The following is a 102,921-nucleotide window of genomic DNA, read 5'->3' as shown; positions in this document are numbered from 1 at the left end:
GTCAAATTTGCAGCACACAGATAAATGCGTCATCAAAATGCATTATTACAATATCACATTGTATTAAACGCTCTACTGTCGGCTAAATGCATGTCATTTATGTTGTATAGCGTCTATATGGCGCAGCTCTACTGTACAATAGTGACAATAGAGTTGCGCTGCATAGTAGGAGTGGGCGGATCAAACCAAATATCAATAGTATTGATACCTAGGCTATGTATGAGTATTGGATTGATACTTGAGCAGAGGTCTTCAACAGGGGGTCCGTTATCCACAGGGACTCCGCAGAGGTACTGCAGTGATGTTGTAATATTTTTGGTTGATGATACATTTTTATATTTTCCACACAATTTTCCCACTAATTTAAATGTATTTAAATACACATTGCCATTGCTCCAACACACTGTAGTGAAGTTTACAAATGACAGTGACATGGCCACTTGTACCCTGCAAGTTTTAAATAAAAACTTGAATAAATAATTATATTATTTATTGGACCAGGGGTTAGTGCGTGTGCCACACATTAAGAAGGTTCTTGGTTCGATCTCCGGGCTCAGGGTCTTTCTGTGTGGCGTTTGCATGTTCTCCCCGTGACTGCGTGGGTTGCCTCCGGGCACTCCGGCTTCCTCGCACCTCCAAAGACATGCACCAGGGGATAGATTGATTGGCAACACTAAATAGCCCTAGTGTGTGAATGTGAGTGTGAATGTTGTCCGTCTATTTGTGTTGGCCCTGTGATGAGGTGGCGACTTGTCCAAGGTGTACTCCGTCTTCCGCCCGAATGCAGCCGGGATAGACTCCAGCACCCCACACGACCCTGAAAGGGACTAGCAGTAAAAAAAAATGGATGTATTTAATGTTAGCATTTAAGATAGCTTGCGATTAGCACACTAGTTGTCAGCTAGTGATTAGCAAGCCAAGTGTCAGCTAGCGATGAATGCAGACATTTTCAGCAAGCGGTTAACGCGCCAGTTGTCAGCGACACTATACTGTATAATTTTAATACCTCATTATTGCACAATAAGGTATTTTTAAGACCAGTTCAATTTAAACCAGTTTTACGGCGTGGTGAAGTTGGTAGAGTGGCCGTGCCAGCAATCGGAGGGTTGCTGGTTACTGGGGTTCAATCCCCACCTTCTACCATCCTAGTCACGTCCGTTGTGTCCTTGGGCAAGACACTTCACCCCTTGCTCCTGATGGCTGCTGGTTAGCGCCTTGCATGGCAGCTCCCGCCATCAGTGTGTGAATGGGTGAATGTGGTACTACTGTCAAAGCGCTTTGAGTACCTTGAAGGTAGAAAAGCGCTATACAAGTATAACCCATTTATCATTTATTATTTACAGCAGAGATATAAGTAGTGTCCCTGCTCAACCTGTCCATTCGTCTAAGGGTCCTTGGCCTGGAAAACTTTAAAGACCCTTGTACTTTAGTGATGAGTTGTTGTTCATATTGTTGTATTGTAGTGATCTACAATAGTTAGACTAGCACCAAAGGGTTGTACCTTGAGCGAAGAGGTCGACTTCTGCTTCCAAGTTACTAATGTCTCTCTCTAGGTCGTCCTCAGACAAGCCTTCCATCGTTGCTTCCAGTCATCCCGATTCTCCATACATTTGTACAATGTACAAGTAGACTAAACTTATGATTCAGCTTATCTTCACATTGGATCACGTCGGAGTCACCAATCTGGAGCTATGTTGTCATGTGCTCTTTAAGATAAAAACCCCTTGGTTAATGTCTAACTCAGTGGTTCTTAACCTGGGTTCGATCGAACCCTAGGGTTTCGATGAGTCGGGCTCAGGGGTTCGGCGGAGGTCAAAACACACCCGACTCATCGTGTAAATAAAAACTTCTCCCTATCGGCGTATTATGTAGACGGCAACAGCAGAAGTCACACTGACTTGCAGGTGTGGAGTTTGTTGTGAGTTTATGCACTGTGTTGGTTTTGTTCTTTGAACAAGGTGATGTTCATGCACGGTTCATTTTGTGCACCAGTAAAAAAACATGGTAACACTTTAGTATGGGGAACATATTCACCATTAATTAGTTGCTTATTAACATGCAAATTAGTAACATATTGGCTCTTAACTTGTCATTATTAAGTACTTATTAATGCCTTATTCGGCATGACCTTATTATAACTCTAACCCTGGCCCTAACCCTCTTACCCTAACCAAATAACTCTAAATTAAGTCTTTGTTACTTAGAATATGTTCCCCATACTAAAGTGTTACCAAAAACATATAATAACTTTGTCTTGAATTTGAAAAAAAAAGGAGGGTGTGGTGAATGCGCATATGAAACTGGTGGGGTTCGGTCCCTCCAACAAGGTTAAGAACCACTGGTCTAACTATTGTCGGTCACCACAATAAAGCCTATTAGAATTACAGGAATTTTAATAATGGACCAATGCCAAAGTGACGTTTTCCTGTTAGTCTTCCTCTTGAAAAGACCAGTTATGGTTATTAGGGTTCAAAAGTAAAATCAATGTTTGATAGTTGTATGGAAACTACACATCCCTCTTATAATTAAATGATATAATCTTTTGACAAATAGTAGATTTATTCAATCTCAGTTTTTTCTCCCTGCCTGTGCGCCACACCTGAGCTCAGGTTCCCTTTTATTTAGGTTGATGCGTGGCGCGACAGTAAGTGGTCACACTCTGGTGGTCAACTCAGGGTGAACTCTTGTCTCCGTCGTCTGACCATTCAAGAGTCACCGCAACTGCAGGAATGCATCTACACAGTTTGTACTTCCAAAAGTGGTGGTAGTCATCTTAAAATGTCAAAAACAGAGAAGCGTGTTGGTGAAAGTGGCTGCAGGAAGTATGAGAAAGGAATGAGGGAGCAGGACTTTGGGAAGATGAGCTGGACAATGCAGCCGTTGTCAGACCCAGACCAAAAGAGTCAACAGGTGAGGGGGTTGGGCAGGTGAATACCTCTATAGTTACTCTTCGACAGAGTCCTTCCCCCATTAGACCCAAACACTTGCAGGTCCAGGCTATGGTCAATATATAAATTATTCACCTGCCCAGTCAATTATTGATCGTTCCTTTGTAAAAGTGCTTCAGGCCCCTATTGTGTATCATTGGTATTTGTAACCAGCTGCTTGACTTTGTTGCTAGGGTGACCTTGCTCTTAAGCACTGTCTTGATTGTAGGGGTTTCCTGATCTATTGGATACAGCCCAATCTTTGCAAAAATATATCGGTTTGCATGTAAAATCTCATTAGCAGTCCTGCGGTGTATACTTGTGCGAAGCTGGACAGCCAGTAAACATCTAAATGTCCTCCAACACAAGGTTGGCCTTTTCTTGGATTTTAGTCATGTCATTACAAAAGGTAAAAATGGTAAGCTATAGGCTTCTATAAGAGCTGGCAGCTACACAACAGCTAAGCGCACAATAAGTGTCCTTAATTGAACAATATTGCAGTATAAAACATGTGCCAATATAAGTATGAAATGATTATAGTTGCATATTCTATATAGTCTTTAAGGCAGAAGCACATTAGAAAGTAGATATAGTAACAGACTGATTCATGAGCTTAACTTAATGACTTAGTTTCCTAGGTGTTGCCAAAAAAAATAAAAAATTACCATTCCACTATGAAGACTGTTATTGGTGCTTTTGTTTAAATTCCACTTGATCGAACCTTGTCTAACATTCCACTCTACAAAATGCATGTTTAATTTGTCAAATCAGACCAATGTAGTTATCGGTCAGTACTTACAACTCCTATTGAAAGTGGCCAGTTTTATTGGCACACCCCGACTTTATCCTTAAAAAAAAAGCTGGAGGTATTGGTTAAAACTTCAGGATGAATCAAACATTTTTAAAGTGTGTTGCTCTATAGATTAACTGCAATCTGCTGACAAAAGTTCAGTTGCCAGTTCCTTTCCAAAAGCATCTGGTTTAAAGCCATGCAATAGCAAAAACATGTATTTGTCTGGTGTCAAAATAGGAACTGTAGTGAGGCAATCTACATAAAAAAAAAAAAAAGCCAAAAATAAACCCACTTGAACAAATTAACAGTGTTACTAGTGAAATAGCATTAAAGTACTTTGATTAAGACCAACTGTAATGAAGCCTTGTCCAGCCAACTTAACACCCTAAATACCCATTCAATTAGACAAAGGAACATTTAAGTACCTGAAACTGCGCTATTAAAATGTTCTACGCAAGAGGAAAAAAAGACAACCGGGTCAGTTACAAGTGTTTATTGAATTTACAAAACCTAACAAAGCGCTAACATTTTTTTTTCTTTTTTTAGAATTCAAAAATAAAGAATTTGAATCTCTAAATCTGGTTTCTTTTTAAAAAGGAACTAGACATGGTGAAGATTACAGCATGTTGCAACTTCCTGGTGATTACCCAAATCCACACTCCAACAAACAGGACATGGCACCAACTTTTAAACCCACGACATGACCCTCTTCACTCTGTTCCTTCAAAAAAATCCAATGATTAGGTGGCAAGGGTCATTGAACGCATCACTGGTCATCAGCTTGAACTGTGGAGCAGAGGAACCAACGCCAAGACCAATGGCAGCAGCAGGGGGGCATTGATCTCAGAGCAGGCATTCCTGTCGCTGGTGGTGTTGCTCGTGGTGGCCATGGTCACTGTGAAGCCGCCGTCCGTTATGTTCATGGGCGCTTCTGTGGTGTTCTGTCCATGGACAATCTGCAACAAATAGTTAAGTTAAAGTACCAATGATTGTCACACAGACACTATGTGTGGTGAAATTTGTCTAATGTTCACCCCCTGGGAGGTGAGGGGAGCAGCAGTGGTGGCCACACCCAGGAATCATTTTTGGTGATTTAACCCCCAATTCCAACCCTTGATGCTGAGTGCCAAGCAGGCAGGTAAGACTGGAAGTCTCTCCAGAGAGTGGTGAGGACGGCAGAAAAGATCATCAGGACTCCTCTTCCTTCTATCCAGGAGTTCGCAAAAAGCCGCTGCCTGATCAGGGCTCAGAAAATCTGCAAAGACTCCTCCCACCCCCACCAAGGACTGTTTTCACTGCTGGACTCTAGAAAGAGGTTCTGCAGCCTCTGAAGCAGAACCTCCAGGTTCTGTAACAGCTTCTTCTCTCAGGCCATAAGACTCTTGAACGCATCATAATTAAATGATGCCCTCAACTCACTACAAAATGGATTAACTCGCTGGAATAAAAAAGACAATATAACAATCATCCATAAACGTGGACGCATGTGAAAAAGTGCAATATATTTATTTGTACAGTAATCTATTTATATATATACTTATTTAATATATATTTATATATTATTTATATATATTATTTTATTTATATACACACCTTATTGCTTTTTTATCCTGCACTACCATTTTATTTATTAGCCTTTATTTAACCAGGTAAAATCCCATTGAGATCAAAGATCTCTTTTCCAAGGGAGATCTGGCCAAGAGGGCAGCAGCAAGGTTACATTAAAAACAGTAAACAAATACATAAAACATCACATTTACAACATTAAAACTTGCTCACATGACACGTGCATACAGACAAGGTAGACTGCAGTCCTTTCACAGAAGTTTTAAACTCATTCAACGTAACTAGGGTTTGAAGTTTAATATTCGATTGTAGGTTATTCCATGCCTTTGGTGCTGAAAACCTAAATGCTTTCTTGAGCTTATGTAACGAAAATTCGTTCTTATCTGTGCTGTAAAGTTCAAATTTGAATGACAATAAAAAAGGGGAATCTAAGTCTAAGGGGTCCCGTTTTTATAGTCTTTGGTATGACTCGGCCGGGGTTTGAACTCACAACCTACCGATCTCAATAGACCCAATTGGCATAGCCTCCTTATGAAACCGTAAGGAATTGTAATTGGATATTTTGTAGGAATCCTAAAACATGAGAATCAGACTAGAACTTAAACACATGATTGTGAGATAAATACCTCACAAGGGATCAATTAAACCATGCATGCTCTGTTAAGTGTGACAAACATTTTAGGTAAAATAAATAAAATCCATTTCTACAGGTATTACAAACATGGGGTTTATTGCTCCCTCAGTTTAACTTTTAAATGTACATAAACTTTAAAAATAATACATTTAAAAAAAAAACAGCTGTAGCCTAATTAGTAGCAAAATGAACGCCATCTGTGTCAGCTAGCGTGAAGACTTAGTTCACTTGTCCAATGTTAATGTGCAGCTTATATCAGAAGCCCAAGTATTTGGGGGCATTACTTACCTTTGTTGAAAGATGAAGCACCACAAGCAGGACACCAAAGAACGCGGCGTGCATCTTCATGTTTGGGCGGAGGCTGAGGTTGTCCACGTGCGCTGGCGAAAAAGAGACAAGCTTCTTTAAACGCTGAGTCGCAAGGTATTTATACCGGTGATGACGTCACTGAGCGCCACTTGCTTGGGTGCGTTCAGGTGCTCGTGGGAAAGTTTAGACTTCAATTTGTTTGATTGATTGAGACTTTTATTAGTAGATTGCACAGTACAGTACATATTCCATACAATTGACCACTAAATGGTAACACCCGGATAAGTTTTTCAACTTGTTTAAGTCGGGGTCCACGTTAATCAATTCATGGTAAATACATAAATGCTCGGACTATCGGATGACACACAATGAAATAATTAGTTCACACATTCTTTTTTGGGGGGGAGGGGGGGGGGGGGTACATAGCTGTGCGCTGATTGGCAGGAAACAATACAAGGTGTCTGACATTTCAGTTACATAATTAGCTAAAGAGAGGAACAACTAATAAAACATCACTGAAATTTATAAAAATATTGTACTTAAATCACACAGCCAGTACATTTTTGTATAAAGGCGTTCCAGAACAATTTACAAAGTAATTGAAACCGAGTACATTTTTCTTGTAAGTGTTTTAACAGTGCAAACTTTTTTTAAATTTATTTTATTTTATAAACCTTTATTTGTAATATGCTACGTTTATATACAATCAAGAAATAATAATAATCAAAACAAGTACAGAAACAGTACAAAACAGCGCCAAGGGGTTAATGTAGCCTCATTAAAGTAACTAAAATAAAATGCAAACTACATATGTAACTAAATGTAAAGTTGCGTAAATAATCCAGATTTGGAACACAGCATCATAGTTTTCACAGCTTTTTAGTTGTTAGAGGTAGAGAGCGTTTTAAAGTAGAGTTCTAATTCTTTTTAAGGCACAAAAAACAGCTCGGGTATTGAGAAACTTACATTTATGAATATAAAACTTAGCCAATAGTATAATGAGGTTGTAAAGGTAAAATTCCTTTTCAAATTTGTTTTCATACAGTGTAAATCCAAATAGCACACATTTAAAACAATGCACACATTCGTCATGAATATTGTCCAGGAACTAACAGCGCCAACTATTGGCAAGCACAGAACGCAATTGGTAATTCTTACTTTTGATCCTTGTGGCTTTCCGTTGTTGTCCATTATTACTTCCGGTAAAACCAACATTATCACAAACGAACGCATTAATCGCAGTAGCAGTCTGTCACGACACAAACAACAACTAATACGTTTTTGTCAGTGTTTTTTTTTTTTTTTTACACAGCGTTATTACCTCTCCATGCTGCTGTGCCGTGTTCTGGCCGTAAGCCGAACGCTAACGAGATGTGCACGGAGGTCACACCGAGGAGGTGGCCTCCTCCACCGGTCTCTCTTCTGGAGCTCCAGCCGCTGTCATGGCGTCTCTCCAGGCGAACCGGGCTCTGCTCAGGCACTGTACCGAGACACTGTGCTCCTTCCTCGGACAGAGTTCCCCATGAAACTGACAGGGCAGACGCTGCTCGACAGAGAAGTCGAGATTCAGGAGGTAGGACTAGTATAATGAGACATTTTGACGAATCTTTGTTGACTTTTTGTTGTTGGTGGCATGACCCGCCTTAAAGTGTACAATCATATATATATATATATATATATATATATATATATATATATGTGTGTGTATTTGGCCACCTGCCTTGACTCACATATGAAGTTGAAGTGCCATCCCATTCCCATACTTGCCAACCCTCCCGATTTTCCCGGGAGACTCCCGAATTCAGTGCCCCTCCCGAAAATCTCCCGGGGCAACCATTCTCCCGATTTTCTCCTGAATACCACCGGACAACAATATTGGGGGCGTGCCTTAAAGGCACTGCCTTTAGCGTCCTCTCCAACCTGTCGTCACGACCGCTTTTCCTCCATACAAACAGCGTGCCTGCCCAGTCACATAACATATGCGGCTTTTACACACACACACACACAAGTGAATGCAAAGCATACTTGATACACTGAGGGTGGCTGTATAAACAACTTTAACACTGTTACAAATATGCGCCACACTGTGAACCCACACCAAACAAGAATGACAAACACATTTCTCTAGACCATCCGCACCGTAACACAACATAAACACAACAGAACAAATACCCAGAACCCCTTGCAGCACTAACTCTTCCGGGACGCTGCAATATACACCCCCGCTACCACCAAACCCCAACCCCCACAACCCCGCTCCCCCCATCTCCCGAATTCGGAGGTCTCAAGGGATGGCAAGTATGCCCATTCCTAACCCATAGGGTTCAATATGATATCGGCCCACCTTTTGCAGCTATTACAGCTTTAACATTTCTGGGAAGGCTGTCCACAAGGTTGCGGAGTCTGTTTATAGGAATTTTCGACCATTCTTCCAAAAGTGCATTGGTGAGGTCACGCACTGATGTTGGTCGAGAAGGCCTGGCTCTCAGTCTCCGTTCTAATTCATCCCAAAGGTGTTCTATTGGGTTCAGGTCAGGACTCTGTGCAGGCCAGTCAAGTTCATCCACACCAGACTCTGTCATCCATGTCTTTATGGACTTTGCTTTGTGCACTGCTGTACAGTCTTGTTAGAAGAGGAAGGGGCCCACTCCAAACTGTTCCCACAAGGTTGGGAGCATGGAATTTGGTATCCTGGAGCATTCAAAGTTTCTTTCACTCGAACTATCGGGCCAAGCCCAACTCCTGTAAAAAGAACCCCACACCATAATTCCTCCTCCACCAAATTTCACACTCGGCACAATGCATTCCTAATTGTATCGTTCTCCTGCCAACCTCCAAATCCAGACTAGTCCATCAGATTGCCAGATGGAAAAGCGTGATTCATCACTCCAGAGAAGGCGTCTCCACTGCGCTAGAGTCCAGTGGTGAAATGCTTTACACCACTGCATCCGACGCTTTGCATTGGACTTGGTGATGTATGCCTTAGATGCAGCTGCTCGGCCATGGAAACCCATTCCACCAAGCTCTCTGTGTACTGTACGTGGGCTAATTGGAAGGTCACATGAAGTTTGGAGCTCTGTAGCAACTGACTGTGCAGAAAGTCGGCAACCTCTTTGCACTATGCGCTTCAGCATCTGCTGACCCCTCTCTGTCAGTTTACATGGCTGATTTGCTGTTGTTTCCAAACTCTTCCATTTTCTTATAATAAAGTATAAATAAAGATAATTAAGTTGACTTTTGAATATTTAGGAGCGAGGAAGTTACAGGACTGGATTTGTTGCACAGGTGGCATCCTATGACAGTACCACACTGGAAATCACTGAACTCCTGAGAGCGGCCCATTCTTTCACAAATGTTTGTAGAAACAGTCTCCATGCCTAAGTGCTTGATTTTATACACCTGTGGCCGGGCCAAGTGATGAGGACACCTGATTCTGATCATTTGGATGGGTGGCCAAATACTTTTGGCAATATAGTGTGTATATATATATATATACATATATATATACACACTATATTGCCAAAAGTATTTGGCAATATAGTATATATATATATATATATATATATATATATATATATATATATATATATATATAATGCAGCTGAGATAGGCTGCAGTGACCCCAAAAGGGACAAGCGGTACAAAATGGATGGATGGACATATATATATGTATATGTATATATATATACTGTATATATGGCAAATCTGAAAAATGGCTGTTTTTTTTTGTGTGTCAATTAGTTTACAATAGAGAAGCTTCTGGTGTATTTAGTTAGTTTAACCTTTTTGTTTTCCTATGTGAATAGAGCAGTGAATGAATTAATGTACCAACAATTCATTCTGGTGGCTGGCCCTCTGATTTTCTTTTGTCTTTGTACTTTGTTGTCCTTATAGATGTGAAATAGTCTTGAATTATTTTGAAAATAGTTTTAAAAAGTCTTAAATTTGACTTGTCGAAACCTGCAGAGACCCTGCATATAAAGTGGTGGTTATTTACCACATATATAAAGTACTGTTATTTACCACATATATAAAGTATTGTTTGTATATGACATATATAAAGTAGTGTTTGTATGCCATATCTAAAGTAGTGGAGATAATCACGTCAGATAGATGGCAAGTATAGCCTTGTGGACATGCCATCAATGATTGTGTACATTAAAGAGGTCAGTATGAATAGAGATTACATTTGGGAACCACCCTTTTTTACAAAATGACTTGGCTAACCAAATGTGGCCCATGGGCCCCACTTTGGGCACCTCAGATCTCGGTTATCATACATCTAAATTTGTGTTTTGTTTCCAGAAGTGTGGATTTGCCGATCTGTATACCTGGCAGAGAGAGCGGAAGGCCAAGAAGGAGTTTTGCCTTCATGACGGACCTCCGTATGCCAATGGAGACCCTCATGTTGGACATGCTCTCAACAAGGTCATCATTCTTGCTTCGTTACAGACCGTCATAACACAAACCTCTTCACACGTACAATGTGTGCGTGTGCGAAAGAAGTAGCATTGCTGCTGTGAACCCTAAACATTGAAAACGTCTACTTGTTTCTATCCATAACTTCTTTTGATCCAGATCCTGAAAGACATTCGTAACCGCTTTGAGATGCTGAGAGGTCGCCAGGTCCATTACATCCCGGGCTGGGACTGTCACGGTCTGCCCATCGAGCTGAAGGCTCTGGGTGGGCTTGGGACCATGGACCTCAGCCCTCTGCAGATCAGGCACAAAGGTAAGAAAAAGGTGATGCTGTTGTAACTGGTAGTGTGTAGGGCTAGGCGTTTGTAAGATATATCGATATATTTTTAAACAAGATATGAATTAAGAAAATATCGTAATATCGATATAATTTGACCAAACACCGCTTATTTGTTGGGTTCCTTGTTCTCCCCCGCTTTCCTCCATGGGCTACTAAACCCCTCCCCTTCCTCCTTCCAAGACGTGCTTGCACATATAAGACCATCCATGATTGGTTGGTTGTTTAATGTTTACTATGATGAGTCACGATTGGTTGAGATTAGGCCAATCAGAGGCAACATAGGGCGGGTCATGGAACCAGGAAGGGAAATCACAACAGACATCCTAAATGACGACGAGAGAGTTGTAGAAGAGAAGAGAGAATTTTCAAGCGGGCAATTTATATATTAAAACAAAAACTAGTGGAAGATGGCAGAGAGATTCTCCTCCTTAGATTTTTCTTTTAGCTATGTAGACAACGTCTAGGAAACCCACAATGCGTGTACTTGGCCACATTTGGACAAATGTATGCGTCTGGATAAAACAATGGCCAACATTTGAGTTGTTTACCATGTAAGCCCAAATCAAAACCGCTGTCGACATGGAAGACGTGGAATACACATTTAAGAACACACGTGATTGTGGACGTGTGATGACTTTTGCTACAGTATAGCCTGTCTAAATGTTATATTTCATTTTCATTGATATTTTACAACAAGACAGTAGCTGACATTTTGTTCATTATTTCTACTCTTTATATTTTGACATTGAATAGTTGAATCATTTTGAAAAAAACAAGATCACAGTCGCACAAATAAGTCAAGTCACTTACGTGTGGTCTGGTAGGACCACAGAACCGTACGTGTGTGACAGTCCATTACAACGTTGACTGGGAATTAAAAAGTGCCTGCCTGCAAATTAATTTTTTTATCTGAGTTTGATACATTTTGTAATATTTGCACAGCTATGTTATTTATTTTATGTAGAAAGAATATGTTTCTATTTTATTTATACATTCTTAGTTTTTTTCCTATTAAACAGTTTATTTTATGTGCTGTTAATACCCATCTTGACTAACTGGGTTAATAAAAGTGTCAGTGACTGTTTATAGTACAGTTGTCATTCAGTTCAATTTCACTGAATATCACTCAAAAATGAATATCTTTATATAAATATTTTCACCAGAAAATATATCGAGATATATATCAAATATCGAGTTTAAGTAAACATATATCGAGATATACCTTTTCGTCCATATCGCCCAGCCCTAGTAGTGTGTAACATTTGCTTCATCATGTTGTTCATCTGCCATTTAGCTCGCCAGTTTGCAGAAGAGGCCATAGCGCGTCAGAAGGCAGCGTTCAAACGCTGGGGGGTGATGGCTGACTGGGGCCAGTGCTATTACACTTACGACGGACCTTATGAGGCGGCTCAGCTGACGGTGTTCCAGGAAATGCACAACAAGGTAGGTCTTTTTCTGGCTGCTGGTTGCAGGAGCTTTGCGCGCTTGTGTAACCGTTTGTGTTTTTGGTGTTTCCATCTTGTTTTTGTGTGTTTTTTGCCTTTTGGTTTGGGTTTGTGGGACTGCGTAACAAGGTGTGGCACTTTGGCCATGCTTTTTGGTGCTTTTTTTGGTGAAATATTGGATCCACTTTGGGGGAGCCTTTTGGCCATGGCCAGGTTTGCAACCGAGACCAGCTGCTTGCTCTCTGTTGCATGAAGCTGCAGACTGGTATATTGACTATTGATTAACTCTTGGCAGTTTTAGCACTCTAATAAAATCAAGGTGTAGAATTCTATTTTTGATTATTTTATTAACATGTTGGCTACTTAATTGATTGTATGTTTAATCTTATGATACCTCCGCATTGGTGCCTGTCTATCTCTCTCTCTGTGTGTTTGTGTGGATGTGTTTTCACACGCGGTTTGCATTTGTTCAAGTGCTTTATTTGACGGCATTGCAAATAGACTTAATGTGCACAATTCTATCTTTGATTAATTCCTAAAATGTGTGCTATTTAATAGATTGTATATGACCCTAGTGTGTGAATGTGAATGTTGTCTGTCTATCTGTGTTGGCCCTGCGATGAGTTGGCGACTTATCCAGGGTGTACCTGGTATGGGCCCCAGCAACCCCCGCAACATCGAGAGGGACAAGCTGTAGAAAATGGATGGATGGTTTAATCTTATGATACCTCCGCATTGGTTCCTTTCAGACTCTCTCTCTCTGTGTGTGCGTGTGCGTGTGTGTGTGCGGTTCGCGTTTGTTGAAGTTCTTTTTTTACGTTATTGCAAATTGACGCTGCTTTAACGCGTACTTGAATTGATGTAGGGAAAGTTTAGCTGGCTGATTTAGGCTAAAATGATAGCTATTTTTCACACAACTTCATCTCACTCTTGTTAGCTAGCTAGCAAAGTAGAAGCTAACACTCTTACCGAGGTTGAGACCGCATCCTCCCTACAAATGTCCGACATCTTGTTCAGTGGCGTGTCCACGAGATGGCTCGTGTCACTTCTAAAATCTGACAGGCCACCCCTCTTGGAGGTGGAACGATTTGAGTTGTTAAACTGCGGTACGTGTACCACTCAGGCTCCATCTAGTCTAGTGGAACGCCAAAGATATGCTTAATTTAGCTGTCCCTATTGTAGGATTGTCCCAAATGTACTTTTAAAACATGAACTAAGAGAATAGGTGGCCAATTGATCAGCGAGGTCCACAGTGATTAGTACTGACAGCATGCTTCACACATGTAAATGTCACAAAGACTCACTATATACTGTATGGACTAATTTGCAAGTCTCAAGTTTTGTGTGTCGTAATATCTATATATATGCTTTGTTCGAGGTTTTTTTCTGGTCTAAAGTTGAGCCCTCCACTGGCACCCATAGGAGCTTGGTTTAGGATTTGCTTCTTTCTCCTTCTCTTCACCCCATTTTTACCTTTTTTTCCTACCTTTTTTACGGGGCGCTGCCCAGGGCGACCCGTTGCTCTTTCTGTTCTTTCAATCCCTGTCTACTGTATGTCTGCTCTTGGACAGGTTGTACTGGAAAAAAAATGTTGTTGTACTTTCAACGATGACAATAAAGTTCCATTCCATTCCGCTAAAAAAGATATAGGTAATGACAAGAAAGGTATCTTGACGAAACTAAGGTCATTCAGTGTTTGCGGGTCACTGCTGCACACTTTTTACGATACTGTGGTGGCTTATGCGGTGTTCTATGCCATATATATAAATATAAGCAATATGTTTGGAGGAGAAAAGATGAGGGTTAATCCCAAGAACACCATCCCTACAGTCAAGCATGGTGGTGGTAGTATTATGCTCTGGGCCTGTTTTTCTGCCAATGGAACTGGTGCTTTACAGAGAGTAAATGGGACAATGAAAAAGGAGGATTACCTCCAAATTCTTCACGACAACCTAAAATCATCAGCCCGTAGGTTGGGTCTTGGGCGCAGTTGGGTGTTCCAACGGGACAATGACCCCAAACACATGTCAAAAGTGGTAAAGGAATGGCTAAATCAAGCTAGAATTAAGGTTTTAGAATGGCCTTCCCAAATTCCTGACTTAAACGTGTGGACAATGTTGAAGAAACAAGTCCAAGTCAGAAAACTTAGCTTAAATCCACTAATTTTGTCAAGAGGAGTGGTCAAAAATTCCACCAGAAGCTTGCGAGAAGCTTGTGGATGGCTACCAAAAGTGCCTTATTGCAGTGAAACTTGCCAAGGGACATGTAACCAAATATTAACATTGCTGTATGTATACTTTTCACCCAGCAGATTTGGTCACATTTTCAGTAGACCCATAATAAATTCATAAAAGAACCCAACCTTATGAATGTTTTTTGTGGCAAACAAGTATGTGCTCCAATCACTCTATAACAAAAAAATAAGAGTTGTAGAAATTATTGGGAACTCAAGACAGCTGTATGTGATTACTGTGAAATTTTTTTTGGTGTGCAATACGGATGTTGATGTTCAATGTTTCATTTTATCTTTTATCTATACATATTAGTGCGCAATATGTGGTATTTATTTGAAAAATGTTTGTTTTTCACTGCGTTTCAATTCTGTTCCTGTATATGAAACCTGCGCTGCAACAATGTAATTCTCCCATTGTGGGATAAATAAAAGTCTATCCTATCCTAACTAACATGCTCTGTTAAAGTAGAGTGTAGATGAACAGTCCCAAATATATTGCTGGAGACATTTCAGGGATTTTGAGGCATTTTTGTGCTGCAGATGGGTTAATTGAGTTAAGAAATGTAATCAGAATAATAAAGATGAAGGATGAATTTGATTAATTGTGTACATTTGTTAGCTTGTAGAGCATTATAGCTATATGCTGAAATGTTAACCAAAAGCCCAACATTGGAAGAAGCTGGTATTTTTACAAAGGTTGTATTCTTATCACACAATGTTCCATTTGTCAGCTTGTAGAGCATTTTAGCTATATCCTGAAATTTTAACCAAAAGCCCAATATTAGAAGAAAGAAGCTAGTAATTTTACAGAGGTTGTATACTTATCACACAATGTATTAATTTGAACGTGTTGTCACTCAGGGGCTCATCTATCAAGACTACAAGCCTGTTTTTTGGTCTCCTTCCTCAAGGTATGAAGACATTTTGCTGTTTATAAACAATTTCTGCACGGAGTCATCAGCATTTGTAGTTTGGTCAGTAAAACAAGGACTAAGAAGCAATGATGCAATCATAGTATCTTGGACAGTGGACATTCAAAGCATCGAGTAAGCATCCAATGAAATTGCTTTAATGCTCATGTAGGGAATATTAGCCTTTGTTTGCTGCTTTTCACATGCTGTTTTACACTTTCTAGTTGTTTCTTTTGCATATCTCAGCAAAGACAACATTTTGAACATGTGTTTACTAGTTATTTGAATAATCTATCACATAAGGCCTCTTCTATTAGAACTGCCCTTGCAGAAGCAGAATTGGAGTATAACCCGGAGCATGTGAGCAGAGCCATCTATGCCACATTCCCACTGGTCACACTGCCACCAAAGATGGCATCAAAAGCAGGTATAGCAATTTTCACATGAAAACCCCATTGTTTTGACTGGGTCGGTTATCCCTCCCAACTTTAATTTATTTGTGTCTGCTTTTTTGCCTCTGCAGATCAGGCTGATGTTTCTGTGTTGGTGTGGACCACGCAACCTTGGACCATCCCCGCCAACCAGGCTGTCTGCTACATGCCCAATGCCCAGTAAGCAGCACTACTTAACCTCCTACATGTTCAAATATTCATGGAGTTTAGAGTTTGAAATTCAAAGTTCCAGAAAAAAATCTGACAATAACTTCAATGTGCAAATGTTTATGTACTGGTAGGTAATATGTAAAAAATTTGCCAAAAAACGCCAACTTTACCTTAACTCCTTAGTTATATAAAATGTACACTTTATTTTCATGGTCATGGTATATTCATTCTCATATTAGGCAATAACCCTGATTATAAGAGGTCTCCTAATCCGATATCGGTCCAATATCACCAAAAAATGACATCGCCTTGCATCTAAAATCTCCCGATATAAGTTCCGATATAAGCAATCCTGCAGCTTGTTTACTTGTGCAAAACTGGACAACAAGTTAACATCTAAACATTCTCCAATAAGCACACAAGGTTGGTCCTTTCTTGTATTTTGGTGAAGTCATTTACAAAAGGTAAACATGGTAGGCTATGAGGAACTGGCAGCTACACGGCAGGTAAGCTTTATATTGGGGGCGGCGTAGCTCGGATGGTAAAGTGGCCGTGCCAGCAATTTGAGGGATCCAGGTTCGATCCCAGCTTCCGCCCTCGTTGTGTCCTTAGGCAAGACACTTCACCCTTACTCCTGATGGGTTGTGGTGAGGGCCTTGCATGGCAGCTCCCAGTGTGTGAATGGGTCTATGTGGAAATAGTGTCAAAGTACTTTGAAGGTAAAAAAGCGCTATACAAGTGTAACCCATTTACCATTTAAGAACACAATCTAGACACATGCAATCAGCGTTCTCAGTTGAACAATACTGCAGTTTAAAACATGACATTTGTCAAGGTAATCAAGTATCAAATAGTTATAGTTGCATATTACTTATACTGTAGATACAAAGTCTCCAGGACATAAGCATATTAGAAAGTATCTCGTAACAAACATGTTTGCATCATTCAACTTACTGCATTATGAGCTTAATCTAAATAATGAATGTGGCCAGTAGGTGTTGCCAAAAAACATTTGCCATCCACTTTAATTTAAAGATAACATTTGACTTCATTATTATTCATTATTAACATTATGTACCTGAGTAATTTCACTTGATCAAGCTTTATCTAACATTCCACAATGCAAAATAAAAGTATTCTCGATTTGCACTGATGTCATATTAGATCAGTATCGGCCATTAGTCATTGCTGGGTTGCATATGACGTTACGTCCGTTTTTAATTCACATGATGGTCAACCAGCTTGAGCGTAGCAATAAAAGAAGTGAGAATGAGTGTATAATTTGAGCAGCAAGTGCCTTATTGCTGTTCTGTTCTTGGGTGTTCCAATTGTTTAGATAGAGAGATAGGAAAGAGCTTTCATAGATTCCTGAAATAAGTTGTTCATATTTAAAGGTAATAAACTCAGGGGGAAAAAAAAAAGTGTGTAGAAGGAAATGGCTCTCAAAAATATCACTTTCATCATCTTCGGATCATGCTTGTGTCTGCAGCGATCGATTTCTAAAATGTTAGTTTGAACATTTGATTTATTTAAAAAACTTTCTGTGATGCAATCAAATTTATTCTTTACTATATTTTAGTGTTTGAGAGCAGAACTCAACGTAAAGAAAGGACAAGTGGTCGCATTAGTTTGTGTTCTTTTGTGGTAGCTATGCCTAAATATAATTACAAAGACCTGGTTGTGCAAATAAACTAATGTCATGTTAAAGGGAAACTGCACTTTTTTGGAATTTTGGAATCGTTCACAATCATTATCCATCCATTTTCTACCGCTTGTCCCGTTCGGGGTCGCGGGGGGTGCTGGAGCCTATCTCAGCTGCTTCGGGCGGAAAGCGGGGTACACCTTGGACAAGATAAAATACATGATTGGTCCTTGGCTTCATTTGAACAGAAAATCTAACGATACCTTAAACATGGGTTTCTTATTGCAGTCCGAGAACAATTTTTGAACATTGAAATTAAAATGCATTAAACACACTCCGGCTTCCTCCCACCTCCAAAGACATGCACCTGGGGATAGGTTGATTGGAAACACTAAATGGTCCCTAGTGTGTGGATGTGAGTGTGAATGTTGTCTGTCTATCTGTGTTGGCCCTGTGATGAGTTGGCGACTTGTCCAGGGTGTACCCCGCCTTCCGCCCGATTGTAGCTGAGATAGGCTCCAGCGCCCCCCGCGACCCCAAAGGGAATAAGCAGTAGAAAATGGATGGATGGACACTGGGAATTTCTTATTGCACTCAAAGGATAATTTACAATTTTGTATATTACTTATAGTCTGCCATAATCATGCTGTATTTGCTTGTATGCGCAGCTGTGTGTGCGCGCTGACACATCATGCGCCTTGGCTCTGAACGGCACCGCCGCATGGCATCATGCGGATATAAAAAATTACTGGTATTTTTCAAAGGCAGTCTAGTATCGTTTTTAATTCATTAGTACCCCGGTACTTTATTAGTACCGGTATACCGTACAACCCTAGTGTTAAGTAAGAAAGATCTAGAGCAGGTCACATAATGTGGATGTGTGTGATGTGGTCATTTGTTAACAGGTATTCTCTGGTGCGAAAGAAAGCTGACTCCCAGCTGCTCGTAATGGCCACTGAACGATCTGTCAGTATGGCAGCAGTGTTGGGCACAGAACTGGAGACAGTCGCCACATTTACTGGTAACACACAAGCATGCGTGTCAAGTTGTCTTGTCTACCGGTACGTAAAACCAAATTACATGTCTAATATCCCCCCATAGGCTCAGAACTAAAGGGTGGCATTTGCAAGCATCCCACAATACCCGACAAGGAAGTGCCTCTTTTGCCCGCCAATCATGTGACAATGACGAAAGGAACCGGATTGGTCCACACGGCACCAGCTCACGGCATGGACGATTACAGTGTGGCCTCTCAGTTTAAACTGCCTGTGGTATGTTGCGCTTAGGCTAAATTAACAACTTTAATGAGAAATGACAAAGGTTAGAGTTACGCGGTATAGACAATGTATGATAAAAATGATTTCCATTCAATCGCCATTTTGATATAATGCATGTTGATGACACATTCTAGCTGTGTTCTGCACATTTGACAGCGACAAGCGAACAAATGTGTCCTCAACAAAATGTAGTGTCCTTGCTAGCGGCTGAAATAGCTCCACAGAGCCAAGCTGCTTCTTAATCACTATTCCTGACCTCCATGGCGGTAAATAAGTATTTCTTACATGTATCATTATCACTGGAGGATTAGAAGACAAGGAATAGCCAAACATGCTGCACTACACACTGAGGATAAAAAAAATTGTTAAGCCAGGACTTTTGAACGTAAATAAGGGTGGGCGGTACGATACTAATATTGATTAATGATACCAAGATATTAACTAGTCAATGGTGATGAGATATATGAGAGTATTTATTGTCACAAAATAGTTTTTTGTCGTTTTTGTTATTGTTAACAAACTCAGGAAATAAAAGCCAATAGTAGTTTTTGGTTTTGTTTCTTTTGTTTCATTCTTTATTATGCATTTTTATTACCCATTAGGTTGAGTTTCTTCTTGCCCTGATGTGGGATTTGAGCCGAAGATGTCGTTATAGCTTGTGCAGCCCTTTGAGACATTTGTGATTAATGGCTATATAAGTAAACTTTGATTTAATGATTTTGTGTGTAAAAATGGACAAGAAGGAAATCATTGATTTAGGTGATATTGTTACATTGTTATCCTGTGTTTTAATTAGATTATAGTTGTGATAAAAAAATATAATCATTTAATGATCCCGAAGCATTGGTAGATCAATACTGCCTCTGTAACTACTTGGTATTGGATTGATACCCATATTTGTAGTATCACCCAAAATTGATGTATAGTATCCAAACAACAGAAGAATGAGTGCTTATTACATTTTAACAGTAGTCTAGATTGAATCATGTAAATGCAGAGAAAGTAAGCAGATATTAGCAGTAGATTAATAATAGTTTTGAGAAAATAAAACAACTGTGAATATGCAATATGTTATCACATACATCAGCAGCCAAATTAGGAGTCTATGTAACCATTTTTGAAATTATTCTATTATCATTTATGTGCTGAAATATATACTGTATTATGATAAATATCTTTATCGCAAGTGGCTGTAATATATATCGCGATAGAGATTTTAGGCCATATCGCCCATTCCTAACAAACTTTGTATCTCATCTCAGGAGTGTATGGTGGATGAGGATGGAAACTTCACAGAGCTGGCAGGTTCAGCGCTCCAGAATCTGTCTGTGTTTAAAGAAGGCAATGAAAAAGGTACAGAGAAGAGCTCCCATTGTCTTCTACTGGTACTGCCTATGATATAATGGATGGTATTTTTTATTTCTGTTGTGTGTTTTAGTGATCTGCATGCTGAGGGACTGTGGAGCTTTGGTGAAAGAGGAGAGTTGCATCCATAGTTACCCATATGACTGGAGGACTAAGCAGCCTGTTGTCATCAGGCCTAGCAAACAGTGGTTCATTAACACTGGTTCACTCAAGGACAAGGCGAAGGTAAAGATGCAAATTGTCTTCACTTCACAGTTCTTGTGGAAAGTAACTTTGTGTGTGTCCAGGAAGCACTGCAAAAGGTCCGTGTTTTACCAGAGTCTGCACGGAGCAGCCTTCTGAGCATGCTCGACAGGCGCACTTACTGGTGCATCTCACGACAGCGCAGCTGGGGAGTCCCCATCCCAGTATTCTACCAAAAAGAGACCGGGGAGGCGCTTATAAACAAGTAAAACACAACATTATCATCATTACATTGCAGTACTAAAAGGCTTGGTCGCAGTCAGATGAACGTTGTCTGCCTTTCCTGCCTTGCAGACACACGGTGTCCCATGTAGCAAATCTCTTCAAGGAAAAAGGCAGTGATTGTTGGTGGGAGCTTCCAATTGACGCTTTGTTGCCTGCAGACGTGCTCAAAAAGGTGAGTGTGTGAAAAGTATTAGGTACACCTGCACAATATAACTCAATCTTGTGTAAGAGTTGTATCCATTCTGCCTTGAGAAGAAAACAAGTGTAACATTGAGATTGACTGTCAGAGAGGCATGATTAAACTATATGTTTGTTATTGTTTAGTGAAACCTCGATGTACAAACTTAATTGGCTCTTGAACAGGGTTTGTAAGTAGAAAAGTGCGTGTATTGAAGCAAATAAACATGAATGAGGGGTTCCAGCCTCTACTAAAGTCCAAATTTAGTAAACATTTTTACAATTTGAACACAATACAAAGCGCTATACAGTACCGTACATTAAACAAACATAACAAGAAAGTGAGCTTTTTAAGTCCTTTTTTGCAGCCGCCCTACACGTACACACACTGTCACTACTAGCCCTGTAGTGCACTCTGTTGAAATCAAAAAACTTCCCAAAGTACCAGTAGAGTGGAAAAACAAGTTGCCTCTATATTGAAGCTGTTATCATATGTATCTGATTTATGACACTAAAAGACTTCCGAAGTTTGCCAATAAATAGATATGATCAAAATAGTATCAATCGCATGGAGATTCCTGAGAAGATAATGAAGAAGCCAGTTACATTAGCTGTGACGTAGCGTTAGGAACTACAGATCCCTTCCCCATCAACAATAATGCTAATGACTGAAATTATTTGTCCCGCCCACAACGGCTGTCCTGCTATGCACAAAATAGCTGTACTGCAAGGCACACAACAGGTAGATAAAAGGTTTTTACAGCATAGCATGTTTTTGTGAATCGAAAAGTTTGTACGATTATGGGTTCGTAAATCAATTTTTCACTGTTGTTGTATTCTGTCCAACATATCTCTTTCAATTACAAGTCTCTAGTTAGTATGTTGACGAGTGTTTGTGTATTTCATGTCTTAACCAGAGTAAAGCAGGACCAGCGACTGACTATGTCCGTGGAGAAGATGTGCTTGACATCTGGTTCGACAGTGGAGCATCATGGGCAGCAGTTCTAGAAGGTAAACCTAAAACTTGGCTGCATACGCCAGTTTAATTCAGTTATTTTACTATTGGATGAACAACCCATGAGCAAATATGTTTGTACCAGATGCAGATAAGATTGCCACTGACACCTGCAGCTCAGTTTGCCAGCTTTTAGGATTATTCTAATCATGTCAATCTTTAATAGGGTCACGCTCCATTAGTTTGATTGTGATGAAAGCTTTTAAAGCCATCCAATCTCAGCCACCTTGTGAAGACTGTCATTAAGCAAAAGGTAGACACAGCTGGGTCAGCAAATCTGACAGGAGGTTTAGGTGTGATGAGAGAGAAGAAGAATATCGAGATCGCTGTTGTTATAACTATACATTTATCATTTGGGTTTTAACTTTACAGTAGTTTAGAGCTGATCCACATTTAGCAGTCCCTCCAGGTTGCCGCCATTGCACCAATTCACGCAAATTAGACCAATTCCTGTTAGTTACCTTTAGTAAAACAATTACAGGGTTTCCCTCAGATTGCCATTATACTTGTGATGGTGAGGGCGTGGCTACTATGACGTCATCATTTAATTTGCATAACTGTTGATGATGCATCTATTTTCTTTAAAAAAGCTAAAAATGTATACATATATTTAAAAACAAATCTGTGTTATTAGTATTATCTTATATATTTTCTTATAATTTTGTTCGCTTTTTCAATAGTTGCTGCTTCTTGTACTATGTAACATAGGCTGCACTATATTCTGCCCTCCCTGATTGTTGGAATTTAGTTTACCAAATATGTAAACACATGAAGTACGCATACATGTAGGAATCAAATAATAATACAGTTTGGTATAAACTGAAAAGCAGTTCAATTATTCAGGATGAAGGTTAGCTCCCTTACCGATAGCTTAATGCGAACGTACAATAGACCAACTCAATGACAGGCCAACGGAAATTAGCTGAAGCCACTTGTACATCGATCCGTTTTCTATACCGCTTATCCTCGTTAAGATTGTGGGGTAAGCTGGAGCCCATCCTAGCTGACTTCAGGCGAGAGGTGGGGAACACCCTAGACTGATTGCCAGCCAATCGCAGAGCACATACATAGACAGGCAATCATTCACACTCACATTCACACCTATGGACAATCTAGTCTCCAATTAACCTGACATGCATATTTTTGGAATGTGGGAAGAAGCCATAGTACCCAATAAAAACCCACACCCACACAGAGAGAACTTGCAAACTGTGTTAATGTCCCAAACAGAAATTAAAGGACATCCACGGTGTAAAGTTAGACGTTAGTGTCAATACTAATGTCAACATTTGGGTAATTTTCACAGGCTTGAACAAGAAATGCATTAATTAACTTGAAATACCTTCTTCAACTTTACTCACTTTTGCCTCCATTGCATTATCAATCAGATGCTGACAGACAATTCAGATGCACGTTTTTCAAAATAATAGAGGAACATTTTGAGGATATTTGAAAGGTTTTTCAAACGAATTGTGGCCAATAGTGCCCAAATAATAGACTCTTACATCCATTCATACAATATATTACTTAAATTTCTTTTCACGTAAAATCTTTTTTTTTAACATGTTACAGCTTTTATTTTGCCGAGGCAGGGCGCCACAATCATGTATTATATGTAAGGGAATTATTGTAATGTAAGGGTTAATCAAAGCAACATAATTTAAGCCAAAGCTTTTTAATAATCAAATCAATCTTAACCCTATTTGATTTATCTGCATAATTTATAGCTTGGCTCTTTAACGGGCAGCTTGTAAGCTACTTTTATACCTGCTGTCTATGATGTAAAAAGTTAAACAGTCAGTTTGGACCTTAGATCAAATACATATCTTTTACACTCTGTATTAGCTAAATTGTCCCTGTGAGTGGGTGTCAGTAAAATATTCTATTTATTCTGGCTGGAAACCCACCAGCTCTCCATAATGATCTAACTTGTTAGTCTTGGATGAGACTTCAATTTTTCAGTGTTTGACTTTAAATGTTTCCTATGTTTGGTTGTTATTATTTCCAGAGGAGCTGGAAGGAGACTCTGAGGAGCCAGAGTCCCGTCTTAGCTGGCTCCCAGCGTCACTACGCAAACCGCTGGTCACAGGTTATTGGACCAATTTGATAACCCACGCCGGCTTTTTTTCCTCCTTTTTGTCACTCTAATGGCTCGTTCTCCCTTACTTGGGCTTTAGTTACAGATGAGCTCTGGCTGTCACTCCTCTTCAGATGGACATTCTTACTGGAAGCTTTGGAATGTGCTGTGAGGAGGCTTTGTGATTGCTTAAGCTCCTTGTGACAACACCTTCCTTTGCATGCAGGACTTCTCCTGCTTTCTTCACAAAGTGCTGCACATCTTTGCACACGTGTTCAGGCTGAGGCAGTGTTCCTTCCTTGGTTGTTTTGAATGGAGTCTAAAACTTATTCCTTAAATGTTCTTTTTATTAAACTTCAGGTCACTCAGCTAACAGTGGCTGGCATTTCGCGCTCATATGAACTTCTCCTAACCCTGCTCTCGATGCTCTTTGCTGGCATGAGTGTGACAATGTATGTCCTTTTTCCTCCATCCATGGTCTCTGAAGAGACCGACAGCAGGGCAGACATGTACGTAGAAGGGAAGGACCAGATCGGAGGCTGGTTTCAATCGTCGCTGCTCACAAGCATCGCCGTCAGGAACAAGGCACCTTACAAGTAAGTGCAGACCTCCGCCAAGGTTTTATGCGTAAACTCCTACCGTCTAGGGTCATAGTGGCTAAAGCGCTGTTAGAATATGCTACAAAAGCACAACAAATTGCTACCTGAACTGATGAGTTTTGCCTGACATAAGATATGCGCAATTTCACAAAAGTGAATACACTACAGAGATGAAAGTTGGATATAACTTAGAGTAGTCAATGTAAAACTCTGCCCAGCAGTTATTGTAGCGGTGGATACTGAATTTGGTACTCTTATAGGCACCGACCAATTCACGCAAACTCAAAACGCTGCAATATTTTGATACTTCTGGTTGCTTTTGACGTCACGTCCGATTGCAGACTAAACTCTAAAGCACAAAACGCTCAAGCACTTGGCGGGGAAACAACTACTTTACACTTACAGTAGCAACACTTTGTAGGGCACCACATAAGACTAGACCGGCACCTTCAGCTTTATGGCAAAGACTACTTCCTAGCTCTTCAACACGCTGTGGCCTATACACTTCTGCCATCGTCAACATCTTGGAGTCTACTGTATAAGTCTACTGTATAATACTTGTGAATAAGACTGTGAGATTCAATACGAAAACAAGATATAACAACTGGACAGTGCAGTTATCATAATCCGCTCGTTTTTAAATGTTGCCTGAAAAATAGATTTTTATTATTAAACAGCTAACATGCACACAAAATTACTACAGTTGAGCACCGGTATCTGGGAATTGGTACCATATTGACTTACTGTTTAGAATAGACTCAGCACACAGCAATTAGTAACAAAAGGGGGTTGGTTCTATTACAATTCTGGGGTGGAAGTTTTGTTTCCAGTCATGTCCTCGTAACTCAGAGAGAAACCTTTTTTTTTTTTATCAGCACTTCTGCATACAGATTCTCCCTAACATCAAATTGTGTGTGTGCATGTGTGTGTAGGTCACTGGTGGTCCATGGCTTTGCTGTCAGCGAAAAGGGAGAGAAAATGTCCAAGTCTGTTGGGAATGTTGTCGATCCTGATACGGTCATCAATGGCGGGAAGGTAAACTAGTCTAAGGCGGTTTGAGCAGCGACATCCTGGCATGATGGTTTACGAAACATTTAATGTGTGCAGTCATCACACGCCACAAAGAGGAATAGAAAATATGTTTCCACACTTAGTATAGAAAACAAATGTCACGTAAGGAATAACATTATAGTAGGCTCTGGCTGAAATGAAAGCTAATATTATTGGTTCGTTAGTCAGCCTGACATTGTGTCTCTACTGATGAGTCTGTGGTCCACATGATGGTTCCATCAGGATGCCAGCATGCCAGCCTACGGGGCAGACGTGCTTCGGTGGTGGGTGGCCGAGTCCAACATATTTTCAGAGATTCAGATCGGACCCTCGGCTCTGAACTCGGCCCGGGATAACATCTACAAGGTAGAAGCACGGCTTAGTGGAAATCCCATGGAAGCAATTCTAATTGGTTCTTACTCACCTTTATTCTGTTCTTCTCTTGCAGCTCAGAAACACTTTGCGGTTTCTGCTCGGCAATCTGCACGGCTTCGACCTGCAGACTCAGGCTGTGGACCCCAAGGAGATGCTGTACATAGACCAGTACATGTTGCACCTGCTGCGCGAGTACAGCATGAAGGTACTGTCAGCTGGGCTGTGTCTCAATTTGTCCATTTTAAATGCACACTTAATAATATGCACACTAAGACCTGATTTACTTAAGGTGTGCGTGTACTAAAACATGTGCAAACCTGATAGCACACGCAAAGATGATCTACGAAACGTGTGCAAAGTGGATTGCGTCTGTTAAATGAGCAAAATAAGGCGCACAATCAATTTCGTGTCTGTCTTCATTAACATGCAGAATATATGCTGATCATCAAAACGCACATTTAGCACGCGCAATGTGATGCATCAACACTCATCACTGTTTTGCCAGCACTATTTGGGGGTCCAAACTGACATTCACGCACAGCTGCAGAATCAGACGATGGACAGACGAGAATTCTTTGTCCTAAGTTTGTGTGTCAACATTTTGGTGAATGGTCAGAAATAAAAAGTATTAGACATGTCATCTATTCAGCAATTTCATTTTATAATTGTATTGCTGATGAATGACTTAAGGGTCTGATTTAAATTAATGCACTCGATCCGTTTTAAAGTCTGCTGGCAATCTTTTAAAATGTCGTTTGTTTTTTTATTCAGGAAATATATCACTATAACAAATACATGAAAATACTTCTTTTGTTATGCATTTTCTTGTGTTTTAATCATTTCAGACGCACAAATGCGCTGGTGATGTGTTCCACAGCCTGGCACACTGAATAAAGTGTCAGTGTGCATATTCTTCTGTTGTATAGATTGTAAAGGTGTTACAGATTATAGATGTGCGCTGCTGGTTCAACACATAGCACACGGTTAGGAGCATGATTACATGAATGTGCAGAAAAATTATCAATTGTCTCCTTGGTAAAAGCCCCGTATGCACGCAAAATGCTCATGTAAATAAGGCAGCCAACTACAAATATGAAGAACAATATGTAAGAAAATGCCTACGTTTTTTTTCATAGCAGAAATGGTAATAATATATCTTCTATATGAAAAAGCTAACGTCATTAATAGAAATAAAAAAACACCAGCAGACACCAAATAGCATGCATTGAATTTGTTTTAATGAGCCATTTAAAGGTGCTGTTTGCAACTTCTTCACAGTAACATTTTTCATAGCAAAAAATATAAAAACACCATTTGTGGTTTAACAGAACGCATTTGTTTGCCAATTGTTTATATTTCTCACAAATACAACGATTATGTCATATAAAATATATACATTTTACCGGCCCATAAAAATGATGGGTGTTTACACTCACCCGGTCTCCTCAACACGTACGCACAGGGAGCGTGTGCACGCATACAAAACTAGTCCAAGACAAGCAATAAACTATTAGCAGTCATGTTGTTGTTATGATGGAATATACATTCAATGACAGCTAACGCTAGCTATACGAATTGCTTTTATTAGCTAACAACACCTAAAGCTAATGTGCGTGCATGTGTTACGTACTTACGTAATTAAGTAGAGGAAGCCGTAAGAGGGCGGGATATACTGTGTAAAATACGTTGGAAAATTAGCGCCCTCTGGGCATCTGTGTGAATGTTGCAAACAGCCCTTTTAAGTCATCCAGCAGCTATACAATATTAGATAATATAAAACTCTAATATATATATTTTTTGACAGTCCATATATGTTGATAAGCATACGTAAGACGGAGCTGCAGTGAAATCGCTTCCTTTCTCACATCATGTATGTCACTGTCAGTTTGCACAGACTTTTAGTGGTTTAACAGAACATAAATAGTTTCAAAATTAATATTTTTCACAATTACTATTACTATACCTTTTGCTCGTCAGCCTGAGGCATTTGTTTGGCGTCCATGATTGTTACTCCTCATTGTCTCGTCTACACGTACAAGCAGGGAGCGCGTGCAAATCCACAGAATCAGTCCTAGAGAAGCAACCAACAATTTGAAGTCTTGTTATTGTTATGATAGAATAAACATTCCATGGAAGCTAACGTTAGCAAGCCCAATCACTTTCATTAGCTAATAACGTGTTATGTCGTCATGTGTTAAAAGCCCGAAGAGGGCGGGATGTATTGCTTAAAACATATTAGAAAGTTTGCGCCTTCTAAGCATTTGTGTGAACATGGCAAACAGCCCCTTTATTTTTCATGTACCGTATGTATGAAACACTTTGTTTACACTGCAGGCCAAAGTGGACCAAATCACATATTTTTGAAATGTGTTTTTTTTCCCTAGCTGACTGTTTAATTGACAAGTAAAATGCACTCTTTGTTAGACTCCAGTATCAATCAATGTTTACTTATATACCGTAGCCCTAAATCACAAGTGTCTCAAAGGGCTGCACAAGCCACAACGACATTAGGGCAAGGAAAAACTCAACTCAATTAGTACAATGAGAAACCTTGGAGGGGACTGCAGATGTGGGAAACCCCCCCCTGGGCGACCGGTGCAATGGACGTCGAGTGGATCTAGCATAATATTGTGAGAGTCCAGTCCATAGTGGATCTAACATGATAATGTGAAAGTCCAGTCCATAGTGAATCTAGCATAATATTGTGAGAGTCCAGTCCATAGTGGATCTAGCATAATATTGTGAGAGTCCAGTCCATAGTGGATCTAACATAATATTGTGAGAGTCCAGTCCATAGTGGATCTAACATGATAATGTGAAAGTCCAGTCCATAGTGAATCTAGCATAATATTGTGAGAGTCCAGTCCATAGTGGATCTAGCATAATATTGTGAGAGTCCAGTCCATAGTGGATCTAACATAATATTGTGAGAGTCCAGTCCATAGTGGATCTAACATAATAATGTGAGAGTCCAGTCCATAGTGGATCTAACATAATAATGTGAGAGTCCAGTCCATAGTGGATCTAACATAATAATGTGAGAGTCCAGTCCATAGTGGATCTAACATAATATTGTGAGAGTCCAGTCCATAGTGGATCTAACATGATAATGTGAAAGTCCAGTCCATAGTGGATCTAACATGATAATGTGAAAGTCCAGTCCATAGTGAATCTAGCATAATATTGTGAGAGTCCAGTCCATAGTGGATCTAGCATAATATTGTGAGAGTCCAGTCCATAGTGGATCTAACATAATATTGTGAGAGTCCAGTCCATAGTGGATCTAACATAATAATGTGAGAGTCCAGTCCATAGTGGATCTAACATAATAATGTGAGAGTCCAGTCCATAGTGGATCTAACATAATAATGTGAGAGTCCAGTCCATAGTGGATCTAACATAATATTGTGAGAGTCCAGTCCATAGTGGATCTAACATGATAATGTGAAAGTCCAGTCCATAGTGAATCTAGCATAATATTGTGAGAGTCCAGTCCATAGTGGATCTAGCATAATATTGTGAGAGTCCAGTCCATAGTGGATCTAACATAATATTGTGAGAGTCCAGTCCATAGTGGATCTAACATGATAATGTGAAAGTCCAGTCCATAGTGAATCTAGCATAATATTGTGAGAGTCCAGTCCATAGTGGATCTAGCATAATATTGTGAGAGTCCAGTCCATAGTGGATCTAACATAATATTGTGAGAGTCCAGTCCATAGTGGATCTAACATAATAATGTGAGAGTCCAGTCCATAGTGGATCCAACATAATAGTGAGAGTCCAGTCCATAGTGGATCTAACATAATATTGTGAGAGTCCAGTCCATAGTGGATCTAACATAATAATGTGAAAGTCCAGTCCATAGTGAATCTAGCATAATATTGTGAGAGTCCAGTCCATAGTGGATCTAGCATAATATTGTGAGAGTCCAGTCCATAGTGGATCTAACATAATATTGTGAGAGTCCAGTCCATAGTGGATCTAACATAATAATGTGAGAGTCCAGTCCATAGTGAATCTAGCATAATATTGTGAGAGTCCAGTCCATAGTGGATCTAACATAATAATGTGAGAGTCCAGTCCATAGTGAATCTAGCATAATATTGTGAGAGTCCAGTCCATAGTGGATCTAACATAATATTGTGAGAGTCCAGTCCATAGTGGATCTAACATAATAATGTGAAAGTCCAGTCCATAGTGAATCTAGCATAATATTGTGAGAGTCCAGTCCATAGTGGATCTAGCATAATATTGTGAGAGTCCAGTCCATAGTGGATCTAACATAATAATGTGAGAGTCCAGTCCATAGTGGATCTAACATAATAATGTGAGAGTCCAGTCCATAGTGGATCTAACATAATATTGTGAGAGTCCAGTCCATAGTGGATCTAACATGATAATGTGAAAGTCCAGTCCATAGTGAATCTAGCATAATATTGTGAGAGTCCAGTCCATAGTGGATCTAGCATAATATTGTGAGAGTCCAGTCCATAGTGGATCTAACATAATATTGTGAGAGTCCAGTCCATAGTGGATCTAACATAATAATGTGAGAGTCCAGTCCATAGTGGATCTAACATAATAATGTGAGAGTCCAGTCCATAGTGGATCTAACATAATAATGTGAGAGTCCAGTCCATAGTGGATCTAACATAATATTGTGAGAGTCCAGTCCATAGTGGATCTAACATGATAATGTGAAAGTCCAGTCCATAGTGAATCTAGCATAATATTGTGAGAGTCCAGTCCATAGTGGATCTAGCATAATATTGTGAGAGTCCAGTCCATAGTGGATCTAACATAATAATGTGAGAGTCCAGTCCATAGTTGATCTAACATAATATTGTGAGAGTCCAGTCCATAGTGGATCTAACATAATAATGTGAGAGTCCAGTCCATAGTGGATCTAGCATAATATTGTGAGAGTCCAGTCCATAGTGGATCTAACATAATATTGTGAGAGTCCAGTCCATAGTGGATCTAACATAATAATGTGAGAGTCCAGTCCATAGTGGATCCAACATAATAGTGAGAGTCCAGTCCATAGTGGATCTAACATAATAATGTGAAAGTCCAGTCCATAGTGAATCTAGCATAATATTGTGAGAGTCCAGTCCATAGTGGATCTAACATAATATTGTGAGAGTCCAGTCCATAGTGGATCTAACATAATAATGTGAGAGTCCAGTCCATAGTGGATCCAACATAATAGTGAGAGTCCAGTCCATAGTGGATCTAACATAATAATGTGAAAGTCCAGTCCATAGTGGATCCAACATAATAGTGAGAGTCCAGTCCATGATGGGGCCAGCAGGAAACCATCCCGAGCGGAGACGGGTCACCAGCGCAGAGATGTTCCCAACCGATGCACAGGCGAGCGGTCCACCCCGGGTCCCGACTCTGGACAGCCAGCACTTCATCCGTGGCCACCGAACCTGTGCCCCCCCTCCACGAAGGAGAGGGGGGAAGAGCAAAAAGAAACGGCAGATCAACTGGTCTAAAAGGGGGGTCTATTTAAAGGCTAGAGTATACAAATGAGTTTTAAGATGGGACTTAAATGCTTCTACTGAGGTAGCATCTCTAACTGTTACCGGGAGGGCATTCCATAGTACTGGAGCCCGAATAGAAAATGCTCTATAGCCCGCAGACTTTTTTTGGGCTCTGGGAATCACTAATAAGCCGGAGTTCTTTGAACGCAGATTTCTTGCCGGGACATATGGTACAATGCAATCGACAAGATAGGACGGAGCTAGACCGTGTAGTATTTTATACGTAAGTAGTAAAACCTTAAAGTCACATCTTAAGTGCACAGGAAGCCAGTGCAGGTGAGCCAGTATAGGCGTAATATGATCAAACTTTCTTGTTCTTGTCAAAAGTCTAGCAGCCGCATTTTGTACCAACTGTAATCTTTTAATGCTAGACATAGGGAGACCCGAAAATAATACGTTACAGTAATCGAGACGAGACGTAACGAACGCATGAATAATGATCTCAGCGTCGCTAGTGGACAAAATGGAACGAATTTTAGCGATATTACGGAGATGAAAGAAGGCCGTTTTAGTAACACTCTTAATGTGTGATTCAAACGAGAGAGTTGGGTCGAAGATAATACCCAGATTGTTTACTGAATCGCCTTGTGTAATTGTTTGGTTGTCAAATGTTAAGGTGGTATTATTAAATAAATGTCGGTGTCTAGCAGGACCGATAATCAGCATTTTCGTTTTCTTGGCGTTGAGTTGCAAAAAGGTAGCGGACATCCATTGTTTGATTTCATTAAGACATGCTCTCAGCTTTAGGGGCAGTATAAATGCGCAAAGGCCCCAATGGGGCCCCAACGTCACTTTCATGCACAGTTCGATGAAGTGAAACCAAAGGAAGTTGACCAGATTCCATAATTAAGCAAGGTTGTTGCTACTGCTACTAAAACTACTGTTACTACTACCAATACTACCACTACTACTACGACTACTTTGAACGACTATTCTCTTCTTCTTTTGTGTATTCACTTCTGCTGGCGGGCTGCGTCTTTTCCTGCGCCCACCAATGACGTAGCTGGCCCAAAGATGACGTTGTTAGAAAGATAAGTTAGAAGTAATGCAAAAACATACTAAAAATACGTAATTATTTGTACAAAACATGACATTTTGGTTCAGATCCAGCAGATGGCGCTGTGGTGTATTGTTGAGTATTGTGTGGGCTGATTTCTATTACTTGTATTACTACTTTCAGGTGACAGACGCTTACAACGAGTTTGATGCTGGCCGAGTCGTACGCCTCCTTCAAGCCTTCGTCAACAGAGACTTGTCCAGTTTTTACTTCAGCATCATTAAAGACAGGCAAGCTTTTTTTTATTTTACAAACACAAGACAAGGAATTGGGCTTGAGATGAAACTTTGAGATTTGAAGGAGCAAAGCCAAGGATTATTTGGCCAGCTGTGACACTTCCTGCTCGCAGGTTGTACTGCGATGCGAAGGACTCCTTAGGCAGAAGGTCCTGCCAGACGGCCTTGGAGGAGATCCTGGACGGCGTAACAAGATCCATCGCTCCCATCCTGCCTCATCTGGCTGAGGAAGTCTACTGGCACGCACCAGGACATGACAGTAGGTGGCGCTGCTGCTGCGGCTGATGATGATGATGATGATGATGATGATGATGACGATGATGATGACGATGATGATGACGATGACGATGATTGCGCTCGGGCAATCGGTCCACACACTTACTGGCTGTGTTGGTGCAGAAGAGGAGACCTTGTTCAGGAGCGGCTGGATCAAAAGCAGCTCCGTGTGGAGGCGACCCGGCCTGGAGGAGGCGGTGGAGGGAGCGTGTGCCATCAGGGACTCCTTCCTGTCTTCTGTTCCAGGCAAGAACTCTGCCCAGTTTGACCTCAGCATCGCCATTGAACCTGGTCTGCTGTTTGAGCTGATGGAGGTACCAACAATTCTTCTAGTAACTTCCAACTTTTTTTTATGTATTGGTTTGTTGTTAACTTTATTTAGTCAGTCTGCAGGATCATTAAATTAAAATATAAAATTATTGAAAATGTAATAAATCCATCTTTAAATAATTAACTTATCTGTGTCAATAACTAATTATAATTGTAATTAAATACATAAATATGTTATTAAATGTGTCATTAATTTATTGTAAAATTATGTTTGTTTATTTATTCAGTTAATGGTTTCATTAACTCATTTATGACACATTTAAGTAATTATTTAAAGATTGATTTAATTTTGTCAGAAGTCGGATTGGAGCCACGCTGACTATGACGGCTGAGTTTGACAGATCAAATAAATTCATAAAGCCCTGACAAAGGAAAAAATGGGCCTAAAATAAACAAAATACATCTTTAAATAATTGCTTAAATGTGTCCTTAATTAAATCATGAAATGATTAAATCAATAATTAATTAAATGATTAAATTTAACATATTTATGTGTTAAATTGAAGTTAGGATCACTTAATGACACATTTAAGTAATTATTTAAAGATTTATTTATTTAATGTTGTCCCTTGTCAGCGCGTCATTGAATATATTTTATTTGTCAAAATGAGTGGGCACATCCTAACACGAATCCAGGCCAATCATTGCAAGCGGAAGCAACCAAGGTGTTTGAGACTAATTTAAATAAAAAAGTAAATATTCTAATAATTATAGAGTCAATTAAGTCAATACATCAAACATTAAATCATGATGTAATTTTCTTAATCATTAAATTAATAAATCATGAAATAGTCAAAATAGTAAAAAAAAAAATACTACATGATTGAATTTAATTTTACAATAAATTAATCAGTGACACATTTATGTATTTAATTCCAATCAAAAGTAATCAGACACATTTAGGTAACTATTTATTTAATTTTGTCCCATTTGGCCCTCCATAGGAGTCCACCTTCTATAGTTCCATAAATTTTATTTTTTCCATCAAAATTTTAGTTAAACTCATAGAAATATTTTTTATTTAATAATGCACAACATTAATGCGCTAATTCTCAATGTGATATGCAGATATTGTCGCACTTGTACTGTTTTTTTTTTTTTAGAAATGTGTTTAAATTAAATTAATCCACTCATTAAATGTGTGGTTTGATTTTAATTATTATTTAATTAATGGAATTATTATTATTAATTTGTATTACTTTATTTTTATGGAGACCTTTTTTTCCCAAGTATTATGTTAACTCAAAACTTATTTGAGAGTACCGGTATTCACGTTATGTATTTTGAAATCTTTTTTTTTTTAAAATGTTGACACTTTGTTATTAATAAGCGATATGAACATACTTTCCTAGTCTCTCCAAGAGGAGCCGTCTTCTACTTGCTCCCAGTTGGCTGAGCTCATGATGGCGGCTCGGGTCAACCTGAGTGGCGAGTTGCCTCGGGACCTTCCTCCTGATGCGCTGCTGAGCCACGGCACCTTCCTCATCAACCTGGAAGGTGGGTGTCTGCGCCACTAAGCACCACACAAACTTCATTGCTATGACAAATACGAGTATTTGTGTGTATGTTCAGGTGGTGTAATTCGTGAGGAAGGCAGCTACAACATAGCCGCCGTGCCCACCTCTGCCAACCGATGCCCTCGTTGTCGCCGCTACACTGCAGAGTCAGCGGACTGTTTGTGTTTACGCTGCCAGGCTGTCGTCTCACAAGCTTCATAGTTGGGCTCGTCGCCATGGAAACTCAAGGAAGGATGACAGACTTGGTGCCATGATGTGGTTCCCTTCCAATTCCTGCAGCCCGCCTAAGGGCGGGCACGGGGGGGATGCTGAATGGAGAAATAAGACTCTAGATGCTGTCAGGCGGTTTAATGTATTTATGTTGGAATGCTGTAAGGGCAGTTTTTATATTGAGTGTATAAAAGTATGGAGGAAGAGTTCGCTACAAGAAGTCACTATGTGATAACGGAACATATAAGTGCATTTGTATCATAAATCATGTTTATAAATTGTACTTATGTAAAAAAAAAAAAAAAAGAATACAATAAAACCAAAGTTTAGGCGCTACAGGAAAACGTGTTTATTCTGGTTGACCCAGTGATAGGAAGTGGATGTTTGATTTTCAGAATAAAAGGCCTACAGGCACAACTGCTTGCATAATATCTACATAGAAAAATAAGCTCATTATTCTTCACGAGACCTGACTGAGTCATGTACCTTTGAGCGAAATAAATGACCAAATAAGTGAGGAGTTACATGTGCATGATAATTCACTATAATTCATGCAACATACAAAAAATATGGGGTTAAAAATCGACTGAAATAATTAAGCTTTAATTAGCATGACTGGAATAATAGAACATAAGTCTCATGACAAATCATACATTTTCTGACATTTACATCTGACTTGATTAAATAAGAGTTATTAGTCAGTCCTCTGTGGTGAGGGCGTCCACTGCCTCCAAGAGGTGCAGTGCCAGGGAGTACTGGGCGTGGTTCTCAGGAAGCATCTCAATCAAGCAGCCCACCAGTCTGCTGGTCTGGGGCAGAGGCAGCAGGGGGCACCGCAGCTCACTGGGGTCCTGCAACATATTGTAGTCACGTTAGCATGCACAACATATAAGGAACTGGGTCACACCAAAATATTAGCCCTTTTGCATCATTAAGATCGACTATACGCACTTGTTTTTTTTTTATGTTGTATGGCCTTTTTGTCAAAACTGAAGTATAATAAAACAGAACAAGAAGTATTTTATTACATGTTATATGTAACTGTCCAAGAGCATTATCATTGCATTTTAGCGATTTGATGGCAGTTTAACTTGTTTACGCTCATCAAAGCTGTGAGAATTATGCACATGGCTTATATTTTTTTGCTTTTCAATCGGCAAGAATGACATTCATTTGGTTTTCATGGGAAAAGCATAGTAATATAACTTGATTACAGTCTGTTCAAAAATATTTATAATGGGAGCCAATGGGGCTGAAAGAGGTCTTAAGAGAACGTGTGTATACTTTGTTTGTATCCTATTCCAACTACGTTGCAATTAAATAAATAACTCAATTTCATTAAAAAAAAATTCAGACCATTCACTTTCAAACTGAAAAATCCTATCACATAAGGAACACATGCAATGCTGGATTTGGGCCCTTGGTGTGCGCAGGGTTTAAACTATTCATGACAAGCATTTGGGAAGGGATACTTAAGTTATGTAAGCTTACATGACAACAAATATATGTAGATTTTACGGTTAAAAAAACTGTCCGTTGGTAGAATATTACTGTAACATTTACAGCTTTTTTGTTTTTTTACCGGATTACTGTAAATTGAAAAACGACAACAGTTATTTTATGCCAATTTGATGCTAAAATCTGCAGTTGTTTTTACGATGAATTACAGTCATCCCTCGCCACATCGTGATTCAAATATTGTGGCTTCATTACATCACAGATTTTTGGGGGATACTATCTTTTATTTTGATAAAAGATGTGTATTCTACATTTTCTTGTTCCTACATTAAGAATTTTCAAGCATAAATGGATAAATAAACATCAATACCACATTATTATTGGCCACAAGTGGAGACCAAACCAATCAGAACATGCTGTTTAGTATCGGGGCCACTGATTGGCTGAGCCTTAGGCAGCCAACCCAAAACCAGTGAAGTTGGCGTGTTGTGTAAATTGTAAATAAAAACAATACAATTATTTGCAAATCCTTTTCAACTTATATTCAATTGAATAGAATGCAAAGACAAGATATTTAATGTTCGAACTGAGAAAAGTATTTTTTTTTTGCAAATAATCATTAACTTAGAATTTACTGGCAGCAACACATTGCAAAGTAGTTGGCACAGGGGCATTTTTACCACTGTGTTACATGGCCTTTCCTTTTAACAACACTCAGTAAACATTTGGGAACTGAGGAGACCAATTTTTGAAGCTATTCAGGTTGAATTCTTTCCCATTCTTGCTTGATGTACAGCTTAAGTTGTTCAACAGTCCGGGGCCACACATTTTCAATGGGAGACAGGTCTGGATTACAGGCAGGCCAGTCTAGTACCCACTCTTTTACTACAAAGCCCACTGTTGTAACACGTGCAGAATGTGGCTTGGCATTGTCTTGCTGAAATAAGCAGGGGCGTCCATGAAAAAGACATTGCTTGGATGGCAAGATATGTTGCTCCAAAACCTGTATGTACCTTTCAGCATTAATGGTTCCTTCACAGATGTGTAAGTTACCCATGCCTTGAGCACTAATACACCCCCATACCATCACACATGCTGGCTTTTGAACTTTGCGTCTATAACAGTCCGGCTGGTTCTTTTCCTCTTTGGTGCGGAGGACACAACGTCCACAGTTTCCAAAAACAACTTGAAATGTGGACTCGTCAGACCACAGAGCACTTTTCCACTTTGCATCAGTTCACCTTAGATGAGCTCGGGCCCAGCGAAGCCGGCAGCGATTCTGGGTGTTGTTGATAAATGGCTTTTGCTTTGCAAAGTAGAGTTTTAACTTGCACTTACAGATGTAGCGACGAACTGTAGTTACTGACAGTGGTTTTCTGAACTGTTCCTGAGCCCATGTAGTGATATCCTTTACACACTGATGTCGCTTTTTGATGCAGTACCGCCTGAGGTATCGAAAGTCACGGTCATTCAATGTTGGTTTTCGGCCTTGCAGATTCTCTGACGGACCGTAGATAGTGAAATCCCTAAATTCCTTGCAATAGCTCATTGAGAAATGTTGTTTTTAAACTGTTCGACAATTTGCTCACGCATTTGTTGACAAAGTGGTGACCCTCGCCCCATCCTTGTTTGTGAATGACTGAGCATTTCATGAAAGCTGCTTTTATACCCAATCATGGCACCCACCTGTTCCCAATTAGCCTGTTCACCTGTAGGATGTTCCAAATAAGTGTTTGATGAGCATTCCTCAACTTTCTCAGTCTTTTTTGCCACTTGTGCAAGCTTTTTTTAAACATGTAAGAGGCATCAAATTCCAAATGAGCTAACATTTGCAAAAAATAAAGTGCGTTCAATTGAATATAGGTTGAAAAGGATTTGCAAATCTTTGTATTCTGTTTTGATTTACAATTTACACAACGTGACAACTTCACTGGTTTTGGGTTTTGTAGATGGAAAAACGTGTAAAGGTGACTAGAGGGTGTTATTTCATGTCTAGAGGCTTCTCAGGTTGAAAATGCATTTTAGAAGGTCTTAAATCTTAGACATTCATTAGTCATTCCTACATCGCAGAAAATTTGTTATCACGGTCAAATCTGGAACCAATCAACAGCGATAAACGAGACTGTACTATAAATGGAAAAAACGGTACCACTTTATTTTAACTGTAAAATTCTGGTTAAATCAAAAAAAAAAAAATGTTGACAGTTTAGATGAGCACGCGTGTTAAACAAAGAGTGGAGTCGTCCTCACCATAGCCTTGAGCCACGTACAGAGTGTGGGAGGCAATCGGGCCAGCAGCTCCATAGCGGGCTGCGTCTGGTTCTGACTGTGCAGCAGTGAGTAGCTCAGCCTCTGTCCTGTAATCACCAGCAGCTGCGAGCCTAGCACGTCCTTGTCCTCCACCTCTAACATCACCTGGGAGACAGAGACACCAGGTCACTACCGCCTCACACTGCAATAAAGTCCTGTGTCCTGACCTCCTCAGCCTGCAGGTCCAGGCCCTGATTGTACAGCTGGCACACCAGGTGTCGTCTCAGCACGTCAGGGTTGACCTGCAGCAGGTTGCCTAACTCCAAGCACAGCGAGGGCCACCAGGCAGCTTTGGGGCCACTAACGGGCAGCGGGGGCGGCCTGCTGCCAGTGGCGGAGTTTGGCGCGTCGTCTATACTTTGCACCCAGGAGGTCAGCACTCGCAAAAGGAACTGAGGCAGACGTAGAAGAAAATAAGATGAATTATAGAACAGTACATACAACAATTGGGAATATAGACAAAGTGTTTATTGCACACAGGGTGCGCTGTAAGGGAGAGTAGAGTGACGACAAGTTAAGGACCAATTCACATGAGGAAGTTTGCTTGTCCCATCACTTTTATTCTGCCTTGAGGATTATCTCCAGTCTTAGTTCAAGTTGTTCTGATGACTTATTTTCTGCAAGTTGAGGAGCGATCTCATTACTTTAAGCACACAAACACAGGTGTGGCTGAACAAGCGCATTGTGGTAAGTCTGTCTTTTATTTCTGTCAAAAAATGTGTCACAGCAAAGAGCGATCGCATTGTCATTCAACTGCTTTTGAGAGCAAAGAGCGATCGCATTGTCATTCAACTGCTTTTGAGTGCCTTGAAAGTCGCCTTATAAAATGCATGTATTATTATTATTATATTGTATGAGTTTGTTTGTGGCCACAAGGGGTCGCCATAACACAAATTAATACTACACTTCAAAAGCATACATCTATCACAGTGGTTCTTAACCTTGTTGGAGGTACCGAACCCTACCAGTTTCATATGCGCATTCACCGAACCCTCCTTTTTTTTCAAATTCAAGACAAAGTTATTATATGTTTTTGGTAACACTTTAGTATGGGGAACATATTCTAAGTAACAAAGACTTAATTTAGAGTTATTTGGTTAGGGTTAGGGTTCGGGTTAGGGTTAGGGCCAGGGTTAGAGGGTTAGGGTTATAATAAGGCCATGCCGAATAAGGCATTAATAAGTACTTAAAGATGACTAGTTAAGAGCCAATATGTTACTGATTTGCATGTTAATAAGCAACTAATTAATGGTGAATATGTTCCCCATACTAAGGTGTTACCATGTTTTTTTACTGGTGCACAAAATGAACCGTGGAGGAACATCACCTTGTTCAAACAACAAAACCAACACAGTGCATAAACTCACAACAAATTACACACCTGCAAATCAGTCTGACAGCTGTTGCTGTATCCGTAATACGCCGATAGGGAGAAGTTTTTATTTACACGATGAGTCGGGTGTGTTTTGACCTCCGCCAAACCCCTGAGCCCGACTCACCGAAGCCCTAGGGTTCTATCGAACCCAGGTTAAGAACCACTGATCTACATGTACTTTTATGCCCTAAGGTTAGTATTTTTGTGCTCTGTTTGACTAATTTTAATTGATCAAACCTTTTCTGAAAAATACATTGAGCTAATACAACGAAATTGGGTTCTTATCTGTACTGTAAAGTTCAAATTTGAATGACAATAAAAAGGAAGTCTAAGTCTAAGTCTAATTATTATTCTCATGACTGATTTTCTCAGCCATTTAAATATGTAAACTATACAAAAAAAGACATCATAAATACATAATGAATATAGCCGTGAATGATAAATATTAAAATTGAATCAAATTAAGAATTTCTAAGACTACCTACATCCTTATCAAAAATTCAAAATGGGTTTGTTCCACCTGGACAGCGCAAACTTCGCATGGAACACTTTACTCAACACAGACGTCAAAACATCATCAAAGCTCACCTTCAAAGCATTGAAACAAAGCACCAACATTTTGGAACAAGGATGAGGTGACAGAAGAAAGATAAAAATATAACTAGATGAAGCAATTTCTATAGAAACTGTGTGGGAATGCTCCAATGCTGAAGCTAAACTGAAATGCTGATGGAATGTAGAATGAGTATAAAAATAGTTTGAATGTAGAAATGACTTAAATGGGTTGATTGAAGGAATGGTTTGAATGTTGACGAGCTGACGCTGAACTGATATGCTAGTGGACTGTAGAAATGGTTTAAAAGTTAAAAATGGTTTGAAAGTTGAAAAGCAAAAGTTGGACTGAAATGTAGCATGAATCTTGAAATGCTAACTGTTAGTAAAGCCAGATGGGTTAGCATACTTCAAAGAGGGTACAAAGTAATAGAGCAATACAAGAGCCCAAGAAAATAGTGGAACATTTTTGTGGTGGGGCCTAAAGTAATATTTTTTTCCCAGAATGGACCTCAAATCCCTAGTGGCACACATGCTGCAAACCAAAGTCCAAATAAAATCATCAGCTTCTAAAGTAGGAGTGGCTCGATACAAATTTTTCACTCCCGATACGATACCAATATTGGAGCTTTGAGTGTTGGATGATATCGATATTACTCTGATATGATATCAGCAGGAATCACACTTTTAATATTTTGTAGTGTGGAATGTATTTTTCAGAAAAGGTATGATCAATTATCATTTGTCAAACAGAGCACAAAAATACTAACCTTAGGGCATAAACGTACATGTTTTTGTTGTTTTGTAGTGTGAAAAACACTAACCTTATGATAGATGTATGCTTTTGAAGTGTAGTATTAATTTGTGTTATGGGACCCCTTGTGTCCACAAAAAATATTAAATTAAACTCATGAAGCAGTAAATTTAATGATGCAGAAACGATTTTTACTGGATACTATCTAATGTGCTACTTCCTTGGAGACTTTGTACCGGTATGTGTAAGTAATATGCAACTATAATTATTTCATATTTTTTTGTATTGACAGATGTTTTAGACTGCAATATTGTTTAATCAAGGACTCTAATTACGTATCTCTCGATTGTGTGCTATTTTGTGCCTAGCTGTTGTGTAGCTGCTAGCTCCTTGGAGCCTATAGCCCACCATGTTTACCTTTTGTAAATTACTTCACTAAAATGCAAGAAAAGGTCAAACTTGCAAGTTTATTGGAGGACATTCAGATGTTACCTTTGCACAAGCAGCACTGCTTGTATCGAAGCTTGTATCTATGATTTTAGATGCGAGACGATATAATCCGATTTTTTTGTTGATATTGGACCGATATCAATATAGGATCGGGACAACCCTACTCTGTAGCTTATGTGTGGTCCAGCACCCATTGATTTACAACAGTAGCGTCTCTACTGGTCACTTAGCAAGGACGCTTCCAGGATTCTTTGAGTCTCACCTCTTGTCGCAACAATACCAAACTTGGGTCCATGACTCCACTAGGCATCAGCTGAATGGTGGTCAGATCTCGGAAGAAAGCGTTCTTACCCTGTAGGAAGAATACCACATACCATTTTGTAGAGGTGTCAAAACTGCATTTGTAACATTTCTTAATCGATGAAAAAAAATCTAAAATCGATTTAAAAAATATATATATATACAGGTAAAAGCCAGTAAATTAGAATATTTTGAAAAACTTGATTTATTTCAGTAATTGCATTCAAAAGGTGTAACTTGTACATTATATTTATTCATTGCACACAGACTGATGCATTCAAATGTTTATTTCATTTAATTTTGATGATTTGAAGTGGCAACAAATGAAAATCCAAAATTCCGTGTGTCACAAAATTAGAATATTACTTAAGGCTAATACAAAAAAGGGATTTTTAGAAATGTTGGCCAACTGAAAAGTATGAAAATGAAAAATATGAGCATGTACAATACTCAATACTTGGTTGGAGCTCCTTTTGCCTCAATTACTGCGTTAATGCGGCGTGGCATGGAGTCGATGAGTTTCTGGCACTGCTCAGGTGTTATGAGAGCCCAGGTTGCTCTGATAGTGGCCTTCAACTCTTCTGCGTTTTTGGGTCTGGCATTCTGCATCTTACTTTTCACAATACCCCACAGATTTTCTATGGGGCTAAGGTCAGGGGAGTTGGCGGGCCAATTTAGAACAGAAATACCATGGTCCGTAAACCAGGCACGGGTAGATTTTGCGCTGTGTGCAGGCGCCAAGTCCTGTTGGAACTTGAAATCTCCATCTCCATAGAGCAGGTCAGCAGCAGGAAGCATGAAGTGCTCTAAAACTTGCTGGTAGACGGCTGCGTTGACCCTGGATCTCAGGAAACAGAGTGGACCGACACCAGCAGATGACATGGCACCCCAAACCATCACTGATGGTGGAAACTTTACACTAGACTTCAGGCAACGTGGATCCTGTTCCTCTCCTGTCTTCCTCCAGACTCTGGGACCTCGATTTCCAAAGGAAATGCAAAATTTGCATGGTTGGGTGATGGTTTGGGGTGCCATGTCATCTGCTGGTGTCGGTCCACTCTGTTTCCTGAGATCCAGGGTCAACGCAGCCGTCTACCAGCAAGTTTTAGAGCACTTCATGCTTCCTGCTGCTGACCTGCTCTATGGAGATGGAGATTTCAAGTTCCAACAGGACTTGGTGCCTGCACACAGCGCAAAATCTACCCGTGCCTGGTTTACGGACCATGGTATTTCTGTTCTAAATTGGCCTGCCAACTCCCCTGACCTTAGCCCCATAGAAAATCTGTGGGGTATTGTGAAAAGGAAGATGCAGAATGCCAGACCCAAAAACGCAGAAGAGTTGAAGGCCACTATCAGAGCAACCTGGGCTCTCATAACACCTGAGCAGTGCCAGAAACTCATCGACTCCATGCCACGCCGCATTAACGCAGTAATTGAGGCAAAAGGAGCTCCAACCAAGTATTGAGTATTGTACATGCTCATATTTTTCATTTTCATACTTTTCAGTTGGCCAACATTTCTAAAAATCCCTTTTTTGTATTAGCCTTAAGTAATATTCTAATTTTGTGACACACGGAATTTTGGATTTTCATTTGTTGCCACTTCAAATCATCAAAATTAAATGAAATAAACATTTGAATGCATCAGTCTGTGTGCAATGAATAAATATAATGTACAAGTTACACCTTTTGAATGCAATTACTGAAATAAATCAAGTTTTTCAAAATATTCTAATTTACTGGCTTTTACCTGTATATATATTTTTTTATTCAATCTGTCCAGTTCAGGCACTCAGGAAAATCCTATTTTTGATGTAGATGCCCATATCTGCTGTACAGATTTACTCGGATACTTCTCTTGTTGCCTTATTTGTATTTGACTTTATTAAATGTTTGGGAAGCATTTTATTAAACAAAACCAGTTTTCTTTTAAGTAATATAGAAATGTATCACATCTGTTTATCTATTTTATGGAGGAATGTAGTTAATCAAAGAACTGGTATCCAATGTTATTAAAAAAGTATAGATTTTGAATCGAGAATCGTTTTGAGTCGAGTATCGATTCTCAATCGAATCGTTACCCCCAAGAATCAAATCATGTGGTGCCTAAAGATTCACAGCCTTTCCAACTTGTGGTTTCCATGCCTGAGCCTTTAAACAACCCAGATAAAAAAAATTATGTCTCACCTTGCTGTCAAAGAGGCTGAGAGGTTTCACTTTCAGGCTGAACGTCATGGCGGAATGTAGCAGCGATGCTAACAAACAGTGGTGCTGCACCAGAGGATAGTGGACACCTTTCTGCTCCAGGGCCAGGTCAGCTATAGAGGCAGGGCCCTCGGCTCCACACCACATCTCCTCTACGGACAGCTCGGGAGCAGGAACCTCTGCCACGGCGGAGTCCACCTGGAGGGGAGAATAACAGCGACTATTATATTGTGAACTTATATTGAGAGCATGCTAGCAAGTTAGCAGCAACTAACGTAGTGTGAAAACTACTGTTTCAAAACCAACACAGCACACGCAGCTTCATTCATTGCTCATGCTTCTTTGCAGGTGGACGTGAGCCACTGGCCATTCTTCATGCCATGTCCAGGACTCTCCTTACTTACACAGTGGTTGATAAAAGACAAAGGGCACTGATTCTTAAGCAAGAGTCCAGTCACCTCCATTAGGATCTGCAGCAGCTGGACACAGCAGCCCAGAAAGGAGGTCAACGCCTTGTCTCCCATTCCTACATCCTGCACACACAAACACATTTCAACAAAGCTTCACTGGTATGAGAACGTAAATCTTTTAAGAGCGTTACCCGTCGGCACAGGCGATCCTTTGGTGCTTTGCCCACCTGGAAAGCCCAACAAGAACAATGACGTATGCTTGTGTGTGTGGGATTACTGTAAAGATGCTGTGATACCTTTTCAACCAGGAAGGCTGCTGCGGAGAAACGTTTGACAATAAACGTACTCCACATCATTGTGCAAATACCTGTGAGGAAGAAGACATTTCAATTGAGACAGGAAGTGATTGCACGCCATTCACTGTGTCAGACACATCAGCACACCTAGTTGGATATGTGGACTGGAGACAAGCTTCAGATGCTCCACAGCCTGACACAAGTGTTCACCTTCCTAGAACACAATCAGGACATTAATAAATCATACACTGCAAAAAGTCAGTGTTCAAAAACAAGAAAAAAAAATACAAAAATTAGGGGTATTTCATTTGAACTAGGCAAAATTATCTGCCAATAGAACAAGAAAATTCGGCTTGTCAAGACTTTCCAAAACAAGTAAAATTAGCTAACCTCAATGAACCCAAAATACCTCAAAATAAGTATATTCTCACTAATAACAAGTGCATTTTTCTTGGCAGAAAAACAAAAAGAGACCTTTTTGCTCGATATGTTGAAAAATATTCTTAAATTAAGTAAATGCTAGTGCCATTATCTTGACATAATGACATGCATACATCATGATCTTTTTTTTCATGCTTGAAGTAAGAAATGATTACTTTAAAAAAGTAGTTTTATACTTGTGAGTGTTGATTACACAGATTTGCATCAGTTGATATTCTAGTTTCAAGTATGTTTTACTCAATAAATGTCATAAAATCTCAGCAACAAGCTGTAATATCTTACTGAGATCATTTAGGACCAAAACCCTTAAATGAAGTAAAACACTCTAACATAAAATCTGCTTAGTGAGAAAAATTATCTTATCAGACAGAAAATAAGAAAATATCACCCTATTTGAGATATTTAATCTTACTTAGATTTCAGTTTTTGCAGTGTACAATGTTTGCCCATGTCTTGATAGTGTGTGTGTGTGGGTGTACCTCGGGATCTTTGTTCCACTGCACCACATACTCCCAGCAGCAATGAGCGAAGAGCAGGTTGGCGGAAAGGGAGTGTGGGAAGCGCTTGCACACTGCCAACAACAGCTCTGCAACCAAAATCACACAACATGTGTTAGGTTTGATTAGAAAAACACCCTTATGGATTGTACTTAACATATAATACAAATCCAAATATCCTCTACAATTATCAGAAACAGGATCTCCTATGCCAGGAGTCTTCAATGTTTTCCAGCCCAAGGACCCCCAAACCGATGGAGCGAAGGAGAAGGGGTACCCCTACTTATATACCTTATATAATTATGATTGGATTTTACTTTAAACTGGTCCTAAAGGTACCTTATTATTTTGCAATACAGCGACTTGTCCAGGGTGTACCCCGCCTTCCGCCTGATTGTAGCTGAGATAGGCTCCAGCGCCCCCCGCGACTCCGAAGGGAATAAGCGGTAGAAAATGGATGGATGGACTAACAATATTCAAATAATAAAAGTATTGCGCTGCTAATTGCCAGCTGGAAACTAGCGCTCTAATAGCTAGCTGGCAACTAGCACGTTAATCGCTAGCTGCCAATTAGCACCCCAATCACGAGCTGACGCCTAGTTAGGGAGCCTCTAGCCTCCTTAAAAGGCCTAATAATGCCACTGGTTCGAACTACGACATAACATGTAAATATTGTGGGCTTTCTGATCATGGAGTGTGACATCTACTGTGCTTCGGGGTAATCACTTTAAGAAGACTGGCACGTGTGTAGAACGCTGGATCCAACAATGGATGGATGGGAGTGTATACATGCAAGAGGGAGCTGGTTTACAATAACAATCTACATATGTTACTCCCATTTTTAAAAAGTCAAAAACCTTATTAACCTTTTTTACATAAAATTATTAGGAGACATTACAAGCTGCAACACATATTAAAGGTTTTTGCATGTGTTTTAAAGAGCTAGATTCAACCAAATCAAATCAATAATTAGTTAATTAATGCATGTAAGCATACTGAGTGTGTGTATGTGGGGTGGTGATGTTAGGTTTAGGGTAGCGTGGGTTGGGGGCCCTTCAGGAGTCTAATAATATAATTAAAAAAGTAATACTATAGACCAAAATGGGGCCACAAACAAATTATTGTATGGGTCACCAAAAGCATCGGGCTCGTCTGTGCCCCAACAAAAACATTTGAATTGATAACAGCAACGTTTTTTAACCAATCTTTCTCACATGTTAAAGGGGTCATATCATGTTTTGATTCTACATTTAAAACCCTTCCTTGTGCTCTACATAACATGTACTGGTGGTGCTCTGGTCAAACTTTTGCAATAATTATATTTTACAGACTCTTTTTATGAGCCGCTTTCTGACCGCCTCTTCAGGATGCACCGTTTTGTGGGATGTCTTATTTACGTGCCTTCACTCCGACTACATCTTCTACCCGCCCACTTTGTTGTAGTTTTTAACGCTCCCTTAGCGAGTCTACTGACAGATTTAGGTTACAAATATACGCTACTTTGTATACGAAATGGCAACAGCGGAAGATGCATGTGCATTTATGAGCCAGTCTGCCCCAGAACAACAGGACAGCAAAAAAGAAGGAGCTTATTGACTTCAGCGTAGGACTATAATGGCAGATGCGCAAAAGGCACTCTGGGTACATTTATACCATATATGGATAATCCGCTGACGGTTTTCCCAATTTGTGACGTCACCAATTGTGCATGTTCCAAACAGCTCAGTAGGAAGGAAGGCAAGATTATTTTATCAATATTTCCATAATGCCTCCAAGGTTTTACATTTTTAATTTTCCGGGCTTATGCAGATCCCAAATACACAATAGCAGGGTACCACTAGTTTTGAAAAGTTGGTTTAATAGGGCCACTTTAATTTGAATTTGTTTAAGTTATGGTGTGAATTAATTAGCAGTAAAAGACACGGAGAAAGGGTGTGATTAAATATAAGCTTTGCTTCTTTTTAGATATGTTGAATTTTGCAAATGTAACTACCGTATTTTTCGGAGTATAAGTCGCACCTGCCGAAAATGCATAATAAAGAAGGAAAAAAACATATATAAGTCGCAATGGAGTATAAGTCGCTTTTTTTGGGGAAATGTATTTGATAAAACCCAACACCAAGAATAGACATTTGAAAGGTAATTTAAAATAAATAAAGAATAGTGAACAACAGGCTGAATAAGTGTATGTTATATGACGCATAAATAACCAACTGAGAACGTGCCTGGTATGTTAACGTAACATATTATGGTAAGAGTCATTCAAATAACTATAACATATAGAACATGCTATACGTTTACCAAACAATCTGTCACTCCTGATCGCTAAATCCCATGAAATCTTATATGTCTAGTCTCTTACGTGAATGAGCTAAATATTATTATTTGATATTTTACGGTAATGTGTTAATAATTTCACACATAAGTTGCTCCTGAGTATAAGTCGCACCCCCGGCCAAATTAAGAAAAAAAACTGCGACTTATATTCCGAAAAATACGGTATGTTGTTGTTCCTTTAAGGGATGTCTGCAACTTCCTCACTGTTACATTTTTCAAACCATAAACTATAACAAGAACACCAATGGCTAGCTTATGTTACCATTAGTGGTTTAACAGAATACATTTGTTTTAAAACTGTCTATATTTTTCACAATTACTAAGTTTAGGTAATTTTTTTTTTTTTTTTTTTAAACCCAATAATGATTGCCTTTTACAGCGGTCACTCACCTGTCTCCTCAAAACGTACAAGCAGGGAGCGCGTGCATATATACAAAAGCAGTCAAAGGCTACGTTCACACTGCAGGCAGGGTGTCCAAATCAGATTTTTTTGCCAAATCTGATCTTTTTATGTAGTCGTTACACATTACAAAAACAAATGCCATGTCTAATGTGAACGCAATCTGACCCGCAAACAGACATGACATCATGTCGTCAGATGTGCTGCAGTGTTTAAGGAAATAAACATGGCTCCAGTTGTGGTTGGTCTCAGTCCTGCCGCATTGGTGTCAATTTCAATAATTTTTTGCAATCTCAGTCAACGCTTTTTGAACGGAATTATTGCGTGTAGAAGATTAAGAAGGAAAAGCACACGTTTTAGCTCTCGCAGTTTGTGGGACATTTGCTTTGGCATCTGCTCTGAAGAGTGTGTGAGCGAGCAGTCGGAGACAGGAGTGGTGGAACATAGACATGAGTTCCTAAAACATTATTATGTCCTGTTTGTTGATCATTTGTCATCTATTTATTTTACAACAGTGTATTTTGGCTAAGAATGATAACGCTTATCGCTTTTTGATGACGTATAGGGCCGATGAACGCAACCCGCTCGTTCAGACTGCAGTCGCATTGCATACATATCTGGTTTATATCCACATACGAAATAGGCCTGGGTCGGACTTCAAAAATTGCACCGTTCACATTGACATTAAAATACAGATACAGGTCACATATAGGCAAACAAATCTGAATTGACCTGCAGTTTGAACAAGGCCTGAGACAAGCAACAAACAATTTGCAGTCATGTTGTTGTTATGATAGCTAACAATAACTATACAAATTTCTATCATTAGCTACCAACACTCAAAGCTAATGCGCGTGCAAGTGTTACTTACGTTTGTAATTATGTCATTACAACATAGAAGCCGAAAGCGGGGGGAATCCACCCATCCATTTTGACAATTTAAATTTGACATTTAACAATAACTATACAAATTTGTATCATTAGCTACCAACACTCAAAGCTAATGCGCTTGCATGTGTTACTTACGTTTGTAATTATGTCATTACAACATAGAAGCCGTAAGCGGGGGAAATCCACCCATCCATTTTCTACTGCTTTTCCCTCTTAGGGAAGGGCAGGGCCAACATAGACAGACAACCATTTATAATGCTTAAAATGTATTGGAAAGTTAGCGCCCTCTAGGCCTCTGTGTAAATGTTGCTAACAGCCCCTTTAAGGTACATGGGATCAGAGTCGTGCATAGAAAGAATATGGCCAACCCAGTTTCAGGCAACCTCCTCAATGATTGGTCAAAAGGCACTCAAATGCTACCAACTTTGAGCTGACACTATGTGTCTGCGGCACTTGCTCTTTAGTTTTTCGAAGCGTAAAATGCCCTGTTGTACAGCATGGGGCTGCCTCACCTGTGGGAATTGTGGAAAGCTTTTACAACGCTTTCCCAACAACCCGTAACGAAGACAAGTATGGGAAGTGAAGCTTTGCCGTTAACACTAAAAAGCCATAAACTACAGTGTCTTGTGCAAGGTAAACACATGACACAACGTCTGCGTTTTGTTCAGGACGGAACACACAGAAGCTAATACAAATAATAACAGGACAAATACATTTAAAATATGGTTTGGCAAAAACAGACTATGATCTGGTGCATTTGCAAACAGTTAAAATTATGTACAAAGCAAAATGAGGGTAATAAATTATTATTTTGGACATTTTGTGTATTTTTTTGCACGTTTAATGCGCCATCGGGTGCTTGTTAGACAGGCTGCTGGTCACTAAACTGCATGAAAGTAACAGCGGAGTACGTCAAATACGGCTGCAAATTTGTACTTTGCTGAAAAAAAAAGCATGTTTTACTGTAAGTTTATGAGCTGGAGTATGTTTACAACTATATTTGGACATATTCCATCCATTTTCTACCACTTGTCCCTTTCGGGGTCACGGGGGTGCTGGAGCCTATCTCAGCTGCATTCGGGCGGTAAGCGGGGTACACCCTGGACAAGTCGCCACCTCATCGCAGGGCCAACACAGATAGACAGACAACATTCACACTCACATTCACACACTAGGGCCAATTTAGTGTTGCCAATCAACCTATCCCCAGGTGCATGTCTTTGGAGGTGGGAGGAAGCCGGAGTACCCAGAGTGAACCCACGCAGTCACGGGGAGAACATCTTTGGTTTATTTCATCAGGAAAACTAACATTACAGTGACAGCAATTGCATGCTTCCGGACAAAGCCGCACTGCACGTTCTTGGTACCAGAACTGGCGCCTGTGGTATAGTTGGCCAGTCTCTTTATACATGGCTCTGCATGGCGTTTATTAACAGCAACACCGTGTAAAGTATTGTTCTGAAAAAATATAGCACAGGCAACGCAGTCACCAAATAGTCACTCTTCTTCTGGTAGCAGTGGTTAATGAGAAGAGATTTAGGGCCTGATTTACAAAGATCTAGATACCACGCGGTAAAGTCTATAAAATAGAGTGTACCATTAGTGGCCGTGTTGCGTGTGATTTACTAAGACTGTGTGTGCAATTGTAAAGTGGCGCAGACCGCCTTATTTAAATGAGAATTTTGCGTGTGTCAATTGGCCATCACCATGGAGGCACTTTCTTTTACTGCACATTCATGTTATCATGCTCCTAGCTGCAGCGTTTTGCTATGTTTTCAAACAAGCAGGAGACATCTCCTACTTTTTTGGGGCATTTTAGAAGCAGTCCTGCAGTGCATCTACAATCAAACCCCTTTTTATTTATTTTTTTTAAAGTTGAAGGTGGGCTCACTAGTAAGTGTCTGCAATTACTCCGCTCAAAAAGCCAAGAATGCATACTTTTAAGAAGTTTTTCTATATATAAGAAATACTTTAATAATATATATTCAGAGGAAAAAACGAACGTCATTAAAAAAACACTAAAAGACACTAAAGCGCAACAACTGAATTTGTTTTAATCAGCTCCTTAAGCCCTCTAGCAGTTAAAAATGTTTTTATAAAACGTTGCTGAATAGACGATATGTCTAATAATTTTTGTTTCTGACCGTCCAAAATGTTGACACACACACATTGGATGGAGGATTCTTGCCTGTCTGTGCTGCGTGAGCACTGATCCTACAGCCGGTGTGGAACTGTCAGTCTGATACTCACAGGTGCTAAATAAAATGCAAAATAGTGCTCGGAAAACTGTGATGAGTGTTTATAAATCACATTGCGCGTGCTAAATAATACTATTTGCATCTTCTCCTCACAATATTGTGGGCAATTTGATTATTAGCATATATTTTGCATATTAATGAAGACAGACACAAAATGGATTCCACGCCTTATTCTGCTCACTTATAGACCACTTTGCACACATTTAGTACATCAGCCTTGCTTGTGCTATCAAGTTTGCAAATGGTTTTGTACACGCAAACCTCAAGTAAGTCATGCCCTTAGTGCACACAAACAAATACATACATCACAAGTAGCACACATCCATCTCCAGTGTGTGACAGTTTAAACCTGACCTGATATTCTGTCGGCAACATTTTGACTTGTCTCTCCCTCTTTTACGCTTTCTCCTGCACCCTCTTCTGTTTTGTCATTGTTATCTTCTCCCTTGTGAAGAATCGCCTTCAGCTGTTTGGGGGCTAGGTTGTGCCTGAACACCCACTTGGAGACGTTGTCGGTAACGCCTCCTTAAGTGATCATTGAATTCCAATATTAGTAGACAGCATGCAGAATATGGATAAATCAAAGAAAGACATTTACCTGTGCCTCCCTCCATCAGCATTTTTACTGAACACTGCGCTGCAGCGGCCCCTGCTGATCCAACCGTCGGCAGCAGTAGGAGGAGCGTCTGCAGCACCACAACGTCTTCCAACTGACGAACACACACCAACCAGTGCTCCAGCTCCAGTGACACCGCTTCCCAGTCGGACTGTAACTGTCATACAACACACAGCAAAAACAATACTTTCACATATTTGCTAAATAACATCATACTTTGTAAAGCATTATTAATACACGCTATGCTGTAATGCCCTATTAGGCAAGCAAAAAAAGAAACAGGATCTCAGAGTACAAAATGAATTTCTTATTAACACAACTCTTGCTTTTTCAAATTCCCAGTGCATGGATGATGGACACTCTTACCTTGCTGTCTGCTCTGCTGGTGATGTTGGCTTTGGCAGCACGATGAGCGACGAAGGCAGCCAGTAGAGCAGCTGCAGAGTTGTGTGACTGCACCAATGTATTGCGGGCCTGCTGCCACCAGGGGGAAACAGACTGGGGGTCCCATGACCCCTCTATAGCACCTGAGTAGAAATGAAGGCAAGAGGGAGTGGAAGTCTAGTGTCTTTGGTTACAGTGAAAAGCACTAACTTGGATTTTCCTGAAATTGAATACCTAAAACTTCACTTCTCATAACAACTGTCGCTCTAACATGTGATCTGATGGGAGTAAGCTGTGACGCTGTGCGGTAGCGGCGATTTACATGGATTTAATTTGAAAAACGGGAATAAATCCTGGCTCGAGACTGTTTTGTCTCTGATACGTCATTACAGGTGGTCCTCCGTTTCGATGTTCTGGTTATGACATTTTGTGGATTAGAATGCGTTTAAATAAATGAAAGAAAAATGTAATCGTGGTCTGCTAACCAGAGATTTGTTGAATAACTTGCTTGTTAGAGCCAGCATAGCAGAAGGATACGATAGATTCGAGTGCGTCAGCTACACCTTGTAAAAATACAGTAAAGTTACTAAACACTTAATTATGTACTTTAAGTGCAGTGCTCCAAAGAAAAACAATTGATAATGAACAGCCACTAATATTATCATTTGTTCTCAACTACCTTGACTGTTGCGGTTAACCCTCATTTAAGATTAGTAATACTCAAGACAATAAATGTAGCCATTAATTCCCTGCTGTTACAGGAAGATCTTGGGGGACAGCAGAAAGCCGTTAAAAAGAGATAGCGACAAATAATAACAAGGTTAAAGGTTTTGCTATCATTTAAAAGTGAAAAAGATAGATGTTTCCATTGTCAAAAAGCTGCATTTTACAATAGCACTAAATTACTGATGCAGCACATTACTATAAAACATCCTACATGTTTAAGAGCAGCAAACAAGCAGAAACAAGGTAAAAGTCTATACTTGCATAACATGTATTTTATTGAAACACATACTGGCATGTGAGGACTTATTAGCATCTACAATTTGTATGTTAATGGTAACGAGTTGATTGTCGAAAAATCAAACACTACTCCTCCGATTAAAAAAAAGTTAAAGTTAAAGTACCAATGATTGTCACACACACACGAGGTGTGGGGAAATTATTCTCAGCATTTGACCCATCACCCTTGATCACCCCCTGGGAGGTGAGGGGAGCAGTGAGCAGCAGCGGTGGCCGCGCCCGGGAATCATTTTTGGTGATTTAACCCCCAATTCCAACCCTTGATGCTGAGTGACAAGCAGGGAGGTAATGGGTCCCATTTTTATAGTCTTTGGTATGACTCGGCCGGGGTTTGAACTCACAACCTACCGATCTCAGGGTGGACACTCTAACCACTAGGCCACTGAGTAGGTAATACCTTTTCGAATGTGTCTGTGTTAAATTGTTAAATACATTGTCACTCAATTTATCCTATTTCATTATTTATATTTTTGTTGAGTTTGGTTCTTTAAAACTTCAAATATTCTTAATTGTATGAATTATATATTACCTGCTCCATATTTATCTGGCTACACTGAGTTTTTTTTATTGTTTTTTTTTTTGTTTTGTTTTTTTTGTTTTTAATATAAGCAATACAATATGGGATGACTTGTCTTGAAGGATGTTCATTCAGTTAGTTAATTTTGTAGAAAAAAGCAGATAAAAAAATGACACAACTATAGTCATTTCAAATGGCAACATTCTGGCTTTAAGAAACACTAAAAGGAATCAAGAAAATCAATTGTAGAAGTCAATAACAGCTTAATTTTTAGATTAAGCAAAGTAGAAAATTATGGAATCACTCAATTCTGAGGAAAAAAATATGGCATCACCCTGTACATTTGTATTTCCAGGGGTAATACCTGCATCAGATTTAATGTGTTTGTTAGTCTGCAGTTAAAAATGAGCATTCACACCTTGGAGAGCTGTAGCACCAGGTGGATTGACATGAATCATGGCTCCAACATAAAATACATTAATTCAAACAAATGATCCAAAGACGGTAAATCATCACGCAATGTTGCGAAAGATGTTGATTGTTCACGGTCTGCTGTGTCTAAAATGTGGAACAAGTACAAAACAACATGTGAAGGTTGTAAAAGGCAAACATACTGCTAGACAAAGGAAAACGTCAAAGCGTCAAGACAGAAAACGTAAAGCAAATTTTCTGGAAAACAGAAAATGTACGGCAAAACAAATGAAGAACAAATGGGTGGAAACTAGAGTCACCGTTTGTGACCAAACTGTAAGAAGTTATTTCTTACAGTTTGGTCTCAGATTCCATAATTCCATAATTTTTTTTGACTCCGATCTAAAAATGAAGTTGTGATTCACTACCACCCTTTTATTTTCTTGATTTCTTTTAGTGTTTCTTAAAGCCAGAAAGTTGACATTTGAAATGACTATAGTTTTGTATCATGCCTGTTCCTTAATTTGTTTCTACAAAATTAAACAACTGAATGAACATTCTCCAAGACCGATGACTCCATAATTTTTTCCAGGGGTTGTATATAAAGATGCTACCGTGGTAAAAGTGCAATTTCAATGTAATGTGCATTTATAAGAAAAAATAAAGGTCAGCAGAAAAATCCTTGTTTATTTCAAATATTTTCCCTGAATGTCACATTAAGGCTAGAAAGTGTGTTTTAATTGATTACTCAATTAATCAAACACATTAATCAATAGATTACTTGATTACGAATATAATCGATAGCTGCTGCCCTAATTAAATCTGTTAATTTATTTTATATTTATATAAATATATATTCATATTATTATATTATTATTATATATTTTATTAATTCTGCTAATGAATAAAAGTGCTAAAGTGCTGAGACTGATGCACAGAGTGAACCCTTTTGTACCCTGTTTAAAAGCACGATATGAAGAAAACAGACAATTTATCGATGACAGCAAGGTTATCGAGTTCATTTATCATCCGATAAATTGATTTATTACTAGCTGTATAACGTATTATATTACAGGATGTAGTGTTGTCGCTTTTATTGTGAATGCCAGTTTGTTTTGGAGCACTTTAAGAATGTAATGTGTGACATTGAGACAAAGCTATACTTCCATCCATTCATTTTCTGCCGCTTGTCCCTCTCGGGGTCGCGGGTGGCTGGAGCCTATCCTAGCTGCACTCAGGCGGAAGGCGGGGTACACCCTGGACATGTCACCACCTAATACACCACACATAGACAGACAACCTTCCCACTCACATTCACACACTAGGGCCAATTTAGTGCTGCCAATCAACCTATCCCCAGGTGCATGTCTTTGGAAGTGGGAGGAAGCCGGAGTACCCGGAGAGAACCTACGCAGTCACAAGAAGAAAATCCTACAAACTGAAATGTGTTATTAGTCTTTCATTATGTTCTTGTATTGCATATTTATCATTGTATTTTTAACGTCCTTTGTGTGTTCTGTGTACAGTGAGTGATTAGTTCTAGGTATAAGATCCAACTTACACTAACTCACTGTCTAGGACTAGAAGAGGTTCGTAAGCCGAAAACCACGTGTGCTTTAACTAAGGTTGTATAGTATACCGGTACTAATAAAGTACCGCGGTACTAATGAATTCAAAACAGTACTATTTTTCATCCGAATGCTGCTGTGCGGCGGTGACGTCCAGAACGGAGGAGCATGTTGAGTGTGTCAGCGCACACACACACAGCAAAAAAAAAACACGAGGACAGGGAAAAATGGCAAATAAAGGCAATTCCAGAGGTTAGTAAAGAGGGTGCGTGAAGCGCAATATGAAGGTATTTAGGCTTCAAAACTATCTATAAAGATGACGCTTTAAACACAGAAGTGCCACGCTGCAAGCGCTGCTTTAAAACATGCCTCGGCAAAGGTGGCATGATTATAATATTACCACCTTTGCTTCAACTTAGCTAAACAATTAAATAACAAGCAGTCAGATCGACATGCCATTAAGTTAACTAGCTCCTCTGTGGTGTACATATATACTGATGCATAGACACGCACACAGCTGTTTGGCTTGATGCCAAATATTAGCGGAGTCCAAACCGCCCACGCAACGTAAAGTAATGCAAGAGAAATGACTGAATTTTGTGACAAGTTCCTACAATTTGTGTTTTATCTTTAACATTGTGTATTTTGCCCGCTACATGGCTTATCTGTGTACAATAACTTTTAGCCGTAGTATTGTTTTTAGTATTTACTAATGATTTTATGTTTCTTAAAGCACAGACCAAGAGTAGCAACCATAAATCATGAAGCAAAACGTCAATTAGGCTTTCTAGTATATTGTAACCTAATCCTAGATTAAGGCAGGCTATATGTAATATATCAAATTATACATTTTTCTTTGCGTGCAACAAGAAAAGCCAAGTGTGTTTAATGCCTTTTAATTTGTATTTAAATCTTCTAAAATTGTTTTTTGAGTCAAATAAAAAACATATGTTTTTTTGTTAAAATGAAGCCAAAAAATTTTTTTTTTTGTGGTCCACTTTATTTTAATAAGTATCGAAAAGTATCAAAATACATTTTGGTACCGGCCCCAAAATATTGGTGGTATCGGGACAACCCGAGTTTTAACTTTTCTATGTGACAGGCAAATGCTAGCTTGCGTTTGATGAATCTGACAAAAATACACACCTCCCATGTTGCTGATGAGGATTAGTAGTGTGTGAAGGTTTTTAACACACTCTTCTGTGTTCTGAAGAACCTCCTTCTCTCTTTGCAGCCACACGCTCAGCAACAAACCCTGAACAAAAACTGTTTTTAGACCTCAATGACAAAAAAAAAAAAAAAGATATTTGGATGTATTGTCTTACTAGTAGCTGCTGCGGACTGATGCTAGCCTGCTGCAGTTTGTCACAAATGTTTTGCGGTAGGCTTTTACCACACAGGCAAGCCCAGAAAACAAAGCTCCCTACACAGAATACATTAAAGTGAACCCACAATCTTTCCTTCAGTCCTGTTGACCATAAAACTGCTGATTTGCATATTAATGAAATTATGAAATTATACTATCGACCCCCAACAGAATTATTAACCTTGTTTATGAAAGCTATTAGAGATCCAAATAAATATAAATAAACAAAATTAAAAAGAAAAAGAAAAAGGGAGTTATTGTCAAATTAGAAAGGGCAATGCAAAGAGAAATAACTACCTAACTGAATCCATTCGGTTTCAGATCGGCGGATGAGCCTCAACTGTCCATCCTCTGTGCATTCAATCTGGGAGAGGAAGGCCTGGGCAGACAAGGGTGTGTCTGGTGCGTCTTGGACAAAGGACACGCTGGGTCTCGAAGTGAGCTTGGCATAGCGTTGTAAGACAGGACTAACGCGGGTCAATTCCCCCTCTATGCCGTCAAGGGAGCCCACCTGGTAAAGAAACAATTCAAATAATGTACATTACATACATTAAAAACAACACATTCTTTATCATCATTTTAGTAATCAGTGAGGGTGTCCAATATATAACCTATATTGTAGCTTACTAGCCTAGAGTATTGGCCGATACAAATATTGATATTAGATATTGATATTAGCACAAATCATAGATTCGGTACTTTTATTATTTTATTATTGGAATGTTAGAATGATCAAGTGAAATTACTCAATCAGAGAACAATGGTAGTTACTAACCTAATTATTATTAACCATCTGGAATTGACTTATGTTTTCTTTGAAAAGGGAACCACACGTTTTAATTTTTTTTGCCTATTGTTCGCAATACTTATGAAACAAGACCAAAGGATGGCTTTTGCGTCAGAACCCGAATTGCTTTAACATTTTGTAATACACAACACAATGTGATAGGACAATAATCTGTACTGAATGAAAAACATGAACAATCATACTACAGTATCTGTAAAGTATTATTTGTACACAGCTACCTTGACAGTGTATGTCGTTGTAATAACAGTTGTTCGGTTGGTCAAGCTGGCCAGAAACGTTTTTTTTCCCCAGCTGATTTTGGGTATGCACGCCATTTATGTCGCCATATCTTGGCTTCAAGTTCTATCCACATTTGCAGTGTCAAATCACGTCGGTCATGACTCTTTTGGCTTTCGTCTGCTCCAACGTTGCACCCTCTCTTCGCGCTCCCTTAGCTTCTTTAACCAGTAGTTGCTCTTCCATATATTCAGGTTAAAAAAGATAAGGTTGTGAATCCTCATTTGTCCAAAAATAGCCATCTTCGTTGTCTAGTACCAAGTCTGCCTTTATTACAACACACTCATTTGTTGCCGGAAGTCAGAAGTGAGTTGCTATGGGAACAGAAATAAATGCGCTGAGGAAATAAATTCCGGTACTCCATAAAATGACCAAAATACGGTAAATATAGAACATATTACATATTGTTATGAACGTATCTGTTACTACATCATATATTTACTTGCACTTTGTACAAAACCCAAAACCAGTGAAGTTGGCACGTTGTGTAATTCTTAAATAAAAACAGAATACAATGATTTGCAAATCCTTTTCAACTTATATTCAATTGAACACACTGCAAAGACAAAATATTTAATGTTCGAACTGAGAAACTTAATTTTTTTTTTTGCAAATAATCATTAACTTAGAATTTAATGGCAGCAACACATTGCAAAAAAGTTGGCACAGGGGCATTTTTACCACTGTTTTACATGGCCTTTCCTTTTAACAACACTCAGTAAACGTTTGGGAACTGAGGACACCAATTTTTGAAGCTTTTCAGGTGGAATTCTCTATACAGCTTAAGTTGTTTAACAGTCTGGGGTCTCCGTTGTAGTATTTTAGGCTTCATATTGTGCCACACATTTTCAATTGGAGACAGGTCTGGACTACAGGCAGGCCAGTCTAGTAGCCGCACTCTTTTACGATGAAGCCACGCTGTTGTAACACGTGGCTTGACATTGTCTCGCTGAAATAAGCAGGGGCGTCCATGACAACGTTGCCTGGATGGCAACATATGTTGCTCCAAAACCTGTATGTACTTTTCAGCATTATTGGTGCCTTCACAGATGTCTAAGTTACCCATGCCTTGGGCACTAACTCACCCCCATTCCATCATAGATGCTGGCTTTTGAACTTTGCGCCTATACCAGATGGTTATTTACCTCTTGGGGCGGTATAGCTCGGTTGGTAGAGCGGCCGTGCCATCAACCTGAGGGTTGCAGGTTCGATCCCCGCTTCCGCCATCCTAGTCACTGCCGTTGTGTCCTTGGGCAAGACACTTTATCCACCTGCTCCCAGTGCCAGCCACACTGGTTTAAATGTAACTTAGATATTGGGTTTTCACTATGTAAAGCGCTTTGAGTCACTAGAGAAAAGCGCTATATAAATATAATTCACTTCACTTCACTCTTTGTTCCGGAGGACAGGACATCTACAGTTTCCAAAAACAATTTGAAATGTGGACTCGTCAGACCACAGAACCCTTTTACACATTGCATCAGTCCATCTTAGATGAGCTAGGGCCCAGCGAAGCCGGCGGAGTTTCTGGGTGTTGTTGATAAATGGTTTTCGCTTTGCATAGTACGGTAGTTTTAATTTGCACTTACAGATGTAGCGATGAACTGTATTTAGTGACAGTGGTTTTCTGAAATATTCCTGGGCCCATGTGGTGATATCCTTTACACACTGATGTCGCTTTTTGATTCAGTACCGCCTGAAAGATCGAAGGTCAAGGGCATTCAATGTTGGTTTTCAGCCTTGCTGCTTACATGCAGTGATTTCTCCAGATCTTCTGAACCTTTTGATGATATTACGGACCGTAGATGGTGAAATCCCTAAATTTTTTGCAATAGCTCATTGAGAAATGTTGTTCTTAAACTGTTCAACAATTTGCTCATGCATTTGTTCACAAAGTGGTGACCCTCACCCCATCCTTGTTTGTGAATGACTGAGCATTTCATGGAAGCTGCTTTTATACACAATCATGGCACCCACCTGTTCCCAATTAGCCCGTTCACCGGTGGGATGTTCCAAATAAGTGTTTGATGAGCATTCCTCAACTTTCTCAGTGCTTTTTTGAAACATGTTGCAGGCATCAAATTCCAAATGAGCTAATATTTGCAAAAAATAAAGTTTTCCAGTTTGAAAGTATCTTGTCTTTGCAGTCTATTCAATTGAATATAGGTTGAAAAGGATTTGTCAATCATTGTATTTTGTTTTCATTTATGATTTACACAACGTGCCAATTTCACTGGTTTTTGGTTTTGTATATAGGAGGTTGATGGATAGATTTGAAGTTGTTTGAGAGGGCTTTGAAGGCTACAACAGTGGCCCCCAATAGCTACATCTTGCAAGCGTAACTTTAGACACGCTTTAGACATTTATTAATTTTGTGTGCGCTGGTAGCCTTGGGGCGCTGCCCTTTTGATGACATCACTTCGGCCATTTTGGAGACGAAGCCCCCCACGTCACATCCTGTTTACGCAGAAAATTCATTGAGGCCACTTCTCAGTGCTTCAGCATGTGTGTTTCTTTTCTTGCCATTCACCAAGTTTTGTATATTTTGCTTATTCAATATGGGTTCAATAAAGTCAACAAACCAGCCTGGAAAGAAGGACTTGAACTTAGAGAGGAGAGGGAACCCAACCACACTTCCACTCTTGCCCGCGCTCCCTTCTTTGCCTCGTGACAGGACTTTGCGACGGCACGTGGTCTGCCATTCGCGGACAGCCAGGTAAAAATAATTTTACTTTTTAACTTTTTTTTAATGATTGGAGCAATCGTTGACATTTTTGAGAGCACCAAAGAGACACTTAAGTGTGTGCGTGCATTGACAATTTAGCTTGCTGTTGCTGCTGTGGTGTTTTGCTCATGACCCAGTAAGTTGAATTATGCGAAAAAGTTTGTTACTGGATGCTTTCTAACGCTGTTCTGCCTCGGAGAATTTTAGATGTAAGCAGATGTAATTTGCTACTTGTTTTTTTGCTGCTATGGGACAGATATCTGATATTGATATCAGGATCAGGACACCCCGAGTAGTTATTATACTTCCTCAAGAAGAACATTCGTGTCATTGTGCTTGTGTGTTTCCTTACAGGTTGGCAGCACTCAGCAACTGCAGCAATGTGAGCATGCTGGATATCGGTGTAGAGCTGAAGCAGTTTCAGTTGGGAGGAGCATAGCTGTTGTAACAATGGATCCACTTGTTCAGGGTCTGGTACACAAAAATGTTGTATACAAAAAAATACCCAAATCAAAACATAATGTACTCTGCTGAAATAACACTGCCCTTTAGAAGAGTTGTTTCACCTTCCTGTTGCAGATCGCTGAGCAAGGAGCGCATGATGTTTGTGAGACACAGGACTGGGATGTTCTTACTAGACAGCAGAGACTCCAAAGCCTAGAAGTCAAACTAGACTTAGTAACATGACTCCTGTATCTGTGTATGTTCTCATTTGGAATCCATCCATCCATTTTCTACCGCTTATCCCTTTCGGGGTCGCGGGGGGTGCTGAAGCCTATCTCAGCTGCAATCGGGCGGAAGGTGGGGTACACCCTGGACAAGTCGCCACCTCATCGCAGGGCCAACACAGATAGATAGACAACATTCACACTTTCATTCACACACTAGGGCCAATTTAGTGTTGCCATTCAACCTATGCCCAGGTGCATGTCTTTGGAGGTGGGAGGAAGCCGGAGTACCAATCATACCTCTTTTTTCATGGAGGAGTGCTTAATATCTAGCAGCACGTTTTTGGCTTCATTTTCCAAAATATCTGAGAAGAAAAGAAAATAACAAATAGTAATGTTTGTCAAAGACCGAAATCAGCGAAGTGAGTCTTACGGTCTCAATGGATGCTGTTGTGTCTTACCAGTTTCCAAATCGCTGCTCCTAAGTATTGTTGTTAGTCTCTTTAATAAATGCATATCTTTAGCTCCTTCACTTTTCTTGTCACTGTAATGAAGATGGCCATATGTCATTAACATCAATCCAAATGTATTTCAATGTAATAAACATGTGATTGCTACAATTGAGTTTAGACTTATTTTTGTTACTTCTCTGTAGTAATAATTTAGAAAATAATAAATCAGGCGACCCTTAAATAACTACAAAATAAAGCACTGATCAATGTGTGTAAATGAAACTAGTTTGTAGGACTACCTGAGGGCCAGATGGAAGGGAACAGTTACAGTCCTCAGTGCTCCTGTGATGGGATCAAACAGACATACTTGTTGGGTGTGGAGCTGCCAGCCCTGACTGGTCACACTGTTCACCCCTAGCAGACGGTAACCAGCATACAGCAACCTGGATTTAAACACGCATACAGATTTTAGAATTTAATAGTGTACCTGTTGTGTCAGTGAAATGGCTTGTGTGTGTGTGTGTGTGTGTGTGTGTGTGTGTGTGTGTGTGTGTGTGTGTGTGTGTGTGTGTACCTGCAGTGTTTTCCCACAGTGAAGGCACCAACTCGAGGCCCGTGCTGCATCGCCCATATTTCCAGGATCCCCCTGCGGGGAGCGTAGATCACCAAGAACAGCGCGTGGCGTCTGGGCAGGGAAGCTGAGGCTGAGTTTTCGCAACTGATTCGCTCCTCTGGAACATGCAACCAACCCAGCTGGGCATCTCTGTAACCTTTTAGTAAAAACACACGTATTTTTGCATGACAGAGACATGACACAAAATAGCAGTCCAAGAGAAAATCATTAGTCAGCTTCCCCTGGACACAACAGTTCCAATTCCTGTCCTTCAGTAGGCAATTAGGGACAAACAAAAATACTTAACGGTTACATCACCCCTCTTAAAAAAGCTGACTCATTTGATCACTATCTTTAATGATTTACTTTATCATTATTTTGTATCACTTACTATACCTCTGTGCATACTTTTCTTTTCTATAACAATATGTAAACTTGTGAATACATTTTCTAATGTGTGTAAATCATGTCTATTACGGTTTATAAAGCACGCACTGAACAACTGTAAGAGTGCACACTTAAAAACAGTACACCTAAAAAAAAATAAGACTATGATTGCGGTGATTTTTAAGAATGAGTCAGGATTATGGACATATAATTAGTTGATGTAAAAGCTGTTATGATGCTATTTAATGACTGTAGCTTTAGATAAAACTAGGGCTGTCCTGATTAACATTTTGGCCTCTAAACGGATCTGATTTTTTGGGCGTCATATCCGATTTCAAGTCCCGATCCGATACTTTGACTATAGATTACAAAACTCAAAATGTATTATAACAAACAACGATAGCAAGCACAATCAAATTTTTTACAAATTTTAATTTGCTAGTATTGTGGTAAATCAGATGATCTATAAAATTAGTGGTAATAAATACTACGTAAGTTTTTTTTCAAAACTAAATAAAGGCAAAAACTACTATTGGTTCCTATTTAAATCATTTGGATTTTGCCCTCAAAGCCTTCCTGTATCCAGAGAATTACTCCCGAGTTGAAAAACAGTAACAAAAACAACCCAAAAATGATTTTGTAATAATAAAGACTAAAAAAATATCGCTCTAAGCACTCTAGTATCATTTATATACTGATACTACACTAGGTATTGATACTATCTACATCTGGATCGATCACACCTTCTTTACATTAAAGCTTTAGCGGTTAGCTTCTTGTGTTGTCCTGCTCAGTGTGTGTGTGTAGCATACTTAGCCATTAATTTTCCTACAGTCCTCCAGTGATAAGGGTACATGGAAGAAACGTAGTTTATTTTCCACCATGGTGGTGAGGATTAGTATCTTAGAAGCGGCTTTGCACCCTAAATAGACAACACGTTCGTTGCAGCATGCTCTCACATTTTACCCTCCTGGTATTCATGCAACTCCTACATGTGTCGAACAAGGAATATAGAAATGTGATTGCGTCTCCCTGAGCGTGCATCCCTTTTGAAGGACTCTTTACCCATGTAAACACTGGGATACAGCTTCGGTAAAGATCTGCGGGGCATGGCAGCTTATCAGCCAATCGCTGATCAGTTAAAAAAAGGCAAGTAACGGCTCCCGATCCAATCCTATCATTGGGATCTGGGCATCTCTGGTATTAACTGTCTTTTTATCTTCCATCTACTTTCTCCTCACCTTTCCACATGCGGATAGCAATCCCTCTGGTCAGGTCCAGCAGTGTAACTCGACCAAAGTCATCTGTCACTCCGGCCAGCGTGTTGCAGGGGGACAGGCAAATTGATTCACCATGACGACGAGAGTCTGGTAGACCAAACCTGAACAGCGGTAAGGATGACAACCGAATATCAACAAGGATCATGCTAATATTTCAGTTTAATTCCAGCAAAAATAAACATGACAACCGTTTTTATATATTTTTTTCTGTTATTCTATGACTGTCACCTGATTCCCAAGGGTGTTGCAGGTTCCACCTTGGGCCTGTTTTTCTGGACTGCTTCATCTTCATTCTTATTCCTGCTCCATCCCAGCCACCCACTGCGGATAGAAATAAGAAACTAAAAAGTACGTAAGATTGATTTAGTCTGGTTGTGTTTGGTACACCAGAGGAGTATTTCCAGCAGTATTATGAACTGTGTCTGTGTATATAAGTAGGTGGGGGCACACAAATATATAACAGCCCATTATAAAAATGTAATTGCGCTAGGTAATACTGCTAATTCAGGGAACCTTTCCCCCCCCAATTAAGCTCTTTGATTTACTTTTCCTTGTTGGCATATGCATGCAAAGGCATCCACACCTGGCTGCACTAAAGAGTGCTGATGTAAGTTTACTGGCCACGGCAAGCGCCACATGAGAGAGAAGAGGCTGGGAGCTTCCCTGGGGACACAAAGAGATAAGGACGATTATGAGATGAGAATAAAAGATTTGTCACTGTCTGGTAAATATTTTCCACACTTATGTAAAGCGTCAACCCTTGCACCTTGACTGCCGGTTCGCATGACACGTCTCACCTCTACTGCGTAGTAAAACCCAGTGTAGGGGCCACCTCCTACGGTGACGCACTGGCTCATGGCAGGGGGGCTGCCTTTTACTGAAGCTTTGAAGCCCCCTAAAATAGAAGCATTCTTCATCTGATCAAACACATTGAGTGTCATCACACCTAGCAGAGGGAGATAGAGAGGATACATTAAAAAACAGATAGAGTAATGTCGGTTTTAAACATACATTTAAATCAACTACTTAATTTGACTGACATTAACAGTGTTCAGTGTGTGGAGGAGAAAGAAAAAAACCTCACATCATTACCCATAATATTCTTTATTGTTCTTTACTGAGGGTAGATAATTGCGTAATATCTGGGCGTTGTTATGATTCCCAGCAATACAATCATTATATTTTAATATGTTGAAGTCGCTGTAAAAGGTTTGGCAGGTTATTAACTTAAACATTTCTAAGGATTATATGATGACTACTTAATAGATAGTCAGAAGTCACAAGACTACGTCCTGTAAAAAATGTGAGTGCCTGCCTGATTTTATTTGTATCTTACTGAAGCACATATCATACAAACGCCTCATAAAAGCGCTAAAATCAACATTATGAAGCTTTTCAAAGCATTACATTTAACAAATAATGACCATTAACATGCTTCCATCCACATTACTGCAATTACAACATTTTCCTTTGAAGAGGTAATTATTTCAAAAGCCAACATGTCATTCCAGTGTATGGATAAAAACACGGCATCTTAGAATAAATAAAGCATTTCCATGTAATTTGGTAATAATATATAAATTATGACAGAAAATGTTTGTTGCAAACCTGTCAGGCAGTCTTTTCTATGCAAGCAAGAACCTCAGACAATATTTATCCACTTATCCTAGTAAAAGCTCTCTCTGTGATTATCTTAGGTACAGTTGTCATTTAGGTCAACCCCCAGATTTTAAATTGTATTTATGTCTCAGATTTATATACTTTTAACTAGTATTGTTAGTCTTTTGTTTTTGGTTTCATGCTTATGGTCATTGTCATGGTGAAAGGTGAAATATCTGCAGCTTTTTGGAATTGGGGACAAAATGGATTAGCATTGGAGTCCCTCCATCTCAAGAACTAGTACCAACTGAAGACAAATAACCCCAAAGCATGTGTTTTTCTTTAAATTTTATCAAGGCTGGATTTTTTCCCCCAGAAAAACCTTTTGGTTCACTTTCTGTATTGACTCTACTAGACACAAGATTGTTAAGGTACCTGAGGTGAGGTATGAGTTGTGTTGTCTTGGTTTAGGTATTATAGTCCTATACCAAATTGAGACCTTGAGTTGATTTTTAGTTTTGATGTGTCACATTATATTGATTTCAATTTACAGTACCTCACAAAAGTGAGTACAGCACTCAGATTTCTGGTTATATTATATATTTTCAAGTTACTACTGCACAAAACAATATAAAGTAATCAGTGAAGAGCTTATATAACACTCTAAATTTAACAATAGTGGAGTAATGACGTCAGTTCCATAGTTGGCCTTGACACATTTGCAAAAAAAATATGTTTAGAGACTACAACCAAACTTTTTTTTGTTGTTGTTTCTTATGTTTTATCTCTGGCAGGCCAGGTGCAAAAATTAATATTATGGGAAATGACTGCCAGATTCAGTGGGAAAAAAAATACATATAGACAACTTGTTAATGAACTTTCTGTTGGCTATGGGTCCTTTACGCTTAAGGCCATAGTTAGTTTTCTTGATTTATTATAAAAACAGTAAAAATGTGGGAGCATTGAAAACATTAGCCAGGTTATTAAATTAATTAAGGTTCATTTCATTCTAGATTTTTAAGATTAATTGTGTATATTGTTTAGATAATTTTTCACTTGGTCTTGTATGATCTTCGTAACCTTGCTGAGGTACATTCTTATGCACGCTGTAACAGTATTATATGTCAGTGAAAAAAGAAAAAAAATTCTATGAAAAACAAATATATTTAGACATCATCATTGAACAAAGAGAGCACAGTCTACCAAGTCAAATTCCTTGTATGTTAAAAATATTTGGTTGGCCAATAAAGCTGATTCTGATATTGCTAAAACATGGTTGCACAATACTGTACATCAGGTTTATTTGTGTGAAAAGCTTACCCACACTACAGTGGTCTATAATAGTGTCCATGTCCTGCAGACCCCACTTCTTATAGGCCAAAGGAGGAGGCTGAACCACATCACTACCTGCAGCTGCAGCTAGATGTACAATGATACAAAGAGGACTTCAAATATAGATGGTGGTATTTAATGACATAGGAAAGACCCTTCACCAAAGAACAGTGGAACAGTGATTATCATTAATAATCAACCCCCTAAGCCAGGAGCCGTGATTTGTATTTAAACTGTTCAAAGCACATATTCTTGCATGCATACAGTAAAACCCACACAGTGTGTGTGTGAAAATGGCTCATTTGTGTCTAAATATTTAGTGAGTAACCCCCGATTATCTGAAAAAGAAAAGTGGAACAGTACCTCTTGCCACCTGGTTACGACAAGCACGCAGAGACTGGAAGAGGCTGAACCCATCTATAGTAACCAGAGCAGCAGGGTACAGGATGCTCAACTCTTCGTGCTGTGATAAAGAAAAAGAAAAATCATTCCAAGAAGGGATGGGCGATACAGCTTAAAATCTATATCGCGATACATATTGCAGCCTCCCGCAATATTGATTATATTATTTGGTATATAAATGATAATAGAATAATTTCAAAACGGGTTACAAAGGCTCCTAATATGGCTGCTGACGTGTGCGGTAACATATAGCGTAATTTTCATTTTTTGTTAAACCTCTAATCTACTTGCTAATTTACTGTTAAGAGCAGGTTACTTTCTGTTGTAAAATGGTTCTATCAGCCCTTCTGTTAAAATGTACTAAACATTTATTTTCTGTTGTTTGGATACTTTACATTAGCTTTGGGCGATACTACAATTGATCCAATACCAAGTAATTACAGGGGCAGTATTGGTCATATCAATGCTGATACTTCAAACTTTTTGAAGGTCATTGGATGACTCAGCACACAGGATGGCGGTGTAACAATAAAACATTTATATTTAAATTATCTTCTTGTTCCACTTTATTACATACAATATTTGGAGGAAAATAAAGGCACTAGTGCAAAATAACTAAACATAAGCAAAAACTATTATTGGCTCCGATTTAAATCCTTTGGTTTTTGCACCAACAATCTTCCTGTGTTCAGGGATGTATTTCCTGAGTTTGTAAACAATTCCAAAAATTAAAAGATTATTTTGTGATAATAAAATATCAATCTGATCACTGAATCAATCAATCTGATCACATATACATGTATGGTACTATAATTGGTATCGGTACTGTCAATATTGGTATTGAAGTGAGGATTACGGATGTAGCTTTTGCACTGTGGAGGGACGCTAGCCGCTAACAAGGACCCTACATTGCGGACACTGTCGTTCGCTTGTCTTTGTCAAATTACCGGGAAACAGACAGAATATGTAATCAACATGCATTATCATGATATGTCAATAGACGTCAAAAGACCTCCATCATCAGCCAAGTTTATACAATTTATATCGTATGTATCGCGCAACCCTTATTCCAAGTAAATACCCAAAATATTTTATTCCTCTGCTACCTGCTCAGTTACACCAGAATGGCGAGGGATCTCATACGTTCGACACTTCAGCCGTAGAACTGGGTCCTCGTGAAGCAGCTGGGCCAGAAGAAGAACCCCATTCTAAAAAAACAAAAAAAAACACCATTAAGTTTTATATTTCCAACATTGGAAAAAAAAAACACAAATTAATAGGGAACAACTTTCATTTTAATGCTTGTACCAACACTATTTCAGTGCAGTTAGGGATATCGAATGAAGATGGGAGAAAGGGACAAGTACCTCTGTATAAAAGCGGACGTAGCCAGAAGTGAAACCCACAACAACACATGTCCAGTCAGGCCGTCCAGTGGAGCTTCTAAAAAAAAAAACACACACAAACTTTCCGTTAAAGGCACCTTTTGCTACTTGTATACAATAAATGAGGGGTTCTTCAAAAATACTACAAACTCACCTTTTCTGACTTGCCAGTGGTATACATATGGCACTGCTCACACACTCTCTGCAGAGATTAATTACACACAAACAGTAAAAAAAATGTAGAGTAGTTTAACAATGAAGGTACTATGATGTCAATAATTTCACCCAGGAAAAGGTTATTTCTATTTCCATTAATTTATATGTCATTATTTTTCTTAAAATTTCAAACCTATCACAAGTGGACAAGTGTCCAGGTCTCCAGGAATAAAAAGTGTTACACTGTAAATCAACTTGTATTTGTTCCATCCATCCATTTTCTACCGCTTTTCCCTCTCGGGGTCACAGGGACTTGTATTTGTATTTTACATTATAGTTTCAAGTCAGCATGGTAGGGCAGAGGTTAGTGCGTGTGCATCATAATAAGTAGGTCCTGGGTTCAATCCCCGGGCTCAGGGTCTTTCTGTGTGGAGTTTGCATGTTCTCCTCGTGACTGCGTGGGTGCCCTCCGGGTACTCCGGCTTCCTCCCACCTCCAAAGACATGCACCTGGGCATAGATTGATTGGCAACACTAAATTGGCCCTAGTGTGTGAATATGAGTGTGAATGTTGTCTGTCTATCTGTGTTGGCACTGTAATGAGGCAGCGACTTGTCCAGGGTGTAACCCACCTTCCACCTGAATGCAGCTGAGATAGGCGCCAGCACCCCCCGCGAACCCGAAAGGGACAAGCGGTAGAAAATGGATGGATGGATGGATTTAAGGATACCGTAATGGTCTGGTTGTACTGTACATGTTGATGTTCAAGAATGCATCTTGCATGATTGGTAATGGTAGGGTTGGCAATAAAGCTTTATAACAGCATCAGCATCTTTATCAGTCTATCGGGACACTACAATACCTTTCAAATCTGAATCGTTCTATAAATTGTGCCATGTCAATTATGGTCATGGTCATTTCAAGTAAACAAAATAGCACATCCTAATTCTGACTTGGTGGAATCATTTTGAGTCTTTCAATGTTTTCTATTACAAAAGTTTGTAAATCGTTAATGTGAAGGAAATTGTAACACAGCCAAGTGCAGATGTCTGCGCCTCCACCACCAACAAAAAAGCTGTCAACCTTAGGGAATCACTGTATGGATATTTGTTTTTGGTTTTAAAGTCACTGCTATTTCTTCTCACCCTTCATCGGTGCTGAGCGTTCCACTCCAAGACACATCCAAAGTCATCTCATCTTTGCCACCACTATCCGTTCTCCACTTGGCTGTAAGAATCGGGAGTTTACACAGAGAAATAGAACTCACCTGTTGACCAAGACATGTTCCATGTAGGGCTGGGCGTTCAATAATATACATAAATAATTGAACCCTTTACCTCAAGTTTTAAATCACCAGTAAAGTGAAAAATCAAGTGGACTTTATATGCTTAATTGTGTTTCATTGTATCCATTAAACCAGTGGTCCCCAACCTTTATGTAGCTGCGGACCAGTCAACGCTTGAAAATTTTTCCCACAGATCGGGTTTGTTTTTTTTGTTTTTATGTTTTATTTTGGTCATGAAGAAATACAATCATGTGTGCTTACGGACTGTATCCCTGCAGACTGTATTGATACATAATGTATATATTGTGTTTTTTATGTTGATTTAATAAAAAAAATGAAAAAAAATAAAAAAAATGTTGTTGTTTTTTTAATTTGTTGTGCGACCTGGTACCAATCGGTACACGGACCTGTACCGGGCCGCGGCCCGGTGGTTGGGGACCACTGCATTAAAGCATATCCAATCGTATTTATAAACCACAAAGTATGAAAAAACACAGATTAAACATCACAAAAATCAGCCAGCCATTTTGAATATTCCGCTGTGAATACCTTCGACTATTTTCGGAGATTGACATCACAATCGGCAGCTTCTACACTCTGACCATAGTATCAGTCATACTGGAGATACGCAAATATTGGACAGAGATGTGCTGTCTATCATTCAAAATCTGTATATAAGACATGAATACCATACCAAAGACTATAAAAATGGGACCATTACCTCCCTGCTTGGCACTCAGTATCAGGGGCTGGAATTGGGGGTTAAATCACCAAAAATGATTCCCGGGCGCGGCCACCACTGCTGCCCACTGCTCCCCTCACCTCCCAGGGGGTGATCAAGGGTGATGGGTCAAATGCAGAGAATAATTTCGCCACACCTAGTGTGTGTGTGACAATCATTGGTACTTTAACTTTAACATGTTTTTATTTTTTTTATGCATTCTGAGTTGTAGATAAATAAATACATAAAAAGTCAGCTAACAATGTAGACAATGAGGGCTCTCTATTTTGCTCACAAAACCCTCTAAATAACCATCCAAAACCCGCCAACAATACTCTTTATACATATCGTGACCTGAATATTAACCAAATATTAGCGATGTTGTTATTATAAGCGCTAGCGCAAACAAACTATTTGTTAGCGCTGCAATGATACGGATAGCTAAGTAGCCCTCTGCTGCCTTTACTTCGAGCCGGTGGCGATGTTCTGCTGCTCTCGAATCATCGCGACTCGGCTCCGCAAAGTTATTTTAGATTTTAAATCATGCCTCTCATCTGTATAATAGAAGGATTTAGCCTTGAATCTAGAAGCTGTTCATCTGTGACATTCAATTCATACCCGAAGATGGAGACAAACACAGAAAACCGAAGACAGTGTCTGCAGGGAGACTTGATGGTTAATTGTTCATCTACACGGAAAGATATGGACATTCTATCAGTCGTCATCAAAGTAAGAGAATACATTGTACACTAAGCTATCATTTTATTATGTTTGTGGTTTGTATTTCTTGTTTAGCACTTAGCAATACTGCTACATGATGCCATAGTGTTTCACTAAAGCTGGATTTGTTCAGCAGAGCTTCTAATACTAAAGCATATCCTCCTTATATTTAGGATCAACAATGCAAATTTGGCTTTCACAAAGTCGATTTGCATGGTTTTTGGTGGGAAAAGCATCTGCAGTCCCTACCACTATGTCACGTGATGACGTTTCTGGCTTCCTCATTATCTCTCAAAACAGATCGGGAATCTCTGTGAGATTGATACTATTTTGATCATATCTATTTATTCGCAAACTTTGAAAGTCTTTCGGTGTCATAAATCAGATATATATGATAATAGCTTCAACATAGAGGCAACTTGTTTTTCCACTCTACTGGTACTTTAAATCGCTACTTTTTTCCCACGCTTTGATCCCTGCGCTTTATACATTGTTGTGGCTAATTTATGGATTTTTCCAGTTTCACTAGCTTGCTGCCAATACATTTAGCCTCATCACATCAGACAAATGAAATCTCCAAACAGGGCTTAGTGGACCAATGAAATTGTTCACATTAAATCAAACACACTCACACAATCATTCAGTCAGCTATTTAGAGCGTTATGCACTGACCCTCATCTAGGAGAAAAAACAATGAAATGCACACTACGCAGGCCCCAAAGCTGAAGACGATAGACCTGGGCAATGAAAAAGGAAACAACTGCTGTACGGATTGGAAATCCACCACTACTAACAGGCCCGGGAAGGTTGAAGGCCACGCGTCGGAGAAAACAACAAATTAGGTGGGTGCAACTCGGGATGCAACGGTACACGGTAAAATACTGGACTGTTTGGTCCGCCCTGCACGGGACAACATGCCCTTATAGACTGCGTTTTTTCGTGCTTTGTGCACGCGCGCGTGTCTGTTCACTGTAGCAGTGCAACTCTCCCAACAACGTAATGTCCGAGCCAAGCACCAGTGTACCTCTACCCTTGCCTCCCCTTTTCCCTCCCCACATCGTACAAATGAAAAATAATAAGATTTATGAACAGCACAAGCAGAGAAGTTGGAAGACAACAATTTTAGGAAACATAGGCTTCAATCAAAACTGTGGAATGCTCCTCGCAACCAACACTTAATTCCTTTTGGGTACAAGCTGCTCCGGGTGGCTTAAGTTTTCCTCCATAACATTTCTGTGTAATTGTCTGGAGGGTACTTAGCTTCTACTTCTTCTGCTGGGTTTCTAGCACCCTTCATGCTTTGTGACACATGGCTTCCTGTTGTGTTACTACACAAGCAGCAATATGTTTTAAGGGTGTGTGTATCTAGAAAGAAAAATACAAAGGGGAAAATCTAAATAATCAACATGGCAGTTTTCTGACGGTTAAAAGGTCTAAGGCTACGGTCACACTGCAGGGTCGGATGTCCAATTTAGACTTTTTTGTCAAATCATTCGCATTATAATAAAAAAAATGCAACTTCTAATGTGAATGCAATCTGACCTGCATGCGGACATGATGTCATGGCGTCGTGCACACTGCACTGTTTATGGAGGTAAACGTGCCTTCCACTCTAGTCGGTCTCAGTGCTGGCACATTTGTGGATTTTGTGAAATCAAATTAATCGTTTTCTGAACCTAATTATTGCGCGTAGAAGATTAAGAAAGAAGAGGACAAGTCTTTTGGCTCTGGCAGTTTTACGGGATAATTTGCTTTGATGTATGCTTGAAAAACGTGTCTGCGGTCACGTTATTATTTTCACTTGTTTTCTGCTCCGTTGTTAACTATTCCTTTTCTAACTGTCTATTTTAGCAAATAGTTATGACGCTCATCGCTTTTTGATGAAGTTCTGGTCGGATGAATGCAACTTGAGCCGGGAGCGTTCACATTGAGGACGCATCGCATATATATCCAATTTTTTTCTGGGTCGGATATGAAAAATTTGGAATTGCACTGTTCACACGGACATGAAAAAATCCAATACAGGTCGCATATGGGCAAAAAAATCGTAATTGACCTGCACTGGGAACAAGGCCTAAATGTCCTAATTACCCAGCCCTATGTCAGTGTGTCTGTTTCCACATCTAACCTGAGAGAAAGACAGCCTTCTGTTCGTGGGCCACCACCAGCAGATCTGAGCAAGGTGACAGAGATACGACGCAGTCTTGCAGCCAGGGTGCACTCAGCTCTGTGGCCTCCTCCACCTGTGGGTTTGGTGCAAAAACATCATGAGTTACATCAGCAATAGGTTTCTACAATATTGATCTAGTACAGGGGTCCTCAAGTACAAATCTTGAAGGTCCACAAATGGTTTTTTTTAAACAGGCTGGGTCCGTTTATTATCGGTCAAGCTTATATAGTAGCAGGAGGTAAGTAGTTTAACATTTTCTTAAAATTAACAAAAATAAAATAAATATCCAATAAAATACATGAAATATTTTCTTTGAAACAGAAATAAATAAGAACTTTGAAAAAATGTGTCCTCTGCATTTGACCCATCCCTTGATCACACCCTGGGAGGTGAGGGGAGCAGTGGGCAGCAGTGGCGCTGCGCCCGGGAATCATTTTGGTGATTTAACCCCCAATTCCAAGCCTTGATGCTGAGTGCCAAGCAGGGAAGAATGCTGGTATGAGCTTTTAAACATAACCCGTTAACTGCTGCCAATCAAATGGTGAATAAGATACTCTTTAGGGTTCAAATGTTTGTAAATCTGACTGTGATGAAGTCAGTGCCTCACCAGCCATCAACCTCACCGCACGTTACTGCTCTGTTGCTATTTGTTGTTGTGTCATAGATTTAACAAAAATCTTGCTTGATGTTTCATATGACTTTTTCAGCCTCGTGATTTCTTTTTTTCTTAGCTCTGAATCATGAGGAAATGTCTCTTCAAATTCGCGGTGCTCTTTCAGATAGTGACGTTTCAGATTTTCACTTTTCACCAGAGCAACAGTACTGTTGCATATTAGACACATTGGTCTGGTACTTGCAATAGGTAGGATGAAAACATATTGCTCTGTCCATTCTTCCTTGAAACGTCGGTTTTCCCTGTCCACCTTTCTTTTACCAGCCTGAGCCAACTTGGAGCATGCCATTGTGATTTGATTCACATTCAGTGACTGACGAGTGAACAGTTTGCGAAGTAGCGATACGAGACAACTGTGTGCCTGCAGCGAAAGGTTCCATGCACTGTGCACTGCACATGTGTATGACCCAGGTGGTAACAGCCTATCAGCGCGTCGTTGTGATCGAGATGACAACCCATACCCCGGAATTAGCCAATCAGAGTGGCGTTCTCTCGCTCTCTCTCTCTCTCTCTCTGAGAGAGAGAGAGAGAGAGAGAGAGGGACGGAGTGAGTGAGACACGAGAAGTGTAAACGAAACGTGGAGATATTTGACTAAAAACAACGAAGAACGTTGACTTGCGCTAGCGATAACTCACAGATGAATAAATTATTATATTTTTTATAATAATTATAATTATAATAATAAAAAAAAAATAATTAAAAAAATATTATTATTTTTTTTTTTTTTTACTATAATTCGTGCTGGGTCCGGACGGACACGTCGCTGGGTCCGGACATGGACCGCGGTCCGCCTGTTGAGGATCACTGATCTAGTACAAGTTCATGTGAAAAGCCAAACTCAATCGATCCGACAATCTGCATACTATACTACTAATACTCCTACTGCTAAAGATTGCAGGGACAAACACTGCTTGAAAGATAATGCAAGGTATGACAAACCGATGTGGCTTCTTGCTCTTTGCTGTTGTTGTCATTTTCCCAGGCTGACTCCCAGTCAGAAGTGTCCCATGACAGCTCATTTTCTGCCACAGACAAGGGACACACTTCAGTGGACATATGAGACCATATATTGACAGCTATAAAAAAAAACAGTTAATATGTATATGTATATTGGCATAAGTGTTTAGAGCCCACCCAAACAGTAATTAGCCTAGTAGTCTGTCGATGCTTGGTACCTGTTTGATTCTTCTCCTGCACTGGCTTGGTTTGATCACGAAACAAGTAGTCTCTGACCGTCTTGATCTCTTGGAGACGACAAAACTCCAGCAAGCCACAGGACATGTCGTTCCCGTCCTGATAGGACCCGAACTACTTATCCAGTTAGCTCACCACCTGCTAACAGTCCACCGTTGGAAGACCAGCGTAGACTTACAGTTTGAGTTGCTTTCGCCTGCTGTTCGCTAACCTTACAACAGAAAGGCTAAAATACCAGTTTATTGTTTTCAGTGTTATAAATTAATATTAAACGAACACTAATACGAGTTTTATCACTCGATATTTGCTGTTCGGATGTGCTGACAACTCGCTAGCATAACATTGATTTGCTTCCGGGTCACGTTTTTCAAAATAAAAAACTTAAAACAAAATATTAACAATGCGTGACAGAAAATTGGGAATACAATCAAGTTCACGCTGAATACAATGTCATTCAAATATATATATATATATATATATATGTAAATCAAATACCTCAACTGACTGTCACCAAATTCATTTGAAAGCCATAAAAAAGTTATTGAAGAAATTTCAGAGACTTTAACGTATATTAGCAATCTATGAGTAGTCTTGAGTTCAATACCGGGCTCGGGTTCTTTCTGTGTGGAGTTTGCATGTTCTCCCCGTGACTGCGTGGGTTTTTTCCGGGTACTCCGGCTTCCTCCCACCTCCAAAGACATGCACCTGGGGATAGGTTGATTGGCAACACTAAATTGGCCCTAGTGTGTGAATGTGGGTGTGAATGATGTCTGTCTATCTGTGTTGGCCCTGTGATGAGGTGGCGTCTTGTCCAGGGTGTACCCCGCCTTCCGCCCGAATGCAGCTGAGCTAGGCTCCAGCACCCCCGAGACCCCAAAAGGGACAAATGGTAGAAAATGGATGGATGGATGGATGGATTTCAAACAGGCACATTCCCAGACAAAATGAAGCTGTTTGTTCAGATGAAGATAAACACCAGTTTACAAACTACAGACCTGTTTCTATAGTTCCACAATTTTCGAAAATCCTCGAAAAAATTATTCAACAACAGATAGGAAAAGTTAATTAATAAATGTGGGACATTTGCAGAGAACCACTTCGGATACAGAGCTAATATTTAAACTTCGATGGCAATAATCAAAATAACAGAGTAAGTTACCAATGCAACAGATGATAAACAGTGTCAGCAGCAGTGTTTATGGATCTAACTAAATCCTTTGACACATTTAATCATCCATCCATCCATCCATTTTCTACCGCTTATTCCCTTTGGGGTCGCGGGGGGCGCTGGAGCCTATCTCAGCTACAATCGGGCGGAAGGCGGGGTACACCCTGGACAAGTCGCCACCTCATCGCAGACATTTAATCATAATATCTTAATTAAAAAATTAGGACGATATGGAATCAGAGGGTTGGTCTTGAACTGGATAAGAAGTTACTTAATCAACAGGACTCAATTTATGAAAAAAGGTGACGGTATGTCAACAGTGCTGGAGCTATCTTGCTGCGTACCTCAAGGATCAATACTGGGAACAAAATTGTTTAATATTTACATCAACAATATTTGTAAAGTTACAAAAGACTTTAGGTTAGTATTATTTGGAGACGACACGACTGCGTTTTCTTCAGGAGAAAACACACAAGCTAATACAAATAATAACAGAAGAAATTAACACATTAAAAAAATGGTTTGACAAAAACAGACTATCTTTTGAATCTAAAACAAAAATAATGCTATTTGGTGCAGTTCAGTTTCACTTTATTTTGAACATGCATACGATACAATGTAATAAATGCATTACATATTTCCAGTTGTGGCTTCACGGTGGCAGAGGGGTTAGTGCATCTGCCTCACAATACGAAGGTCCTGAGTAGTCTTGGGTTCAATCCCGGGCTCGGGATCTTTCTGTGTGGAGTTTGCATGTCCTCCCCGTGACTGCGTGGGTTCCCTCCGGGTACTCCGGCTTCCTCCCACCTCCAAAGACATGCACCTGGGGATAAGTTGATTGGCAACACTAAATTGGCCCTAGTGTGTGGATGTGAGTGTGAATGTTGTCTGTCTATCTGTGTTGGCCCTGCGATGAGGTGGCGACTTGTCCAGGGTGTACCCCGCCATCCGCCCGATTGTAGCTGAGATAGGCTCCAGCGCCCCCCGTCACCCCAAAGGGAATAAGCGGTAGGAAATGGATGGATGGATGGATTTCCAGTTGTTTCATTACCGCACATCTGAAAAAGAGTAGGAAGAAGCAGATCTTGGCAGAAGAAAGAACATATGTGTCTAAAATGGTTGTAAATTCAAGCCCTGGAAATATTACTTAATTACTTGAATTAAAGTAATATCTGGATCGGGATAATTTGGCTTATATATAATATATTTATATATATATATTATGGCAAGTCGTTAAGGAAATTAAATATATATGGAAGTCTGAATAGAAATGAGAAACATTTATATATACTGTAAATAAGAAAGACTTAGAATCCGTCTGCTGATCTGAAAAAGAGCCAAAGCTGTCAAATTTCAATGCTGAAACAAATAATGCAAACAATAAAATTTAACTTCCAGGGCTTGAGATTAACGTAGTGCCGTCGTCCCGGGTACGGTAAAAAAATGCACGAGACGAAATTAAATGCTCTCCGGGACGATGGCTTTTAACCATTTAAAAAAAAAAAAGTATTTATTCATTTTACATTTTATATTAAATGTCTTGGTTTTTCCTCCCTCTGAAAATCCTATGAAATGTTTAACAAGCCATCCTATAACAATACAACAGCTATTAAAGTAACAATACAATAAAACAAATATATTTAATGATGTTTTTTTCATTATTTTAACAATAGGCTAATGTATATTACTTTATATGGATTCTACAAGAAACACAAAACTTAAAAACTAAATTATTTACAATTGCAGACACAAGGTTTCGTGCAGCTTCACTCATTGTAAAGGAAGACGGAAGTCCACGCAGGAGAAAAATGACTACAAAGATGATGTCTGGGTTTTTCGTGTATATATATATATATATATATATATATATATATATATATATATATATATATATATATATATATATATATATACATATTAAGTCTTTCATACATATATATATATATCAGTGACGTGCGGTGAGGTTCATGGCTGGTGAGGCACTGACTTCATCACAGTCAGATTTACAAACATATGAACCCTAAAAAGTATCTTATTCACCATTTGATTGGCAGCAGTTAACGGGTTATGTTTAAAAGCTCATACCAGCATTCTTCCCTGCTTGGCACTCAGTATCAAGGGTTGGAATTGGGGGTTAAATCACCAAAAATGATTCCCGGGCGTGGCGCCGCTGCTGCCCACTGCTCCCCTCACCTCCCAGGGGGTGAACAAGGGGATGGGTCAAATGCAGAGGACAAATTTCATTACACCTAGTGTGTGTGTGACAATCATTGGTACTTTAACTTAACTTTAACTTTACACATAAAAACTGTAGCACACAAAAAAGCACATTTAATAAAAAAAAACGTTATTATGGTCTTACTTTTACTTATAAATGAAGTCCACAACTAAAGCCCTCACTTAAACATTCCACGTGCAAGATTGAATCTATTTAAAAAAAGTGTAACCGAGGGTTTATAAATGTTGCCTGTACTGTATGAAACTACAAAATAACAAACACGGAGGCTCCAGTTTACACGAGGACCACTTTATTTACCTTCTTTCAAAAACCTACGCTCCACTCCGTGTCATCACTTCCGCTCTTAGCGCCTTCAAAATAAGAGCTCAAGGCATATACTGTATAACAGCGCATAACAGGAACTTAACATCACAAAGAGGAAAGCCCATAAAAATAGGTTACAAAAGTTATTTAATAAGAAGCCAAAAAGTGCAAAAACAATAATGTTTGTGTTGGAGGAGTTGTGAATTAGATACACCTGCAGTCTGCAGGTGTACCTAATGTTGTGGCCCTGCAGTCATTCACAACTCCTCCAACACGAACATTATTGTTTTTGCACTTTTTGGCTTCTTATGAAAAAACTTTTTTAAATAGATTCAATCTTGCACGTGGAAAGTTTAAGTGTGGGCTTTAGTTGATATAACAATTCTACGGCGGGGGTGCAGGAGGCGGGATTACTGGAGCCTCAGCCAGTGCGTCTTTTGCAGCCGTTTTATGATCACTCAGCACAAGAAATACGTTACACACATACAGTTGTTGACAAAATACACTGTACATTATATACCTCAGCTAACTAAACTATGGAAATCTATAATATAATTCATATAGCAATACGGTCTCACTGCACAGCAGGCCAGCAGTTAGCCGAGTCCAGAATACATGTTCAGGCACTGAGTAACGTGCCTCAACTGGCTGCTGTTCACCGCACCGTCTCTTCACAGTATTTGAACGGCAAATGTAAAAATTCAGCGATTTTGAATAAAAATAATCTAAAACTGGTGAAGTTACATGGAAAATAACTTTATAGTATAATCACTGGATACATATAACAATTTTTTTTCTTTTTTCTTTTTACATTTTTTTTCTTTCCGCCTCACCTGCCTCTAGTGACTGCACGTCACTGATATATATATATATATATATATATATATATATATATATGAAAGACTTAAAGGTATACGAGATAGGCTCCAGCTCCCCCCGCGACCCCAAAGGGAATAAGCGGTAGAATATTGATGGATGGATAGAGGATGTTGTGGCTCATGTTGACTATTGGTCCTCCTAATTGTCAATCATTCTGGTGATGTTACGTAATATATATATATATATATATATATATATATATATATATATATATATATATATATATATATATATATATATATATATATATATATATATATATATATATATATATATATATCAAATAAAACAAATGGCTTTTCGATAAGCCATTTTTTATTTATTTATTTATTACAACGCCAAAATAGGCCTAACAACGCCAATGGTTGTAATTCTGTAGCACTTACAAAATAGTCTCTCTCTTTTTGATGAAATAACATTAGAGGAACTATTACAGCGTGTAAGTGGGATAAAACAAACAACATGTTTACTTGACCCACTTCCTGGGAAACTTATCAAGGAGCTTTTTGTATTATTAGGTCCATCAGTGCTAAATATTATAAACTTATCACTTTCCTCTGGCACTGTTCCCCTAGCATTCAAGAAAGCGGTTATTCATCCTCTGCTCAAAAGACCTAACCTTGATCCTGACCTCATGGTAAACTACCGACCGGTGTCCCACCTTCCCTTTATTTCGAAAATCCTCGAAAAAATTGTCGCACAGCAGCTAAATGAACACTTAGTGTCTAACAATCTCTGTGAACCTTTTCAATCCGGTTTCAGGGCAAATCACTCTACGGAGACAGCCCTCGCAAAAATGACTAATGATCTACTGCTAACGATGGATTCTGATGCGTCATCTATGTTGCTGCTTCTTGATCTTAGCGCTGCTTTCGATACCGTCGATCATAATATTTTATTAGAGCGTATCAAAACACGTATTGGTATGTCAGACTTAGCTTTGTCGTGGTTTAACTCTTATCTTACTGACAGGATGCAATGCGTCTCCCATAATAATGTGACCTCGGACTATGTTAAGGTAACGTGCGGAGTTCCTCAGGGTTCGGTTCTTGGCCCTGCACTCTTTAGTATTTACATGCTGCCGCTAGGCGACATCATACGCAAATACGGTGTTAGCTTTCATTGTTATGCTGATGACACCCAACTCTACATGCCCCTAAAGCTGACCAACACGCCGGATTGTAGTCAGCTGGAGGCGTGTCTTAATGAAATTAAACAATGGATGTCCGCTAACTTCTTGCAACTCAACGCCAAGAAAACGGAAATGCTGATTATCGGTCCTGCTAAACACCGACATTTATTTAATAATACCACCTTAACATTTGACAACCAAACAATTACACAAGGCGAATCAGTAAAGAATCTGGGTATTATCTTCGACCCAACTCTCTCGTTTGAATCACACATTAAGAGTGTTACTAAAACGGCCTTCTTTCATCTCCGTAATATCGCTAAAATTCGTTCTATTTTATCCACTAGCGACGCTGAGATCATTATTCATGCGTTCGTTACGTCTCGTCTCGACTACTGTAACGTATTATTTTCGGGTCTCCCTATGTCTAGCATTAAAAAATTACAGTTGGTACAAAATGCGGCTGCTAGACTTTTGACAAGAACAAGAAAGTTTGATCATATTACGCCTATACTGGCTCACCTGCACTGGCTTCCTGTGCACTTAAGAAGTGACTTTAAGGTTTTACTACTTACGTATAAAATACTACACGGTCTAGCTCCGTCCTACCTTGTCGATTGCATTGTACCATATGTCCCGGCAAGAAATCTGCGTTCAAAGAACTCCGGCTTATTAGTGATTCCCAGAGCCCAAAAAAAGTCTGCGGGCTATAGAGCGTTTTCTATTCGGGCTCCAGTACTATGGAATGCCCTCCCGGTAACAATTAGAGATGCTACCTCAGTAGAAGCATTTAAGTCCCATCTTAAAACTAATTTGTATACTCTAGCCTTTAAATAGCCCCCCTGTTAGACCAGTTGATCTGCCGTTTCTTTTCTTTTCTCCTCTGCTCCCCTTTTCCTTGAGGGGGGGGGGCACAGGTCCGGTGGCCATGGATGAAGTGCTGGCTGTCCAGAGTCGGGACCCGGGGTGGACCGCTCGCCTGTGCATCGGCTGGGAACATCTCTGCGCTGCTGACCCGTCTCCGCTCGGGATGGTGTCCTGCTGGCCCCACTATGGACTGGACTCTTACTATTATGTTGGATCCACTATGGACTGGACTCTCACAATATTATGTCAGACCCACTCGACATCCATTGCTTTCGGTCTCCCCTAGAGGGGGGGGGTTACCCACATATGCGGTCCTCTCCAAGGTTTCTCATAGTCATTCACATCGACGTCCCACTGGGGTGAGTTTTTCCTTGCCCGTATGTGGGCTTTGTACCGAGGATGTCGTTGTGGCTTGTGCAGCCCTTTGAGACACTTGTGATTTAGGGCTATATAAATAAAGATTGATTGATTGATTGATTGATTGACTTTGAGATTTGGAATCAAATGTAAAGTAGATTACAAATACAATCTATTATATAAATAAATAATATATATATATATATATATATGTATGTGTGGGAAAAAAAATCACAAGACTACTTCATCTCTACAGGCCTGTTTCATGAGGGGGTTCTCTCAATCATCAGGAGATTTTAATGAGAGCATTCACATACCATGGTTTATATAGGGCACAGAGTGGGTGGGTACAGGCTGGTGTAGGGGCGTGGTGATTGGCCCACGCCCCTACACCAGAATGATTGACAATTAGGAGGACCAATAGTCAACATGATCCACCCAGAAATAAATAAAACAAATGGCTTATTGATAAGCCATTTAAAAAAAAAATTGTTTTAATATTTATTTATATGTATCATTATTCTCCTACTCACCTTTCCAGTAGAGCTCTCTCCCCTCTCACTTTATGTGCTCCTCTGCCCTGACTCCTACAGGTTAATAGGGGTTGTGGAGTGATTATTATTATTATCTACTGATGATAGTCATACGTGAATGAGCTCAGCTCCTGTTCTCCTCCATGTGTAAAGTGAGAAACACAGCTGATGCTCCAGAAGGAAGTAACCCTAAAAATAGCAAATGGTAAAAAAGAGTGCACATTTAACTTTATAAATAACCAGGACCTTCATGATGCATTTCAGGCTAACTAGCTAACTAAGTAGCAGCATTGTTTTAGAGTGGGAATGTAACTTTTTGTCAAACACAGACCTGGTGTAAAGTGGAGCTAATACATTTTACTAAAAGCAGTGATGAATACTTACTTTCTTGAAAAGGTTTCTAATGTCCATTTTGCATACGTTCACGTTCTTGTTCTGCAGTGCTGTGTGCTAATGTGCTTCGTACACCTGCAGGACCGCAAGCAAAGTCGCAGAGAAAATGCGGACTGGATTTTGAATGATGTGGGCATTTTCTATATGAACACGTGGAATGGATTAGATACCGACGCACTAAAGGGGCTCTCTACCTTACGCTATGAAGTGAGGGGAAACTGAGTGAATAATGACAGGTTATATGATTATTTATTTAAACTCATATTTGGGCCACTTTATAATGAATATGTCGGCATGTATTTGTAAAAAAAAAATATATATATTTTTTTTTAACACCAAATTATTTAGGGGGGCTTAAGAATATTTTAGGGGGGCTTGAGCCCCCCTAAAATAGGCCTAGCAACGCCAATGACCTGCTACCCAAGAATGTACCAAAACATATTCTCAACAAAGAAGGAGGAATATAACTTCAGAGAAAAATGTAATTTAAAATATCTGTATGCACGTACAACACTTAAGACCTTTAGCATATCAGTATGTGGAATTCAATTATGGAATGGGTTAAGCAAATAAGTCAGACAATGTACTAATATGATGCAGTCTAATAGTTTGTTCAAACACAAAGTGTTTACAATGTATAAGGAAGAAGAACAATGATATTTATTGTAAATAAGATATGATTCATCTCTTTGGGTGAATCGTAACTGACTTAACTATTTATGAAGAGAACTGTTGTATTTAAAAACATTGATATAACTGTGCTACAAATTGAAAACAGGAAGTGAACATATATGTGTAAGAAACTGCTATGAAGTGGAAAATGGGTAGGAAGGATTAAATAAGTGTTGATGCTTCCTACTCCTTTTCGAGCATATTGTCAAGAAAAATGGAAAATACGTGATGTATCATGTTGAAACTGCATTCATGTTCAAAATGAACTTCAACTAACATTAGGTTGGGGTTACCATTCAATCATTTTATAAACAAAGTGGCCTTACATTTTAAAATCCTTTGTGTGACCATTGGTGGGAAAAGCATGAACATCCCTTGGTTTATAATATATTTTCTGTTTAACCGGCAAATATTATTCTAAACATGGAATGTCCATACATTTTCCACTGAGGGCTCCATACAGAACAATTAAATGATACATGTTGTATGTTAAAGATGCTAAACTCCATCCAATATGTATTCAACATATGCTAAGCTACCTGAAAAAACCATCCACATCAAAACTTTGTGTCATAGGTCATGAAGCAAATTAGTGAAATATTTGATAATATACCTCATATGTCTCATTAATAAGAAAAATGGCCCCCAGGCCACACTTTGGACATCCCTGTTCTAAAATCCTTTTGACTATTCCCAATGGCACTTTGTCAGTTCATCTCGACCATAAAATAGTTTGTTGGAGACAACAAAAACAGAATAAATGGTTAAAATAAACCAAAAAAACACAATTTAATTTTTTTTTTTATGTATCTTGTTTTTTAAGTTTTAAAAAACTGGAAAACACATACAGAATAGTGCTCTCAAATGCTTAATTCTTAAAATCAGATTAATCACAATTCGTACACAAATTTTATTGTCAGAATGTCATCCGGGAACATTTTAGAAATATTTTACTTGAATGCGCGTCATTCATTTGCTCAGAACTTGGAAACAGTTTTATCTAAAGTCCCATCAGGGTGTATTTTAAAGTGAAATTTACAAGTGCGGTCAGAGTTTCCTAACTCATCTTTGCACTGGCATACATTGACCTGATCACTGACCGTATAACAACTAGCACCACCTTTCAGGTAACTGCCTGTCGTTAAGGTAAAAGAGCATGAACGGGAAAAAAATAATAATTGCATGATTAATCTAAGTGTGTACATGTTAATGCGATATGTTTTTGTAATTACTCACATAAAATAACTGGTTTTATTTTTGGTGAATTATTTTTAAAAAAAAATCTGATTAACGTAGGGAAGGGTTCATAATGCCTCATTCCAGGGTGGATCTCGCGTGAGGGGGCGGGGTGTGGGGGTGGTGTGGGTTAATCATTTTGCAATGCAGTCTGCCTAAAATGATGGGAAACGCCATTCTATATAGCAACTGACATGGTGGCCAAAGTTGGAATTGCTGCAAAACACATTTTAAGATATTCAACACTCTTCTGCCATCTGGCAGCTAAAGTGTATAGCTGTATTTCGTCTTGTTTCATGTGTCAGGTAAGCCGCAACAAACGGGGCCATATGAATCCCCCTCCTACTGTACTCACACTTTTGAATTTGGATTACAGTAATCATTATTAATCACAGGATATTACTCGCTTGCATAATTTAAAATAACTTTAAAAAAGAGCCCAATATTTGGACACAAATGCAATTTTATTGTAAGAATGTTATACAGCAGGAACATTCTTTAAATGTTTTTCTTGAATGCACATTTATTTTTCTCAAAATGTGTTAACAGTTGTAGTATCTAAAGTCCAGTCTGGGTGTATTTTGAGGAAACCATCCACGGTTAAGGTAAAGGAGCATGTACGCTCAAAATTAATGTAAGTATATACAGAACATGATTAATGCAACATTTTTTGTGATAAACAACATGAGTAAATTTGCTATCATTTACAGCCCTAATGAATATCAGTGACCTGCATCCTTACATACCCTCCTTACAAAATAAAAAAAAAGATAACATCTTTGTTTACGGCTGTGGTAAAATAGACAATGCATGTAATTAGTGAGAGAAACACTGAGAATAAATTCAATATACATGTGCTGTTTTACGGGGAGATTTTATTGCGAAGTAGCTGCAGTGAAAATGTCATGTTGAAACTATGGCATGTAAGTGGTTAACAAGTCCACTATGGAGATTATTGTGTTCTATCCATTCACCTTATGACTCTCTTGTTCTCAGGTTGGCTTTTGTGAGGTCAAAGATGAAGACAACATTTTCCCCCAGGGGAACATAATGATCAACATTGCCATAGTCAGCAAGTATATTACCAATGTACATCCTGAATCATCATATAAATAAACACACAAGTTCTCCTCTGGGGAGTGCTCAAAAAGCTCATGTTGTCGATAAGAAATCAAGCATTTTAAACTTGTTTTCTTCTGTTTACTTTTTTAGCCTTAATAGCCACTTCAGGAAATGATTCAATTATGTCATAAACCATTTATTGCCACATTGCATTCCAGTACAGGGATAAAACAAATTTAACACCCGCTATGTGGATTTTATGCACAATAATGTTGGGAAAATAAATGTACAGAGCATTGACATGTGATTTTATCCTCTGAAAGGATAATCTCTTCACAGGTACACACTATGTCCTGTCAAACACAAATGTTAAAGAAAGTACTTTGGTGTGAAATCCCGTAGATGGTAGCATTCCTTGTAAAGTCGGACCATCCATCCGTTTTCTATACCGCTTGTCCCTTTCAGGATCGTGAGGAGGCTGGAGCCTATCCCAGCTGAATTCAGGCGGAAAGCAGGGTACACCCTGGACTAGTTGCCACCTCATCGCAGGGCCAACACAGATAGACAACCATTCACTTTCACACACTGTCCATATTTAATTTTTATGCAAAATGAATACTGTAGGCATGGCATATTTTTCAAAAAGTGAACAAGAATGTTATAGCAATACATATTACAACTCAACATATATTAAGTTAATATACTGTACAATTATCATAGTTTGAAAAATTTATATTTTCTCGAGTTAAAATGTATAGTGCAGGAGGCTTCCTTGATTTATGAAAGAGGAGATTTGGGACAAATGAGAGGTTTAATGGAGCTGCATCCAAGTGAACAAAAATATACCAAATAGTTTTTCATCTTTCTTTTGTCATATTGTGACCTTTGACCTATATGATTTCTGGAGCCTGGGTTATACTATTCAACAGATCTGTGTAAAATTTCGGCAGCTTATCTCACTAAGGGTCCATTTTTCCATGGGTTTTCTTTACAGTCAACAGTGATCACAAAGAGTCTTACGTAACTTTGTGCACATGTTGCCAGATTAATGTGACATACACAGTAGCCTATATGTTGTTATGTGTACAGGAAGAGGAGAAGGCACAGACAGGAGGAACATAGCATAAGCTCTATTTATATATATATATACACTATATATTTAAATAATAATCTTAATAAACAAGAGAATGGAGTGTGACTAAATCCAAGAGTGTATGGTGTGCGACTATGTGTGGAAATTAACTGCTGAGTGTTGAGCGAGAGGCGGAAGTCCAAGAGGGGCTAGGCTGGCTCGGAGGTCCGTGAGCAGACGTGATGTCGAGGGGAGGAGAGAGGCGTCAAAGGTCCGTGTCCAGGCGGGAGGTCAAGATCCAAGAGGCAGCCAGGGAAGCAGAGGGAACGCGGGGAGACGAGACACACAGCTCGTACGTGGGAACAAAGGCAGGCTGCAGGGAGGACGACAAGGTAGAAACAAGACAATTCAACACGACGGGGGAGAACACACAGAGAGAGCAAGAGTGCATAGGGCTGGATATACGCTTACTGTACAGGAACAGATGACTACGTTGTGGCGCGGGATAGCAGGTTGTGCAGGCTTATAAAGGCAGGTCCTCTGATCAGTGACAGGTGCGCTGATTGTTGGCGATTGATTGCAGCTGCTTGCTGCAGCTGGACTGAAGCGTGCCCGGCGCGCTCCCGGAGGTGCGCTCGGGCCGTGACATAGGTTACCTCACTATAGTACTGAGTAAGCCAGCATACTGAGAAATAAAATCTGTTTTGGGGATCAACACCAAATACATATTCATGCATACACACACTGCTGCTTGAGAGTTTACCAGTTGAGTATTCAATTCAGTTCAATTCAGATTATTGAGAACATATGAAAAATTCACAAGCACACATTCTGCTCAAATGATCCATCGTCTAAAAGGAATGTGAAGAAGCAGGGCTTGTCTGGTCCCGGCCCTTGTTGTAAGCAGCAAAAATAAAAATAAATAAAAAAGAAAAAAAGAAGTGGGAGCGAGAGATACAAAGTGACAATAATTTAGAAAAAGGAAATTACTCTAGAGAGGAATTTATTTATATTCTACCCCAGTCCCACAATGAGTACATGATTGTAATATCAAGCACTTTGCTTCAACAGTTCTTTAGCATACTTTTTAAAAAACATCTGCTGGTTCTGTTTCTTAAACTGGCTCATGCTAAAACATTGTTTGAGTTCTTTACTTAATGCATTCCATAGTTTAATCCCACATCCCGATACACTAAATGCTTTTAAGGTTGTGCGTGTATTTAAATGCTTTTGGTTCCGTTTATTTCTGAGAGGGCATTTCTCTTCTTTTGTTGAGAAATACTGTTGTATATTTCTGGGCAGTCCGTTATTTGCTTTGTACATGATTTGTACAGTTACCAGATCAGTTAATTTCAATATTTTAGAATCAATGAACAGAAGATTTGTGTGTTTTCCATATCCATCTTTATGTATTATTCTGAGTGATATTTTCTGCAGTACTGTTTTGTGAATCAAATGTAATTTTATAATTGTTCCCCCATACCTCTACACAGTAACTCAGGTAAGGTAACGCCGATGAACAGTACACAGTATGGAGTGATTCAGTTGTTCTTTTGCCTTATTCAATACTGAAATATTTCCCGCCACTCCATGTTGTATGTACTTGTGGTGTGGATTCCTGCTCATTTTATTGTCTATTATAACTCCTAAAATTTGTATATTCAAATAAATAGAACAGTGGACACTTTCTCTTATCTCATCTCCTGTTGGCCTAAGCCATTCCCAGTCATAGACAATCATCAGTACTTACATTGTGGTGAAGTTTAAATGGCGTGAAACCAAAGGCACAAGACTGACTCCCTTTTATTTATTTACAAACGTACCTGCAACTGTTTGCTCAATGAGCATGAGGATAAGGCCACCAAACAAGTGCTTACTATGGCTGGCATCCTGGTTCTGAATTATCCCTTTGATTAAAACCACAGAAAGGTTTCACGGATTAACTTTATTGTCAAACCAGCACACAAGGTGGCACAGAAGTTTTTAGATTTAGATTTCGCCCAATGAGTACGGCAAGGATGATAGTACTGTATGTCATACTTGCCAACCTTGAGACCTCCAATTTCGGGAGGTGTAGGGTTGGGTGGGTGGGGGGGTTGGGGGCGTGGTTGGGGGCGTGGTTAAGAGGGGAGGAGTATATTGACAGCTAGAATTCACCAAGTCAAGTATTTCATTATATATATATATATATATATATATATATATATATATATATATATATATATATATATGTATATATATATATATATATATATATATATCAGTGACGTGCGGTGAGGTTGATGGCTGGTGAGGCACTGACTTCATCACAGTCAGATTTACAAACATATGAACCCCAAAGAGTATCTTATTCACCATTTGATTGGCAGCAGTTAACGGGTTATGTTTAAAAGCTCAAACCAGCATTCTTCCCTGCTTGGCACTCAGCATCAAGGGTTGGAATTGGGGGTTAAATCACCAAAAATGATTCCCAGGCGCAGCGCCGCTGCTGCCCACTGCTCCCCACTGCTCCCCTCACCTCTCAGGGGGTGAACAAGGGGATGGGTCAAATTGCAGACGACAAATTTCATTACACCTAGTGTGTGTGTGACAATCATTGGTACTTTAACTTAACTTTAACTTTACACATACAAACTGTAGCACACAAAAAAGCACATTTAATAAAAATGTTTTTATTATGGTCTTACCTTTACTTAGAAATTAAGTCCATGCGCCGCAACTAAAGCCCTCACTTAAACTTTCCACGTGCAAGATTGAATCTATTTAAAAAAGTGTAACCGAGGGTTTTTTAAATGTCGCCTATACTGTATGAAACTACAAAATAACAAACACGGAGGCTCCAGTTTACACGAGGACCACTTTATTTACCTTCTTTCAAAAACCGCCGCAACGTGACATCACTTCCGCTCTTAGCGCCTTCAAAATAAGAGCTCAAGACATATACTGTATAACAGCGCATAACAGGAACTTAACATCACAAAGAGGAAAGCCCATGAAATAGGTTACAAAAGTTATTTAATAAGAAGCCAAAAAGTGCAAAAACAATAATGTTCGTGTTGGAGGAGTTGTGAATTAGATACACCTGCAGTCTGCAGGTGTACCTAATGTTGTGGCCCTGCAGTCATTCACAACTCCTCCAACACGAACATTATTGTTTTTGCACTTTTTGGCTTCTTATGAAATAACTTTTTTAAATACATTCAATCTTACACGTGGAAAGTTCCAGTGTGGGCTTTAGTTGATATAACAATTCTCCGGCGGGGGTGCAGGAGGCGGGGCTACTGGAGCCTCAGCCAGTGCGTCTTTGGCAGCCGTTTTATGATCGCTCAGCACAAGAAATACGTTACACACATACAGTTGTTGACAAAATACACTGTACATTATATACCTCAGCTAACTAAACTATGGAAATGTATAATATAATTCATATAGCAATACAGTCTCACTGCACAGCAGGCCAGCAGTTAGCCGAGTCCGTCCATGTTGAGGCACTGAGTGACGTGCCTCAACTGGCTGCTGTTCACCGCACCTTTGAACGGCAAATGTGAAAATTCAGCGATTTTGAATAAAAATAATCTAAAACTGGTGAAGTTAAATGGAAAATAACTTTATAGTATAATCACTGCATACATATAACAATTTAATCAAATGTTTTTCTTTTTACATTTTTTTTCTTTCCATGATGGCAGGTGAGGCCCCGCCTCACCTGCCTCTAGTGACTGCACGTCACTGATATATATATATATATATATATATATAAATATATATATATATATATATATATATATATATATATATATATATATATATATATATATATATATATATACATACATACATATATATATATATATATATATATATATATATATATATATATATATATATATATATATATATATATATATATATATATATATATATGTATATATATCTACATCCTGAAAATATGCAAACAAAACTGTGTTTAGATAATTGATACTTCAAACTTGCATAAATAAATATTAAGGAATATAACATAACTTGGCTTCTGAGAGCTTCAAAATGTAATGAATAAAATGTTAAAGTTGTTGATAAACAAGCAATTATTTTAATAATTAAATATGGTCATTTTAAATGAATTATTATGATCATTTAAAATTAATTATTTCAAATATGTTTATTTTAATGTATAATTCTATGGCTGAGTGTAATAAGGAGTCAGAAAAAATACAAATAAAAATATAATTAATTTTGATGTTTTTAGCAAAATATAGTAAACATTTTTAATTTTTTTTTAAATTAATATATATATTTATTTTTAGGTAAGATAAACATAATAATACAATTTATCTGTAGTCTGGATGATTTAGTTCTTGTCACCCTGTTGTTCTCCCGTCATGAAAAAGGGCTGTCCTCACTCAGGTCGCATGGAGCTGGAGGGGGCGTGGCCTCCAGCTCCGGCTGAAAATCGGGAGATTTTCGGGAGAATATTTGTCCCGGGAGGTTTTCGGGTGAGGCGCTGAATTTCGGGATTCTCCCGGAAAATTCGGGAGGGTTGGCAAGTATGCTGTATGTTCATAATATTGTACATAGGATATGATCTAAATATGATAGGTTATGAATTGCATTGATTAATAGGTGTAGATTAAGTAGAATAGATTGTGATAGTGCAAATAGAGTGTAAAAACAATGACAGCAAACCGAACCAAATAAAAGTCCAGTTCAGCACAGTTGGGACACGTGTGCAAGTTAAAAGGGATTTATGATTTTTATAATCTACATCTAAAACACATCCTTGTGGTCTATATAATTTTGAGCGGATATGCGTTGGTGTAAATTTGGCGTAGATTTTGGTCCACAGTCACATTTCTAACACTTTTGTTTGTGTCTGTCTGCAAGACGTTTTTGGAGGTGTTCCTAGTTCGCAAATTAAACCACGCCCCATCAGCTCCAAATGTATCATAATCACCACTATTTATTTTCCAGACACAGTCGAAAATAAATTTCCTAATCATTTTATAGTTTCAGCCGTAATTGCTGTCAAAGGTGCATCGACAAAGTCTTGAGCACTTGAATACTTATGTACATGTGATTTTTAAGTTTTTTATTTTAATACATTTGCAAAATAATGAAAAAAAAAAACCATTTTCACATTGTCATTATGGAGTATTGTCTGTAAATGTTTAAAGACAAAAAATTATTTATTTCATTTTGGAATAAGGCTGTAATGCAGGGGTAGGGAACCTATGGCTCTGGAGCCAGATGTGGCTCTTTTGATGACTGCATCTGGCTCTCAGATAAATCTTAGCTGACATTGCTGAACACGATAAGTAATGAATAATTCAGCTGGTAATCACAGTGTTAAAAATAACGTTCAAAATATAAAACATTCTCATGCATTTTAATCCATCCATCCATTTACTACCGCACCTGTTCAAGAAGTCGCATTAATGGTGAGAAGTATTTTATTTATTATTGGTTAGCTTCAGAATAACAATGGTATTAAAAAGAATAAGAGACTTATTATACTCTAAAATTGTTGGTCTTACTTAAAAATGCACACATCTAGTTGTATTCAGTGTTAAAAAATATTATATGGCTCTCACGGAAATACATTTAAAAATATTTGGCTTTCATGGCTCTCTCAGACAAAAAGGTTTCCGACCCCTGTTGTAACATAACAAAATGTGGAAAAAGTGAAGCATTGTGTATACTTTCGGGATGCACTGTACATTTAAAACATATATTTGTGTTCTAGATCTCATCTAATGGATATTCTTCGGTGTATATTTAGCTCCACAGTCACATGTATAATCATTTTTTTGCTGTGAGAAAAAAAAAAATCAGTCCAAGCCTGGGCCCCTGGAGAGGGGGTCCAGACTGAGGCCAAGGGAAAAAAAACTCATAGCCATAGTACACATAAACATGTGTGTATAAGGGAAACATCAAAGAACACAAAGGACATTAAAAACATTAAAAGAGCAGAGCTGATGCAACCAGCCACTTCTACACACAGCCACAAAAAAACCCCCCAAAAAAACCAAACAAAAACAAAACACGCCATCGTCTGCTCGGGTGGGGGGAGCATGGCCAGAGACAGGCGCAGACCCAACAAAGCAACTAAGAGCGCCGACTTCACCCTCGGCCGCCCACTAACTCTCGGCCAGTGTCCAGTCTGCATGGATGAGCGAGGATACGTCCAAGGAGACCGAGGTGTCCGATACCTGCTCATTCAGCCAAGACACAGTGAAGCTTGTCCGTCCTGGCGCTCAGCGCTAGCTCCGCAGCCCTGCCTCTTCATGTGCATCTCCTCCAGTCTCTCCAAACGAACTCTGGTGTGGCAGAGACCAAGCAGCTGGTCTCCATGGCCAAAAGACTCCCGGGAGTCAGATCAAGAAGTTCACAAAAAAGCACCGCAGAAGTCACGAAAGTGCCACCCCGTGTCACACAGTCCCAAAGGGTCCCCAACCAAAAGGCAAAAAAACCCACATGAAAACAAGAGGGAAACATCAGGAACACAAAAGGATGATACAAGAGCACAGAGCTCCTGCCACCAGCAGCCACTACAGCGGCGCCATCTTGGAAAAAAGAAATCTTAAATTAAATCTAGTCTTCTCTCTAGTAACCATCTAGGGCCATTGTTGTTTGCTATGTGTATACACAACCTTACAAACTGTTGCCAGGGTGTCAATTGCCAGCTTAATGCAGAAAACACAGTTATTCATGTGCCTGCAGAGAATTATTCTATAGCTGGGCAGCAGTTGACAGAATCTCTAGTTAACATTTCAACCTGGCTTGTGTGTGTAAAAACAATTTGAACTGCTTTCGTGTCATTCGAAGAGAACTGTCTCGTCAAGCTGCTCTGTTGTATCTACACGCAATGATATTCCTTAATTTCTCTTGTTGTCTAACCTTATGGTCGCAAACTTCACCCAGAGTCTGACGGAAAACAAACATTGACATTCGACTACAAAATTACAACGCTCTAAGGGATTACCGAACAAGATGATCTTCACTTAGGTGCACATTCATCTACACTTATAGACACATTCATAGGGCAACACAAATGATTGGTGAACAGGAACATATGGAACTGAAAACTTTCAGCAGCATAGATTACAATAGTCTAGAATTAGGTAAGGATTTAGATCCAGATACAAATATATATATTTTTTTATACAAACTAACAATATAACGGAAACACACAACAAACTGTTGATTATTCATTTACACAGCAGAAGTATGTATGCTAACTACAACAATGTCAAGCATTTTTTAAAACAATTCAACGAACCCTTCAAAGTTATCGCTATCTCAGAAACATGGATGGATGCTTAAAAAAGGAATGGATTTTGACCTGGAAGGATATGAACTAAATTATATCAATAGAACTAACAAAAACGGAGGGGGAATAGCTGCGTACTTGATGAAGAACCTAAACTACAAAGTGGTAAAAAATGTGTCACTAGCTATTGATAATATCTTAGAATGTATTATCATTGAAATATGTCAGGAAAAAAAGCAAAAACGTACTGATCAGTTGTATACACGGATCACCGAAGTCAAACATTGATACGTTTGAGAACTGGATTAAGGCATCTTTTACTGAAATCGGTCAAACAATAACTTTCTTATGTGGAGACTTCAACATTGACCTCTTAAACTCTAACAAACAAAAGACCATAGATGACTTTATTGACACAATGTATAGCCTGAGTTTATATCCTAAAACCACAAGGCCAAGCAGAATCTCAGGACACAACGCCACAATTATTGATAATATTTTTACTAATGATTTTGATAATAATACCACAAGTGGTCTGCTAATATCCGACATCAGTGATCATCTGCCAGTTTTCATATAATATGACCGAAACTACTGCGTTTTTTTTTCAGGAGAGAACACACAGAAGCTAATACAAATAACAGAAGAAATTAACAAATTAAAAAGATGGTTTGACAGAAACAGACTATCTTTGAATCTCAGTAAAACTAAAATAATGCTATTTGGTAACGGTAGAAGGGAAAGTCAAACACAAATACAAATAGACGGAGTAGACATTGAAAGGGTAAAAGAGAACACATTTTTGGGTGTAATAATACATGATAAAATGAACTGGAAATGTCATATAAAAAATATACAACAAAGTAACAAGAAACACGTCAATAATGAATGAAGCAAAACATGTTCTGGACCAAAAATCACTTCATATTCTCTACTGCTCACTAGTGTTACCATATCTGAGTTATTGTGTAGAAATATGGGGCAATAACTACAAATGTGCGCTTCATTCACTAACGGTGTTACAAAAAATATAAATTAGAATAATACATAATGTAGGATATAGAGAACATACAAACCCTTGATTTATTGAATCACATGTGTTGAAATTCAGCGATTTGGTGCATTTGCAAACAGCTAAAATGATGTACAAAGCAAACTATAACTTGCTACCCAAGAATGTTCAACAATTCTTCTCAACAAAAGAAAATAAATATAACCTTAGAGGAAAATCTTATTCAAACATTTGTATGCTCGTACAACACTTAAAACCTTAAGCATATCTGTATGTGGATTTCAATTATGGAACGGATTAACCAAAGAAATCAAACAAAGCACCAATATGATTCAGTTTAAAAGACTGTTCAAACTACAAGTGTTCAGAAAGTACACAGAAGAACAATTATGATGAACATCTTGAACCCTTTTTTTGAGATAAAGATTTTTTATGTATTTATTATTTATTTACTTATTGTGGTATATTATTTATTTATTCACTGTTCTGTTACAGAGAACAAGGACATGGGATAAAATTGCTATGGTATGAAAAAGGTTATTAAGCTCAGCTTCTTCCTACTCCTTTTCGGACGTGCTGTAATGAAACAACTGGAAATATGGATGTTCGAAATAAACTGAAACTGGACTAAACTGAACCGAACTGAACTGAAGCCGGTCATGTCCCTGTACAACCAGGCAATCGAGGTATTTGACAGAAAATCTGTGAGGTAGCAACATTGTGATGTCATTAAGAAACACAAGCTTTTTACATTTGAACATTTTGTAAATTTTAGCACACTGAAATTGTTTTTTAAATGTCTAACTTATCATGTGTCACCACTGGTCTCTAGTCTGGCTGTCAGATGTCAAGGCTCTCACAGACCTAACATCAGATCCTCAGTCAGTGGGGTCTGTGTGGTTCCTAAGTTCGGAACATCTTTTGGACAGTCCACCTTTTCCTCTAACGGAGCCAGACTGTGGAACACCCTTCCCACTGAATTAAAACTGCAAACTGACCTAAACCTCTTCACCAGACGTCTGGAACTGTGGCAGAAATCAGATCAAAGTTGTACACATTATTAATGTATTGTAAATTTGATTCATTGTATAATTTGTAACATATCAACATGTATTCTATATCCTATGAGCGTCCTGTGGACAGGTGTTGAAAACTAGGATTTCTTGTTATAACACTTTAGGCAGTGCATCTGGTGATAAAAATAAATCCTAGATTGCAAATGAAACCATGCCCCACCCTCCCCAAAAATATCATAATTTATCTTTTGAAAATGTACACTGTTTAAATATTTATCTTGAAATTGTCACCACTATTTATTTTCTAGCCACGGTCGAAAATAAACTTCATTAACTTTATATAGATCCACATGGTCACAACATCAGGTACACCTGCACACTTCTTGTCCGATACAGAGTTGCAAAAGATGCTGAGACATCCTGGGTGAAAACCAGCACTTACTGCCCAATCTGCTGGCGCTTGAGAGGTGCTGCAAGGAGGAATAGGTGAATTAGAATCGGGCGAAACTGCCCAGAGGTAGGTGTGCCAAGCTTGTGGCATCATATTCAAAAATACTTGAGGCTGTAATTGCTGCCAAAGGTGCATCAACAAGGCAGCACGGTAGTACAGGGGTTAGTGCATGTGCATCATAATAAGAAGGTCCTGGGTTCAATCCCCGGGCTCGGGGACTTTCAGTGTGGAGTTTGCATGTTCTCCCCGTGACTGTGTGGGTTCCCTCCGGGTACTCCGGTTTCCTCCCACATCCAAAGACATGCACCTGGGGATAGGTTGACTGACATTGATGAGGTAGCGACTTGTCCAAGGGGAACCCCGCCTTCAGCCCGAGTGCAGCTGGGTTAGGCTTCAGCACCCCAGCGACCCCGAGAGGGACAAGCGGTAGAAAATGGATGGCTGGATTGATGGGTGCATCAACAAAAGGATAGAGCAAAGGCTGTGAAAACTTATGTGCTTGTGATTTTTATGTACAGTATTTTTAATACATTTACAAATATATAAAAACAACTTCACATTGTCAGTATGGGGTATTGTGTGTAGAATTTCGAGGACAAAAATGGATTAATTCAATTTTGGAATAAGGCTGTAACTAGGGTTGTCTCGATACCAATAATTTGGTATCAGTACCAAAATGTATATAGATACTTTGATACTTTTCCAAATAAAGGGAACTACGAAATGTTTTAATATTGCCTTTATTTTAACAGAAAAACTTACAATACAATAAACATATGTTTCCTATTGCACTCAAAGAACAATTTTAGAAGGTTAAAATATAAATTAAAGGGTATTAAACATATTGGGCTTTTCTTGTTGCACTCAAAGAACAATTTACAATGTTCCATATCAAGGATTAGATTAGAATGTAATAAAAAGCTTTATTGACATTATATTAAATGCTTCATGATTTATGGTTGCCACGCCTGGTCTGTGCTTTAAGAAAAATACAATTATTAGTAAGTACTAAAAACAAAACTTTGGATAAATGTACCCGGATAAGTCATGTAGCAGGTAAAGCACACATTTGTTAAAGATAAAACACAAATTGTAGCAATTTGTTACAAAATTCAGTCATTTCACTTGCATTAGTTGACATGGGCGGTTTTAACTCCGCTAATATTTGGCATCAAGCCAAGTAGCTGTGTGCGTGTCTACATGTTATGTATCTACATGTGCACAGCAGGGGAGCTGGTTAACATACGAGAGTAGCGTGTGTGTGTTTGCAAGAATGGCAACGTGTTGTCTGAGTGACGTCAGTGAGTGACTGGGTGAGTAAAGAGAAAGAGAGGTAGCGCGTGCACTGCGCAGTAGAGTGATGAATCGTTCCGGTTGTGTCCTGCAAAACTAATAATAAAGCAACCAGATTGTCACGAATCGGCGGCCTCATCATTCTGACCGGAAAGCGGCGCTCAGCAGACCCATTGCCGGGTAAAGTGAAGAGTGTTACCCCTGACGAAAACATCGACCCTGGTAGGAACTTCTCTTCCTAGTCCTTGACTACGGTCTGCACCGGAGCCGAACAGCAGGACATGTGTAACAACTACATTATTACCTGTCACTCTTCATAACTCATTGTGCAGATCTGAATGCTTATTATTCAAATGTTTACCTAAGTTTGAAGCAACGGTGGTAATACTAATCGCCACATTTGGCGAGGCATGTTTTAAAGTCACGCTTGCAGCGTGGCGCCCCCCTGTTTAAAGCGTTACCTTTATTGTTAGTTTTGAAGCCCAAATACCTCCATATTGCACTTCACTCACCCTCTTTATTAACCAGTAGAATTGTTGTTTTTTTGACATTCTTCTCCACCACAATGTCATTGCTTGTATGCCCTTCGTGTGTGCGTTTAGACTCACTCAACATCATGCGCCTCGGGTCTGCACAGCGGCATTAGGATGAAAGAACAGTACCGGTACTTTTCAAAGGTAATATAGTAACCGATTTCAATGAATTAGTGTCGCGGTACTTTATTAGTACCGGTATGTCGTCCAACCCTTGATGTAATATAATGAAATGTGGAAAAAGTGAAGCGCTGTAACTACCTTCCGGATGCACTGTACCTATAGCGTGTGTGCTATTGTGTGCTTAGCTGTTGTGTAGCTGCTAGCTCCCAGTAGCCTATTGCCTACCATGTTTTCCCTTTGTGAATGACTTCACTAAAATACAAGGAAAGACCAACATTGTGTGCTTATTGGAGGGCATTTTGATAACTGGGTGTCCCGCTTTGCATAAGTTAATGTGCTGTGGGACTGCTTGAATAGAATACTTTAAACTAATATCAAACCGATGTCAATATCGGATCAGGGCACCCATGAAAAATTCCATAGAACTCTCAGTTGCAGTCTTATTTTATTGTATTTATCTCCCTATGAACCCAACAAAACAAACAAAATCTAACTTGGCCTTTGTTATAAAAGTTGACGCAACAATGAAGCAACAATGTACATGTCTAGTAGAGGCAGCAATGTAGATTAACTTTTAAAAAATTAAATAAAAAAATTGCTCCAGCGCCCCCCGCGACCCCAAAAGGGAATAAGCGGTAGCAAATGGATGGATGGATGGATATTATAAGTTTGCCTCGCCACCTCTTACTACACAGGTTTCCAAAACCTTCTGCATTTACAAAATCAACAACAAAGTTAAATACGTGCTTATTCAGTGATGTCATTTAACAGTTAAATAAATTCTCTGTACCAAATACTGCACATAAAGAATGATTGACAAAATACTCTCCCTTCATTAAAGTAAATCAACCTCTTACTCTAATCTACACCATTTGCCACAGCTACTTTCATGTGAAGCCACCATTGGTCTCCTGTCTGACCCTGTGCTCCGTAATGACACCAGTGACCTTGAATTCCTCAGGTGGAAGCACTGCCAACTCAAAAAGCAGTAGTCTGAAAACCTTAGAACTACCAATGACTGTCTGTACTGATTCACATTTACTACATGAAATTATAGGGCAAAAACCCTGAAAATGTAAACTGATCGAGTCATGCGTGGAATCCCACAATAACAGGAGACTGTTTTCAACTTCCTGGAGCACATTTTCAACCATCATCTGTTGAAGCTGCAGCAATGAACATTTCTGCGGGTAAAGGTGCCACTCCTTCTTGTGAAACACTGATTAGTGTGCATATGTTTAACTTTGCCACTGTTTTGCCTTCATGCTTATGACAATTCAACAACACATGCTGTAATAAGCTTATAGGAGAGCTGTCAAGTTACCACAGCTAAGTATGCAATTAATCGTAAAAAAATTAATAAATCATGTATAAATGCAGATTAAACACGCAATTTACATTGACCTTGCATGCTCCCTTTATCTTAACCGTGGAGGCCAATGCATACACCAGTGCAAAGATGATAGATGTGTTTAGTATATTATCGACTGGTGTACGTCAGCCCCTTATTTGCAATATTATTGCAGAATTGTTCAAAACGTGCACTTTATCGCATGACTGTTCTGACATCTTGATGATAATATTGTATTTGTGTAAAAAAATATTGGGGTATTTTGACTATCCATCCATCCATTTTCTACCGCTTAATTCCCTCATCGCAGGGCCAACACAGATAGACAGACAACATTCACACTCACATCCACACACTAGGACCAATTTAGGGTTGCCAATCAACCTATCCCCAGGTGCATGTTTTTGGAAGTGGGAGGAAGCCGGAGTACCCGAAGAGAACCCACGCAGTCATGGGGAGAACATGCAAACTCCACATAGAAAGATCCCGAGCCCGGGATTGAACCCAAGACTACTCAGGACCTTTGTATTGTGAGGCAGACGCACTAACCCCTCTGCCACCATGCTGCCCGGTATTTTGACTATTTCTATTTAATTCCCCCAACGTCAAATGAAAACAATTGATACGTTACAATGAATCATGAATGAAAAGGATCATAAATAAGTATAAACCAATATGTGCCCCCTATTTACACATATACAACATTCTCTGTTTAACTGAGATGACTACTAAGGCGATATTTCGATTTTATAACACAACAAATATAAACAAAAAATAAATAACATCAGTTTACTCAGTTATATCTTTTCATTTTCATGCTTTTCAGTTGAGTTTTTTTTTTTAAATACAGAAATAGATCCCCTGTCAAATTTGTTCCATAAACTAACACCTTTGAC

At 39.2% G+C, this 102,921-nt stretch overlaps 2 protein-coding genes across 4 annotated transcripts; one reads left to right on the top strand and one right to left on the bottom strand.

Moving 5' to 3' along the window:
* The first annotated feature begins 7,427 nt into the window (after positions 1 to 7,427).
* Positions 7,428 to 35,575, top strand: iars2 (isoleucyl-tRNA synthetase 2, mitochondrial). Of its 3 annotated transcripts, none has more exons than XM_061968506.1 (24): positions 7,428 to 7,802; positions 10,535 to 10,657; positions 10,808 to 10,961; positions 12,283 to 12,431; positions 15,528 to 15,577; positions 15,895 to 16,004; positions 16,101 to 16,188; positions 18,727 to 18,842; positions 18,923 to 19,092; positions 20,361 to 20,451; positions 20,537 to 20,688; positions 20,751 to 20,911; positions 21,001 to 21,103; positions 22,026 to 22,119; positions 24,132 to 24,212; positions 24,688 to 24,796; positions 25,732 to 25,834; positions 26,093 to 26,215; positions 26,298 to 26,429; positions 32,957 to 33,063; positions 33,183 to 33,328; positions 33,472 to 33,659; positions 35,028 to 35,172; positions 35,248 to 35,575. In XM_061968506.1, the coding sequence occupies exons 1-24, from the start codon at positions 7,557 to 7,559 to the stop codon at positions 35,391 to 35,393; spliced, it is 3,087 nt and encodes a 1,028-aa protein (XP_061824490.1). In that variant the 5' UTR covers positions 7,428 to 7,556; the 3' UTR covers positions 35,394 to 35,575. The 3 variants fall into 3 exon arrangements, with proteins under 3 accessions (XP_061824490.1, XP_061824489.1, XP_061824491.1); XM_061968505.1 differs by having other exon boundaries at positions 33,469 to 33,659; XM_061968507.1 differs by lacking the exon at positions 24,132 to 24,212 and having other exon boundaries at positions 33,469 to 33,659.
* A 152-nt stretch (positions 35,576 to 35,727) lies between these two features.
* On the bottom strand, positions 35,728 to 77,426 carry rab3gap2 (RAB3 GTPase activating protein subunit 2 (non-catalytic)). The gene is made up of 35 exons (XM_061968503.1): positions 77,048 to 77,426; positions 76,812 to 76,894; positions 75,157 to 75,271; positions 71,448 to 71,529; positions 70,302 to 70,349; positions 70,130 to 70,205; positions 69,869 to 69,970; positions 68,724 to 68,823; positions 68,349 to 68,447; positions 66,227 to 66,375; positions 66,013 to 66,092; positions 65,658 to 65,750; positions 65,391 to 65,530; positions 63,724 to 63,919; positions 63,449 to 63,592; positions 63,159 to 63,241; positions 62,998 to 63,062; positions 62,596 to 62,686; positions 62,382 to 62,500; positions 58,518 to 58,731; positions 58,180 to 58,277; positions 58,001 to 58,109; positions 53,318 to 53,478; positions 52,934 to 53,108; positions 52,690 to 52,860; positions 46,432 to 46,538; positions 45,659 to 45,725; positions 45,512 to 45,582; positions 45,407 to 45,442; positions 45,264 to 45,338; positions 44,788 to 45,003; positions 42,564 to 42,653; positions 39,338 to 39,562; positions 39,111 to 39,275; positions 35,728 to 36,253 (listed from the first exon to the last, which is right to left on the bottom strand). The coding sequence occupies exons 1-35, from the start codon at positions 77,151 to 77,153 to the stop codon at positions 36,101 to 36,103; spliced, it is 4,104 nt and encodes a 1,367-aa protein (XP_061824487.1). The 5' UTR covers positions 77,154 to 77,426; the 3' UTR covers positions 35,728 to 36,100.
* Positions 77,427 to 102,921: the final 25,495 nt, after the last annotated feature.

The sequence above is a fragment of the Nerophis lumbriciformis genome, linkage group LG08 (genome assembly GCF_033978685.3).
Source record: "Nerophis lumbriciformis linkage group LG08, RoL_Nlum_v2.1, whole genome shotgun sequence".
Taxonomy (NCBI): Eukaryota; Metazoa; Chordata; class Actinopteri; order Syngnathiformes; family Syngnathidae; genus Nerophis; species Nerophis lumbriciformis.
The sequence above is the reverse complement of the archived record's forward strand: the minus strand, read 5'-3'. Positions and strand labels throughout refer to the sequence as shown.

Coding starts and splice junctions, on each gene's coding strand:
- rab3gap2 (XM_061968503.1), bottom strand. CDS start 77,153: ATGTCCTGTGGCTTGCTGGAGTTTTGTCGTCTCCAAGAGATCAAGACG. Junction 69,971..70,129: donor ACGTCCGCTTTTATACAGAG/GTACTTGTCCCT, acceptor TTGTTTTTTTAG/AATGGGGTTCTTCTTCTGGC. Junction 39,563..42,563: donor TGGTATTGTTGCGACAAGAG/GTGAGACTCAAA, acceptor CGTCTGCCTCAG/TTCCTTTTGCGAGTGCTGAC.
- iars2 (XM_061968505.1), top strand. CDS start 7,557: ATGCTGCTGTGCCGTGTTCTGGCCGTAAGCCGAACGCTAACGAGATGT. Junction 16,189..18,726: donor TGCTACATGCCCAATGCCCA/GTAAGCAGCACT, acceptor ATTTGTTAACAG/GTATTCTCTGGTGCGAAAGA. Junction 22,120..24,131: donor ATGGGCAGCAGTTCTAGAAG/GTAAACCTAAAA, acceptor TATTATTTCCAG/AGGAGCTGGAAGGAGACTCT.